Source organism: Coloeus monedula, assembly GCF_965178545.1.
Source record: "Coloeus monedula genome assembly, chromosome: 2".
NCBI classification, from domain to species: Eukaryota; Metazoa; Chordata; class Aves; order Passeriformes; family Corvidae; genus Coloeus; species Coloeus monedula.
This window is the reverse complement of record NC_138782.1, coordinates 99,854,738-99,998,916: the sequence shown is the minus strand read 5'-3', so window position 1 is coordinate 99,998,916 and position 144,179 is coordinate 99,854,738. Positions and strand designations below refer to the sequence as shown.

At 39.0% G+C, this 144,179-nt stretch overlaps 3 protein-coding genes across 4 annotated transcripts; 2 read left to right on the top strand and 1 right to left on the bottom strand.

Moving 5' to 3' along the window:
• Positions 1–29,877: 29,877 nt before the first annotated feature.
• On the top strand, positions 29,878–35,239 carry ALKAL2 (ALK and LTK ligand 2; the record flags this gene model as incomplete). The annotated part of the gene is made up of 4 exons (XM_082300892.1): positions 29,878–30,136; positions 32,538–32,591; positions 32,701–32,781; positions 35,175–35,239. 4 exons carry the CDS (start codon positions 29,878–29,880, stop codon positions 35,237–35,239), a joined length of 459 nt encoding a protein of 152 aa, XP_082157018.1.
• Positions 35,240–45,882: 10,643 nt separating this feature from the next.
• Positions 45,883–66,639, bottom strand: ACP1 (acid phosphatase 1). 2 transcript variants are annotated; one of them, XM_082302397.1, is made up of 6 exons: positions 66,582–66,639; positions 55,522–55,595; positions 55,305–55,418; positions 50,250–50,311; positions 47,898–48,003; positions 45,883–47,011 (listed from the first exon to the last, which is right to left on the bottom strand). In XM_082302397.1, exons 1-6 carry the CDS (start codon positions 66,622–66,624, stop codon positions 46,934–46,936), a joined length of 477 nt encoding a protein of 158 aa, XP_082158523.1. In that variant the 5' UTR covers positions 66,625–66,639; the 3' UTR covers positions 45,883–46,933. The 2 variants fall into 2 exon arrangements, with proteins under 2 accessions (XP_082158523.1, XP_082158524.1); XM_082302398.1 differs by lacking the exon at positions 55,305–55,418 and adding an exon at positions 55,136–55,249 and having other exon boundaries at positions 66,582–66,637.
• Positions 66,640–66,731: 92 nt separating this feature from the next.
• On the top strand, positions 66,732–113,397 carry SH3YL1 (SH3 and SYLF domain containing 1; the record flags this gene model as incomplete). Its single annotated transcript, XM_082276772.1, has 10 exons — positions 66,732–66,879; positions 78,951–79,061; positions 80,112–80,225; positions 80,732–80,796; positions 83,376–83,488; positions 86,643–86,771; positions 87,484–87,628; positions 88,303–88,375; positions 89,095–89,151; positions 113,130–113,397. Coding segments are annotated over 10 exons (1,155 nt in total), but the record flags the coding sequence as incomplete, so codon positions are not given.
• Between the last annotated feature and the right edge of the window lie 30,782 nt (positions 113,398–144,179).

The window sequence follows — 144,179 nt, the reverse complement described above, 5'->3', positions numbered from 1 at the left end:
TTTACAATCTGAATAAAAATTCGACCATGAAAACGTGTTGGAATGTTAAAAATGCCTCAAATCCTTACATAACTTGCTTACAAATGGGGATTAGCCGTTACCTTTACTTGCCAGCAGATGCTGGCAGAACACTTTTTCCCTGCGGAGGTTTCTCTCCATCTGCAATTTTAAATAACTTTGGATTCCTCTTTTGATCCATTTATCAACAAAGGTCAGAAGCAAACTTTCTGTTTAATGTTTCAAACCAGCATCTTAGTAGGCAAAAGGGACTGGGTAGTATCACTGGATAGTAGATATATGTGCTCACATACCCTTACTGTTTTTCATACTGTTTGTTGCTTTTGTCCAGTCAGTGGCACAACTGCTGGAAGAATGGGCGAGGTTCTTACATCTACTCACTCTTATGGCTGGTCAATCAGGATATTTTGGAGGAAATTGAAGTAAGATGTTAAAAATGCTGGGAAGAACAGAAAGTGAGTTATTCAAATTCTAAAAGTGTGCATATACCTCTAAATCCTTAAGTTGTAACCTTTAGCCTGGGAAATCTTTTGCCAGGCTCATAAGTAACACATGGATGGATCTCTTCTCCTCCTCACTGAGTATCTTCCTAAAGGACAAATACTAGCATTGTGAGATCTGTGTTGGACTCTAGGCTGGGCTTACATGCTAAATGTGTAGTTTTTCCTATTGTGGAGCTAAAGACAGCCAGCCCTAGAGGATGGTTCTGCTGTGTCAAGACAGGACAAGCAAGAAAATTACTGTGAAAGTGTTCTTCCTTAAACCTTTTACCTGCCCACTACTTCCTCATTTAGAGGCATTGTGAATTTCAGATAAACATCAACAGCTCTGGCATCTGTTATATCATTTACAAATATACACTACAATGTCAGCAATGTTGTGCTTGGGATGATTGATTCTGTGTTTATAACATTCCAGCTGACAGATAATACAGTTGAACAGATTGGAAAAATATTGTGCCCGTAACAGTCTGGCTTCTGTGATAAAATAGTACATTAGATAAATGACATATTATGTTTTGCATTGATGTCTCAGCAGAGTTTTACATTTTCAGTATTACCATTAGGTAAGCAGCCCTCACAGTATGTCATTATTTACACTCATGCAGTATCTTTGAGGGTAGCATCCAAGAGCAGATGTCAGACATTCTAGCCTTGCAACAAAAGCCTCCAGCATATGATAAACATATAAAAGGAAATGTTCTTAAGAAGGCTGTCAGGTCCCTGCCTTTCTGAAACCTAGGAGCCACATGGCACCCAGTGGAGTAAATGGAAATCCTTCCATTAACCTCAGTGAGCTTCGGATTAGTACTTTCAATTTCTGTAGTAGTCCTGATCAGCCTCTATACAAATGTTAATGAGATGAACTGAACAACGCCCTTAGAAGCTGCAAAGACAGAAGACATTGTTTCATCCATCCATTTCTGGCAAGGGTGAAGTGCCATGATGGAGGAATGTAAGGAGATACCACACAGTGTCTCAACATGGGAAATGAAAATGCTCATACTCTAAAAATCCGAAGGGATTTAGATGGATGAATTTCTGTTGGCTCCCTAATAATTCCTCTTAAGGGTAAATCCATAAGAGGAATTAGAATGGTGATAATGACTTAGGTTGATACACATTTGCTGAAACTTCTTTCCTGTCAGGAGCATGCCTGTAGGCGTCTCAGCATTTTAGTAACACTCCTGGAGTGGAAAATCACAAATGAATACTTGGAAGTAAGTAAAGTGATCACAGATGATCACTCTGAATTCTAAAAAAAACCCTACTGTCTCACAATGCTAACTAATTGCTACAGCAAATCCTGGTTAATAAAGACAAAAATGAGTTCAAATTTTTGGTGTCTTTTTGGAAGAAATATTCTTCAAAAAGTATTAAAGATAATGGTATGGATACTGACTTTTGTGAAGTTTCTATGAAAAACGTTCATGTCAGGACATACTTAGGAATACTATTTCCTAAGAACCCACTCTTAGCCTCTATCACAAAGTGGCTTAGATAAACTGGATGCCTTGATTTTCAGTGCAAACCCAAAACTGTCTGCTACTGGGTCAAACAGCACATCTTAAATGTTGTGATTTTCAGGTAGGGAGACAGAAAATAAGGAAGACAGAACAAAGACATTTAAAGACATAAAAAGAACAGTTGTGCATTAGGTGGAGGTGTCTCACTGACATACACAGTTCATGTTACTCTTCTGCAACAGAAAACATCATGAAAACATAGCAAAAAACCAGCTTACTGAAAGCAATAAAACTTGAATTAATATTAAGGTAAATAGTCCCATATGTCTATACTCGGTAAACTTTTGTCCATTAGGTTGTCACTTGCCAAGATCATATGTCTTGAAATAGATATATATTGTATGTATCTTGGAAAACTTACAAATTGCTGTGTCTCTCCTTCAAGCAGGAAAGCCTGGGTGGAAGAAGTTTCTCACTGTTCTCACGTTAAAACTTCCTGTGTAAAAACAGAAAAATGTCATGATACCTATTAATTTTGTGAACCCTCAAATCATTTCCTAATGTGAAAAGAGAGGACACTTCAGAAAACAAAAACCTTTAGACTATTGTAACATGAAGTGTTGGTGATACCATGTTTATTTATTACTGATTTCATGTTTGTTTATCTGTACACTTCCAAATTGATTTTATTCCAATATGTAGTACATTTTGCAGTATACAAACAATTAAGCTATTGGAACAATCTCTGTCAAAACTGTGAGAAAGTGAAATCATAAGTTTTATTTTTGAGCAAGATATGATTAAAAAACTTTATTTTAACACAAGAATTACTGGGTGAAATTCTAATATAATTACACTGAATACCAGACTGAATTAATTCAGTAATTTTGCTGGAATATGATACAGTCCACACAGGAAAACTGATTTTGAAATTTTAAACATATGGTGGTTGACATGCCCTGTTGAAAGAATTAATAAAGTTACATGAAAAATTTAAGAGCACTGTTTGATTTCCAACTAGTCCCTTGATTCCTTGACAACTAGAAAGAAAAGAAATTCCTACTAAATGGAAAACTACTGCTAACTTTGATGTAGTCAGAATCGTACTGTATCTGCTGCATATGGTTATGCAATTGTAGGTGTATTTCTTTGTTTATAAAATAGTCATATTGGTTTTTTTTCTCCTGTGTCTTCTAATATTTTGCATAACAAAATCAGCTGCATCTTTTAAGCTACTTCTCACATTTCAAGACCATAAGTGGAATATTTTCACAAGAAGTTAGTATCAGCACTGAAATAGATATTTTTCAAAGTAATTTACTTAAGAAATGTAGTATTTTTCTCCAGAATAATTTATTGCCCATCTTAATATGCTTATGACCATAATTAAAAACATAACAGCTTGATAATGATCTCAGCATTTCATTCAATCTTTTATCTCCTTATGTATTACTTTTTCCTTGTTTTGTGACTTAGCATCAAGGGTTTTGCCACAATTTCAAATGAAATAATTTCCAGAGCCACATAATTTGCTCCTGCTCTTCTAGTGAGCCTCAGAATAAATCATCCTTTATGTTATTGATACTGAGTCAGATATCTCTCTGGAATGCTCTCTTTACACACCTAATCAGAGTTTCTGGTGGTCATTTATTTACTTATTTCACTTAGAACAGCAAGAGCAAAAGGATATACTGGATGTCAAAGCTACTTTAACTTTGAAATGCTGCAACCTGTTGTTCACCTGTCCATAGATGATAGCTAAGTCAGCATAATCGTATCATAGGACTGTCTTTTCTCTATTTCACAACTTTCTGCTCCTTCCCCTATGACAGATAGCAAAGCCTGACAAGAAACCCTGTCGTAATTCAAGACAGAAATTCTTCCTTAAGAATGACCTTCCTATTAAAAATTGGAAATTGCAGCAACACATCAATGCAATCAATGCAGCAGCAACATAAAAATGCTGTTTTGCCCATTTGGGAATTTTATAGGAAGTTATGTTTTGGAAACAAGTAATTTGTCCTACATGGGCTTCCCTGCTGTGACTACTATGTGCACAACTTTGTTTCCATGTGCATCTTGCAGCAAGACAAAAGATTGTGGCGTTTCGACTTTGGCCAGCAGAGACATACCCCTACCCAGTTGCTCTCTCAATTCTCCTTCCTCAAAAGGATGAGGGGAGAAAATAAGGTGAAAACCTCATGAATCAAAGTAAGGACATTGAGATAATTTAACAATTAACATCACAGGCAAAAGAGACTCAGCTTAGCTATAATTAATTTGATTTACTGAAAATTCAAAATATAGTGGGATGGTGAGAAACAAAGACCTCACCACACCCTCCCTTTTCCCAGGCTCAACTTCACTACTTCATTCCTGAGTCCTTTATGTCTTTCTCCCAACCCCAAGTGGCACAGGGGGATGGGTAATGGGCACTGTGATCAGTCCATATGAGCTCCTCTCTGTCACTCCTTTTTCTTCTACTTTTCATCTCTGCGAGTCTTTCAGGGTAAATGTGCTCCAGCATGATGTCCCCCACTGGCTGCAGCTTCTTTAAGGAGTCTGCTCCAGCATGGAGCAGTATATATCCACGGCTACAGCTTCCTTCAGAATACATCCACCTGCACTTTGTGGTGTTCTCCATGGACAGACAGCATTGTCCCCTCCACAGGCTGCAGGGGAACCACCTGTGTCACCGCAGGTTCCTCCAGGGGTTGCAGGGGAATCTCTGCTCCGGGGCCTGGAGCAGCTCCTCCACCTCTCTCTGCTCTCACCTTGGTGTTCACAACGTCATTTGGCTCATCTGTCTTTTCCTCAACACCTTTTGTGCAGTGTTTTGCCCTTCCTTACACACACAGTTGCTGAGGTGCCCCTGCCACAGCCGTGGGCGCAGCCATGCCCTGAGCTGGATGGTTGGATCCAGCTGTATCCAGCTGGGGCAGCCCAGTCCTCCCCTCAGAGCCCCCACATTTCCCGCTCCTGCCGGGGCCTGGGTATGGGGACGCCGTAGAGCATCTCTCAAGAACATCAAACCAGCAGCTCTGAGCACAAGCACCCTCTTCAGACTGGCAAAAGCCACGTCCTTGACTAGTAGAGCTTCTTTAAAGTATGCCTTTGAGGGTTACATATCTTTCAGACACCCTAATGATTTTCTGTCACTGTGGATACAGCCTGCCTACAACTCAGTGTGGATACAGTGTGCCCAGAGAAATGAAGCTCTGCAGTAAAAAGGAGGATGATTTTTTTGCAACTGTACTGCCCACTGTATGATGGGGCCTGGGATGCAGGATGTTGTCAGGAGACTTGTCGTGATTTGTCCAGCCCTCACACTGTTCCCGATTTCTCCAATGGCATGGATATGCTGGTCAGTAATGACATTACCAGGAAAGACCCAGAGTGCACCAAGCATGACTGCAAGGCTCTTGGGGCAATGGTCAAGGGCATGGTAGCCCAGGGTTCTTTCTCTGTAATCCTCCCGGGTGAGAGGGAAGAGCTCAAGGAGGATTGGAAGGATCCTGTGGGTAAACAACTATTTGCAGACTTGGTATCATCATCAGGAATTAAGCTTTCATGACTATTATTGAGGACTGGAGGACTTCTAGCAAGATGGAGAACCATCTGAGCAAGTGGGGCAAAATCATCTTTGCCAACTGGCTGGCCAACCTGCTGAGGAAAGCTTTCAGCTAGGAAAGATGGAGAAAGGAGGTGATGATCAACAATCACATGAGGAAATCAGAGATGGGTGGCAAGCAAAGGATGCAGGGTGATGTGGTCAGGAGAAATATGGTAATCAAATCAAAATCATCATAGTAATTATGGTAATCATTGAAAGAGGACTGAAGACACTATTTATGATGCCATAAAGAAGGGAATGATGAGAGGGCTGCATTATGGGAGAAGATGTCACACTTCTGGGAAATCAGCACAGCTATGGGCTGTACACTAATTCATGTAGCATGGGGAACAAGCAGGAGGAATTAAGAGGACTGTGTGCAGTCTCTAGGCCTCCACACCACCCATTAAAAGAAAGCACTCATTCTGATGATTCAGATGTACTTTACAACTTTGTCTCATCCACAACACTGTTGTTTTGAAGATACATCAATGAAGTGGTGCTAAACTGAACTGTTGCAACTTCTTAGGCTCCTATCTAGCTTCTTTTGTTCTCTGATGTTTTGAATGACTTCTCTGTGGCTACAGCTAATGATGAGCTGTATGAGTGTTGTTGAGTGGAAAAAAGAGACAGTGGAAAAGAACAGATGTCCTTAGAGACAGCATCTTTTTAAAGTTAGGAGTACTATAACTGACATAATAGAAAAGGTTTAAGTCACAATTCTTCAGATTTAAACTAGAATCCTTCATCAAAATGACCTCATCCCATTTACACTGTCAAATATGTCTAAAGATACACAAAGCTCAGTTTTAAAGACAGAGGTCACATCTATAAAAATATACGGCTTTTGCAGATTAGTCTAGATTTTGAGGCAGCTCTTTTTCAATGAAATTCATTTTTTATCAGTGTACTGGATCTGACGGAGCTGGAGCTCATTTTCACCACAGCAACCTTCGTGGTGGTGTGCTTTTTACTGGTATCTAAAAAGGTGTTGATAACACACCAGTGTTTTGGGTACTGCTGAGCAGTGCTGGCACAGAATCAGTACTGTCTCTCCCGGTGGGCAAGATCTTGGGAGGGGAAACAACCAGGACAGCCAACCCAAACTGTCCAAAGGGATATTCCATACCATATGATATCTGCTCAGATGCAAAAGCATTCATCATTACAATGCTTGTCTTCCAGAGCGACTGCTACGCATACTCAAGCCCTGCTTACCAGGAAGTGGCTGATGGGAAGTAGAGAATAAAGCTTTGTTTTCCTTTGCTTCTGTGCCCAGCCCTTGCTTTTGAGTTTATTAAACCGCCTTTATCTTGATCAATGAGGTTTTTCCATCTTATTACTTGGCACTACGGGTAAGAGCCTGGATCCATCCTCTGACACCTCCTTTCAGATACTGACAGACATTCACAAGGTACCCTCTCAGCTGTCTCTTCTCAAGTTTGAACAGGCCCAGCCGTCCTTTGTAAGAGAGATGCTCCCATCCTTTAATCCTGTTCACAGGCCTCTGCTGGACCTGCTCCAGGGGCTTCTTGGTATTCTTGTACTGAGGAGCCCAGAACTGGATACTCCAGATGCAGCCTTACTAAGGCTGGGTAGAGGACCAAGATCACCTCCCTTGAGCTGCTAGAAAAACTACGAGGAAAATGTTTTTATTAACATCTCTATAGCCTAAATTATCCCTGGTGTGCTTATTTCCATTCCAACAAAGAGCTCAGAGGGATTTCATGTCTTATTCTGGAAAAATACTAAGAATGCAATCTTTCTGTCTTTTCCTGATTACTGCAGACATGCGCATACACATCCATTGTGAAGTGTGAGAGGACTTGACTTTGTTCCTCAGTCTAGACACACACACACTTTCAAGTGACTCAGGCAGTTCTCTAAGAGTTGTCATTTTGCGAGAGGAAAGGACATTCTTCATATCTCCTGTAGACTTTTTCTACTTTGAAGGATTTAGAGAATCATCCATGATCTCAAATTTCTGAAAAAATAAAGATTTCATCCAAGAAGTAAAGATACAACATTGATACCAGATAGCCAGGACAATCTTCTGGAAATGAGGAGGGTTGTTTATCAAACTGGTAACTATCTAATATAAAATGTAGATGGTGAACAAGGAGCAGAATTACAATGGAATTGCCTTCTCAGCAGAGATGCCTGGTGACTAAACTAGGAAAGCACAGTCCATCCTCTGGTCTCACACTCTTAATCTTGAACCTTTTCTAGAATGGAAAAACAGCTTCCATAAGGATGCAAAATGCCTGGTCAACACCACCCAAAGCAACCTCAAAATAATACTTTCATGGAGGCGTAATCTCCTGGATCACATGATTTCCCTTGACTAGCACATGGCATACAATTCAGGTTCTCTGCTCTCTTGATGGAAGCTGTAACTATGTGCCACTATACAGAGGGGGGGAAAAGGATTGGACTGAGCTTGGTTAAGCTTGGCACAAAATTGTGCTCATGTTTGCAAAGACTTCTGTTTGTACAGGGCACCTGGCACCAGCTCAGCCTCTACCTAAGCCACACAGTAGAACACAAGTAAAGGTTTCTGCTCAGAGTTCTCTAAATACATCTAAATGTTTTAAGCATGTACCAAATGGGAAAATTGTAGGGAAAGGAAGACTGCATGTTAACTAAGCATTTAAGCTGTCAAATTTTGTCTTCCTAAATGAAGAAATGCATGAAAATATTTGAAAAAAACTAAAATTAAAAGAAAAAAAATTTTGGCACCAGGCTACTGAATGTGAAACTGAGGGCAGCTATTGAATTTAAACACAAAAAATTGATAGGGTCACTGGGAAGTAAAATTGTCTGCATAGAGTCTGGGCAGTTGTTAGAGCTAATACAAGTATTTTACATGTAAGGACTAATTATGAAAGTTGCTACTGCTAGTAGAGAGCTCTGCACATTTAGACTGTGACAGTTTTAATTAATTTATCTGCATTAAAAAAAGCCAAGTATTTATTGAAACAAGTGCGGCAGAAATATTAATAGGCATTTTTATGCTTATATTTTTAAAGAAAAGCTCTCAGGTCTAGGGGGATTTTGAAGGTAGCAGGGAATTTTTTAATAGGCTTTGAAAGGAAAAGAGCATTTTTTTCTTATGAGGGCTACACGACTTACTAAATGCTCTCAAATCCAGAGTTTGTAGGTAAGGGACAATTAAAGAGATCCCAACTATAATTAAACTTTATCATACTCAGAGGCAAAAAGACATAAAGAAACCCACTGTGCTTTAGAGGTCTAAGGTAAATATTAAAACAGAACTTGGATCTCCCCAAGATGAGTTTTACTGGTACTACTTAAAACATTCAGAAAGATCTAATACAAATGAATAATTTACTTTCAGACACCTAAAAAGAACTACAGAAAAAATAACCCTACTTTAGTTTCAAAGTCACACAATCAACAACTTGGAAATAGCTACATTAAGGTTTCCTGTGCTCTCTCAGTTTAATTCTTTATGATAATTTTTTTCCTAAATTTATTTGGTTGTAAGCAAAGCATTCAATGATACATGCAATTATTTTAGAGTATGGAATTAACAGATTTTTGTAGTAACATTTTTTTATTTGTTTATTGACACTGAAATTTTGGGTGGAGTAGCAGTCTTGGGAAAACTTTCTTTTCAGCACCTGTTAGTATGCTAGGACTGAGTTCATACATTAAATAGATCACTCTTACAACTGGGTTCTGTTGTTTAGGGTAACTTTTAGGGAAAGCAGATGGAAAAAACACTAAAACTGAAATAATTTTAAAATAAAAAAATGAGGAAGAAAATTAAATGTTAATAAAGTCTTGTAATATTTCATAAGCTCTACAAGCAACTTTGTACTTAGTTCAACCCACCAGTAATTTTTTTATATGTAACATATATTGGTAACATAAATTAACATCTCAGAATCTAAAGCTCGAGTTCTCGATTATTCAAAAACAATGAGTTTTTGGAGCTGTCAGATAATAAATCCAAAATTGGTTTAGTTACACAGTCTAGAGTAATGAAGTATTTTAAAGCTCAGTATTTTATCATAGCACATAATGTATTTGTATATACTGTACCATACTTCATCTTGACATTTTATCTTGTAAGCATTTTCACAGAGTTCACATAGGAAAAAAAAGTAAAAAAACCCAAACCTACATCTTTATTTTGTCCAATAATTCTGAGATTAGTGTTACTTTTTTGTTGTTTTTTTAATAAGCAAGGAGAAGAATTTAAGTGTTTTTAGTGAGCATCAATTCTGGATTCTGAAGTCTCTTGGGCATGTTATGTTATTAAATAACTCACTCATGAATAGAAAATACAAGGAAGCATCTGTGAAAAGATAAAAAATTAACTCTGATACAGAAAACATAACACAATTTTAATTAAGTTTGGCAACTGAGTACTGAATTTTTATTCTAAAGGTGAGCAGCAGCCTTGTTTAAACAGTGAATTGGGCAGGCAAGGTCTATTATTTAATGCATGTAAGAACTTTTTACTTCAGACAATGGAATAGCTTAAAACAATCATATCACGAGGAAAAAGAGATTTGTGTATTTTGTAATGAGGATATATACACATATATGATAAAGATGTATATATAAGATAAACCCTGCTTCATACATTTTTCTCTTAAATAGACTCAAACTGGGAGGGAACCTCGTGATGCACTTCAGAAGTAAACCTACCACAGGTCACATATCAGGCAAGTCTCCTGTGGCTGAGAACAGAAACGTGGCTTAGCACTGCACTCCCTGGAGTAGCACTGGCAAACTCCTAACACTGATGCCAGGTTTGGTACCAGCAGAGATTTATGCTAGCACCAAAAATGCTTAAAGCACATTTTAAATAAATTTTTCATTAGATGTGAAAAATCTTTACTATTACACATTTCCAGATCCCAGAGAGAAGAAACTGAAAAGCTAATTTATTTGCATTTGCAAGGCCTGTAAAGTTGGTACAACAGTGAAGGCCAACAATAATTCTAGCTAGTTCCTTATCTTTTTAAGATATTTGCCTAAATTTGGAGTTACAGTTATAGTTGGACTGAAGATCTAGTTTTATTTTTGGATTCTGAACACAGATACCAGAGAACATGAGAAAATAGCATTAAATGAGTTAGGGAAGGGAATTCAGCCTCTTAGTATGGTTAAGGCTGGATTAGAAATAGATTTAGTGTCTCAGAAGAGAAGGCTGAAGATCTAGGTTAATTTCTGGATTCTTCAGTGCCTAGAGAGCTAATCCAGGGGTATATAAACAGACAATGGCTTCTGCTTACTTTGGAGGCAGATGTGAACTGATAGTTTAAGAAAAGCTGTAAGATCACCCCAGGAGGGATACAGGAGCATAGTGTTACTGGCAGCACTTGAAAAGCACAAAGGGCTGCGGAAGACTTGGTGCTAGAGCAGCAAATTGGTTTTGGTTAATTGTCTAGATGTTATTGGGTTCTCGGTACCAACTGGGTTATCAAAAGGATAAAGTTTAGCTCTGGGAATATGATCAGAACTCATCAGCACATGCACGGTTTACCAGCAACACTACCTATGACAAGTATGAATTAAGTATCTCTGAAGAAAGCTTTTATTTAACCTTGAGAACATGAAAAAGTGAACAAGATTTTTTTTCAGGTTCCTGCAGCTCTGCACTCTAGAATGCACAATATCAGAGGCTTGAAGTGGGGCACATACACAATATGGTATAGTGCACAACTGTAGAGTACAAATAAAATTTATATTCTGTGTGGCAGTTTAACTTTGAAAACAGGAACTGAATTTGTCTGTTATGTGTGATTTACAGGCCTAAAATGATATGTTTAGCGGAATCAAATAGGTCAGAATGACATGGACCTGGCCAGCAAGTCTCTTGTTTGGTTTATATTTCATTTCAGTTCAGGGATTCAGGCCAAGATGTACTGAAGATGTGGGGAACATGTAACCACTAAGGCTCACAGAGTCAGGGACAGAAAGGGTTAAATTGCTAAGACTATTTTTGGAAGCAGCAAAAAGACAGAAAACAGGATGTGCAAACTGCGTATTTCTTGTAGTTGACCTCCTGTCTTTAAGAATCCTAACTGTAATAAATAACTTCTTTTTAACAACAGTCAATTTCCACATCAATATTAGACAGCCTTTCAAAGACCATCCTGCATCTTGGTTTAGAAGATGCTGAACTATACTGCTACCAGCTTAGCTCTAGAGCACTTGCTTTATAGCACCATGAAACAAGCAGAAATACAGCTTTAAATAAAATATACAGTCTAAATATGCTTCAAACCTAAAGAAAACTCACTCATCCCTATTGCTAAATATTTATTCCAGATCTGAGAGACCTGTAGTTCCAGTATAAACCTAGATTTTGGGTATCATGTCTTCTAGTTCCTGAGACACTCACCCTTGCTCTAGTCTTAACAACAGTTTTCCTTTAAGCACCAGCTGTTTTAGCCTATACAGACTGGGCCAATTAACTTTTTTCAGCTGCTGATGAACTGTTATACTCCCTTACAATCACACACCCATCTTAAATTAATGTGAAGCACATTTGAACAAGAAATAAAACCATTTATCCAGGCCAGTTGTGGGATCACCCAAATTCTGCAAGAATTAAACCCACAATTCAGCACCACTTGTACAGAGCCTACACATTGCTTTCAATTGTAGCCCTTGTCTCAGCTATGCTTTAAGGACCCAAAAATGCCTTTACAGAACCTTTTGGTCCTGTGCGTTCTGCTCAGTCTTGCAATAAGCTTAATTTCTTTCTCTGATCCTCTCACCTACTTCTATCCCTAAACCTCATTAGAACATTAAATTCTCCAACACAATCATCATAAAGACTCAAATAATTCACAACATTCACTGGAGGGGTTTTCAGCCACTGGGAGCTGGCAGAAGGGGTTTTACCCCTCGTGTGCTGACACAAAGAAGCCCAGAGGTCAACGTTGAAACCCCTCTGGAAGGCGGCACTCAGTGCCCATCACACAATGAAAAAGGGGCAGAGCTCCTCACCCAAAGGGGCTGTATCCTTCTGTCGCTGTTCAGCAGGCACGCAGGCGAAGGCAAAGTAAACAGAGGGGACTCTCCATATGTGTTCCACGCAGGTTTATTCCCGAGAAATCACAGGGACCAAGAGGCCAATTGGTGGGAGGGTCCAGGGATCTTATACTGGGTACAGAATAGGTGGGGAAAGGGATCTCAGCCCATGGGATAGAGACAAGCGGGTGGGATTGACAGGAAGGGAATCAATGGGAACAAAAAATAGGAGGGACTCAGGGAAGGATCCAATGGGGCGTCGAGGAACAAGGAACTTTCCAGAACTAATAGATATTAAAGAAGGAAAATGAATTTACATAACTTCATACATAACACAGAGCGACAAAATATTAACCAATCAGGGGAAAACATGCAAAAGATAAAACAAGGGAATCATGGGTTCTCACCATGCAAAGTTACACGCTAAACTTGGGTTGCTAACCAGGACAGCTGCTTCTTTGAGTTCTGCTCAGGAGAAAGAGTAGCTGCAGTCATCTGCACCACTACACTCTCATTCTGCCTCTTCAAGTTACATTTTTAAAAACTTTAGTCCCTGTTGCTCCTAGTACTACTCCATACCATAAAATTAGCCCCAGACTATACCTTTTTCAGTGAACTATGCTGCCTTCCCTTCCAGAAGTAAATTTCTCATTCAGACCAAACTGAGCTATAATTGTCTGATCATACAAATTTCACAGAAAAGGCAAAGCCATTATCCCAACTCTGTAGCCATTGTTACTATAATCCTCCTTATTTTTAAACTTATTAACAGTAGTCTCTTCTACAGGAAGGAGTCTCTAAGGAGTACCTCCTAGGAGATAGCTCTGTGGCCACCCTGGCTTGCTACTCTGCAGTTAAGACAAAGGAAAAGATTGTGGTTATGGCAAAATTCATTATATTGTGAAGGAATGCTAGTTGGCAAACTGGGACTTGGGCTGGAACTGGCAAGGTCTTGTATCTTACAGTTAATTCCTAGGTTATTGTAGGTTGATGGTAAGTCTAAGAGTAAGATTTGACTTTGATGTTGGTAGTGTTATTGGGGAGAGGAAATCATAGAAAGTTCAGAATATAGCCACAGTGCTTTCACCTTCTCTCCTAGTACCTCTAAATGTCTCCCCCCCTCCCAGTTTTGAGATTAAATTTAAGAAAAGGCATGATTGATTTCTTGAGGTTATTGCCAGATCTTGATAAACATGCAAAAATTTGATGAAAGCTAGCTCTGGAATGCCTGTATCCTTTTTCCTTCTCAACCTGATATCAAAGCATACATCTAGCTTTAACCAGAAACAATGGAAGTTCTTAACACCCATCTTTTGCTATTGATTCACTCTATGCTATAGACTTCCTACTCAGAAGTTCTGCAACCACTGTATAGAAGTGTCCAAAAACATGCATGTCGTTAATCCCAAAACAAATGTCTCTGAAAACTTCTGAGGCAGCTGCTTATCTTTTCTCTTATCCTGAGGACAGAATCTTCATGTCTGTTACTGTGCCTCATTCCTGAAAATCAGGTGCCAGTTAAAGCATCAACAACTTGCTAAAAGTAATAGATCCAGACCCTGTATATTATAGTCATCCTTCACAATATGCAACAGAATTCCATGAAGATCAACAACTTAATCTCTCTTAAAGAAGTAAAATACAGTGTTGGTCCATGTATACCCTAACAGCTCCTGAGAATGCTTTTCATGTTTAGATCAAGCAACTAGTAAGACCTAGCCTTCACTTTTAGTTAATACTAGACCATAATTTGACATGTGACCTTACATTCCCTACATGAATTCCTGCAACAGGTCTGGGATTTTCCAAACTATCTTCCACAAACTGGATAGTTTGACAACCCAAGGATGTCTGGATCACATTAAGCCACTTGAAAGCTCTACAAATGCTTCCAGGTTACCCTCAGGCTGATTTTACTGGGAGACAACCATTCCCTGTGAGTTTCAACATCATTGTACTTACCCTGTGTGCTGGTTTTCTTTTTATTGTGGTCTGCTGATCAGAACAACAGCTTTTAATCCTTTTCCTTAGTCCTGGAGCCTCTTGTTTTTCGTGTTCCTCCTGGAGCAATTGCTCTTACTGTGCCATAAGTTTTTGCAAGTGCTCACCAGTTCTCGAAGCTTCTACTGGGTCTGCTGCTGCCCCCTTTAACTGCACCTATAGGTACATTTGCTGCACCTGTTGCTGGTGGTGTGCTGCTACCTCCTGGTTTTCTTACCAAGGAACTCTGAATCTGCATTTCTACTAGTAACAGCCTTGCTGCAGACATTCTCCCTCTCGGGTGGTCTGCCTTTGCCTACGGTCACCACAGGATCACTGGTATCACTCCAATGAACAACTCTTGATCAGTGTTTCAACACAAAGCAAACGTAGCAAGGCTAGCCAGGGAACAACAACAACAGAGCCATTCTTCCTTGAGTAGACATCATTTTTTCACTTATTACAGAAGAATCAGGACACGGACACTGGCAGCCCCACACTGTTAAAATCCACAAATACTTGAAAAATTGGTAGGCAAGCTCTTCTACTCCTTCACTGAGGTAGGAACTGACAAGCTTGTGTGTATAATTTTATTATGGAATACAGTCAATTTGCTATTCAAAAAAAAGACACATGAACTCTATTTGAGGGAACTAACAAAATTAGTTCTTGTGAGTCATCACTGTATTGCTGGTAAAGTGAAAGTATTCAGAACAGGAAGAATAAATTAATTAAACTTGAATGCTGCAAAGCTCACATGGCTAAGATAAAACCAGGAACCAGCAGGCATATAATGGGGTTTACTTTATTTTATAGCCAGTATTGATAGGTGGTTTATAAGGCTACCAGAGCTGAAGAGCAAAGCATAGTCATCTACAAGATTATAGAGATCATAATTGTTATGGGTCTTCGATCTACAGTAGAGTTAGTTCTGCTTCCAATTAAGGTTTCTCAACAGAAACAGCTGAATTATTCTTAAGAGGGATTTTCAAGATGTCCAGGGATGCCTGTAGGTCTGGAGCCATGACATTTATTTCTGAAGCAAGTATGATCATCATATCATGTAAGAAATATAGTTGGTTTTCAACAACTCAAAATAAATTACAGTGCATGTGATGGCATCCTAGATTACTGTTAAGCAAATGGTTTTGTCTGGAAATGGGCTTGAGTTCAGGACTGTAAAGATCTGGGACAAGTGCTGTACAATTCAAATACTTGGTTGAGTAGGGTGAAAGTTGTATTTAACAAGTATGGGATTTTGGTCTTCTTGGGTGCCCAGTGTGAGGCAGTGGCCACAGGCATTGGGATTTCCACATGGAAAAACTGCACTTGCCTATGAGTTGCTCTTGCCAATGAGGGACCTACCACCTGTGATCACCTCATGATCACCTGTCAAAAGTGACAGAGATCTATTGGATCTCCTTGGAAGATCCTTGGATCCCCCAGGAAAGACAGACACCAGAACAGAGCAGAGACCAAGGAACTACCAGGTGCAGTGAACCAGGACTTGAAGAGGAAAGCCACAGACACTCCTGAGGAGTCCTTTTGAAAGAGGAAGAGAGAAGAGAAGGAGGAGAATGATAGAAAATGAAATCAGAAAAAGAATAAAATCATAAGAGTCTTCAGCTAATAGACTCCAATAAACTGAAACCACCAAAAGCTTAATCTGAAACCCAGAAAAAAGATCTGCTGCTCCTGCCACTGCCACATATGTCTGTTGCACAGTCTGCACCAAAGTCAACCAAGATGGCCCAAAAAGAGACACGTAACTAAGACTGAGAAGCTTCCTCCTATGGATAACACTGCCAGGAACAAGAGCAACCACAAGGATCCTTTGCTCACCATGCAGAGGAAAGTGAAAAGAAATCACATAGAACTGTCAAAGGGTGTCAAAGGATCTGCAGGAGATATCACAAATCACTTCCCAGTGCTTTCTTTACCAAATGGTACTTCCAAGTCAAGGAGGCCTCTAATCAATTCTGAAAAACAGCATTCAAAGAAATACCACTTAGAAGAGACGAAGAGGCTGAAGCACAAAGCTGATGCAACGACCGACAAGGCTGGAAAGGCATTTCAGCACCAGGCAGAGGCTGCCTTTTTATTCATCAAATATGGAATTGCCTTGAAACTGGATGCACCAGAACCAAAATCAGTTTACAGCATATTCAGCGACACCATAGTTCTCATCAAATTCATTATGACATTGAAACCATTTGCAGACTGCTCAGTATCTTCACATGGAAAAATCTTTTGCATGTTATGAATGTGCTGCAAGTCCATTTTGTGTATGGCCATGTTTGGTTACATTATTCCAGGCTCCTGAATGACCACATCAAGAGTAATTCCACAGTAAAACAAGCACTTCTCCAGATGTTGCAAGAAGCACAGACCTGCCTTCTCCTCTTTATCCAATACCCTCTCCTGCCGGTTTTGTGAGTTCACAGCTGGGATCAAATTCCAGCAACAGCATTGGCAAGAATGGCATTGTCTAGAACAGCTTCACTTCTGAATACATTTAAACTCTTACCATTTGGAGCATCTTGTGTCAGGGTGTTTTGCAGATAACCACAGGCTAAGAAACACATCCTATCATCTGTTTTGAATCTAAGGCCCCCAAACATTTCATTGCAAGGCACAAGCGTTCCCTATTTATTACTCTACCAATAGCACTCTTGACTTAATATTGACTTGATTTTGAGCAACAGGATGATATTTTTAACATAACAATCTATTTTAATTCAGAGATGACATTCATAATAATAATAAATTCAATCTCCTTTCTGTGTAAAATCTAGATTATTTCCCCCATTTTGCTGAACAACAGATGTATCTGTACTGAGTTTCACCTGCCATTGCAGTGACCATACAGTCTTACATGGCTCTTTCCTACTTTTTTTATGGTCAGGCTTTCCTGAATAACTTAATATCAGTAAACACTGTCACATTTCCCAAGGAATGGCTCATTTATGAATATGCTGGAAATTATCAGTTGTAGGACAGATTCCTGAAGGGCTTTATTGGTAGTTTTACAGAATCAGCTAGGTTGGAGAAGACCTTGGAGATCATCAAGTCCAACCTATGACCTAACACCACCTTATTAGCTAAACCATGGCACTGAATGCCACATCCAGTCTCTTTTTAAACACCTCCAGGGATGGTGACTCCACCACCTTCCTGGGCAGCCCATTCCAATGCCCAACCACTCTTTCTGTAAAGAATGTTTTTCTAATGTCTAGCCTAAACTTCCCTTGGTGCAGCTTAATACTGTGTCCTCTTGTCCTGTCGCTGGTTGTCTGGGACAAGAGACCAACCCCCACCTGGCTAGAACCTCCTTTCAGGCAGTTGTAGAGAGTGAAAAATTACTGCTTAATCCAGTTTCCATTTTCTGTTTTCTACACATCTACATGTGTAACAACTTTTGTTCTTACTCAGTGGATGCTTTATTTATGTAGGAGCCTTTTGAGATAGCTTGTTGACAATATCAGTCAGATTTCCCTGATACGTGCTTATTTCTCAGACAAAAGCACAACAGGTATTATGGAATTGTAAGGTATGACTTCCGTCTGCAAATTTTGTTTAATAATATTGCAACACAAAACCCACCTGAACTAAAACCACCTGGACTATAGGAAAGCTAACAATGGAAAAAGATCCATCTGCAGCACAGCTAAGAGTGAGGAATTCTAATGCACTGCAAAAGAAATGAATCATAGCAATGAAACGGCCTTTTAACTAGACATGGATTGTTAAATTATTAATAGTGCAGAAAAGGAACATTTATTCAATTAATACTTTTGTTCTGTCTTTAAAAGAAAGCCAGATAAGATACATGGGTCACATAGGAATAAAGGCAAGATTCTTAATTCACTAGCAACTGAGAAAGATATTAGACAACATCACAATCAAATAAACATCTTACAGGTGCATAAGATGTTTCCAGTAACACTTAATTGTTTGCTGAGGAAATATCTGGCCTCCTAATTTGAATTTCATTTATTTATTACAGTGACAATAAAACTGTAGAAGACTGAAAACACTATTTTTTTTTTCACCAATCAGGATGAGGAAGTGGAGCGTTAATTGATTAGTCTGATTCCAGTCAGAAATAAATTAATCAAAAATTATTTCAGAATCAATAAATAAATAATTAATATACAGAATTCTAGTTAATCTCAGTTAACAAATATTTTTAAAAACCCAAACATTTTTTTAAACAAGATGGGATGGATTTTTGTAGATAATACAGATCTACAGATAATATAGATAATTTAAAGAATATATATTTTTGTAAATATTTTAGATGGTCTATTTTTGTTTACATAAGTCTGTTAACCAAACAGATACTGTATCATTAAGGAATTAAATACATGCTACTAACATCAGAATGCCATCCTGTAGCAAAATGATTGAATGAGTTTGCACTTGAGTTTACTAACAAGAGATACACAAATGGAAATCTAGATACAGCAATGGTTACTGTCATACTATGACCTCTTCATGTTTCCTTTTATAAAATGTAGTACGGGAAAACATGGAAGTCCCACAAAAGAGGGAACATAAAAATAATTTCAGGGTTGTGGAAAGTGTAAGAAACATTCTACATAAATTAGAACAGGAGTCAGGTGGTCTTGCCTTGAATAAAATGAAAATGTGTGAAAATAGGCAAATACAGTAATTTATCTCTGTAATCTTCCATTAACCCATGATTAATCCACTGATGTTTGAATAGTTAATTGGGCTGGTTTCATTAAGACCTTTTCTGGAGTCATAAAGTATATGGATATTCCATCAACTGAGAGAATTAGGATCCAGGTTAATGTGGTTTTACTGAGTTAAATACCACCAGAGTTTGATTTTCTCTATGTATTCCTTTGGGTAAGATAAGAAGGAATCATTCAACTTCCCTCTCATGGCAACAAAAACGTACCCGTTTTCAAACAAACAGACAGAACAAAATTATCTGGAGCAACTAATCAAAGCACCCATTTGTTCCGGACACATATATTATTAATATTGGAATAATGTTTCTTTTCCAAAGTATGATATATAAAGCTGCTTGCCATTCTTGTGCGATACACTGCTGACAGGGTCATCTCACCTTGAATATAGATTAAGATTAATAAAATGAAAATACTGATTTTTTTCATTAATATAAGACCCCAGAACTTTTTCTGACTTGTCTTCATGTCTTTCTGTTCAGTACATATCTGCTTGCCTACAGAAGGACTTGCTTGTTCAATACAGTGAGTTTTACCTTGTCTGCAGAACAACAAAAAACCCAAACAAACAGCAGCAATATTTAGTGTTCTGGTACTAAGAAATACCCTAAATGGATCATGCTCATTTAATTTCTGTTCCTTCACCCAGTTTCTCAGACTGAGAACTTCCTACTACAAGAAGAGAGCAAGTAAGATATTTTCAAACATGGCAATATTTCATTTGAGGAACACTACTTTGTTAAAGTGCTGCAGAAATATTTTGCTATCAACCTCTGACAAATCACAAATGCTGCTTCCTAGTAGGTTGCACTACACAGATCTCTTCAGAGTCCAGCAGCTGGGCACTTAACGGAACAGCCAATCTCAAGTTTCCTGGCACAGTCAGGAACTGCAGAACATCATGGAGCCAAGAACACAGCAGCCTTGGGAAATCTATATTCAAGCTTTAAAGAATCTGGAAACATCTTCAAGGCATCCTGTTCCACATGTTCATTGTGCTAATTCCTAATTCTGGGGAATTCCCCAGAATGCTCCCACTTCTGAACGAGATGTGTGCACTGTTTAATTTTGGAAAAATCACAAGATATTCTGATTGCCTGAAATTCTTTTAATATTTATTCTCTACTTTCAATATCTTTGAAGGTTTTTTATTTGTTTGTGAGATTGTCTCATATCAAATCTAAAATATTTTGAAATGTTGGACTTTTTCAGAGAATGGAGGTTCTGGATTTCATCTAGCTTCTAATCATTATTACTGTGGTCATGACGCTTTTCCTTTGAGTATTGTTCTCTTGCTTCTCTAACATGTGAGGAATGGACAAAGAAAAGGTGATAAATAGCTCCATCTGAAACAAGGGGTTTTTTCTTTATTTTGAATCTAATGTTTTCAAATAGAATAACTGCAGAGCTCACAGTTGCATTGGGTGACAATGCCCAGAGAATATTCTCATTCTATGACAGTTTCTAACAGAAACATCTGCCTGCAACTTGTGACTTAACTGACACTACCAAGGTGGTATTTCCACTAAACCAGCACTGCAGAATAAGAAAATGGGCATAAATATTGATATCTATGTGCAGTACCTGAAGACTGTGACAGAAGTCCATCAGCATTCCTTTAATCGTAGAGACAAATTCTTCGGTATATAACAACGTTTTACAAAATTTGCATATAAGAGAATGAATATGTTAACCAGAAATTAACATTTTAAGATAGAAGCCCTTCTCTTGTGGTATTTGTCATTAAATCTTTAAAAAAATGGATGAAGACTTCCCCAGATGAGTATGCCAACTGGAAAAGGTGAAAACAATTGCGCTGCTTCTGTTAGGCTGAGCTCAATGTAAAATTTAAATCAATGGCATAAAACAGTGAATCATCAATTCAGTTTTTATCTTTTATGTTAACCATGTATGTACTAATTCAGCAACACAAGGTCTTCTCATACCTGTGTCTGTTGTTGTTGTTCTTTGCTAAATAGAGGGAAAATTGTAAAAGAGACTTTTATAATGTGATTTTTTGAATATGATACTGCAACACCAACAACAACACATCCCATAAAAATTGAATATTGGTCCCATTTGGGGATAAGTGTCAAATTCAAATCAATTTCCAGTTTCAGAACCATTTGGCATTAATGTTCTGAGACAAACTGGAACACACCTGACATTTTAGCTTAGAGAAGACAAAACCGGAAGTGACTACTACTACTACTACTACTACTACTATTACTACTACAACTACTACAACTACTACTAGTGCTACTATTAAATGACCCCTCGAATGAATCAAATGTTTTGACTGGTCTCAATATGGTATTATTCTTTTATGTGTGAAAATTTCTCCATTAGAGAATATGAGTAATTTTGGCAGCGGCTGGGGAGGGGATCAGGTCAGGAAAGAGGTTGAAAGAGCAGTCGTAATAGCAAAACATTCAGTAGGTATGTTATAGCTTCTTAAAAACAATGTAATGTGAGACAAAGTTATTTTCTGTCTTAGGAGAAAGACCAGATTGTAATGGTCAGATAAAATTATTTTTTAATCTTTTTCTTTGGACTAAAACTAAAGATACTGATAATTTTGTCCCATTGCCATACGAGATCTAAAAGATCTTGCATTTATAAAAACAGTTGATTTGAGGGGAAAAGAAAAAAACCTTTTTATTCTGTTGTGTAACTAAGTTGATTTTACTGTGATTTTGCCCAACTTGCATTGATTCTTTGCTGCCTCCAGTGGAAGCTGTGTACAGCTGCCTGACCATAAAAACATGGAACTATTTCTTAAAGCTAATTTCAAGTCTTGAGGCTGCTTTTAGAAGCTGCTGCAGTTCCCAGATTCTGATGCTTATTTTATTCCCATTTAGGCCATGATGCAAAAAAGCTCATGTCAGTCTACAAACTGGTAAGAGTCCCCAAAGCTTTTGCCTCTACCCCTTGAACACAGGTGGGATCCACAAGTTGTGACTATACCAGAAGACAAATGTGAAAACTGCCAGGGAGGTTTCCTGGCACTGGAACCCAGCCGTCAATACTGTGAAATTGTTAGGGTGGTCCCTGGAAGATGGTTAGTCTGTGACAACTCTCCTGATCGATCCCTGTGTACTGTTGGGAAGCCAGGCAGCCCAGGAAGTGTTCCTAATGAGTAGTTTGCGTAAGGCTGTCCTCTTGCTGGCAGTAAGAAGGATGGACAGAATGGATGTGGCCTATCTATGTGCCAGCTGGCTTAAGTGCCACAGACTTTATCAGTGCTCTTGAGCGCATTATATTTATTCCTGCAGATGTATCCTGCATATTCCAGGTCCTCGGCTTCCCGCAGTTCAGATGAACCAGAATGTTTTCTCTCCTCTAAAGGACAGCAAACTTCCGTACAAGAAGAGATAATATTCATTACCCTGGGCTTGTGGATGTACAATACAGTATATTGAAAATATATTCTGCACTTTCATATCTTTGCATCACTTCAAGTGCAGAATCAAGAAAAGCTAGAAGTTGAACTCGGAAATCTAGAGACAGCTCTGAATAGTCTTCTGTTGCTGTTGAATAAACTTTCTGGCTTTACTGTGAAGATATCTTAATCCCATTATGAAGCTGGTCATGAGGCTGCCTGGGCACAGTTTGGCATTGCAGTGCTGGTTTCTGGAAGAAGATAACCTCTGGTCAACAGTGAACACATGTAGGGGGCTCAGTGCTGCACAGTACTTGTAGAACTGTTTATGGCCTGAATGATAGCTGCCTAGAAGGAGATTAATCCCCCTTTCTTCCTCAGCAGCTTTTGTAGGCACATGATCTTCCAAAGGGTGTGCTTGCCTACAAGAGGTCTCTGGAATACAGTCTGGCCAATGGGCCTGCTTTGCATCTGATCTGTAAAAAGTCATCCAGCTCTCCACTGGATAGTCATGAGACCCGCTCACTAAACTAGCAGTGTGCCTGCCTACTGATGACCTGCAGAAGGAAACAAGTACCTCTGCTTTTTATAGTTCTTGATGCTTGTACTTAGCATTCATATGCTGATGGTAAGTCATATGGGATATCCTTATGTTGCCTGAGATGGCATTTGTTTTTCAGCATAAATTTTTCAAGAAATGGTGCAAAGACAATGTGAGATAACATTCTCAGATTTAGAGTACACTATCAAAACATGTCATCATTTATCAGCCATGGCTCTAAAAACCACGTGATCCACTTGTCTCTTTGAGCTAAGAACCATGGCTGTGATGGAAGATGAAGCTACTCTGCTTCTAAAATTACTAAGTTCTTATGTACACTGAAGCCATCCTCTTTCCTTTGGCACAGAAAGACCAGAGTAGGCCAGAAAATGTAATGCACTCTATCAGCTAATGAGACATCAGCTAGGGCTTTTACTTGTAATCTTAATTTGATGTAGAAAGAGTTTCTGTGGCTGCAGCTATATAACCCTAAGTGAACAGATAGGAGTCCACAGTGAATCCACATGTAGCAGACTCACTGCTGCACAGTAGCCGTTAAAGGTAGTTTCTTAGAAGGCATTAACTCCTACCCTCACTTACCTGCTTAAAAGTTCAGGGTCTGGTCTATGTTAGAGTATTCCTGTAGGCAATAGTCTACAGTTGGAGAGATTTGACTAGCTTCACTGGGGCATTAACTTTATTGTGTTAAAGTATCTTTGAAAACCTAAATACAGAATAATTCAGAGGAGTGGTCTCTGAGACTTAAGGGGGTACCCTGAAGACCATGAAAAGCATCTAAAAAAGTGAGACTATTCTCTCAAGACACGAATTTCATACTGCTGGTTCAGTAGTATTTCCAAAGGAGCTTTGTGAGGGTGCAGCACTGTTGCCCTGCTGCAGCACTGCAAAGCTGATTGAACATAATTTTAAAACTGGCTCAATAACATGCATTCGCCAACTCAGAGCTGTCTTTAGCCTTGAATTTACAGGCAGAGAAAAGTTCTAGCCAAAAATCTGGTTGGGAATTTTTGTTGTGGTTTCTGTTTTTAACTTACTACCAAACATCAAGCCGGCCCTGGCTGCAGTTCTGATGAAACATTTGGGAACTGTATCAAAGTTCTTCAATTTTGGTTGCAGTGATGATTAATGGGATTTTAATCTTGTTGGCATTTGCATCAGGTAGGAAGTGGGGAAAGCCCTTAAAATGCTCAATTGGCTTTAATACCCCTAACATCTGTTGAAGTTTTTGTTTTCGTTATATATGTTCTCTGGCTGATTTCAGTGCTATAGGAATTCTTAATGCCTCATCTTTAGTCTCCCCAGCAGCTGTCATTGGACATTGCCTCTGAGAGTTGGAGGCTCACAGAAATGACTGAGCCAGGTGCATAAATATTATTTTATACTTATGTACAATACATTATATTGAAAACATTCTGCATATTCATTAACTTGGAACAGAGATTTTGGAAAGTATCATCTGTTGGAAGCAGTGTATATATTTTTCTATACAGATTTTAAAAGTAACTATCATACATCCAGATTCCACATGTGTGGTCAACATTTTGTGAGCTGAATTGCCATGTCAACCAACTGATACCCACTCAACCCAACAGAACTACCAGCCCCATCTCATTCTGTAATACTAACTAGTGGGATTGGCATGTAACCTGAAGATTAAATACTGCTTTTCTTTTGTGAGGTGTGAAAAGTCTGGTTTTTAAACCAAGGGTTTTGTAAGTTGATGTGATGTCTAAGGGAAAAAATGTATTTCAAAAAAATTTTTTTTTGGTTCTGAGGTCAATAAAGAGCAATGCAAGAAGCATTTCTTTAGCCTATTCATATGAATGTCCATTGGAATTTTCTTCAAGGTGTACACACAGTTCAGGTTATGAGCCTGATTTAGACAATCAGCTCTGCTCTGCAATCACTTTAGAAAATGTTGCACTTGCTTTTATTAAATATAGATAGGAACCCTTATGTCTGTTATAATCAGATGAAACAAGAGCATGCTTGAAAATTTAGGGCTCTTAGCATGAAAATTTCACCAGTCTAAGACAACAGAACCAAAGAGAACACATTTTCTTGTTCTCATGTACACCATGTAAGTAAAAGAAGTCGAGATGTCTTTCCTTTTCTGTCTTAGCATGGCATACTAGAATGGCATACTAGAATGGAATTGGAGAAAACAGTGACTAATGTGTGTTATTTAACAAAGCTAGAAATTCTGCCTGGCATTTGGTCTGAATCCCAAATGTAGTGCCTCTGTTTCATAACCAAGGGAACAGGGAACAGTACACTGGCTAAAACTATCCACCAAACACTGCATTTGATCTCCTCATTTGTCTATGCTTACTTCATGAGGTTCTTATCCTGAGGATCACAGTGTTTTCTTTAAAGATGGGGCATTTTTAATAACATTGTATATCGATCTATGCATAGATTTTGATTGTGGAAGAGTTAACTAACTTGGCGTCCTGTAAAAATAAGACCAAAATATCACATCACTTTTAAATGAAAACCAATCCTCCAGGACAAGCCAAAAAGCTAACTGCATAGCATTACCTCTAGGGATCTGCTCTCTCAGGTACATGTTGCATTTTGAGACTAAGTTTCATATCTCCCTCTCCACCTTCTTTCAAGGAAAGCAAGCAGGTTTTTGTCCTGGCAGGGTAGGTGTGTTCATCTTTCATCTGTGCCTGAAAGGATTAAAACTTACATCTTGTAATTCCTGGAAGAATGCGTTCTTCACCATCCTGGCTGTTTAGTGTTGACAAGAGTCAGGCACTTCCCTGTATCCAGGGAAGAAGTCCAAGATCCTGTGAGCAGGCAAACAGTGCACCTACTCACTTTAGAAGCCTCAGGAGTCACACTGAAGGTGGGTGGAAGGCTTGGGGATTGTAGTTTTGACAACATATATGCAGAGTGGGAGCTTGGTAGCATATAGGCAGTTATCAACTAGATGGCTAGCTTAGATGGAGCCCTAAGAAAAGGTACTTGAGAAAATATAACCTGTTGGATTATTAAATTACCATCCTAAACCTATCAGTGGGATTTTCAATTTAACTCTATTGAAGTCATGGCAGCTATTATATATCTTTGAATAATTCAATGTAAACAAATCAGAATAGACCCTTGCCTCAGAAAAAGACAACATACCATTTATCTACCTCATATCTCAGCTAATACCTTCATTGTACTTCAAGTCTATGTTTATATTAGTAAATTTAAAAGGAGTATTCCTGAGCATTGGAATTCAATTGTTTATGATATTAACTTGTCTTTGGTGTGTCTTAGGGCAGCTCTAGCTACCCCATTCTGAGACTTATGGTGGAGATACCTCAGAAGAGGGATTAATGCAGTTTCTCCTAAGGTCCACTGTCTCTTCAAAAGGAAGAGAGCTACATAAACCATATGATTCAACAATTTGCTGGTTGTTCCTTGACAGCTGGTCTCCATGCCAGACATAACAGGCATGTCTGGGTACATCTAAGATAGTAGAAATGATGCAGCCTAGCATTCCTGACTTGAATTGGTGTGTACTCAAAACACATCCTTATAGGATGGTGATCAAAAATGACATAGAAATTGTAGCTGTAAGGAAGGGGAGAACCCATCCAGGTGTTTCGCTGAATTCCTCTTTCAGTTCTGCAGTTGTATCTACCTTTTTCCAAAGAGATTACTTCAGGTGAAGGAATACTTGCCATGTAATCTCAGAACAGAACACCAGGCTGTATTCTGCCCGCCTCGTTTTCCATCTTCCCTGTCTCCAATTGGTGACCTCAATGTGTCAATATTTGGAATGACTAACATGTAAATACAGCCATACCAAGTCATGTCATGCAAAGGGACATTCTTTCTCACTGTTGAACTGATTGTTCACTTTCTTTTTTCCCCCCAGTCTTAAGGTGACTGGAAACAAACCATGAAGCCAAGAGTAGGAAGGATTCTGGACACCTGACAAAGCAGTCTTGTTCAGTCTTGCCTCTGGGTCTCTTTCTTCATCACGTGGTGTGTATTTTTCTTTTCTTTTTTTTTTTTTTTTTTATGTTTTTGTACCTTCACTGCGACAGCATGGGCTGAGATTTTTGTAGTAAGAGACATGTGTGCCATTCATATATTGCTTTTGAAGAGAAATCGATTAAAATAACAAAGTAGTTGGGGAACCCAACTGCATACAATACAGAGGAATCCAGAAGATGAACTTGTGGACGCCCATCTCTGGAAGCGTTCCAGGCCAGGCTGGAGGGTGCAGTCGGGGGCGGTGGAAGGTGCCGCTGCCCGTGGCCGGGGGTCGGGACCCGGCGGTCTCTGGCCCCGGCCGGGCCCTCAGCGCTCACGGACGTGGGGCGCTCAGCGCCTCCTGGCGGCGGGCGGCGGCAACGCCGGGCGCGCGCGGGGTGGTGGCCGCTGGGGGTCGCTGTTCTGGCTGCGCGCGGGGAGCCGGCGGCGCGCGGCCCCCGGAGAGGCGCCCCCGGGCCCGCGCGAGTCCCTCAGGGCTCGGGAAGCGCGCCCGACACGGGGGCAGCTCCGCGCGTGCCCGCCGCCGCTGCCGAGGGACAGGTTCATGCACACAGGCACAGTAAACACGGAGAGTTCCGCCGGGTCGGGTTTCAGCCTCCCGCTGCCGCGCCCCGAGGGGCTGCGCAGGGTGGGCGGCAGCCTGTGTGTGCTCTGGGGAAGGGCTCTCGTAGGAGGGGGTCGGCGCTCCCCGCAGACTGCCCCGCGCCGCCGGTGCCCTTCGGTCGGGCTGCCACCCCTGCCGAGAGGCCGGCAGCTGCCGGAGCGGACAGGGCGCTCCCGGCGGTATCACTGCCTTCGTCGTCCTCCTCCTCTTCCTCCTCCTCCTCCTCTCCCGGCCCCGCCGGGAGCCCAGGAAGCCGCCTCGCCACCCGGGACCGCCTGTGCCAAGAATCGGCTAAGAGGCGGCACGCCCGCTCCTTCTCTCTGCCCAGTCCCACTCCAGCCGCCCTCTCCGCGGGCTTCCCGGCCGGCGGGAGCAGAAATAGCCTTCCCCTTCCCCGGCAGCTTGCCCCCGCCCCAACACCTCCCTTTCCCCGCCGCAGCCGGGCCCGGAGTTCCCGGTAAACAGGCGGCTTCCCCGCCTGCCCCCCGCGGGGCTGCAGCCACGGGCCGGGGACCCGCCTGACGAGAGCTGTGCCAGGGACATCAATATTTCAGTGACTCCTCAGCGCGGTTCTAGTTAAAGGCTCAGGCGATGCGCCACCCCCGTCCCCATCTTCCCGCCGCCGCCCCCTCCCACTCCAAACACACACACTTGGGACCGTCTCCTTACGTCGGAGAGCAGCGAAGGAGTGACTGAGCCCTGCCCGGGAAAACCGAGCAGGGGGAGGGACGGGGGGAACCGGGGCGGGAGGGGAGAGAGGGCGGGAAGGGGGGGGCTTGTGCAAGCAGCGACGCTCCCGAGGTTGCCAAGTGGACTTTTATTGTTTTCCACCCACTTCCAAGTCGATACTATCTGCCGTCTCATGTCCATCCTATAGCCTATATAAGCGGCTGCGCTGGGGCTGACGGCGATGGAGTAGTTTGTGGATACGGCGGGAGCGCAGGGACGGGAGGGGGGCGGGCGGGCCAGTCGCGGAATACTCGGACTCCCTGCCGTTCGCTGGCTGCTGCCGTCCGGGGAGCGCCTCCCGGGGGGAAGACACCTCGGCTTCTGGGACGGAGACACAGGTAAAGCAGCCGGCGAGCACCAGCAACCTCCTTCCCCTCCGTCTCCCTCCCCACGCCCCCATCCCTCCCGCCCCGCCGGGCCGAAGCGCTGCGTGCGGTGGGACGGGTGACAGCCTGCGGGCGGGAGCGGCCGCCGCCGGACCCCGCCAGAGTTGGCAGAGCAGAGCCGCCTCCCGGAGCGGCTGTGTGTGAGGGGCGGTCAGCCGTCCGAAGGCGAGCGGCTCCAGGCACGACGCTGGCCGCCGCTCCGGGCTGCTCCCGCGGGGAAGGGGAGTGGGGAAAGGGACGGAAAAACGGGAGACTGGCGGTGCTGTTCCCTGCCCCGGCCGCTTGCCCTCCAGCCGTGCACCTCCCGTCCCGCCGCTCCTGCCCGCAGCCCGGGCGCTGAGCCCCGCAACCGAGGGTGGGGACCCGCTCGGTGCGCAGCTGCCGCGGCTCTCCGGCAGAAACTTCGGGGAAAGTTGTCGCCCCTCGCCTCTGCTGCTCTGCTCCGTTCCGTGGCCGGGCGGGGAGAGGCGGGGCGGAACGCCCGTCCCCGCCGGGGATCTGCTCCGCCGGGGCACCCCCAGCCTGGCCCCGCTCCGGGGCTGCGCCCCCGCCCTCCCTCGGGGCCCGGCGCCGGCTGCGGGGAGGCCGTGCAGGCGCTACCCGCGGCGCTGGGACGCCTCTGCCCGCGGGGCGGGCGCTGCGGGGCGCGGGGGCAGCGGCGGGGCCCCGCGGACCCCCCGCCCCGTCCCGCTCCGCCAGCCCCCGGCAGCCCGGGGCGGTCTGTGCCCCCGCCTTGTGTAACCTGCGAAGCGGTCGCCGCTCTTTCCTCCGCCAGTGTTTCCCATTTCATCCCCACGAGTCTCCCCACCTTCGACCCACCCCCAATTTTCTCTTCCAGTGTAACAGGAAGACCTCCCATAGCAGCAGATCCTTCCTCTTACGCACTCTTCAGGTCGGACTGCAATGAGTGGACTGAGGTCTTCTGGGCTGCTGGGGCTGGTACTCTTAATGCTCTCAGCAGGATACTGTAAAGAGAAAACAGACTCCGCAGATTTGAAGGACAAGCAAAGTCTCTTGAATCTCATCATGGAGATCATTCAGGAACTGAAAAGGTACCACCTGGAGAAGGACAGTGGGATGCAGTACTTCTCCAAGCATGACTATAACTTGGATCGAAGGCAAGTGGCAGACTATGGAGGATACCAGGATGAACAGAGAGTTGGTAAGTCATAGTCCATTTTTTTCCCTATGATGCCTTGGTGAATGAGATAACAGGTTACTAATTTTGTATTAAGAATACACCACTCAAAATACTTGCAGATTCCCTTTAGTATCAGAAGCAGACACAGATGGCAAATTTGGGATAGAAAACCTCCATTCACTTCTCACAGTCTTTTACTCTCTGGATAATGTACTCTAACTGAAAGTCAACTTCCTGTGGTTTTGAACAAAACCTATTAATAAGGGAAAAGACTGAAATGGGCTGAGATCAAAGAAACAAGGGATAAAAACGCTTTTTCCTGGAAGGTTACCACTTATTATCGTGCTTGGTTTAAATGTTTCTTGGAAATGACCCTAGTGAGATTCTCCGGCAGGATTGTGGTATGTCCTGAAACCTTACATATAGTCTTCTCTGCAGCTCAGTTTCACTGAACTGTTCACCCTGCTTGTTAGTTCCTTTTGTACCGAGAGAAGTACACCTTGAAATAGTAGGGAACTGAGACAGTACTCGTCTGTCACTGTGACCAGTCTGAGACACTCCTGCAGTCATCCTTCTGCTCATTTGACTAGCTGTTCTCTAACCTCCAGTGAAAGCACAGGTTTGTTCATGAGATGTTCAGGATTGCATAGAGCAGTCCAGAAATACACATGGTGATGGATAGTTACTGCTTAGTTTGGTGCTGTACTTCTGTGCATCCAGTTGAAACTAGATTTAGTTTCTCCTGCTGCCATGTCTAATTTAGTGTTCCCTGTCACTCCCAAGCCCCTACAGCGTTACTGCTGCTCATCTGACCCCTCCAACTGAAGGTGACTTTCTGAATATTTTCCAGCAAATGTCTAGTCACCTTTTCCCAAATTTGCTTTCATTTTGATAGTATGCTATTTATTTTGTCTTTATTGATCTCATAAAGCTTCATTGTACTTTTTCATCATTCTCATTCATACTCAAGTATCTTCACAAGTTTGCATTTATTGGTGGTTGTCATGAAAATATTGCTTCTCCATTTGGATGATTAATGAATGTACAGAAGACAACAATTTTGTTCTACTTAAGGTCAACACAGGAGAGAACATTTTGTTCTACAAATGTTGAAAAGTCAAAGAGGTCAGACTAAGCAGGGAACTGTGATCTGCACAACTCTAAATCTCATCTTGGAATGTGGGTGTAGTTTTTGGTCACCCTGCTGGTGCAAAACATCTGGCTTGTGTGGAATAGTTATCTATGAAATTAATAATCCTGCTTCATAGCAGATTATTTGGTAGTGTTGTTATTGATTCTGAAGCAGGATTTTTCGTTCTGGTATTATAATGGAGATTTTCCAGAAACTCTGAAAAGGAACTACTAGTTAGAGTCTTTCATTTTGGTTTTTGCATCACTTTCCTAGAGAGCCTGTCCCATGGGAAATTTCTGAGTGAAGCATGTGTGTTTTTAATGCTCTTCATGACATAATTAGGTCAAATAGGCTAAGGTCAATTTTACTTACACTGACTAAAGTTAGAAGTAAATGAAGAATGACTTTCGAGAAGTGTCTAAATTCACAAGTGGATCAGATCTGGATGGAAATGCTCTCTGCTGTATATCTGATAAAGAGGTGCCAGGGGAACAAAAAAGGCTGCTCACACATTTATGGTCAAGTAAATAAAGCACCATATAGTGTATCATACACAATCAGCACTAAGCTGTCAGCATAGTGTTTGTAACGGAAAGCAATCAAAGATAGTTGTAAATCAGGAAGTCACAAGCAGGGGTTAGGGCTAAAATGGATTTCAGTAAACCAGTTTCATTTTGCCATCTGCTGAACACACAACACAAAGCGGTAAACCACAAACATAGGGAGCCAGAAGAGAGCAATTTGCTTGGAATCATTTCCTGTGAATTTTATTTACTGCTAAAGGGGGGAGGTGGGGGGGAAGATTCCTGTAAGTAGATCAATCCAGTTTCATGATTAGAGCAGAACAGTGCTTCTGCAAACATACCTGGCACAGAATAGTGGATACATTTGCATAAGAGAATTAGAAGACACAACCCCAAACTTGAATATATCTTTGGGTCTTTACCACTCTTGTAATATGAAAGAATTTAAACCTAGGTAAACTTGATAATGTAGTTCATAGAGGACTAAAATCTGACTCTTAGTTAATAACCATCGTCATAAATGATCTCTCACCCAACAGGCACTGTTTCATCAGCACTGTGTTTCACAGAGCATTTTACAGGGTCTCCCTATGTAAAGCAAATTCTTGCAATTTAGCCTACTGTATGCGAAGGGCTTTTGCCCTCTGTGCACCTGTCAAGACATAGTGGTGATGTTTTCTGGACAGAGTATTCCCTGTCCTCATACTGTACTTGGCAAGCATAGTTCCAGTGCAGTAGAGTAACTATTCTTTTTTCTGTCCCACAGAAATAGTTCCCAGAGATCTGAGGATGAAAGACAAGTTCTTGAAGCATTTAACGGGTATGTTTGAGTTTTGCATTGATATCCATATTTCACATACATACCGTAAGCTGCACTACTCTACCTGTGAGCTGTGCTGATTCATAACTTATTTTTCTTTATATTTCAGGTCCACTTTACTTTAGCCCAAAATGTAGCAAACACTTTCATCGGCTTTATCACAATACAAGGGACTGCACCATCCCAGCATGTAAGTAACAAAAGCACAGACTTCCCTAAAACAAGGGGAAACTCTAAAATTTATTAGCTCTATCAAGTATCAGTAGTGATACAATCTCAGAATGCATTCCCTGCAAAGAAGAATTTGGAGTGCTCTGAAATGTACTAAGTATCCTCTACAGCATTGCTAGAACAGCATCAGCATTACAGAGAGGAAAATGGAAATAAAACTTTCTCACTGCAACTACACTATGTAGAATGGCTGTAAACACTGCATCTTTAGGTACTGATGTATTTGCCTCATGGGTTCCAAACCAAGTGTTTGCTTCTTACAGGAACATAACTCCCCTGACAAATATCTCATATTTAATTTCTAGTGCTGTAAATTCAAGATAGGATCACAAATCCAGGTGGGGTTATTTAGTTTTCATTGATTGTTTATGTAGGATACATTTTATAGACATTTTGTATTCTGACTATTCAGCTACCAATCTACCAGTGATGTTGATAGTGAATCTTTGCAACACCTGTCTTCAGTGAATTACAAAAGTATAGCTTCATAAGGCTTAGAAAAAACAGAAAAGTGCTGATGGACACAACTAAGCAAATGCAGCTTATGATACCTCATCACCGTTGGCAGCATAGAGAATTAAATAAAAATCAAACATTGACATTTATTAGTCAGTAGATGTGACTCCAGATTCACACTGAGGAGGACCTGTTGAGTAAGCAGATGCTATTTTAGCATAGCCTTTTCAGAATGGAAGCACACTTTATTTTACTTGTCTGAGGTCAACCAGTTGGGTCAGTAGCAGAGCTGGGAATAGAAACAAGAGTTACAGATTCCAAGTTTCAAGTATTAATAAATATTTCAGCCCAGTGCATGTTAAAGGCATATTTGGTAAGAATTGTGGACATTTTCTCTGTTTGTAAGGCTTCAGATTAGGAATTCCTTGGAAAGACAAGGATTTCTAGATGAGAGGTAGCCAGATCATGTTCTGTTTACATGGGTGGAGATGTAAGTTGTTCGTAATTTGTCTGTTCTGAACAAGCAACAGTCATATTACCTTTTCATAAGGATCACAACACAAACATCGTTTGGCTCAGCACTAACAAGTACTCCAAGCTGTGAAGCTAAAGACTAGTTGGCCTTAAAGGCTCTAAATTAGCCTTTTCCTTCTGCCAGGTGACATATCCACCAACATAATGTCTGGATAATGGAGGATAATTTGTATGAGTGGCAGTTACAGCATAACTATGCTGTGAGTTGGGGGTCGCTAACATTTCATCTCTAGGAAACATTAAATGTAGTTACTCATTAATAAAATAATACCTAAAAAAAATCAACATCATTTACTGGACTGGATTGACTAGCATCTCTTTAAAGTAACTTTCTTCTAGGAAAATGAGATGAACAGCTTGCTTTAATTCTTCATGCACAGGATGATGTTACTTTTTGATAATATCCTGACTTCAAATTATAGTGTTCCTTCTGTGTAGAAATCTGAAGGCCAAACAGCAAAGAAACTAAAAGTGTCAGTGATGCTGCAGCATGGTGGTAGCCAGTACAAAAGCGCTGTGTTGGCATACTTTCTAGCACTTTGTACAGTGTGGCAGCATTGGCACCTGAAAAATAATTTACTTTTCTATCTGTCCATAACCAATTTTCACAATATTTGCTTTCAGTTTTTCATGTAAATGAAAAAAACCCCTTTTGATTAATTTCTTGAGTTTTGCATTGCTTCTGTCTCCTACTATGAATGCATCAAAAAGTTGAAGGTACCTAAAATAGGAACAACTAACAATAGGACCACAGTGGAAAAAACAATTTTACTAGTTCTAAGATAAAACTTCATACTCTTATGAATGTTTATGATGTGGTCATCTACTTGGGCTGGACTTAACATTTGTATGACTAGAAGATGTTACTTGTCTAATTTAACAGCTTTCCCAGGAAAAAATCTATTGGAGAGTGGCATGACTTAATATTAAGTTGACAGACTAGCTCATTGAGGGCTGGATTTCAAAGGTGGCTGAGCACTATTTATTCTTTCTCTAATATGGAAATACTACAGTCACATGTTTAGATCCCGCACAGAAGCAGAGGCACAGATGTATAAATTTTATACACGCATACATACACTTGGACAGACTCCAAGCACATTCATGCTGTTTGTTTACAGATAGAACATGTGCAGAAGTCAGTTGCATAGTTAAACGTGCCATTAAACACGGCTTTCAGTTATTACACAATTTTTACGCGCTCCTTTTTTAAGTCAAAGGAGTTGATTTTTATTCTGTTGCAAACTAAGGTATTCGTTGAACTTCGCTATGACACTAATTTGCACACTGATACCAATTTTAATTTTTAAAGGCAAAGTTGATTTCTCTGGTAATCTAGTCATGCTCTTTTTTTTCATACAGACTATAAAAGATGTGCCAGGCTTCTTACTCGATTGGCAGTAAGCCCTATGTGCATGGAAGGATAAAGGTAAGCGTTTTTTTAGCAGAAATGACATTCCACTGCATAGCAAAGCAGTGGATGTTGTATTTCATACATGAAAATTCATGGGAGTATAATAACAACTGTCCTGTAGATAAGGTATTCCCCTCCCAGAGGAGCTGAAGTAACTGGCTTAATCTGGCAAATTTTGGCATTAAGGAAAGGGTACCCCCTACTGGAAGTCATTACATAAATGTCCATGTGCATAATCTGTGAATTATTTATAGCAGCATACACTTAGCAGATAGTGAATTTGTTGCTACAGAACAAAACACAACAGCTGTGGCTTATTTTTCAAGAGTTTACTCAGTACACAATTGCCTGTATCGGCAGCAGCAGCCGCCCTTTTATGTGTGCAGCTGTAGATCGGTGCTGTAGTCAATAGTATGAGTTAATGTATACACAGCTATACACATGAGAGCTTTATAAATGTAGATAGGTCACAGGTGCTTTTATAGTAATTCAATTAAAATATATTGATAGGAGCATTGATAAACTAACTTCAAGCTATTTGGATTTTTTGGGATTTCCTTGTGTACACCTCTCATGTCTATCGGTTCATTGCCTCCTGTTTTGCCTAGATGTGCCTCTATTTCCCACAAATACTCGGGAAATTTCATCACCCACCAAAATAAAAACAAAAGCCAATCAACCGAACCAAAAAGTACTCCCAAACTATCTGTATTTTTAGAGAACTGTAACATAAGAGTACAGAAGGAGTAATTTAAATTCTGTCCTCAGCCTTTACCTGAGACCAAATGTGATCTTGGACAGAGAGAGAACTAATAACCATGTAGATTTGTCAGTAACAAATGCTGTCAAACCAAGATGCTTTAACTCTGGGACAAGATACACATCTTGTGGAAAGAATCAGTGACGAAAAGTAATAAATATTAAGCATTTTATATTTTTTTTTTAAAGTATTGACACTGTTTTGCACTTCATTCTCACACGCAAGCTGGGGAAATAGGATCAAGATAAATGTAAAAGTGACTGGAAAAAGATATATAAGTTGTTAGTACTTCATTGTCAAAACTGGAAAAATGTTATTGAGCAGTGTCACACAGCTTCATTATGGGTTTGATATTGTTCAATATTTTCATTAATAACTTGGGTGACAGAATACTGTATTTATGTATTTCAGTATTATAGGAGAAGCAACTATGATACAGTACAACCTTGAAATTAAAAATAATCTTGGAAAATAGGCCAAATAGTCTAAAACCAGGATAACAGATAAAGAGCAGAATTATGAAGTCACGTAGGATTATTCAACTGCAGAAATACACCGAATTTGGTGAATAGTTAAATAGTGCTGTCGAAAACATGGAGGATGACGTGGACCACAAACTAAGGAAGTCAGCAGTGTTACACCTGAAGAAAGTCAAACAATACTGGAATTTATAAATAGAATAATTTTTTATGAAATTCCCGACATAATTACTGTTACTGGAATACTATATTTAATTAAGGGTACCACACTTGAAGACATGTGGGTTCTTCTTGTAAGAGTCCAAGGAAGAGCAACATGAATGACCAAAGGCCTAGCAAACTCAGCATACAAGAACAGTTACAGGAATTAGGATTATTTAATCTAAAAAAACACGACTGCAGGAAAACATGATGGAGCTGTTCAATTTAATGAATGACTTGCTACAAGTCATTCTCTCTATCCAGTCTGGATAAATGAGACACAATTTGTTTAACTTTGCAAATAGGTGAATAATGTTATTACCAATATCAATAAGCAGATACATCAGAGTATGAAATTCTTTTCTCCCTTTCTTTAGAAAATTTTATCTGTATCTTAACAACCTGTCCTGTAAACACGAATTTTTAATATGAAGGAATAGCAACTAAAGTAGTTCACATCTCAAGCTGGGAGTCTATTTAAAAATGTCCATCTCTCAAACAACACTTTTGCTCAACTAGCAGGCATGTTTCAATGCTAGCAGCAACTCTCCTCTTATTCACACAGACACAAATCTGTAGTGCTAGACTCCTTAAGCAGCCTCGATTAGCAGAAAGGAAGACTGTCCTCTACTACACACATCTGGAGATGCACAGGTGTCTCCATAAGATTAAGCCTCTTTTCTCCTCAAAGCTTTTCCACTGCATCAGTTCAATTTGTGTGAAACAAATTAGGTTTCCTGTTTTGTTCAGTATCTGATTCTTGCTTCATTTCAGACTTCTAAGTGGGCTGGGCTATAGATGGACTGTTACTTTGGCAGACTGGTAGTTCTGGTGGATTTTTCAGATCTATGGACATTTATCCATTTTTAGAGATCAATTTGGAGAGAAGAAGAAATTATAAATTTATTTTTATTTGTACTTAAAATGCATTTTGGACAAGCACAGCTTTAAAGCACACAAGACATTGAAACTCAGAGCTGAGATGAAATAAGAAAATAATATGTGAAAACAGAAATTAGACATCTGTTACTGTCACAACACACACCTAAATGGGCACATGTGCATTTATGGTACAACGTGTCTTATGGAGCCTTCACTTTTTCTCATTTATTCTATACATGTGTAACTGAGCTCCATCTTCTCTTTTTTTTAGAGCGTATGTTCCCTTTCTGCCTGTCCTACAGACATGAGCAATGCAGGGACCCAGTAACAGCCCTTCAACTTGTTGAGATTGCATGAGTGAAGCCAGAGCAGCAGATTTCTATTATCACATCTCTCAGTAGACCATTTTTTTTTTCCAGTCAGCCACCCAGGCTGTATTCCCTGGCTGTCACCAGCACCATCTCTGATTAATTTTATTCTGTAACCGTTCTCATGGTCAACACAGCTATGCTGGGGTCCTGTCCTTCATGCTCCTTTTTTTTTTGTTCTGGTCTTCAGCCTCATTCTTCTGCCAGCTTCCTAATAGTTCCCATATTCCATGCTTGCTTTGTTCCACTCCATGCAGATACATCCCACAACTGTTACATTGTCCATATCTACAGTAGGTAAGAGATGCCAGGAACACAATTCCCAAAGTCTTCACCTAAATAAAGTTCACAATTCAGATCATGAGCATTTCTTGTGACAGACGGTGATGAATCCGAAAATCCCTTTGACAGCGTTTGTCACAGCCACTTTCGCTAAAATCATAGATTTTACTGCTTTTGTTTGAAAACCGCAGGTGCTACTGTTGGTGCCCTCCCTTTTCCATTACCTGTTCTTTATGTGTTTGCTAGACACCAACACTGATCTCATAACTTATGTTGAAAACTCCTTGTACTGTGAGGAGTAGTTCAGGGACTAAGGACTGCATTATCACATAATATTACATACTTCTGTTTTGAAGATTTCCCCTAATTTCTGTACTGACAACTATTAATGGAGTTTTTAAAACTTTTTTAAAGCATCTACACTTTTTTCAAATAAACAAAGTAAAACTAATTACATACTTTTACACAAATACAAGACTGGTGCAAGTAGTTGGAGTCTCAGGCTAAGCAGAGAAAATGAGACTTACATACTATAAGAAGTGTATTAAAGAAACCTACCAGTTGCTTGTTTCCTTAAGATGCAGATACACATACATGTCAAATATTCTTTGCAAAATTCCTAATAAGCTTAAAACTGACGTTTCCTTTGGAACTCAGAAAAATCTGTGTAAACTCCTCAAGATGCATTGACCATACTAGTTATATGTGACAAATGCTGAAAATACAAGATAAAGTTGGAAACTTAAAATACATGAAGAAAAAAACTGAAATACCCCACTAAATACACCATTCCTTTACACCATATTATATATCAATTTTTTCAAATTATTCTTAAACCACAGTATTTGGGCACTTGAATTTTGCTTCAAGTGTTTTTAGCAATGGAAACAACAGCCCTTAATTGCATCTTCCCTTAGACTGGTGCTTATTCAGAGTAACACTGAGTGCATTCAAGAAATATCAGACATTTGAATTCCATAAAAGTGAAGGTGAAATTAAGATGAGGGGGTTGTGTATTATTCAGTGAAGGTCTTTTTTTTCTAGAAAGTATAGCTTGATCTGTCTTACACAGCTGCTCAGGCAATGTTCAATCACCTCTTCTTGGTGCCAGGAAGTGGTTCCCAAGTTAATTAATTTAAGACTTTTATCAGAACTACTACTTTGAGTTAAAAAGGCAGTCAGTGTATATGGTTACTAGTGTGGCATTGTCCAGGTTTATTATGTCCAGCATAGTTTTCCTTGCTGTGGGATGTCTGTGGCTAGCAACAGATAGGACATTAAGAGCTTCATAATCTTCAATGCATGGATCTCTCTGTGATAACATTACAGCAGAATTTCACCTGGGTGTGTACACTTGGGAAAAGAATTTTTTTATGTAAGCAAGGGGAGTTTCTGCCACAAAAATCCTACTGGCACAGTATTTAAAGTTTATATTGATATTTAAACCACTAAATTCTTCTCACACAGATTAGCTTTTTCCTAGAATCAAATTTGGAAAGCTGTAGTATGCCTTTACAATAGCTTTCATTTGTGCTTTTAAAAATTAGCACAATTGGTTGGGGAGTTGTATAATTACCTATGTTCTCAATAGAGGCTGTAGTCAAATTGCATTCAGGATCTCTACTAAGACTATCCGTCATCCTTCAGCTAAGTTCCAGCCCAATTTTCTTACACTGATGGATATTACAGACTATATGAAATAAAAACTTTTTTTAATAAGTACAACAGATTTATGAGTACTAAAAATCTGGAGTCTATTCAAGGGTTTCTGAAAACGTCAGGGGTTTAGAAAACTATAAGTTAGCTGATACAAAACTGTAAGTTACCCATACAAAAGCAGATGTAGATGAGATGACAAATGAGCATCCAGTTTTTCACCCCCAGCGAGCTGCATATCCCCGTTAGTAATGAAAAAACTTTTTATTACATTTTCACTGTTTAACTTGTAAATTGTACTACACACTGATCAAACCAAAAGCACGTTACTTTCTTCTAAATATCACTTTTTAGCATCATAGCTTAAATAGAGTACAGTAGGAGCATACATACAGAAAATAAGCCACATGAAAATGCAAGACAAGAAAAATTTACATCAGTTTCTCCTCTAAGGAAGGATATTAAAAAAAAATAAAAGTAATTGTCCTATCTGCAAAGCCAGAAAAAAACCCTAGATTACATTAAGCTTTTCTGTAACATTATTACATTTCCTAATAGCTTTCAAAAATTGCAAAACTAAATATTTAAATACTACTAACAAGTATTTCTGTATGCACCAATAGCTTGATTTTCAATGGATTATGTCAAGTCCAACTGACTTTGCATACAAATGATTCTATTACAAATTACACTTAAGCAGTAGAAAATGTAGAGAAACTCAGAGTATCAGAGAATTCACACTGATCATGGGAAAGACAGTTACCTATGTTCAGACAGAAAATATGAAAGCTTAACTGTGAAAAATATCATCATCAGAATTCTAGTATCAGAGTACCAGTGGTTTTTATCTCTCCCATGAATTTTTGATGGCTGTAAGACACCAGAGCTTCAGCTGAATCTGTTTGCATGTAAGAGTCTTTCAGCTGTGGAGTTCCTGCTGACTAAAAAGACATTGTACATTGTTTTTACTTCTAAAAAAGAACAGTAAGAGGCATAGAAACACATGACACTGGGTAGACAGACTTGCAGAATTCAGTGCTCACCTGTCTAGAAAATATCTAGAAGAGGTCACCTGTCTAGAAGAGGACGGACTTCTAGATAGGTGTATATGCAGTTACACTACATTTTCTTGTAAGCTTTAAAGGTGTTGAGGGAGTTGGGTTTTGAAAACCTTCACCATTCAACCTTTAAATCAACATTTCCAGAATAGAGACAAAACACCTACATAAGCAGTGTGGAAACCTGTAATTTTGTGTCTGTGATTTTGATAACCGTGTCATATGCATGGTTGTGATTTCATTCCAAGAAACTATTTTGGGAAGACTTGATAGAACAGGCAGTTAATTTAACCACTGCAGCTCCTGCTTAGTTTGTGGTGGCTCAGTGTTGGCATGTTCCAGGGGCTATATTTATACAACCAAATCTTAAAAAGTTACTTCTATTTGTTTCTTGTTTATATGAATCCAAGTTTCTTCACAAATGGGCCCAATGAAACATCAGATCCTTCCTAAATTCTTCAAACTGGGCACCCTATCAGCAGCTCCTGACACCAAGGCATTTGGACAGCATTTTGCACTTTGTTAATGCTATTCCTGAGGTTTACTCACTTTTTTGACTTCACAGATGCAGTCATTGGAACAGGCCAGACTTAACTACGAACACATTTTGAATAGATAGAACTGGATTTTCCTAGTCTGTCTACCAAACATGAACCATCAAAAAAAGTGATGCTTTCCAGAATTTCAGCTTTGATTAACAGTCAGGCTGATATGAACTGAGCTAAATCTGAAATTCACTACTGATCTTTCAAAAATTATTACTGATTTCTCCAGTTTCATTTACTATTTTCACTATGATAAACACGTTCTCAAACGTATAAAAATGATGAAAGGCAATTTTCTTTTCTCTTTTAATCCACCAGTTGTTATTGCCGTGACAAGAAACACCAAGAACCAAGAGAAGTGCCTTGGAAACCAACAGGGAAATAGAACTTACTACCTTTTAGTGAACTCCATTGTGAACAAGAGATTTATTTTTGCAGATTGACAGACTACTTCCCATAACTCTTTTAACATGCGTTTTGTATGTCATCAACAGTTTGCAGATTGACATTCTATACAGTAGCATAACTTTACAGTGAGCAGTAGTACTTAATGCTCCATACTTAAAAACACACTACAATTGATGTGTAATGCTGCCAAAAATTATGTAAACACAAATATTTCACCAAGAAAATTCATGTTCTATTGCTTAATTCTACAGTTTTAAGGAATGTTTGTTTGTATATCTAGAACTACTAAAGATCTGTTCCACAGTAGTTGTGGTCACTTGATATCCTTCATGCTTATGCAATTTTTTAAAAGTTTGGTTAAAACAAACTTGCATTGGGGTCACATTGTACCCTGGAATACAAATTGCATGACAAACAGGAACATAATTCCAAGTAGACATACTTTTTGGGACAGTGGAGCATGGATTTTGTACACAAACACAAGCTGCCATTAATTTACTTTATATAATAAATGTATGAAACATTCCAGCAAACGTGCAATATGTAAATACTGTAAATAACAAGCGTAAGTAATAAAGTGTTTGGTATTATGTTGTTCTCAGTTTGCTTTCTGTTCACTGAATCCAGGTAAACAAACTACCTTCTGGTAGCTACCATCATTTATCCACACGTAAAACTCTTTCCACTAAGAGCTCACAAGTGTAAGAAGGAAAGGTGTACTCACCTCAGAGTTCAGTAATCTGGACACCTTGGATTTGTGAGGATGGACAGATCTGTATGTTTCAAACCCAAAAAATGCCCAAGACCACAAGGCTGCTCCAGTTGTCTACAGCATTATAAAATGGAATATTTTTTAAGACTAACAGTTGTTCTGGGGTTTTTGTTTTTTGGGAGGGGCTTTTTGCTTTTTTAATAATCTGTAGTCTAATCATGATACTCCAAGTCAGAAATATAGTCAGAAAATGTCCAGTAAATAATTTTAGTATTGTAGAATTTTTAAGGAGTTAGTGAACACTTACTCCAGAAGCCTTGACACACGTTTCCCTTTCTTTTTTAAATCTGAAATTAAATCCAGTTGCCACAGTAAAATTACTCAAAAAGGAAGAAAATTTTTATGTGCAATCTGCAAATGCATGTACTGGGTTTGCATGGCCAGGTTTTGGTAGCAGGGGCGCTACAGGGGTGGCTTCTGTGAGCAGCTACCAGAAGCTTCCTCCATGTCCAGCAGAGCCAATGCCAGACAGCTCCAGGATGGACCTGCTGGGCCAATCAGAAATGGTGGTAACACCTATGGGATAACAGAAGGGAAAAGCTTTTGCACAGCTGTAATTGCAGCCTGACAAGGGTGAGAACATCTGAGAGGAACAACTGCAGACACCAAAGTCAGTGCAGGACGACCATGAGGATACAGAGATCCACCTGCAGCTCATGGAGGAGACCCACCCTGACTGAGCAGGTGGATGCCTGAGAGGAGGCTGTGACCCCATGGGAGGCCCAGGCTGGAGCAGGCTCCTGGCAGGGACCTGCAGACCTGTGGAGAGGGGAGCCCACACTGGAGCAGGTTTGCTGAAGGGACTTGTGACCCCATGGGGGACCCACACTGGAGGAGGCTGTGCCTGAAGAAAGGCACCCAATAGAAGAGTTACCCATGCTGCAGCAGTTTGGGGAGGACTGTTGCCTGTAGGATGGACTAGAGAACTGTCTCTTGTGGGACGGACCCCACACTGGAGCAGGGGAAGGACTCCTCTCCCTGAGCAGTGGCAGAAACAACCTGTGATGAACTGACCATAACAACCCCCATTCCCATCTCCCTGCACTGCTGGGGGAGGAGGTAGAGCTGGGGAGGAGGGGTGGGGGGGAAAATGTATGAAGGTCTTACTTTACTTTCATCATCCTGCTCTGAATGTGTTAGTAAAAAATTTGTTTAATATCCCCAAATTGAATCTGTTTTGCCCATGATGGCATTTGATGAATGATCTCTCCCAGTTCTTATCTCTGCTCATGAACCCTTAATTGTATTTTCTCTCCCCTGTCCAGTTGCAGAGGGGAGCAAGAGAGAGTTTGGGGGGTGCCTGGCATCCAGCCAGGGTCACCCCACTACAATGAACCACAGCTACTTTTATCTGAATGCTGGCATTCATAGTTTCCATTCTATCCTCAATTTGAACCACAAAATGTAAAACCAAAACCAAACACAACCATCCGCACCCTTAGAACTACCGGAGCTGAGATTCTGAAAACTGACACTTCAGAGCCTTCAGCATCTAACTGTTTAGAAGAAAAGAGAAAATGGCAGAAGTACAAAATCCCATCCTGGAACATAGCTGTATTTAGCAGGGGAGAAGTACATATTTTTATTTGCTTTCAATGATGACCGAATGCTGAAGTTCCACATCTCAATGGATGTAATACATGCCTGCAGAAAACTTGGTTGTTAAAGGAATCAACTTCTACGGGATTCACTAAAGCTGCTCATCTACATGAGGGTGGAACTCTGCTTCACTGTGGTTCCACTGACCAGATCACAGCCCAATACTTAACATGGGAGTTTAAAATGTTGTAAAGCTTTCTTTTTCTAGTAGGATACCCAAAATCTGGCTGAAGAAAAACCTTCTAGAAAATTTCCTTGTAAAAGGGAAATACCAACTTATTTAATGATTTAAGCAATTAATATAAATAAATTAAACCCATAGAAGCTTTCTCTAGATTTAGCAGAAGTCAGCATGCTCTGACAAAATACACCTATACTATAGCAGGTTTTTTTTTTAGTCTTAACTTTACTACCTAAAATATAACAAGCTGTGGGGGTGGGGGAGGGAGATAGAAGTTGGTTCTTTTTTCATTCAAAATTACATTTTTCATGAGTGGTATTTTGGATGTGTGAGCACTTAGTCATCTGTATGATACATGATTTGTATTCACTGTTTCTCTTTGAACCCAAATAATGGTTCTGTGCAACTGTCCTTCCCAAAGGCAATCCCTGTTCTGTATTCTGGGCTTCAACAAATTTGTATAAAATACCATAGTGCTCCCTCCCCTCTTCCATAAAAAACTACTAATTATAAAAATAAATCAACCAGCTTATTCCTCCTAGTAGAGGTGGTGAATTCTTTAGTCAATAGATTACTTGCTGAAAATCTGTCTCAAGGCTGAAACTTTTAAAACCTGAACTGAATTTAACACAATGAGCTTTGACCAAGTATCACTTTACAGGAAGATTCCTAAGCTTAGTGAAGGTAAACAACCATATCCTCTTATTTCCTTTGTTACCCCAGCAGCTCAAAGATAAAGATTTAAGACCTTTCAATCTTAGATTTAATATGCAAGAAACCATAGGCTGAATTCCTACACAGCCATGAATGGGAAAACACAAACCACCATGTTGTCTATCTTTTGAGTTATTTTACTTTCACTGGAATATTTGAAATGGTCATTCTGGCAAGGAGTAACATTAGATTATGCCCAAGTATTTCCACCACATTTAGGATATTTTGTCCCTAACTGCCTGTTACCTTCCGCCATTTACCTTGTCAAAACGTTCATAAAAGAAATTGAAAATAATTTTTCCAGAGTCAGTACTCAATCGGATCTGAAACACTGTATTACTCTTTGTCCCTGAAAAGTGAAACAGCTATTAGCTTGCAATTCCTAGTTTGTTTTTTAGAAGTCAAAACTGATGGTAATGCAATAATGCACAAAGATTCTGATTTCTGTATTTAAGTATTCCCTCTACCATCTGCCTTTTCTAAGCAGGTTCTGAAGTTTTACATCTGATTGAAATTTTTAGCACAAAACAGAAACCTCACTAACACAAACACATCTATTCTACAGCAGAAGTCCCAAGAAACTTAATCACCATTGTGAAGTCTGCAATACACACAGAGTGACACCAGGATTCCAAACTCCCCAATAACACAATCTTCTGTTGAAATCCATCTCTCTCCCAGAACGCTGAGCAGGTGACAAGCAGAGAGACTACAAGTTTGGAAGGCAGCAAGAGACAAAACCAAGGCTAAATAAGTAAGAAAACAAATTTTATAGATCCAGTTTTACAGACAGTGGTAATACTAGCTCATACCAATGCTGAGAATATTCAAAACAGGAAAATCATCATGGTATCACTTACATTACTGATCTCAGTACATTTACATGTCTAAGGCAGACAGGAAAGGTGATGTTCAGACGAGAAGGAGATAGATTTTTACAAAGCATTCAAATTTCATCCAAGAGCAGAACTCTCTACTTACTGGCCTTCTGCTAACTTAGTACTGTATTACAGATGGACTGTCTTTGCACTGGACTGTACTCTAAAAGAACACTTTTGACAGGCTGTACGATCTCCTGAGTAAATCTGGGAATACTGTCTGACCCTCATGTAGGAACTGGGATTACATGAAATATTCCATTATATTGCATGGACTTGAGTATTTTACTACTTTGAGAAATAAAATGTGATTTCACATTTCAGCTTTTATGCTGGTATGTCTTCTCCCCAAAGTAAATGCTGTGTTACATGTGCTTGTGTCAGTGTGGTAGGAACTGACCAGAAGACCAAAGGAAGACTTAGCTGGTTCTATGAGGCAGCAGATCTTTTAGTCTAGCAGGCTCCACATGAAACACCTTCCATCCAAAGGCTGCCTAATGATACTGGGATGACACACCAAGGTCATACATCAATTATTATCTCACTGATAACCATTGAAAGTTGACTGAAATTAACTCACTGTGGACACAATGACAAGACCTCAGTTCAGTCAGCATAGCATATAAGGAAGCAAGGTGTTACTTTTGCAGTGCTTGTGAGAAAGCACTGGAAGAGTTTACAGATAAATTTATCCTAAATTATATACTTTATTACTACACTGATGTGTGACAAAATGGTTGATCATGTAATCCAATTAAAACCTTTCTGTATTTTTTCATTAGATGACAGAACAGCTAAAATAGAAAATTAAACTAAGTATTGAATGTAGAGGCATAATTTTACAATTTAAATACATCAATCAAGTAAACTTTACACATTTCAGGAGAAGCTAATTATTTCTTTTAGAAATTGTATGATGAAGCATTAATGATACTTCTCCAAAAATGCTTTACAGCATCTAAGACACTGCTCATAAACAGTTTCAAAGTCCTTTTCGTTCCCCTAAAAGAGAAGAGAGGAAAAAGACTGTAAGAATAACAATACTGGCTAAAGAGAAAGTAAAAATTGCAGACTGGTTTCTCTGCTGTCAGTAATGGCAAACAACAGACATTAGGAAAAAATAAAAACAGTGCAAATACTTGGTGGCAGCTTTTGTGTAGATCTCTCTAGTCCGAACTCAGGAATTTCCACAGACAAACTCTGTGATTTTGTATTTAACAATCCTGCATGACTTTCCTTCACATATTTCTTCCACTCACTTTTGAGCCCTTTTAAGTATTTTCCTTTTTTATGCTCACACTAACCTGTCATGCTGAGCTTCACAGTTTAATGAAGCACTGCATGGGGGAAAAAAATAAACCAAAAAAACCCCCATCTTTTTATTTTGAACCTGCTCCCCACTAATACCATTTGATATTCTCTACTTCCTGGGTAATGAATAGCAATTCCTTATTCAGCTTTTCATATCAAGATTTTATAGAACCGTACTGCATCTTCATCCACTTCTGTTTCCTAAACTGAAGAATATTAGTCTAATTGTTTGCTCTTGGCTGGTATTAACCAACTTTTTTGACCACCTGTGTCCATGTCTTTATCTTTCCTGATCACATCCTCTTTGCAGGGAGGCTGATCAAACAGGGCTTCACCCAATATTAAAAAGATAGGTGCACTGCATTATTTAAATTTAGTAACTGTTATAAGCATAATAACATTTTCCTTTCCAATCCCAGTAAATATATCATTTTCTTAAGCCATTTTAAAAATGTTAACATTTCAACTTTGTATAACATCAGATTATATATCATATACCAACTGTGGGATCTGGGAAGATTATATACTACACAAACACAATTTTTATCAAGCCACCCAAAGAATTTCTTACACATACATAGTAAGGATCTTCAATAATAAGCTGTTTCTGTGGATCGTAAGTTCCAAGTAGCTCAATTTTTGCCTTGCAGTCTTTAACTTGGTTGCTTTTCCTGTTCAAATCTCTGTAAAAGAGAAAATAAAATTTTCCCGTGAATTTTCCTTCAGAGTTTTGGCATCAGCACAAGATGTTCATGATCTTTTCTAGACAAATAGGAAAATAACATGTCTGGACTCTGTCAATCCTGTGGACTCTATGCTGCTGCTTGTTTTTGTTTTTCTTGTGTGGGGTCTTTTTTAATTGAGTAAGGAGGACATAAACTGAATTCAGAGAATAAACAAGCAGTCAGGCACTTGACCCACAGCTTAAAAAAACCTTTGTAACAGTCAGTTCATCAGGTTCTTCCTCAAATCAATCATTAGTACTTTCAACACCCACCCTTAGCTTGTACTGAACAAAAAACAATGGAAATTATCCAGGTATTTGCCCAGAAGTATGAGTAAGATTCTCCTATCTGCTCAAAGCCAGTGTTTTAGACTGGTATGCTACAACTTCTCTCAATACTACCTCTATCTCATGTGAAATCTTACCACATTCAGTTAACAGAAAATGGTAAATCAGTGAACTACACCTGTTTTCCTTCTGATATACTGTAACATTTCATCAGTTGTCACATCCTCTTCCCTCTACATTGCGTCTCACTGATAAAACATTCTCATTTTGAGATGGCATTTTCCCTATTTGCTTAAAAATGGTCATCCGTTATCCCAAAGGCACTTAAAATGCACCTCTCATCATCTTCAGATTAAAGGCAGCTCAGTACTACCATTTTCACAATGAACTCCCAGAACATACTAAATTATTTTAACATTACACATCTCCATACCAAATCATCATTTTACTTACTCACCATTAAAAAAGGCAAAAAACCCTCTTGTGAATACTTAGTCATAACCATATCAGTTCTAAGAAATTAAATTTTAATTATTAATTCTGATTAAGAAATTAATTTCAGATAGTTTAGAAATAGCAGTGAGACCACGGTACTGTTTTTGCTTGAAGAAAAATCAGAGCTCCTCTATCAAGTTATTGTTTGAATTTACAGATTTTTCAGTAAATTCTCTAACCTTTTATTATTAAAAAAATGTCAGACCATCTTCTTAAAGGCTTTTGGCATACCACTTAATGAACAGAAGAGGGTCAGATGGGTCTGGTACTAAAGAAAAGACATGTCCCACATCTTCCTTTTCTGATATGACAAGGCATTCCACCAACATCTGGAATCAGCCTGCCCTCCTAGAGCTACAAATAGGCATTCCTAGGCAAAATGGCTGAACTCAGTGCAAGTTAAAGGCAAAACTTTAGCACAGCAGTAGCAATATTCCTGTCACAGTTCTGACGTTTCTTCTGCCCTAGAGCACATATCATATAAATTGTTAATTCAAATTTCTGTTTAAGAATTCAAGTGAAAATAGACAGAAGCCTTGTCACGTCATTGCCTGAGATGCTGCAATCAAGCCCAGTGTTACATACCCTTCATTCATGAAGACTGTGGAAGAGAGCTTATTCAAGACATTCTGGAAAATTCAACAAAATCATACTTATCTCAGTTAAGTGGTGCTGCTTCTATAAGACTTTATGTGCTACTAATAGGGTCTTTATTTAGGTTTTGTTGTTGGTTGTGGTGGTTTGGTCTGGGCCTTCTTAAACTAACTTTCCAATAGCCCTTACAAGCACTTTGGCACTTGTAGTTTATTAAAATTCAGCTCCTTAATCCTCAATATGTATATAATTGAGTAGAAATTTTGCTACTGATACCCAAATTTTTACACTAGGAAACTACTTAAACAGATCTTTCTGAAGTATGCTTAACTAGAGCACAGCTAACAATAAAACAATGTTTCCCCAAGCTAACAACCTTGCTTATTTCAGAGTTCCCTCTATTTCTATAAAAAAAGTAAAAAAACCTGCACCATATTTAATCCCTTCCAAGTTCCCAATTTGCCTTTTAACTGCCATGCAATTAGAAAAACAGATCACTTCAATCAAGACAGTAAGTACATCCTCATTCTTAATTATACAGGCATCAGCTGTATATAGCACAAAGTAACTAAATTTCCATGTCCTTAATCCTTGAGTGGCATGTATCACACAAATAAACCATTGAATTCTGACTCTAATTAAACTTAGTAGAAGTGAAGAATCCATCCATTAGCACATCATTCACATACATGTAAAAAAAAATAAAACCCAAACAAAGAAACCCCAACACAAGCTAAGCAGTAAAATGTGACATCTGTCTTCAAAGTAACTTGTGAGACATCACTGCAAGTAATCCATATGAATTTGTTCCATTTCTTCATACATTACCTTAGATTGCTCTCATCCATACAAAGTATATGATCAAAGGTCTGGAAATCCTCTTTAGTAATCTAGAAGTAAAAACAGGTGCTTTAGCCTACAAACTGCATTTGATTAATAAAAAGGGGGAAAAAAGTGTTTTCAAATTCTGTAGCTCTGATTTATTAAAAAAGACACAGGTGGAAAGAATAGAACTGCACCTTCATCAAATTTTACAATAACCTACAACATTTTAAATACACTCTACCATGATTATTTATCCATTTCTGCAAGTATTCCACAAGAAAACAAACAATCCAAGTCAGCTATTTAACGGGCCTTTTCTATTTTTTTTTTTCACATTTCATGCATCAACTTAGAACATCATTAAAAGCAACATTTCTAGTACTTTTCAACTAGTAACACTAAAGCAATTTCCAATCATGGGAACCACACAATAAAAACGGTTAGAAATAAAATAGAAAAATTACTTTTTTGATAGGACAACAAAAATGGAGGTAACCTGGAATCAGTTGCAGTACTTCCAATCTAGAAATTTGCCACTGCACAGGAAAAGATACCAAGTGAAACTTAAAGATGAAGTATGAGGGTATGACTTACAATCTCTTAAAAACAAATGCATCCACAGTATTTTAGCCCATGTAAATTCACAAAATTTGTAGTATGATGTGAAAAAATCTGGGACCTATTGTACATCTTCCTACCATCATATCATCTATTCTTTTCCTTTCTTGTAATTTATTGACTTCTAAACATGAATATAAATTAAATTCAGAGATCTGAGTTCAGTCATGTAGGCAAACATAGCAGATAAACTGCTGGCTTAAATATTAATGTCATCTTATTGTTATAAGGATGGCTGCAGATATTTGCCAGTTGTCATTTTATTTCACATTACGTTTAAGCCTAGCTCAGGGAAAAATCTTCCTGGACTCTGCCCAGAATGCTGGGATAAGATATCTGAAGCAGGTGTCCATAACGAGGATGAAGAAATGGAATAAAATCTCTAATATTAGAGTTCACTTTAAGACTGCACAGTCCTGTGTGAAGCATCATAGCCGAGAAACTTGGGAAGGTTGTTCAGAACAGGGTTTCTGGCAGGCATCTCTAAAAACGATGGGCTAGAGAAGTGAGTAAGCAAGTAAACAGCCAAAAGGCAAAACACATTATCCTGCAAGGCAGAGTTTTAACCTGTAAAAATTATTTATGTATTTAAAAAAAAAAGGTTTAGATGGCAAAGCAGACACTATTTTTTTTTTTTTTTTTTTTGTGCTGATGCCTTTTCCTGGTCTTAAAATCAAGAGTCAAACATGGTTAGAAGGGAAAAAGGGTTTTACCTCTGTATTTATTTTAAGGATCCTTAGGTGCACACATCCACGTCGAATGCATTGAAATGCACACCACAATGCTCACCCTCAAAAGATCTGGTACAACATTATAGGTTTTACTAATTAGCATAGCTATCAAAAATTCCCCAATGAGAGGCTTGAATGACCCCCCCCTCCCCAAGGAACTTTCCCCTGGATGGTTCTATCTTAGTTTACAGAATGTGTTCTGGAGAGGATTTTGGGGTCTGGGGCACACTGACCCCTAACTACAAAGCTTCTAAAATGTTTAGTCTCCTAGCTGAAGAAACAAGTCCAAGAATGTAGGAAAAAAGCACTAAGAATACAGAAGTTGTAAAAAGGTTCAACAGGAGTATAAAAGGAAAGATAAAAAATCATCATGGCATCAGTGCAAACAGCAAATAGATACTGATGAAGCTCCCATAAAAGGGAGTAAGAAAAGACAGACAGAAATTATCACCAGAATAAAACCATAAATGAAACATTACACACAAAGGGAATTGAAGGAGTGAGGTGTGTCAGGAGTGAACATGAAAAGAAAGGGTTAATAATGAAAACTAATACAGACTTGTTTATTTTTACTGTAAAAATATTTGCTGTATTCATGCAGTGCCTCTGACCTATGAAAAAGTATTTTTGCAGTGGAAATAGCTCTGTTTTCCTGGCAAATCTTCTACAAGCTGCTTCTGATTGCTCTACACAGCTGAACACTTGCCCCTGTGAAAATCTGAGGGCACGGATTTCTTTGTTGTACAGACAAATGTAAGAATAAACTAGGATCACTTGACAATGTGGCAGTTGACCACCCTATGACCACCACTAAACCAGTTGCAAATGCAGCCCTAAAACCAAGGTTACCATTTCACTTGTACTTTTAAGCCCTAACACATTGTCAGATAAAAAAAGCTTTCATTAAGCAAACTCCAGTAACTGAAGGTACTCCTCAAAACTATGAAAACTAGTAATTTGGGGGATGAAATTGAGGATGTAAAAATTAATGAACATTTTGAGAAGTGTAGTGGAGAGTTCAAGTAGTCAACTTTGGATGAAACTACACAGATAACAATAACTTTACATTTAAAAAATGCATATAACAATTACTAATTTATTAGTGAAACATTTCCCTTTATTTACAGAAGGGAAATCTCATTTTCTCTGTCTAAAACGCACAGAGAGGCAGTAATCCTCAAATTTATTCAGTTGTGAAACAGTGTTTAATACAACCTTCTTCTAATCTCAATTTCATATTTAAAGCAAATGGATGGTATGAGTCATACCAAAATCAATTTTGGCCTCAGCATGAATAAAAGTGAAACTGATTAAAACCTCTCAGGTTTGTGCATGAAGAATAAGAGCTTAGAGAATTTCATACAGCAACCCACCACTAACTAAAATGTTAACAACTTTATTTTATATATAAATATATACATTTATTTTTATACTTCACTTTTAACTTAGAAGTATAATTCACTTTTAACATCACTGTATGTGATGGTAGGACACAACCAATTTAATATTCTCTTTGACATAAACCATTCTTGTAGTATTGAATAAAAAAGAAATGCTAAATTACATGATTATCATAATTATGCAAAAAATTACATGAGAGAAGGTGCCTTTCACTGGGTGGATAACAGTTTTCCACAGGACTGAAGAGGATAATTGTACAAGGTACTTATCTTATGACAATACTTTGAAGGCAACAGAAGGTAAATCCCTACTCTTTATTTCTGCAGCTTCTGTATTAAATCTTCCTTAAGCTGTTCTGAAACAAGTGTCACACAAAAGTCTATCCTTAAGTTTGTCTCTAATAGTGAAACAAATACACTTCCACTTGTACTAACCTGACCACTCTGAAAAGTCCTATTCTACACTGTCAAGTACCTCTTTTTTCAGAAGTACTACAATACCATAACAGGTATGCAGTTCAGAGAATCAGCAGAAACCATATGAGAGAAGTTTGGAAAAAAAAATTTGGAGCTACATAGTTAACATCAGTGCAAAATGAACAGTTAGCTGTAGTTCAGGGATTTTAAGATCTTCTTTACAAAACAAACTATGTGTACTGGGATGATTTAGACAAATTTTCATCCTGTTAAGTCTTTCATTTTATTACCTCATTTTTAAATTTTTCTCTCCCTGTCTGTGTAACATTTTAGAGTCTTCTGATTGAAAAATCTCTTCATTTGCCAGAATGTATAAGCAACATTAAAGTGTTTTCATTCCTTCTCTGCCAAAGAAGGATACAAAGATCTGCTTCAAGACAGAGGATCAACTTGTTTTGGGTCCTTTGCTTTAATTTAACTGCTCATAAACCACTCTAGGAATACCCAAGACAAGTTCTCAAGTTTCCAAGGCATATCTTCTAAGAAGACAAACATGTCACACTACAGTGATGACTGAAACACTGACTGAATAGTTTCAGAACCATTTAGCTTGTATATTGACAAATAATGATGTTTATAAGCACTGATAAACAGTAAATCCGGACGTTGTCACAAGAAAAGACCACAATAGACTTTTTTAGTAACTATTCTAATAGTAAATTACTGAAAAATGTGAAATGGTGCTGGGCTTAATTCTGTTTATCATATAAACAGAGATTAATATCAGGAGAGGTCAGCAGAGGGCAATTGACTAATTGAGAAAATTTATTTTTGAAAGTCAAAAAACTAAACATGTAGTCTTTGAAAAGTGAAGAAAGTAAATATGACCTCAGTGAGGTCTAGAAAAATTCTGAAGGGAACAGAAATGTAAGATAATAACAAGACTGCTTGATCTTTTTGTCAATACAAAAACTAGTGGCGTAAACTCAAACTAAGTAAAGGTCAAGCCCTAAAGGAATATCTTATATCCAGAGAATAGTTAACTGAAGTAAATTATGTGCATTTATATGAGTGTCTGAATGATTTAAATAGATGCAGACACATTTACTTCCAATCTCTCTGGAATGCAGTATGGAAATACATGTTCTTTTGTTAACAGATACAATTTTAGGTAAAACTTAAAGGATTTCACTAAGTGGCAAACCTGCCTTTGACTTAAGAATGCTTCAAGGATATGTTTTCCTCTGAAGTTACCACCAGCTGTGCTACTTATCTTGGGTTTGAGTGCTTTCATTCTAATTTAGCACTCCAGATATTTTTAAAAGATCTTCATGCGAGTGCAGAAGCTTTTTGTGATGGATGAACAGGTATTCTACTTCTTTGTATATGAATATACAACTCCTTGCTGAAGGACGCATCACAGATTACTAGAGTAACTTAATTTTTAAAAGTATTTTAAAAATGCTCAAAATACTAAACATTTGGAGGCAGGATTTTTCTATAATGAAGGAACTGGTTCAATGCTTTCCCATTATACTTCCAATGAACCTTAATAACAAAAAGCTCCTGAAGCTCAACTAGAAGAGTTAGGCCACTTTGGAGTCCTTTAAAAAACTGCAGAGAGTATTTATTACTTGATGCTTATGCCCTGATCAAATGACTTCTGTGACTGCAATGGTTAGGGCATGGGTATGAATAAGAAAGAAAATATGCTCTCTTCTACCTGTCGTGCTTTATGTGCTGTCTCAATGCCATGATTTCTTAGACAGCTTAAAGCCCTTGAATCTGGGGAGCGCCCCACGTTCCAGTCTGAAACAGCAGCACTGTCTGTCCTCCACTGTAACAACAAAACAAATATATACACAGATTTAAAGAAAATTAAGGTACAGTACCTGCCTGGCAATATGATTCATGGTAATGCCATGCTTCTTCATGCAATTCTGTCCTCGATAGTCAGGAGGGCTTCCTATTTCATAGGCAGATGTCGCTGCACTGTCTATCCTCCACTACAGAAAAACAAATTTTTATTTTTATGTTTCTTTCCTCACTGCTTGTATTTCTAACTGGCTATGAGACAGTTATTTCTTGGAACAGAAATAAATAGCTTACCTTATGTTCAAGCTTTTCATCAGCTACAAGTTTTCGGAAAACTGCTTCAGCTATTGGAGAGCGACAGATGTTTCCTATGGAAACAAGAGATTCAAGTGAATTTTCAGACTATTGAAAATAAAAAAACAGTAATTGTGCAGATTTTTCAGCCCAGATCAGACTAAAGATTTTTATTTACTTAGACAGAATGCAGACTTTGTAAAAACCCGGCGTCCTGTGCCTGGGTTGGGGCAATCTCCAATATCAGTACAGACTGTGGCATGAAGGGACTGAAAGGAGCCTGGTGGAGCACCTGGGGATGCTGGTGGGTAAGAGGATGGATAAGAACCAGCAGTGTGCACCTGCAGCCCAGAAAGCCAATCATATGCTTGGCTGTACCACAAGCAGCATGGTCAGCAGGTCTAGGGAGGGGATTCTGCCCCTCTACTCAGCTCTCATGAGACCCCACCTGGACTAGTGCAGCCAGTTCTGGGACACCCAGGACAAGCTAAACATGGAGCTGTTGGGGTGGGTCCAAAGGAGGGCCACAAAGATGATCAGACAGCTGAGCACCTCTGAGTGGGAACTAAGGTTGTGCAGCCTGAAGAAGAACTGGGGAGATCAGATCTTACTGCAACCTTTCTATATATAAAGGGGGGGGGGGGGGGGTGTAGTGATAGGACAAGGGACAACAGCTTTAAACAGAAAGAAATGGAGAAAACTTGTATTGGACATAAACAAGAATTATTTTTTTTTTTTACAGTGAGGGTGGTGAGACATTGGAACAGGTTTCCCTGAGAAGCTGCAGTGCTCCATCTCTGGAAATGTAAAAAGCCAGCCTTGGATGAGGCTTAGAGCAACCTGGTCTAGTGCAAGGCATCCCTGCTTATGGCAGGGGGCTGGAACTAGATGAGATGATCTAGCTGATAATCCTCTCCCACCCAACTCATTCTAGGATTCTATACTATCCACTGGTCTCTTGAAATGTGTATTATTATAAGAAAAGATGTAACTTATTAAAATAAATAGGATGAATGCTGTGTAAGCACATCACTCTTCTCCTTTATAAGGGATATGTGATCACAGAAGACAAAACCATAGAATTTAAATGGCAGCAAAACTACAGAATATAAATGGCAGCATATTACTTTTATCTTTGAATCTTCCTACACACTGCCAAATTTCAACTAATACCACCTCCAAGTAATGCATGGAGAATCATGAATATTTGCCTGAATACTTTACTACATTACTACCTCACTATGAGCAAAACCTTTTGGACAACTCCAAAACACAGCCACCACCATTGTGAGAACATAGTGAAATGGCTGAACAACCTGTAGTAAAAATACTCTTGGTCACTGAAATCAAGTCACTACAGATTAACTGAGCCCTCATCAAGAGCAGCATCTAGAAACTAATTCTAACCCCCCAAAATTGAATACAATTACACAAGCTCTAAAAATATCACAGAAAAAAAATTCCCAACTTTTTTTGTCCAAAATACATAGGATTAGGAACAAAACCAAACATATGTCAAAGCTTAAGTGCTGTCAATCAGCCAGCAAACAGTTAAGGTATTTATACAAATACATAATCAGTCTTTCCTTCCAATGGCCTCCAACTGCACTAGCCACTTGATCTGACCTTATTTCAAAAATAACCTATTTCAACAATGTATTACAGTCCCATTAAAGACTAAAAATAATGGATCTACAGCATATTTGTTCTGAAACTGTAAATACAACTGTAACAATCTATGGTAGACCTCTTAAAATGCATACAGAAATTCATATTTGAAAAAGAACGAAGTGTCTCAACAAAAATAAAAAGCCTATTGAACTATTACTTTAACTCTTTCTACCTTTTTATCCTTCAGAAATTTTCAGTAACTAGATGGATACTCATAATACTTGATATATCACCCAGATGGCAGTAACTCATACACACAAATCTTCACTTTCCATCAAACAAAATGTGTAACTTTGCTCATCTCTAACTTTTGAGCAGGTAAGTATAAAAACCAGAAATGGCAAAACTCATCTCTGTACCCTTAAATAAATCACTCTCCTACTACTGATTAAATTCTTTCCAAATCTCAAACAGTAAAAAGAAAGAAAGAAATGCCCATGAACAAAGCTAAATTTCCATCAGCAAAAAGAAATTTTCACATGAGGCAGTTAATATCATTTTCAAACAAAACACCAAGGTAGATACTTCACTGCTAAAGAGAGAAGGTACTTTGACTTGGGCATTTAATAACTTGCTACCACACTCATGTCACCTATAAAAATCACAGAGGGAAGTGAAGGTCTGAAGCAACACAAATTGACTGTCAAAGATTTAGAGAACATCAAATCACTAAATGGCAAAGGGAACAGGCTAACCATTGAAAAACTGATCTTGCTGAAATATTAAGTGAGTTCTGATGTCAGTATATCTTCTTCCACGAGAAAACATACTAATACTATTTGAATTAGTTTATTTCATGCACAGAAATTAAATCAGTCTTGGGAGAAAAATAAAGCAGAAAAATTTTGGGGTTCCTTTTGTGGTTAAATGAGAAAACAGGTTAGTACTACTAATTATGAAAGTCTTTAAAATATGGTAATAAAGTAAAAAAAATAATCTCACTTCTTGAGTGAGTTAAGCATTAAACAATACAATTTCAAAACATGGTAACATACAGCACAAGACAGAAAATAACCTTCATATCAATGAACCCAATCCTTTGATATTGCAAGCATATACAGCACCGCTCCTCTTACATCAAGCTCCATTTTAAAAAGCATCATTATTTTAAAAGGCTATTCCAGATACTCATCTCATGTGGTAGCATAAGACCTTCCAGTTTCAACTTAGTATTTATTCCTGGAAGTCTCTGCTCATCTGATCTTGGTTAACATCAGTCTCTGTCTTTCCTTCAGCAGATACTGAACCCTTGCCAAGCATAACTGTGCTAAACTAACCAAACCAAGCTCCCAATCTCCTCATGAAGTTAACTGACCTTATCTAATCACTCCAGTAAAGTCAGATCTGGACTTCTTCTAGTTTGAATTTACTTTTCCTGAATACTGACAAGCAAAATGACTGACTACACTACAGGAAAAGTTTGTTCCAATTTTTTAAATAAAAAAATAAGTCTGTAATAGGTTCTTTTGAAAATAACCAGAGAACTTCTACAATCACCTTTGATTCATTCACGAGTATCAAATTTATGATTATAAACCCCTCCTTCTAATTTGTCCCTTCCCTCTCTTTCTTTGTTGTTTCAAATAGGTGATTTTTGAGTCTTGTTTCTAAACTATTATGTTCTGTTCCCATTACACCAGCTGTTGAGGCCATCCATTTCTTCCTGTACCAAGTTTTTTCTCTGTATGAATGATCCCACACAACTGTGTATGAACAGTAACTTTCATTACTACAGTCAACATTTCAGTAAAAACCAATGATTAATACTCTTGGTCCTAGTCATTCATTAACTAGCTCCCAAAATTTCAAAATGGTGTTTTTGAAATAAATCCCTCATGGCTTTTTCCATTTGTTTAACCTCCTGCTTTGTATGGATTGAATTGCTCCAAATTTTCACTCTTCTATAGTTTGCCCACTTCTTAAAATAAATATCATAAATACAAGCTTTAATTAGATCATATAAAATACCATAATGATTTTATCCATCAGCACCATTATCACCCTTGATTTAACATATTAACTACCACTTCTAGCAGTAACTATAAACTACAGTTGTATCATTTTTGAAACAAACACTTAACCCAGTTTGTGACTTGAAAAAATAATATCCTCCCTGATGACACATTTCAGATATTAACAGAGGTATTAACATTGTTAGGGAACTGCAATCAGCATTCAAATCTATTCTTGGGAACTATGGACAGAATCACAGAACTGACTTAACAGAAGCTCTTTTCCCCACATACTGTGCCATATTATTTTCATCCTAACCAACTTTTACCCATGCTACTCCTCGCAACTGCTTCATTCATCTCAAGATTGATGTAAAGCCCTATCTTATCCCACTGACATATGCAAACTTAATCCTTGTTTTCTAGTCACTTTTCTCACTAACTTCTGTCCATTTCAGACCCAGTTTTACATCCCGCATTGGTCTTCCGAGGTTTTGCTGAGGTTCCTCATAGATGTACAGTATTTCCTAAGTTATGGATTGACAGACATATTTGGAGAGTGAAAGGGGAAATTTCACAGAGTCACAGGGCACTTACCTTCCTCCTTGGACTTTAACCATTATTTTCGTTAAATGTTATCTACACCTTATCTTCACTACCTAACCTCCTCTGGTGTTCCTTTCTTCTTTGTTGTATTTCCAAGTGATCTGATCATGCTGGCTTTATGTAGAAGGTAGCAGTATTCAAGTTCTCAAAATCTCTATCTTCTCCCTTCATTTTTTTGCATTTCAAGTTCTTTAAGTTGTAGTGACATTTTCAATCATACAAAACTAGTGCCCAAGGTACCTAGAGTCAACCCACTGAAATTAATCCTACAAACATCTCCAAATACAGTGATTCAAGGACAAGGGATTTCAATCACAGAATCAGTATTGGAACCATTTTCTCACTCATTTTCTAAACACAAGGCCTCCAGTGACAGTGATCTAAACTAATGCTTAGTTTGGGTTCTTACTCTGGTCTCTGCACTAATCTTTGACCCATTCCCAGACAGAAAGGGAAGCTCTGCTTCTACTGATAGGAAAGATAACTTGGATCCATTTGATGCTCAGGTCCATTGCCCATCTCTGGGTATGTTGATCCAATCATCTATTCTCTCAGTTGTTTTTGTATCTTAACTGTTCCTTATTCAGCTCCCTACATCTCTCAGACCTTCCCCAAATGCAAACAAATGCTTTTCTCTTGTTCCTTTATTTTTCTGTCTGCCGTTAGTAACTAAAGCTTTGCTAGTTTTCATCCTCTCACATGTACAAACCTGATTTTTATTCTGCTTATCTTTCCATGAATGGTCACTTATCCAAGTGACTGGAATAATGTTTCCCAGCATCATCTGCATCATTCATCAGGTCCCCTTCACAAGCATTTAAAACTGACCAGTCACTTTATTCCATTCTGTACTCAAATTCCTGTCAGAACTTCATCACAAGTCCTAGTTCTTTCCATCTTGTCACACTCAGCATTCAATTACTTTTGTGAGGAACCATTCAAGACACTGATTTTAGTTCAGATTCTCTGGTCTTTGCATGTGTGTGTGTGTGTGCGCATGTGTGTGCGTCTCAAAAAACTTTCCTTGCAACAAGAATAATTATCCTGAATTATTTAACTGCTGGTACATTATGCTTTTCTAATCAACCCAAAGGTTCATCAGGAAAACACAAGTTTTCAACACATAAGCACCTAGCTGCAACAAGCAGACCTTAACATGTTTTAAGCATGTATCTTGTTTTTCAATTCCAAGATTACTTTTACAACCGTGCTTTCAACTCTCTAGTACTTCTGCATCATTTCTAAACACAGATTAAATAAGACACTGTATTCTTACAGCTTTATTACCAATACTGCATAGAAGAAAGATAAATTTTCCTTACACTTATCTAACATTCTCTTCTTTGTAAAAAAAGACATAATTTCTTTATGTCAACTTGCCAAGAATCCTCATTACAGCAACTGTTTTTCATGACTTCTTCAATGTCTTACCCAACCTATTGCTGTCCCATTCTGCAGCTATAAATAGCATTTTGTCCCATGAAACCTAGTATTTGGCTATATCTAAACAGATATGATGAATCATGACAACTGAACTGGGAAACTCAAATCACTCTGTAATTTTGTCTAGTGCCCTCATACCCACTAAGTTAGTTGCCATTTCAGAAATTATTCTATGCAGTCTGGGTCCCCAGGGAGAAGACTCAAAATCAGTGATTCACAACAAGCATTAATCTGCTGAAGACCCAGCCAAACCCACTTTGCTCAACAGTACACCCATCTTACAACTGTTCCTCTATCTATGGAGGAGATCAGTAAGCCAGTGCCTGCTCTAAGATGCCCATTTAGCTTGTCGTGTTATACTGGAGAAGTCATCAGAGAAAAAGAGACTGATTTATGTAACACAGAATCATATTAAGCTCATTTCTGGAGCTGAACTATTAATTACATGAGCTACGTAAGTGTAAAATGGACAAACTGCATTTTGATTCACCTCCACTTTTAATTATTTCTTTGCTTAAATGAAAAAAAAATTATTTTCTGGTGCCTTTTCATATGCTGTAATTAGGTATGTTGCTGGGTATTTCAATTATTTCTCAGTGATGAGAAACCCTTATCGCCAATGTATTTATGCACATTAACTAGATTGTATTTTGTTGTGTAATGAGTATATGCTTATTTCATCACAAACAAAGAACAGTCGATAGATATTTCAGTAATAGGTTTCTTTCAAAACAATGTAGAAAGCAAATGTAATTTTTCATGAAGGATTGTCCTTTCTGGGATCCTCCCTAGATGTGGCAAATTTTAGCATTAATGTACTGCATTAACCAGCAAAGAATACTACAGTTAAATGCAGCTCTAGAAATCTGTTTAGTACTCTTTTCAGCAATAATCTCAGCTATTATTCCTAATAAAATTTAGGAGAAAAAAAGTATCACTCTTGAAGAATAACCAAAAAAAATTAAGCAAACTTAAAGCAGGAAGAAGAAACAAGTTGCCTCCAAAATTTAACTGAAAAGAGTGTATATTTCATTGGAAAAAAAAGAAGTGCTTATCAAGTCAATTAGCTTTTCACACCACATATCACTAAGTTTTTTTTTATAACCCAGTAACACAGAAGAGGAAATTTAAAAACTATTTACAACATTTGATTAAAAAAATCCTTCCTATTAACATTGGTACTGACTTGGCCACCCTTTCCTCAGGCTTAATAATTTATATAAACTATTATATTACGTTACACTAAAAAGAGATCCTGCATTAAAACCTTGTTATAGTGCAAATCACCATTTTGGGCTTACAAACCCACATGTATGAATTGTTTCACAAAATCATAGTATAGGTTAGGTTGGAAAAGACCCTGAAGATCAAGTCCAACTGTTAACCCAGTCCTGCCAAGTCCACCACTAACCCACGTCCTTAAGCACCATGTCTGCGTGTCTGTTAAATACCTATAGAGCCTCTTCCAATGCTCTTGGGATGAAATTTTTCCTAACACTCAATTTAAACCTCCCCTGGTGCAACTTGGGGCCATTTCCTCTCGTCTCTAACTTATTTCAGGTATTGTAGAGAGTGGTAAGGTCTCTCCTGAACCTCCTTTTCTCCAGGCTAAACAACTCCAGCTCCCATAGCCGCCCCTCATCAGACTTGTGCTCCAGACCCTTCACCAGCTCCATTGCCCTTCTCTGGACACACTCCAGCACCTCAATGTCTTTCTTGATTGAGGGGCTCAGAACTGGACACAGCACTTGAGATGCAGCTTCACCAGTGCCGAGTACAAGGGGACGATCGCTGCTGCCTTGGTCCTTCTGGCCACACTGTTGCTGATACAGGCCAGGATGCCATTGGCCTTCTTGGCCACCTGGGCACACACTGGCTCACGTTTAGCTGTGGTTAGCCAGCATCCCCAGGTCCTTTTCCACAGGGCAGCTTTCCAGCCACTCTGCCCCCAGCCTGTGGCACTGCAGGGGGTTGTTGTGATCCAAGGGCTGGACCTGGCACTTGGGTCTTGCTTAACCTCATATCATTGGATTCGATTCAGCCTGTCCAGATCCCTCTGCAGAGCCTTTCTACTCTCCAGCAGCTCAACACTCCCACCCAACTTGGTGTCTGTGAACTGACTACAGTATCCCTCAATCCCCTTGTCCAGATCACTGATAAAGATACTAGACAGGACTGATCCCAATACTGAGCCCTAGGGAACCACTGTTCATAACCAGCTGCCAACTGGATGTAAATCCATTCACTGCTACTTTGGGCCCACAAATCCAGTTTTTTACCCAGGAAACAGTGCACCTATCCAAGCCCTAAGTAGCCAGTTTCTCCAAGAGAATGATGTGGGAAATGGTGTTGAAGGTTATAATGAAGTCCAGGTAGACAACATACACAGCCATTCTCTCATCCACTAGGCAGGTCACCTGGTCACAGAAGATCAGGTTGTTCAAGCAAGGCCTGCGCTTTCTAAACCCAGCCTGGCTGGGCCTGATGTCCTGGTTGTCCGGTGCCACATAATGGCACTCATGATGATCTGCTCCATGACCTTCCCTGGCACCAACATCAGGCTGGCAGCCCTGCAGTTCCCCAGATCATTCTTTTAAACCTTCCTGTAGATGAGTGCCACATTTGCCAACCTCCAGTCAACCTCTCCAGCTGACCAGAACTGATGGTAAATCATTGAATGGCTCGGTGAGCACCTCCAGCAGCTCCCTCAATGCAGGAAACATGGCTGGAAAGCAGCCTGGCAGAAGAGGACCTGGAGGTGCTGGTTGACAGCCAGTTGACAACAGTGTGCCCAGGTGACCAAGAAGGCCAGTGACACCCTGGCCTGTATCAGCAATAGTGTGGCCATCAGGACCACGGCAGTGATTGTCCCCCTGTACTCAGCACTGGTGAGGCCACACCTTGAATCTTACATTCAGGTCTGGGCCCCTCACTACAAGATACTGAGGGGCTGGAGTATGTCCAGAGAAGGGGAACAAGGCTGGAACACAAGTCCTGTGAGCAGCAGCTAGGGGAGCTGGGGTTGTTTAACCTGCAGAAAAGGAGGCTCAGGGAGACCATACTGCTCTCTACAACTGCCTGGAGACTGTAGACAGGTGGGAGCTGGTCTCTTCCCAGGCCATTCACAATAGGAGAAGAGGAAATGGACTCAAGCTGCAGCAGGGGAGGTTCAGATTGGATATCAGGAGGAATTTTTTCACTGAAAGGGTGGTTAAGAATTGAAAGGGAACTGCCCAGCAGGGTGAGGGAGTCCTTGTCCCTGAAGTGCTTAAGAACTAACTGGATGTGGCACTTAGTGCTATGGTTTAGTTGACAGATTGGTGCTTGCTCAAAGGTTGGATCTGATGATCTTGGAAGTCTTTTCCAACCTCAGTGAATCTGATTCTATTCTATGAATCTACTCCCCATCCCTGTTTCGAGTTCCAGGGGCTGGTACACAGAGACCAACTGGTCTTAGTGTTCAGGACTGAGGCAAAGAAGGCATTAAATACCTCAGCCTTTTCCTCATCCTTTGTCATTGTTTCCCCCTGCATCCAATAAAGGATGGAGATTCTACTCAGCCCTCCTTTTGCTGCTGATGTATTTACAGAAATATTTTCTTTTGTCTTTTATGGCAGTAACCACTTTAAGTTCTAGCTGCGTTTTGGACCCTCTAATTTTTCTCCCTGCATAACCTCATGACATCCTTTAGTCCTCCTGAGTTGCCTGCCCCTTCTTCCAAAGCTCATAATCTTTCCTTTCTTCCTTCAGTTCCAGCCAGAGCTCCCTGTTCAGCCAGGCCAGTCTTCTTCCACGCTGGCTCACCCTTCAGCACACAGCAACGGTGATTACCACTGTCTTCAGAACATCATGTTTGAGAAGAAGGATTCATATTAATTAAGATGTTTTTATACAAAAATATCTGTATAGACCACTAGCTTCCAAACACACAGCAACTGATAATCCCTTACTACAGGATGTTTTCCCTGGATTATTATTAGGGGTTGATTTTACTCTAAGGTAAACATCAGAACATATTTCCAAAACTAAACTCTTGGTTTGCTATTCAATTAATCTGCATGTCTCCTATTACAACAACAAAAAAACCAGTGAAAAGCCCAAAGATTAACTAATGGTTTTGCAACAAATGTGGCAAAATGCCAGGAAGTCATAGCACATAGGTAAGATTATAGGGGCTAGGAAGCAGATACTGTTAACAGCCCTCCTACATCAGAGCAGAGAGTCATCCAGCTTGTTATCCCCTGAAGAAACCAGAAGTTTAGAGAAAGCATATACAAAATGGGGTATGGCTCTGTAATCTATGTAGTTAAGTTAGCTATTTGCTAGTTGTCATTATCTTGTTTACCAGTAATTAATTGTCCTAAGCTTCAGAAAAGCATTCAAGTGATTTCTGATCCCATCTACACTTCTGTTGTCTGTGACTTTGCATGACAGGATTTATAACTTAAACATACAGAGTATCAGTAAAAGAAAGTTTCCTATGTCTTCACTTTGGTAGCCTTTCAAAAAAGTCTTACTCTTTTCACTCATTTTCATAACAGACCGCAAATTTCATTATTAGATCATAACAGATCAGCCCCCACCAAGTTCTTTTTCTTACTTAAAGTCCTAACCTTCTTTCCCTCTTTTCACAGTGGCTGTTACATTAACTTCAGTGGTTCTTGTTGTGATTTTCTCTCCCTTTCCCATGTCAGGTGTTCCCAACAGCAAACCTGTGGGCAGGCTCCCCATTCCCATCCCGCTCTTCCAGAAGCCAAGTGCTGCACAACCCATCTCAGAAAGCTGTTCAAAGCCACCTCACCGTGCTGCCCCCAAGCAACAGCCTTAGGTCAGAGCTGGTTTATGCCTATTTAGGTGTTGCTCTTCCCCACACACAAGCTTCGCGTTTGTCAACACTGGATTTTACTTCCTTCACCATTTCCTACTGATTTCACAGAATCACAGAACTATTAGGGTTGGAACAAACCTCTGGACGTTAACTAGTCCAATCCCCCTGGACTCTAGAGTCAGCTAGAGCAGATTACACAGGAACGCGTCCAGGTGGGTTTGGAATGTCTCTAGAGAGGGAGACTCCACGACCACCCTGGGCAACCTCTTTTAGTGCTCTGCCACCTCAACGCTAAGCTCTTCCTCGTTATTCCTATGACGAAAAGGGCGCAGGTGGATTCCGCTTTCTGCCTCCCCTCCTGGCTACCACTCCGGCCCTCCTACATAAGGGAAACCCGCGGAACCATACGAGGGCGGGACGCCTACAGCACCGCGGCGGGCCTGCCACACTTCCCCCGGTCCCGGCCCTCGCCTCACCGCGTTCCCACCCAACCCCGCCGGTGCCCTGAGCCGAGAAGCGGCGAGCGCAGAGCGGGAGCGGCCGCCCCTCGCCCCGCTCACCCAAGCACACGAACAGCACCGACTTCGCCTCCCCCGCCGCCATCTTCGCTGCAGAGGACCTCGCGACTGTCGCTCCGCCCACGCCTCGCTTTACGGCACCGGCTATTATAGGCGGCTACGGGGTTTGCCTGTTTTGAGGGGGGAAAAAGGAGCGCAGTGTGGAACGTGCCCGGGACAGCGGAAGGGAGAGAGGGACGGGATGGCACCGGGCGGTACCGATGCCGCCGTGGAGCCGCTGGCGGGAAAGGGAGCGGGCGCTCCGCAGCCGCCCCGGCCCCGCCCGCCTCACCTGCGGCAGGTGCGCGGCTCGGTGGGGCTGCCCCGGCGCCGCCCAGTGAGGCTGCGGCGGCGGCAGGAGGAGAGGAAGCGAGGGGGAGCGGGGGTGCCCCGGCCCGGGCAGGAGTGAGTACCCAGCGGGGGCAGGAGTGGGTACCCAGCGGGGGCAGGAGTGGGTACCCAGCGGGGGCAGGTGGGCTCCTCAGCGGGACAGCCACGCCGGGCACGGAGCCGCCCCCGCAGCCCCGCGGGCGGAGCGAAGGCGCTCCGTGCGCGGCGGGCAGGGCTGCGCCGGCACATCGCATCCCCTTCTCGCCCGGGGTCGCAGCATGTGCTGCGTCCTCCGCGTAGAAATTTGAGAAGCGTCGAATGCGGCTTTGGCCCCGCCAGGCTGCTGGTGAAATTGGGCACACGGGCGCTTGGCTTTCCAGCCAAGCCTCGAGTGTCTGTTTTTTGGTTCGTTTTATTTAGTTGTGTTTTATATCTATATGATATAGATAGACTGTATATACCTACTATATATTGTAAGCTATATATATTTTTATATGTATATATTTTATTTATATTTAATTATATACTTTTAAAAACTTTTATAAGTATTTATTTTTTCTGCTGTGCTATCTTGTACACTGTATCTGTGTACCTGGCTGGGTTTTGTAACAGCAGACACAGCCCCACCACGGCAGGGTGTGGCCAGGACTGGATTCCTCTGCTTGCTTTTTAAAGACTTGTTTGGCTGGTCTTTTGGTCAAAATGCAGCGCTTTGGAGGTTAAATAAAAAATGCCAGATTCTTAATTTTTTGCCTGATCTGTGACTTTCAAATGAAAGCTGAAGAGTTATATAACGTTTGCTGTGGAATGGAACAAACTGCACATTTCCTTTTATGCAGCTTGAAATGCTGTCCTGCATATGCTACTTCTTTTGTAAATACAGTTGTGCAACCACATTTTTTAAAATTATCTAGTTATTTTACTTTGCAGTGGAAGTGATTGGTAATCAGCAGTGTGGTTTCTGCCCCCGGCGCCTGCAGCATCCTGCTGTTATCAGGCCAGCTCACAGGTGTTGGGAGCGCGAGGTGGTGGAGCCAGGCAGGGGCCAGGGCTCTGCTCGCTTGTCAGACATGGCCTTGGCAAAGGAGAGCGAGATGAGTCAGCTGTAGCATTCTCACGTGTGGCTCTGCCATATTACATAAGTGAGCAGTGCAGAGTGCCTTTAGTCCTGCTTTCTGTCAAGTGAAAGTCCCTTGAGGTATCGACACTGGAAGCAGATTCCCCCCCTGCACCCTTCCTATGTCTGTGGGTTGGGGAGGATGAGGCTCTATATAGAAGTGAGTGCTTTGAAAGCCATCCTGGAGTTCCTATAAAACCCGGTGTCTGTATCTGTGTATGTCATATGTACGCACACACCTAGCTCTAATTTTGGGACAAAGTCTTTCATATTTCAGTGTCTTGGGGAGGGGACTGGGGAGGATCCTTATCTAAAGTGTTGTCCTGCATTCTTCATTGAAGGAGTTGTCAAGCATTGAAACAGGCTGCCCAAGGAGGTGGTGGAGTCACCATCCCTGAAGGTGTTTAAGGAACAACTGGACGTGGCACTTAGGGCCGTGGTCTAGTTGACAAAGTGGTGTTTGGTCAAAGGTTGGACTTGATGATCTCAGAGGTGTTTTCCAACCTAAATTATTCTGTCATTTTCAGCCCTCAGCATTGGAAGAGGGATACAGTTTGTGCCTTCTTCAGCTAATGGCAACTTCATACCTTTGAAATGAACTGTGACAGAATTCACTGTTGTTCTTTGCATTGTGTCATGGTTTCTCACCATTAAGAATTACTGATGTACTATTTCTGATGTAATAAGCTCGCCATATTTTGGGGGCTTTTGAAACAGCTGTTGCATTGTTGTAGAAGAGCCTGTAATGCAGGGCTGCTATGAAGGATAACCTGTATGACTTAGTGGAGAAGAAACGCTTTTGTGAATAAGATAATCTAAGAATTTAGGCAGAACTAGAGCTCTTCAAATTCTTGATTAATAAATATCAAGCATCTTCACTTTTTAAATGTTTATTCCTTTTAGCTCGAAGAAATGTTTCTTGTGTGATTAATTGTAGGAATTAATTAGCTGTGGGAATTGGTGACTTCTTAGATTTGATTCATGCACATAGTGAATTGGGACATCTATGAAGTGTGGAAATGAGAGGATCAGAATGATGGTGACAGTTTCCTTGACAGAAATGTTAAGTGCTTTCATTGGGAAATAAGCAGAGCCTGTATTTGTTAAGGTAGTTAATATTTTTTCATGGTAGCATAGAGGGCTATTGTGTAATGCTCATCTGGGTTTCATGTGTTACATTTTTGTTCTCTCTGTACCTCTGGCCCTGGTGAGAAGATAAGCAAGATGTTTGTTTAGAATTGTTGTATAAAAACAGCCTTGTTTTAGTTAAAGCTTTCATGTGCAAAGGGTAATAATGTACTTGTTAATCTGCTTGGGTTGCCTTGAAGTTTATTCTTGAGGATTAAAATAGAGTTAACGAGTCAAAATTGGTGTTCTCTCTAGGATTTTCCTCTTACTCCCCTGTCTAAATTTCACATATCGTACCAACTCTTGTATTAAGATGAGACAAGACAGGTAGAACTGAATTTGTAGCTATGACTTGGCTTCAGTCATGCTACTTATCTTGCTTGGTGGGTAGCACCCCTTTGGTGCCAATTGTTTACACATCCAACGTATTATAATAAGTGTATATGAAAGACTTACTAAAAGGGTTTCAAGTAGACAGTTTCCTGGGGCATGGGTGTAGGGAGGATAGGTGTGATGGCATGTTTTGAGCCAAAGCCTGCAATTCTTGTAGTACAAATTCTTGCTAGAGCCTCACATGTGAGTCTCAGACAACCCCCAGGATAACTCTGCTTTTTGTGCTTGTTTTAGAGCACATCACTGTCTCTATATTCTTGAAAATGCTGTTTTCTGGTTCTTTTTGCACAATTTGAGTGATTTCATCCCTGTGCTGCTTGTGTGTATCCTTTCTTTTAGTGCAAAGGCTACAACTTGGTTGTAGAACTGTGGACTTGGGATTTTAGTATTCTTGTAATTGCTAAAGGTTACAAGAATTTTTGAAGACTTTTAGCTACAGGTGTTCCACTATTCTGCCTTCTGTGCAGCTGAACAGATGTCTAATGTGCTTTTTGGAACAAATCCTCTGTGCCTCAGGCAGGTATCAACTGTCTTCACACGCCACAGTTCCTTAGAAATAAGGAACATCACTTAGTTCATCACTTAGTTGAAACATCTTGCATATACAAGGGGAACACATTTTTCTTTAACATACATTGTACAGCTTTGTCACTATCATTTTATATCATTTATATATCAAATATCATTTGTTGGAGCAAATTCGGAGGAGGGCAACAGAGATGATCAAAGGGATGAAGCACCTCTCCTATGGAGACGGGCTGAGAAAGCTGTGTTTGTTCAGCAGGGAGAAGAGACAACTCCAGGGAGATGTCATTGTGGCCTTCTGGAACTTGAAAGGGGACCTATAAAAAGAGGTAGATGTGATGCCTAAAAGGGGACTTTTTACATAGGCAGATAGTGATACAACCAGGGGTAACATTTTAAACTAAAAGAGGGGAGATTTAAATTAGATATTAGGAATACATTCTTTACTGCGAGGGTGGTGAGGCACTGGGAACAGCTTGCCCAAGGAGTTGTGGATACCTCATATGTGAAAGTGTTCATGGCCACACTGAGTGGGACTTTGAGCAACCTGGTCTAGGGGAAGGTGTCCCTGCCCATTACAGGGGACTGGAACTGGATGATCTTTCAGGTCCATTCCAACACAAACCATTCAATGATTCTCTAATAAAGGCTGTGAAGAGTTACTCACCTTAGAGTACCAGCTAACGATAGACATAGTGCACATGCAGGTTGGTGTGAGGCAGTTTGCCTCTCCAGGTTTAGGGCTGCCACATTTACATGCCACTGATAATTCCGGCTTCCTTTGAGTTATCTTCAGAAGTATTTTGATTTCTATAACTCGTAGTAATAATATTAAAAAAAAACCCTAAACACACACAACCCCCAAAACTCAGAACTACAGACTTCTAGAGATGAGAACAAAGGAAGAAATCTGCTCATCTATCACCATTACTTAATTTCTAGCAAGGAAAGGCCTTCTGTGTTTGAAATGGTTCTTTTTTCAATAAAGACTTGTGATTCTTTATATTTTGGGTTGATTCCCTACTGTGTATTTGCATGCCAAAATCCAAATGTGGATGCTTGTGTTTCTTCTCATTGTCTGACTTCTTAGCTGTCTTGCAATAACCATACAGATGTGATGCAAGTTTGCGTAAAGGTTTTCAGAAGTATTAATCTTAATGGCTTTTGTTATTCCTCCCTTCACACAAATTACTGTGATTTAAATGTATAAATATATGTAATTGTGGAAATTGAAGCTTCACAAATTCTATAATAGTTTCGTATTATAATGCTCTCCATTAAAAAATTGTTCAAAATACTGTAAATATCTCAGCTTCCTATATTGACAGAAATGTCTGTGAGATTCTCGTCTTTGACATATAGAATTTTTGGGCTGTCTTCCTTTTAGAGAAGGTACTGTCTTCTGTTATGTGTCATTCCTTTTGCATATTTGAGTTCTTGAAGGCTGAATTTAGTTGTAGCTTCAGTATGCTCATGAGGTTTTTCCTGGGCACAGGCTGTTATCAACAGCTAACTTTAGCAGGTTATTGCAGGTAAACCAAAGAAAAACAGGCTGGTTTTAACATGGATGAGTGGTTGGTTTTTTTTTTTTTCAATTTCAACTTTATTTTTAAGCACTTTTTTACTTCCTTTCACTGGAGTGTTTGGACAGAATATATTTCCATCTCTCTTAGGTAAACCTTGATTTCTGTATGCTGTTAGCTGCATGTTCAGCAGACCTTTCTTGTCTGCTTCTCTCACCACTACCAGCGCCAGCTTAATGCAATACCATCCAGTAAACCACTTGTTATCCAGGGTGGGGAAGGAGGAAAGTGTAGTTACATTAATTCACAGTAAGAAAACCATTAGGGTTGTGAAAGTGCACGTTAGAGTCTTCCAGTGCAGCTCAGCTGACACTCTGCAAGGCCACATAGTGCTTGCTATAGTACTTGTACCCTGCCATAACTTGTACTGTCACTGACATATCACTAACTTCTCACACCAGTGTTGCTGATGAACAGTGAAGCAAGCGTGGAAGTTGGTAAAACTTCAGGAATCCAAGTTATAAAGATCATGGTAGAAATATATGAGCTTAGTGCAAAACTTCACTGTACAGAGACCCTGTTTTCTACTTTTAAGCTCTGCTTCCACTGCCTTACGCTGATGTATTATCTGTTGTCTCCTGTCTCCCTTGCTGTTCTCGAGGTGCCTATGTCAGAATTGTACAACCTTGCCAGTTGGCATAACCAGTGTGTCAGTAATGCTTTGTCATTCCCTGTTAGTGCTACGTAGACTCCTTTCCTGTACCATTAGTCCCTTGTAGCAAGATGATCAAAGCATATGTTCTGAGCCTTTCCTTGTTCATGGTCCTTGGAATCGGGAGGAAACAGTATCTGCTTGTTGCTGTTGGTTCCAAAACCAGGAATAAGGAGCTCAGGCTCTGACAGCAGTATGTCTGCTGGATTTCAGCTAAAGAGGGTTGTTATTGCCTTTAATTTTAACATCCTTTTCAACTTATTGAACTATTTCTTTGAACTCAACAGATCTTCTCTTGACATTTCATTAACCTGGCTTCTTTGCTTTCAGTCATTGGCTTCAAGTGTTGGAAGTCATAAATGGAGAGAGTCATAGAGACATGTTTAGCATAGGCTGCTCCTTGTCATCTACAGCTCTGTATTGCAACACTTTTTCTTAGGCTGGGCAAAATGCTTACAATGCATGTCTGGCATGCTGTTCAAGGAATTTCAAGTACCAGATGAATCCCAAGGCTGGAGCTGGCTACCACAGTATCGTGTTGTTACACATTTGCAAAACCAAAATTGCATTAATCTCTTTAATTGTAATGCCAAATTGCAATCTCTTCTTTAGGCCCTTTTCCAGTGCTGCACAGTCTTGTTCTTCAGGTTTCTCCTTCCCATTAGATTGTTGTTCTTTGACTTTTCTTGACTGTGCTAGTTTTCATGTCTATCAATGTTCATAATTTTGAATGTTCTCTGTTCATACAAGCCTTTTAGCATTGATGTTCCTGATGTAACCACAGGTATTTGCAAATCAGCTATGCCTTAATGTATTCTTGTGCTGCTTCTGAACTTTTTAGTGAAGTGAAAGTAAAGACTGAATAACTATATGAGGCTTATAGAGGTATTTGTCATTGTTTTTTCTTCTTTTTGTAGCCAAAAAACACCACAAAACCACTTTTCACCAAATGCTTCAAAGCTCAAACATACATGGGAAACATATGTGTGAAATCTGCATGCAAGTCTTTGTCTCCCCTTTGTCATCCATTCTTTGAAACTGTACTTTTGAAGTTTGGTTCTCGTAATGCCACTATGCTTTATTTCATCTGTTCATATTCAGCATAATTTTGATTGGATCAGAATTAGTTACAGCTTTTAAGAAGGCTTTATTTATTCTTTAATGCACCTTGCTCAGATAATTTCACCAAACGTTCAGCCAGCAAATTATTACTGTTAGTCAGAATGTAAATTAGAGGCTGACGCACTTGCCTCATCACCTTACAAATTAAGGAGTTAATCAATTTTTGTGTGATATTCCCCCATGGGGTTTGTGTTGCTGACTCACATACGCTCAATATCTGCTCCTTTCAACAACAAGCAGGAGTGCAAATGAAGCTTGCTCCCAGCTGAGCATTCGCTGGTCACGGCATTCCAAATCCATCAGTCAGTGTATCTTCCTGATAGATATTATTGTCTTATTGCTCCTGGTTACCTCTTTCCTGAGCAGTGCTGGAATACAAAACAGACAATTAGGTATGCATACTTAAAGCTAATAGTGAAGACAGTGCTATAGGATTATTACGCATGTTATTGATGGGATAAACTGAACACGGAAATTCTGCTTTTGTCTAAATATTTCATACAGTATTTTCGTTAAAAAGCAGATACATCTAAATGATTTTTTCCATAGACTTCCGACATTAAATGAGTTTCTAAGGAACTAATTTTACAGTTCAAATTCTAAGGTAAGCTTGAGGGAGAGAAAGACAGTTTGATAGATGAACAGAAGTTGAAATAATTTTTGAGGTCACAGAAATCCCAGTTACAATTTGGTCTGTTTATAGAGTGATTAAAATAAATAGAAGCACAAATTTACTTCTCTACCTTCACTATAATATTTATTTATTTTATTTCTATTTTATTTAGGGACAGATGCCACCATTTTGTAATGCAAACCTTCATGTCTTTTTTTTTTAAGTGAATAACTAGTTTTGAATTGTCTGACATATTTGTGTTATTTTTGATTTAATAGGGGTTTTTTTTACTGAAAAACCAGTAATTTTCTTTGCTTTAGGACAAATTTTTATGAAATTGATTGATCTAAAATTTAATTGTAAGAGTCAGGCCTCAGCCGTGCTATATATACACTATATATCAAACCATTAAACTTTGCCTTTTTAGTGTTGATTGTTGACTCTGTCCTTATATAATTCTGAACTCTGTCAACAAAATCTTGAGTGTGGCATAGCCCAAGAGGGAGAGCCAAACTTCCCCCTTTCCTCAGTGATAAAAATACTATATTTCTTCTGCTGTGGTTCTGTCACCAAAATGGGAGTCCAGCCAGGCCTTATCAGGCATCATATTATACATAATTAAGGTCAGGGTGTGGATTTGCTTGGGGTTTTTTTTTAAACAAGTCATCGGTTCCTCAAGGCTCCTGTAGGCATCCTGCCGGTTCCTTAGTATCTACACAACGTTATGGAAGTAAGTAAAGGAACTCATAGTGAGCCACTGGGGAAAGAATCATATGGTTACCACTTCGAGTAGCTGTGTTGGTTTTCAGCATGAAAGTGTTTAATCAGGTCGCTTATTCATCCTGCCTGTTGTTAAAACCTCTCTGTGCTATGTTTGAATGCCAATTAATGTCACTTTCATTTTCATGCCTGCTACTGTCTAAATTAAAATCTTACTTACAGCCCTTCTCTACAAGGTATAGCTTTCAGTTGGTAGAGTGTTCAACCTCTTTCTTTTTTCCTTTCCTTTTCCCCTTTCTGTACCTCTGTTGTGCTTTAGAAATATCACCCATTTCTTAGCTTCTGAAAGTGCACAAGTCTAGCCACATGCAAATTAACTGGCAGAATGTTGTTGTCAAATTCACCTGCTGTGTCTTAGTTCAGAAAAATAATCCTGCATTACTTCAGTCTGTAGCAAGAAGGGAAAAAACAAGGGATAATGGAGGAGTGGATTCCTGTGGCTACCCAAGGAATGCAGAAGAAATAATGATGCAGGAAACAAGTGATACAGGGAGAAAGTGAAGTTTCTGGTGTTAGTTTGAGGATGGGAAGTTAAGCTTTTCTGTGCTTGCTGTTGTAGTGTACAGCTAGATGAATGTCTCTCCAGTTTCTCCATTCTGTGGTAATAAAGGTACCCCACACTATGTGGCACCAAAAAAACCCCACCCTTTTAGAAAGGTTGGAGTGGAAATACCTAATTTTCAATTTGCTTAAGTAATGCTATTTTTCTGTGCAAAGTTTGTATTTTAGAATAAAGTTTTTGGAATCATAGTGCAGGTAAGACATAGAATGGTTTGGGTTGGAAGGGAAAAGGACATCTAGTCCAACCCCTCCTGCAATAGGCAGGGACAACTTTGATTAGAGCAGGTTGCTCAGAGCAACCAGTTATGTATTGAGAGTGAAGGGACAGTGAGGTAGTAACAGTATTACCTTTGCTGACTCCTGAAGTTTAGCTTTGAGTTGTCTTCTATTAAACTGTAGCTCCTACGTGCACAGTGCCATGCACACAGTGTTTTCTGGTAACCATCAAATCTTTCTGAAGCAATTCTGAATCTGAAAATGCTTACAAAAACTGTAAAGTGATTTTATTTTTTTCCCCACTCTATTCTTCCTGTTTGCAGACTTTTAGGTCTGAAAATACCTCATGTTTTCTCAATGGATTCAGCTAAGGGGTTTGTTTTTTTTTTTAGTAGTAGGAAGAATAATTGGAGATGTTTCTCCAGATTCTGAGATTAGCCTAAGAGAAGGGAAGGGGAGGAAGGAATGCACGTGAAGACAAGGAAGAAGAGTTTGAGAAGAGAACAGAAATTAATTTAATTTCTCTAATCTAGAAGCTGGATAATGCTTGCTTTTACTCAGTAATGTTTTTTAACTCCCCAATATTTTCATGTTCCCAGTGGTTTTTATCTCCAGTGTACACATCTTATTTTCATTGTGTTGATCGCTTTGCTAGAAGTCCTGCATGGTCAGGCACATAACTGTCCATTTAACACAGTTTAATCTTACTGAACCATAAGAATAATTAAGTACCATGAAATGTGTATTTTGGGTAGACTGGGTAGGTGACCCTTCCCAGACTCAAGACCTCAAGACTTGCAAAGTATCTTAAGTGAAAACCTACATGTAGGAGTGTTCACCTGATTTTGCAAATGGACATGCACTGTGTATTACAATGTTAATTATTAGTTACAAATTATAATATGCTAGGTTTATTCTTCGTGCGTGCTTGAGAAGAATGGTGTTGCAGTATGCTTTTTGGGACTGCCTCAATGTATCTCCATACAAAAGCAGAAATCTTATTTTACTCTTACAATATGCTGGTCATGTTTGCCCTCTGACCTTGAAGATGCAGAGTGAAGTACAAACAGCAGAAGTAATGGAGACATTTGCTCCACCCCAGTTTGTTATTCTACCGAAAGCAATTGTGAGTTCATGTTTTATTTGGGCTACATTAGCCTCTCTTTTTGCCATGTAGCCAGGTTCCAGCCTGGGGAAGCCTTCCAATCACAGAAGAAATGCATGTTCAAAACTCCTGCAAGCAGTTTGACAATTTTAGTACCGTAACCATCAGAAAAAATTCATCTGCCAAGAACTTTTCAGAATATCCTGAGCTCTTAGAGCTTCACCTTCTCCTATCCTTTCATGCTCAAGATCTTGCCTATCTTAATTTTCTGAAAAGAGAAGGGATGATTAGGAGATAGAATTAATATTTATACTCTGATACTGTGGTGAGGTTTAGAGTCTGTTGCATTCTATACATTTCGTTTTGTTTCCAGAGAGGCTGATATTTCTGCACAGCCTTCTGATGACTGATGTCCCTTCAAACTCTCCAAGGTTATACCTGCTGCATCTTCACCAAAGTCAAATGTTGTTGCAAGCTGTCTCAGGGATGCTAATCCAGACATTCAGCTGTCAAAATCACTCTTATTCTTCCTTCTTGCCTGGAGAACATACTAGAGGAATATTCTCATTGAAAAGTGGAGGTGTATCGTATTCTAGTCAATGGAGCCTGGATAGAAACTTGGCTGACTTGCTGCTATGTGCTTCCCTTGGCCTGAGCTGAATCGCTCTCTAAGCTTCATTGATGTAATCTCAAAATGTATTTAGTCCTCGCCTTGGTTTTGTGCAGGAATGTTGCCCAGAGTGAAGAGATGAATGAATATTCAGGGAATGCCAATTTATAAAACAGTCCACTTTTGACTGCATGTTGTTTCTCTATGCACAGTCTTTTTTATGTGTTTGTGAATTTAGGAACAGTAGAATTTTACAGAAATGCTGTGGCTAGTTTTTTTCAGAGATGTGACGTGAGACTGGATGCATCTTTGGTCTGGCAATATATTCATGTGTTAGCTGGATGGTTTGTTGCTGATAAACTTGGGAGTAGTGAGTGTTGTTATGTCCAGACAGGAAAACAAGAATGATTTAAGTGATAACTATGGGGGATTTTAGTAGATGTAACAATCAAGACTAACTCCTATCTCTTTAACTGCACTAAGGCTTCTTTTTGCAAATCTACAGGTGAAACATTCATACATAAAATGTATTTATAATGCTGCAGAATACTAATATTTTATAATACTTGATTCTGTCCAGTCATTGACTAGTGGCAGCAGATCTGGTGGATCAAAATGGAATAAAGACATTTCTGTAGACTTTACGACCTCAGTGGTTTGGAGGATAGCATTCAAGATTTTGTGTGTTTGCTGCTGTACTCTGCAGCTTTATAAAATAAACATAACTTACCTCTAATCTGTACTTTTTCCTCAGTTGAAATACATGAGGGGCTTATGTTAGATCACATTGGAAAGAAATATTGATAAGACCTTCAACAGGATGTAGATTTCTAAAGGAAATTTCTTGGTCTGAAACAGATTTTTTTTCACTTTCAGAACATGCCACATGTTTATGTCTGTAATACAAGTGTCCTGAAGAGGTGTGAAACTTTAGTGTTCTTGAGTCACCAGTTGCCAGTTGCTCTGCTGTTTGAAGGACAGCAGAGTTGATGGTGATATGGAGAAGAGCAGTTAGAGTGGTCAGTGATGGAGCAACTGCCTTGAGGAGAGACTAAGAAGGCCGAGATTCCTGAAAGAGTGGAGAAGGCTGGGGGCTTTGACTATTTATAAAAGCATGAAGGTAGTAGATAAGTTGAATGCATTAGGTATTTACCAGATCTTGTGATACTTGAGCTAGCAGGCATTCACTGTAACTAGGTGATTAATTTAAAACAGAGCATGTATTTCTTTAAGTAGGAGGTGAACGGCTGCTGCAGGAATTCCAAAGGCAGAGTATCAGCAGGTTTGAAAAGGCATTAGACAAATTCATATGCAATAAACCCATAAATAAATAGTGACAGGAACAGCTGAGGATGTGTGTCCAACACCCCTGCTGTTACCAGTGTGGATTCTGAACAAGTACAAGAGAAAGAGATTGCATAAAAGAATCAGGCTTGTGTGTTTTCCTAAGTGGTGTCTTCAGTTAAAATTGTCAGAAACAAAATGTGGATCCAGAAGATAATTCTTGTATTTGCTTGCCATGTTTGTTTGATTTACTCTTTATTTGTAAAGAACCACTTTTCCCATACAAATGATACTGGTTTTTTCATATGAGATATCCTAAACTGACCATAATTTATTTCTTTCATGTTTTACAGTGAACAACCCTATACCTTCCAACCTGAAGTCAGAAGCTAAAAAGGCAGCTAAAATACTACGAGAATTTACAGAAATAACTTCCAGAAATGGACCAGATAAAATTATACCACGTGAGTAAAGAAAATGCTTTGATTCAGCTAAAACCTTCAGGAGTCCCATATGCTGCAGTCATGCTGTCTTTACCAATTCCCTCTGTTTTCACTGACCACAACTTAGAGATGAATGAAGATTTTGGGTGCTATAACTTCTTTGAAAATATTTTGAAAGTAAAGGGTTTCAGTTTGCTGTATTCTTGGGAGATGTTACTTACTGGGAGAGATCTTTTGAATGTTTACCACTACAAGGTACCTGCACTGGAAGGCTTCCCTCTGGGATGGATGGACTGTCTCATGCTCAACCCTGTAAATGTATCTTCTTAAGAGAGAACCTGGAATAGTAGCTCTAGCTCTTGAATATCTGTGTTGATTAGAATGAGCTAGATGAAAATCACTTGAAGCAAAGAGATTGAGGGTGCATTTTCCCTTTGATACTAGTTTAGCACTCTTATTTGCTGCTGTCCTCTTTATTTTTGCACTTGTTACTCCATGTTTCTTCTAGCATCTTCCTCCATCCAGTGTTGCTGGTTGTGGTTTTGAATCCATAACTGTTATGTTCTGGAAGATCTGCAATAAGATTTGCAGGATGATGACACTGTCTTTGCCACAAACACTGTCTAATGATACAAACTTCTTAGGCTGCTCTGTCTTGCTGCGATTTAAGTTTGGACTCCTCCAAAAATTTGTGGAGACTACATCTCATAATCAAGTCTTAAAAAGTTAAGTCATATACACACTGCCTGTTTTCTGTTTATCTTGCCAAGAGTACTCACACACAATGTGTGTGGCACTATACAAACTAATTCTATGCATGCTAATCAGGACAGGTGAAGCAGTTCTGGCAGTCTATAGATTGCCACAGGCTAATGTGACCTGCAGCTAGATTTGTGGTTCTCTGTGGTGGAGGTGTCATTATCAGTTCAATTTTTTTTGCAGTTTTCTTTAAACTTTTGCTTCAATTATTTGACTCTTATATGTTCAAATTTATTAACTGTTGAGTTTTATTTTCCCCTTCTCTTAGAACTTCTCTTACAAGGTCTTGAATAAATGGTTTTGCTGTTTCAGCTCACGTAATAGCTAAAGCCAAAGGCCTTGCAGTTTTGTCTGTTATCAAAGCTGGATTTTTGGTGACTGCTCGAGGTGGAAGTGGAATTGTATTAGCTCGTCTTCCTAATGGAAGTAAGTGGATATTTTCCTTTTGTACTTCATGAGAGAATTAAAAGAGATAAAAATATTTTTTTTCATTATTCTTTTCACAGTATTAAAAAGGAGATGTGTGATGAGTCAGTCAAGTAGGTGACAGGTGACAATGTTTGGTGTGAAAGCTGTTTTCAAATCTTTGTACATTTGTTTCACTAAATGTAAATGCTTTCAGTATCTTTGTGGAAAAGGATGAAATATAAAAGTACATAGTATAGAATTAATTAAAAAAATGTATTATATCTGATTATAAACAAGTGTATGATAAATAATTTGTAACAAGGAATTGTTTAGATTGTGAGGGTTTGTATTTCTTAAATCCTTTCTTGTAGGATGAAGCATTATAGTTATGAATCTATTGTAGTGGTTTTGAACATAGTTTTAAATAGAGAATTTGTCAGTATTTTTTAAGAGTAATAATAAAATGAGTATTTCTTGTAATATATGGTTAAAATTCTGTAAATTTATCTTGTTTTACACAACAGCCTGGTCTGCTCCTTCTGCAATAGGAATTGCTGGCCTTGGTGGTGGATTTGAAATTGGAATTGAGGTATGATTTTGCATTTAAAATACTTGTTGGTAACTTTTTTTGCAAGAAATTAAAATTTATTGACAAAGGTCTAAATGTTAGTGAGATAGTAGAATCTACTTTTATGTACAAAAAAATTATTATGAAATCCATTTATGCAAGACAAACAAAAGAGGAGTTTTGATCCTATCAGTCAAATTGTTAGGAGACATTTAGATGAAAAGAAGTGACATGGCAATTATTTCCTTGATTTCTGACCTCTAGCAGACTGAATTTTTCACTTATTGAAAGCTTCCTGTCAGTGTTCACATATAAGACAATTGAAGTTAATTGAAACAGTATCCTATACTTGATACTGTGTCAAATGCTTCGCTAAAGAGCGCAGGGACTCCCATCTGGCAAGAGACAGTGTAAAGAACTGAAGCTGGAGTAAAATGGACTCCACTTAATGTTACTGTACTTCACACATTTCCCACTCACACTTGTGGTTACTGATATGACCCTTCAGTTTGAAAGCACCAGAACTGGTGATGCCTCTTCTGAAGGAATGCTATAGAAAAGGAGCCAGTTTCCAGCCAGCAGAAATGCTTAAGTAAAGGATTGCCAACATATTCAAAGAAGCCCTGGTGAGCTGAGCCCTGACAGCGTTCTGCCTCTGCTTCCCATTTCTTCTTCCTCACAGCTCCTTCACACTCATATGTTTTCATCTTTCCCCTGCTTCCCCAGCCTAGCCTCCAGACTCATCCTTCTCTTTTTCTCTGCTTAGCTTCTTTTCTGCTGATTCCCAAAGAAAATCAGAGTAACAATATGCTGCCAACAAGCTCTCTTGCAATGGGCATTCTGCTCTTCAGAAGAATCCATGTATAGCTGATCTGGGTGATCCATGTGAGCCCCCAGTACCTCTACAGCTAACCAGCTATCCCTGTCCTGACAGCCAGTCAGCCAGCACTCGCGTAATGGGCAACAGATCAATATTTTATTCTCTCCTCATTGTTCACTGTGTGATCTCAGGCATTATTGCATGCACTTTTTAAAGGATGATGTGAATACAAAATCATTAATTTTTGTAAGGGATTTTCTTTGGTTGTTGGATTTTCTTTGGTCTACAGGATCTGAATTCATTATGAAGTGTTCAGTTTGAGCCCCAGAGTTTTGTTGTGGGGTTTGTTTGGTTTTATCTTTTCTTTTAAGCTTCTTCATGTGTTTTGATTAATCTATGAAATTTTCTTTTAATCATCCCCATCTGATATTTTAGATAACATAGACATTTCCTATTGATACTTAAATAATACAGAAGCTATTTGTGAGAGGGCTTTTTCTCTGAGTAATACTGTGCCCTTCATTTGAAATTTTAGTCAGCTTAAAAAATGCTGTTTCCTTACTGGCATTATTATAACACAATCTTTTTTATTTCTTGTAGAAAATGTATGTTATTCAGAAATACCTGAGTGACTTAGGAGCCCAGAGTCCAATTTCAGCATTCTTCTAGTCCTATATAAACTTAGATGTTTTAGAAACTAGGTGAAATTTATTTCTGTAGGAGAGATTATAGTTGACATGGCTGTAGTGATATGTATGGACAGTTTTAAATAACAAGAAGGAAATCACAAACTTCAGAAGTCACAGTGACTTGGTACCTCAAATTAAAGACCAGTTTTAAAATTCATATAAATGCTTTCCTTGAAGGTTTTCTCACTCTGGATTTTCTTATCTTTAACAACGGATTCATAGGAGGAAGCAGTATCCTGAAAAAACATTCTCCCTTCATCCCTGGATCATTCAGAAACTGCTCCTGTAGCCATCTTTTGTTTGGGATGGGGTGGAGGTTACCAGGGGGCTAATAACAAATACCTCTCTTATGCTGTGTGTAATACTTCTAGGACAGCCTTGTTTTGCAAATAATCTGGTATTTCCTCTTGTATTCCCTGCTGTCACTGTTTGGAATCTGGGGTAAGTTGAAAGTTTTTTTCTGAGCCTGGCTTTCAGTCAAGTCCATCAGATGAAAGATCAGGTGCAGTAGTCCTTGGGTGCATTGCTGTCTCTTCAGTTATTAGGTTTAATAGGTTCTTGAAGGAACTGAGTACATCTCATATTCAAGTCTTAAAAAGTTAATTCATACACACACACCCCCACACACAGGCATATAAAACTCCTGTCATGAAAATAAAGTTTTATCAATAGCACCTGTACCCTTTTTGGTTTTTATTCTTTGGACAGGAATTTTTGTTTGTAAGTTCTGTCTTGCCTTTATTAATATAATTACAGAAGAATCAAAATGATTCGCATCTGAAAATGCCTTCGTAATTGTTTGTATAAGCCATAGAAACTAAGAAATTGTCAATTAAGAGTTTTGAATTAAGATAGAGTTTGTGTTATAGCTGTTGTTTATCACATACTGACCATATCAGCACTCTGAAAAAAATCAGTCAAATTTGATTAAAAAAGTAGTTGAAAGGATTTTTCATTTCAAAATACCTTGCAGAAAAAGAATCAACTTTGTCATGAAAGCTGTTTCAAAATAATCCTTTAAAAGAAAGAAAGTTCTTCTGTGCTGTTCTTTCTTCTTAAAAAGCGTAGTACTTTTATTTGATATTTTATAGGTCTCAGACTTAGTGATCATACTGAATCATGAAAGAGCAGTAGAAGCTTTTGCCAAAGGAGGAAATCTTACACTTGGAGGAAACCTTACTGTGGCAATTGGACCTCTGGGGAGGTGGGTAAAATGCTTTCAGAATAAGGTATATATGGAAGATAATTTTTAAAAGCCACATTGATGTGGCATTTTTTTTATATGTTACAGAACAACCTGGGCAACCTGTATGCTGACTGGACCATATTGTTCTTGCCAATCACTCCTTTTCTTCTTTTCTTTCCTTTTCTTTTCCTTTTCTTTTCTTTTCTTTTCTTTTCTATTAAGTCATTTAGTGATAGAAGGAAAGTGTTCTGAGATTTGCTCTCTTTTTGCAGGAGACTGCTTGGCTAGGCTCAATGAAGAGCACAGGTGCTTCTGTTCCTGATAGAACTATGATTTTTAGTAACATTGGGGTCTGTGCTTTTGGTCACTACAGATCTGCCCAGCAGTAAATAAAAACTACACCAAATAATTTCTTTTAAACCTTTTCTGTAGTAAAGGTGAAATAACCACTGAATAATTTAACTTGGAAACAAACCTTGCAAGACTGCTACTCCAACCTCTTGCTCAAAGCAGGAGATCTGTTACAACTTTAGATCAGGTTGCTCAGTCCTTTTTTCCAGTAGGGTCTTGAAAATCCCCAGTGATGGAGACTGCTTGGCTCTCTGGGCAACCTGCTCTACTGTTCAGTTATCCTGCCTTACATCCAGTCAAAGCATTTCTTCTTTCTATTTACATCAGTAGCATTTTATTCTTCCACCATACCATAAAGAACCTGGCTTCATACTCTTGATTACCTCTCCATAGATACTTGAAGCCTGCTGTTAGGTTTGCCCCAAGTCTTCTCCAGGCTTACCAAGCACAGCTACCTCAGACTCTGCTTATGGAATATGTGCCTCCTTATGGCTGTTTTTTTTAATGATGATGAAGTTTTTACTGATGGTTTTTAATCTTTTCTAACACAATAAAAGGATGATACTTATTCCACAGAAGAGAGAGAGATCTTTGGATCAGGGAAAGCAGTGAATGTCATGTTTCCCTGCAAAAACATTTAGTACACTGTCCTGCAACATCTCTGTGTCCAAGCTGGGACATAGGTGTCAGGATGGGGAGACTAGCAAACAGGTGAAGAACCAGATCATCAGGTTAGAAGAGCACTGGTAAATGGTTCATGTTGAAGTCTGAAGCCAGATTTCTTTGGAATTCCTCAGGAGACTCTTCTAGAACCTCTCCTACTTGGTATTTTTATCAGTAACCTAGAGGAGCAGTTGCAAAATATATTCTTCAAGTTTGTGGACAACTCCAAACCAGGGGTTGCAGCCAATGCACTTCAGGGTAGGGCCACCATTCAGAGCAATGGACCTAGAGTGTGTAGAGCAAAGATCCAACTCCATGAAATTAAGCAAGGACAAGCACAAAGTTCTGCACTCCTAGGAGAAGTTCCTTGGATGAACCCCCTGCCTTCTCTGTAGGGCTGAGCAGCTGCCCTATAGAGAAGGTGCTGGGATCCTGGTGGGCATTGGGGCTAAGCCAGCAGTTGATTCCTGACAGAAAAGGCAGTGAACAGTGTAGGGGGTTGCATCAACGGGACTGTAACCAGTCGATAGGGAAAGTGATTATTCTCCTTTGCTTGACATTTCATAGACTGTGCCTAGAATACTGTGTTGAGTTTTAGCCCTGCAGAAAGCTGTTTATAAACCTGAATGTGTGCAGTGAACGACTACCCAAATGGCCAGGGAACTGCAGTGTGTGAACGATGAGGCTGGGGGAGCTCAGCTTATTGAACCTAGATGAGAGGCTGCATTCCCAACAGGGCATGACCAAGAAGACAGATCTCAGTTCATTATAGAGGTGCATGGCACGACAATGAGAGGTAGTGGTCATATATTGAAACAAGGAAGGTTCTGACTGGATATGAGGAAAAAAAAATTGACATGAATAAAATTGAGTGCTGATACAGGTTACTCAGAGTGTCTGTGGAATTATATCCTTAGAATTGTTCAAAAACTGGCTGGACAAAGTCCAGAGCAACTTGCTCTCAATTTGATGTTATATCCTTTTTGAAATGACTGCCTGATGTGTCTTTAAACCTAAAATATTATGTGATCCTGTGAAGGAAAAATACTGTAATCTCCCAAATCTATTGAGGTCCAATAAGGGCTTACTTTAAGAGTTTTGTGCTGACCATAAAGTCTAGGAGGATTTGGAAATATTGAACAGGGTTTCAGTCACCAGTCCAAACATAATTGGATCATTTTAAAATGTGATTAAAGTGTGGCTTAATAGTTTTCAGAGGAGGCTGTTAAGATCCAGTTATTAAAATTATTACAGAGATGCTTCTGCCCAAATAAGATGCAAATGAGACCATATGCTGAAGTCAATGGTATGGATTTTATTTAACAGTAAATGGGAGGGGGGGAGAGAGAGAGAGAGAGAAATAGAAAAAGAGGAAGAGGGCAGAGAAAGAGTGACAGAGAGACAGATTGAGTAGAAAATATCACCACTCTGTGGATCCCAACAGTGTCCTGTTGATCTTCTTCTGGTCTTCTTGGTGGTGAGTGTTCCATGAAGCTTAGAGTTCAATGGATTAATACATGTTCAGGCTAGTTGAGAATACCCAGGTACCTCCCCTGGTTGGGAAGTTTGACACCATCTCTTGCCACAGGCTCTGGATCTGTTGTATCCCTTTGCATGGCATTCAGTCCTCTGGTGCAAGGCCTCAGGAATCAGTCTGAGGGTGCTTTGGGGGTCTTTGATGATTTATGATCCCTTCTCAGACGTGACAGCTGCCTCTCTTGTCAGTACATTGAGTCAGTTATGTCCCATCAGACCTTCCCCGGGGGAGGGACTGGGGGTTGTGCAAGGGAGAACAATTACCGTGATAAAAGGTGCCAGCCCACCTTGCAGGATTTGCCTCTTTTCAGCCTGAAAGCCCAGCTTGCAGCCTCCCCCTCTGTCCTGAGTGAATCTCACTGCACACCAAAACTCACCTACCCTCGAAGGATACAAACCTGGCCTCAGCAAATCACCCTGGAGCCTCCTTGATTGTTCTGAGTCATAAACCATGAACAGTCCAGTCTCTTGGAGACCTAATGGGGAGCATTCCTATGAGACAACGTTGTTCTGTGCTTCTGTCTGAAAACAGGGTTGAAATAAAATGAAGAATTAAAAGACAATTGCTGTTCATGCTACAAAACCATTTTGAAGAATATCAACCAAAACTTTTTCCTTCTAGAAACTTAGAAGGGGACGTTGCCCTAAGAAGCTCTGCTGCTGTCTATACATACTGCAAATCTCGAGGACTGTTTGCAGGTGTATCTCTGGAAGGGACCTGTTTAATTGAAAGGAAAGAAACAAATCGCAAGTAAGCTCTTAGAATCTAGAAGATTCAGTGAAAGCATAATGAAGAATTAACTAAGACACATTCACTTTAGAAAAAGATGTTTTTGTGAAAACATACTACACTCAGTTTAGAATTTCTTGAGGGACAAGGGTTTCTTCAATTTAGACATCTTGAAACGGGTGTTCAGATGTTACTAAATGTTTAGGGATTATTTATCTGTGGCAGGTTGACCTTAGCTAGCCACCACATGCCAGCCCAGTTGCTTTGTCACTCCCCCTCCTCAACAGGATGAGAGGAGAAAAAGTATGATTACAAGCTCATAAGTTGGGATAAAGGCAGTGAGATCACTTACCAATTGCTATTTCAGTGAGAAAAACTCCAACTTCATCAAGGGGAAATTAGTTATTTTGAGTTAATAAGAGAATAGGATAATGAGAAATAAGAACAAATCTAGAAAGCAACACCTTTCCCCCCCACACTTTCCATCTTACTGGGCTCAACTTCAATCACAGCTTCTCTACCTCCTCCTCCCAAGTGGTGCAGGAAAATGGGGGCTGTGGTCAGTACTCCAAATTTACAGCTTTGAACTAGTTCTGTCATTTCTCAAAATATGATCAGTAGGAAAAAGGCAGGGCCAGGGATGGAGATAGGGAGCATTTGCACAAAGTGAATTTATCTAGAACTTAAATGGAATAATAGTCAAATACCTGCCATCTTTATTTTTTTGTTCCAGGTTTTATGGGCAGGACATTCGTGCTAGTGCCATCCTGCTTGGTGACGTGCCTTTCCCTGCTCAAGCAAATGATCTTTATGAAATTCTAGCATCCTTCACTGAAGTGTATGAAAATGAAGAGCAAAAAAATAATCCAGGAAAATCTGTAAGGGAACAAAGAAGGGTTTGTGCACTTCTTTTTCATATAGGGTTTCTCTGTTCCTGAGCTGTTTCTAGTCAGTGTTAATGCTGGTGTTCATGTGGCATTTTTAGCTTCTCTATTGGATGACTGAAGGCATAGCACATGTCAGTTACTGCATGTGGAACATTTGTTCAAGTATTTCCCTGCTAGGCTCTTGTGGACAAGAATGTTGCTGGGTTTGCTTTGCATCTTCCAGAATAAAAAAGTATACCCTTGTTTTGTAATTGTGCCGTGTAATTGTTGTGTAATTGTTATCAAATCTGAGGAGATGATTAGGAATGTTTGATCAAGTATTTTTAATCAAGTTAATTGCAAACTGGATACTCTTAGTTTTTCTACTTTTTCTGTCTTCCATTCAAACAATCACATTTATAATGTAATACTTGGACTGCAGAAGATGCTTTCTTACAGATGTTAATCTTACTGATAGACAAAGCATTTACTTTAAGCTTAGTTAAACCCGTTGTGATTTACTTCAGTGTCACTAGTGTTTGGTATGCTTCTTGGGTTCCTACAAGTTCCGCGGAGAAAGTGTAATTAAAATTTTTTTTCAGTGTAACTTGACATACTTCTAGGCTCTGAAGTCACAATCTAGGTCCACATGTGATGCAATGTTTTTAAAAAATTTGTGTATTTAGGTAAATGACCCACCTGCTAGACCATCATCCAGACCAGAGCCACCTAAACCCACTGTTAGACCTACACCACCAGGTGAAAATTTTTGACAATGACTAATTAATTCTCTTCATAAAATCAGAGCATTAAAGCTAATTAGTACTATGCAGTTATTATAGCAGCTGCCTCTATAAAATGTTTTTTAAATGCTCCTCCTTGGACAAACACTGAAAGCCTGTTGATATAGTGCCATGAGTGATAAAGAGTAAAGGATTTGTTTGTTTGTTTTATATTAATAAACCTTTTCTCTCTGACAGATTTGCTATGGAAACAGTGTTTTTATAGTTACAAAATCATGTAATAACTCAAAGGAAATATTTATTTTACTGGACACATAGAAGCCCTATAGTACAATGAAACTTCTTAGTAAACAGAACAGTCCTACTAGAAACTGCTAGTCCTAGTTCTAGAAACTTTTGGTTTCTAGAAATCATAGTTTCTTTTTAGGTTGTCATTATCTTTTAATCATTAGAGATTTTACAGTAGAGCAGAAGAGGCAGAATTTTGGTTCTTTGACAGTTTGTCTTAACAAAGTGCTTTCATTCAAAGTGAGGCTTTACTGTGCAGCTCCTCTTGTTAACTTAATTCTCTAGTGAAGGATATGAGGAAAAGTCCATATTTCTTTCTTCTGCACTGCTCTTTAGTTAACTGCAATCATTTAATACCTGTTGAACTTGTATTAGAGGAGCAGTATACAAGATATAACAATATATGTGAGCATGTCATATAAGCTGCTCCTTTATTGTCTCTTTCAGCTAAAAAGAATACAAACAAACTTTATCCTGAACTTCCCAATGATTATGCATCTGTGGGTAAGTACTAAGCTTACACTTATTTTATTAATACAGTGTAGAATCTGAGAAGCCCTAAAAGTACTTTGAAAGATATGTAAAAATATCTGGCCGCTGATATTTTGCTTTATTGTCCATGTGTTAAAAAGAGATTCACGTCTTGTATGCTCTCCTGAAACTATTTCATAAACATTAATCTTATTCCCTGGCTTTGCATTCTAACGATGATGTTCTTTTCTGAGCAGCCCAAGTTCTTCTATTTTATTCTGTGAGCTTGAAAAATGCACTTGAAATAGTAAAATTGGTTTATGTTACCACCTAAATGAAATTAAAAAGAAAGCTGATACAACAAGCTTCTATCCAAGTCCTTATGCAATGTACTGTAGTTCCTGTTTTAATTTTAAAAGTGCTTCCACAGATCATACCTGATAATGCTGGCATAAACACAGATTTACATTGCTTCTTCAGATTTTTATATTGAAATAACTCCACGTTATACAACTTGTTTGTTGTTCCATTGATTCTGTTATGTTTAAAGCACTTTCAGCTCTAACAGGAGAATCTTACAATCCAGTATTTGCATTCCATATTACATATATATACATATATTAATATGTACTTATATTTTCATGTATGGCATGCTCCACTTGAAAATAAAATTAAACAGTATATCTCTTTTTTACTTCTGCAAATAGAGCTAAAATTGAGCTTGATAATAGATCACAGTGAAAAGTCTATTTCAGGCAAAGAGTAATCAGAGCTTTTCACTAAAAATTAAGATAAATTATGTGTCATTGTTTTTACATTCTTTTTCATATCTTCTCTTCATACACATTCTTGATATGTGTGTCTGTTGAAGGGGCCAACATAGGAGTATCTCAAGCTGAGATGTCAATGTGACTTCTGCAGATCAGAGACTTCCTGAGAATCCAAATTTGTTATTGTATTGTAGGATTTCTATGAGGAAAAGAAGGATGACTCTAGTGGTCTCTACTCGATAGCTGTCATCCAAGAGAGAAGAATTGGTCTTCTGGCCATTAAAACTAAGCTTTCCCAGACTTACAAAAGCCCTGACCAGCTTAGAACAGGTTTATAAAGCTTGCACACATTTGCTGTATTGAGGGGAGTGCTCTTCTATTCAGGTGAAAGTGACAAGGTAAAAATATTCCAGACCCATCTGTTGAATGGCTTTCAAGATTCCTTGAAATCAAAATACAGATTCAATCAGTCTGCTACTGGGGATTTCTAGCAATTTCTAGAAATATACAAGTTTATCTTTGAGGAATGCGAGGGGCGGTAGGATCTTGTCCAAATGATGGCATGGTATACCTTTCTTTGTGTTGCAGATTATATTTCCATAGGTAACAGTTCAAATGCTTTCTGAATCCACAGAAATACTCAGTGTTTCTAGGCTAAAGGTTTTTTCCTATCACTGGGAACAATCAAGGTCGAAGTCAGTTTGCCTGAGTGTTTCAACTACCATAGCCTATGTGCATGTTGATGGGAGGCTGGAAAAGAGTTGCAGTCCCTTTCACAAGGTGTGTGTTAATGCTGGGGAATGAACTAGAAAGAGCCATAAGGCCATACCTCCTGTCAATAATCTGTTTCTGCCTATTTATAGTCCAAATTATTTCAACAGAGCTACCTAGCAGCTATAGCACGTACTAGTTGATCTTTATTGCAGGAGTAGTTGCTGTTACGGATATTCTTCTACAGTGATCTGTAAAAAACATATTCAAAATTTTTTGTGTCTTTCTAATTTAAAAAATACATATAGATAATCAATAGAAGAGTGAATGAATCTTATCTTTAGGAAGCTACATGTTAGGTATAATGGCTGGTGTGGAGTTAGGTTTTGATGTTGAACAACAAGCTTGTCTGGGTTGCAAGTAATAAGGACTTGCCTTTGGTTGGGGAAGGGGCAACCTGGCATTGTGTTACCAGCATTTGGTTTTGCAATAGTTATACAAGCAGTAGAAAGGCTGAAATATTAATTCTTCTCATTACATTAAAGAAGAGCTAGACTTGTAGATGAAACATTTTTAATTATTTTCTGTGTACTTGAATTATGTAGATAAGTAATGTAATATAACCTACTTCAAATGCAAGAAGAAAGATAAATGAAAAACATGATTCTCTAAACTGACAACATGATACTTGAACTCAGATGCAAAGAGATTGTTTTCATGTAACTGAATAATGCTTAAGGTAATACATTTAGTTGTAAAATGAGCTTCATTACTGTTTTAAATGTTTCCAGAAGCTTGGGAATACCACACATTTTATTTAGATGCAGTTTAAAAATTGCACAGGCCTTTTACAATTCTGGGAAGTAAAACCCCAAAACAACCACAGCAAAAAACCGCACCAAACTAACAGCTGATACAGTTATTGTGATTCAGTGAAGTATGAAGTTTCTACACTAGCAGAGATTTTTCTGAAGACTCATTAAATAAAGAAATTTGATTTGCTTATGAGTATGAAAGTTCATGCGTTCTCCTTTACTAGAATTAGGCATTTGCTTCTTCATTTTTCTACTTGTCCCCTCTTTGTTGTAAAATCTACTAAAAGGGCTGACTGCCCTTCCAAAATTTGTCACCACAATCTAGCTTTTCTTTTTCTAGATGAATGATTCTTTGGACTTCTGTACCCCATGATTCTTCAGTGACTACTTGGACATTGTTGACTCAGGAGTTTATTTCATTTGGACAATTTTTTTAGATACATTAAGTTCATAGTTTGTCACACTGGAATATCTAACCCTAGGTATTAGATTTCATTAGTGTTATGATTTCTATGATTTTCTTTTTCTGCTTGGGGTTCTGCCATGGAGCAGCAAGTAACCAAAAAATGTAGATAAATGGTTACTTACCTGCATACCCTCCTAACAGTTTGCTGAATAGTTTACATTTCTGAAAATGTTACAGTGATGTGGTTTCCCAGTTGAACTGGTAGCAGCAGGAGTAGTGATCTGCTAGTAAAAGTTGGACCTGGGTTGAGGTGAATGTTGGTGAGAACTGAATCAATAACAGGCAGTTTGTTCAAATCAGAAGTCAGATATTTTTCACTTTTTCTTCAGCTCAGCTAATCAGAAAAGGATTGTTTCACATGTTTGGAAAAGAATCGCTTGGCATTGCCAAGATGCTAAAGCAATCAGGAAACAGACTTGAGACAGGAGTGGGGATGAAAACGGAAGAAATTCTTTCCTTCCAAGCAGAGTTCTTTCACTATTCATTCACAATGATCAAAATTCACCATGTGCTTGAATTCTTACAATACTGTAAGACAAAATACTCATATTAAAGACAAAAGCAGTTCTTTTGCTAACAGTGTAAGTATTTTATGATATTTTGGAGAAAGTAATGATTCTGTCTGCATTGTTTAAGTGGACATATGATTTGCTCAAGAAACACATAGGAACTTGTGGCTGTGAAACCTAAATATTCAAGGATTTTTTGGTTTTTTAGACTTCTCTCAGAAACAATGTCTTTCATACCTTCCACAAGTATTGAACTAAATATTTGTAAATTTTATCTTGAGAAAAAATTTGCCCTCTTCTTGGATTTTTGAATGCAGTAAATTACCTGCAGCCATTGAACTTTTTAATTATTGTGCATAAAATCAACACAGCCCATCTTGATTACAGTAAAACTAAAAAAACCTTAAAATATTAATTTTGACTCATTTTTTTTTTCAGCAGAAACTTTCACTTTGAAAATAAAATAAAATATTAACAGATTGTTATTGTACCATTAGGCATATATATATATTCTTGCATACTGAAAGAAGTGCTATATCAAGCCTACTGATGAAGATATGGAGGCAGATGAGAAAATTGTCACTGGTTTTAAGAATCTAAAAAAACCCCTTCTTCCTTCAATGACAATTTGAGTGATTTGTCAACCTCATTATTAAAAATTCATGCCTTCTTACATGAATTTGTCTGCAGCTTTTAGACAATATTTGTTGTGGCTTTCTTCACTATATTAAAGAGCCCTTTGCTACCCGGAGGAGATTTTTTTTTGGTCTCCTCTTGTTCTCTTTGAAACATTTATGCTGTAATCAAGCCACTTTTTGGTCTTTCTTCATCTTTCTTTTGATTTCCAAACAGATTGATGAGCTCTTTGTCAAAAATCATTTTCTCTTCCCTCTCCAATTCTAAGTAATATGACAAAGAGCAAATTCTGAGTTGTGAGCTCACTGAGATCAGTAAGATTTGGGCTCCTAAAAGCTCTAATGAATTTGCACTAAACTCCAGTCCTTATCTTTTTTATTATTTATTTATTTATTCATTTATTTATTTTAACCTTCTAGAGCATTACTTATCTATGTTTAAAGCAGTTGAGGTAATATCAACCCTTTTAGATTAGGTGATAAATTCAGTTTATTTAAGTAAATGCATCAGAGATGCTGCTTTTCATGGTTACAGTTCTCCAGGAATCAGGCCTGGCCCACTTCTCTATAATTTCAGAGATGATCTCAGTGTTTCTTTTGGTAATCTATGAATGCCAGATGGTTCAGTAGATCTGTGAAAATCTGCTTCCCAAGAGAATTCCAAGACAGATTTTCATGCCTCTTGAAGTGTATTTTGTCAAGGAAACTTGAGGGTCTGTGTGTGAATTTGCCTTTGTTAGTACCTTGTGGATTTTTTTGTGGCCAGTTTAAAATGTGTTAACTAAGACAACATAATTATATGGACTAAGAAATCATAGACCACTTCTGAAGTAAAAAGCTTTAGAAAAATATTTTTTGCTTGTGATTTCTCCTCTTGTTTTACTTATTTTACTTTCATACCTGTTCTGCAGTTCAGTTTCCATCTGACTTATTTATCTTGTTATTTTTAAGGGTACTACTCTCTAGGATAATATTGGTCAACATTTTCCTTCTTGGAAAAGAAAATATAACCTGGAGCACGGACACCATTTTAGCAGTCTCTGCATTAATTAGTACCTCTGCTTATGTGTGGTGCTGAGCTTTTTTAGCACGGTATAATGAAAAAATGGAATTTTCAGTTAGAACTGCTGAAAGAGAGCATCACTCTATGGGCTTGCAACTTTAAAACAGGCTTGCTTTGGTAAATATGTATTGAAGCAATCCCCTCTATAAATAAATAAATATGTATATATATATATTTTTTTTTTCTCAATTTAGTTTTAACAAAATCTGTACTATTTTGAAACAACTCAGATTAAACTGGAAATCTAACATGCAACTATATTCACTGTGCAGTTCCATGTTTAGAATTGCCCACTGACAAAAAAATTCTAACAACTGTGCTGCAAGGGAAATGTAAGTGTGCCCAAATCTCTTCTCGATGAGTGACTTTTTACTTGGGCATTTTTATTTTAATTAAGACTAAAAGCCATAGCAGGAAAGTAAAAATATTTCATGAGTTTTGAGACCAAAAAAATCAGCTATCTCTGTGGTGTCAGACTAACTTTTTCCCAGTGTAATACCTGAATTTTTGCTTTTCCTTTGTTTTTAAAAAGCATATACATTAAGTCTGCCTTCCTAGGATATTGTCAATATTTCATTATTTGCTTCTTTCTGTCTGTTCTGGGTCAAGATGATTTTAAATGGTTTCATCATTCTGAATTTTCCTTTGCTAACTTGAGTTGTAGTACAACTGAATCAAAAGCTTTTAACTTTTAGTTAAGTAAGATCATAAAATGTTTTTTGTACCTGATATCTGCATAGACCTGGAATGGAGAAGGAATCCAGAACCTCTTGTGTTTAGGGACAGAGGAAAACTCTGTTCACAGTGAGGGGAAATATGCATTTTTCTTTTGAACTGGAAATTAAATCATCCATGAAAACGTGATAAAATCAGATGTGTACGTACTCCTTTAGGTGTTATAGATATGTGCTGTGTATCTGAAACTGGAAAAAAAGCTACTTTTTATTCTTCAGTTTATGAATCTCCTTTTCCAAGAAAGGAGGAGATTTGCTGTAGGATCAAGTAGAACTATGGTAAGTGACACTTTATTGTGCCATAAATTGAGTCTCTCCTGATGGGAGAGGATTTTCTGAAAGTCCTTGCAAGGAGTTTAAAAGATAAAGCAAGACGTCTTCTGTAGTTTCAATGCTTCTAGGTAGTTGTTTATTAAGTCTTACCAGAGAAACTGAGCCACTAGCGTGACCCAGGTACAGCATGGAAAGAGGCAAAGTAAGAGTGAGAGCGAGAAAGCCTAATTATCAAGATTTACACAGCCTTTTAAAGACATTTTAACCAATAGTTGCTAAAAATGTACATTATTTTTACTTTCTTACCAATTATTCAGTAACACGACTAGGAACTGCGGAATTTTCTATCCAATCAATCCAAACTACTTTTACTGCAAAATATGGAGTGGTAGAAGAAGGAGAAGAAGGTTTAGAGAACAACAACAATCCTCCATTTTGATATTTTTTACTCTTATCTATATACTACAAAGAGAAGCCTAAAACCTCTAAATTTTCACCCTGTGACAATCTTACATAGTAGTCTATCACCTAATTCACACCACTGTATTTTCTAGTTGTCTGACTGTTGGTAATTTTTTCCAAGGTTTAAAGCTAAAACAGTGTTGTTCAGGGGGGTAAAAACCCTTAAAAACAGGCAGAGAAATATTCTCGGCACTCTGGGTTCCTACAGTAAGGAGGAACCCTCATCAAGCTGTGCAGTAATCTGTTCCTTCAATACTATAATTTGATGAGAAACTCTAGCAGATTATAAACTATAAAATCAATAAGACAGCTCAGTGTGACAAATAGGTGTTCATTTTAGAAAATTTTTACAAAGTGAGACATATGATATATCTGCCATAATCCTTCATGACATTGTCTACTAATTTGGTAAACTAAAGTATGTGAGGTGGTTTTTTTTTGTTTTAAGAGTTTTTGCTGAGCTTGGTCTATTTTTATGTTTTTCATGGCAAGACTTGTGACATGTTTATATTTAGTTACTAGAAAAATAAAACATCCATCTGGTGGTCCCCCACAGTATTAATTTTCTTGCTATTATGAGCTCTTTCTTAATACTAACCGAACCCAGGAAATCCCAGGAAATTATTTTTGAGACTATTTTTATCCCTGATTCACTTTTACTAGGATTGTACTATTACTATCATGAATGTGGTAAGTCAGATAATCAAGCTGCTTATGGCTTATGTTGTGGCAAGCTGAGAGGAAAATATGCATCATGCAGGCCTTCACTGGTCATACTGAAACAAATAACTGGATGCACATAATCAGCTAACTCAAAATACAACAAGGCACAGAAAGATTGAGGTCAGACATGCTAGAATGAAACTGGGGTCTTTCTGATATATGTATGCATGCGTGGGCAGAGAGCTGTAGTGCTAAGCATGAACCAGATACTCTGGCATGGGTCAAAATATTTTTTTCTTGGCTTTTTTTAGTGGTTTGCAATAAAAATTAGGAAATTAAAGCTAAAGCACAGAAAAATTTAAGTGCAATCTGTGCTTATTTTTTTAAGTGTAAAGCACCACTAAACTGATAATTCTGATTCACAGAATTAAAACATGAGGTTGTTCATACGAACATATAAACGTTAAATAGTATAGATTGAAGTCTTGTCTGAAGCCATTGTAACACACACAGATTAATGGAATATTTCTGGAATACTGGCTTAAAAGGTTGTTTCAAAGCTGTGAACTCCATTAGATAGTATTTTCTTCTTTGTTTTTCAAGCAGTAGGACTACAGCAAGCTTAAATTGCTTTCCTGTCTATTATCCAGAAAAGCCTTTGGGAGTATGGGAGCTTCTGCTTCACTTATAGTACTTGAAGGCAAACAGAAATTTTGACTTCTCAAGGAAGTGATATATATACAGGATTTCTCTCCAGAGTGTGGTGAAATGCCCTGTGCTTGACTGACTTGAGACAAAAGCTAACACTATTGTAAGAAATTCAGGTCCTTTTGCAGTAATGGTGGGCTGATGCTTTACAGATCCATCCTTGTAGCAGGGATGAGAACATCTACCTTATAGTAAATGCTAAGGGAAGACTTTCCTTTCTCTGGGAAATTAATACTTTTCACCCTGATGGAACACCCACTTTAAATGTATTTTCCCATGAGCAGTAAAATTAGGTACCACGGTTCCCCAAAAAGTGGTATGTTCTCTGTCATGGAGGGACCTGGAGTCCTGCATCTACCTTGGCTGTGCTGGTTCAGTGTTACATGATGCAGGTCAGCCAGCTGGATATTGCTGATTGTACCAAGAAGGTCATTCACCTTTTGTAGAAACACTGTCAGTCCCTGAATAAGAAATAGGAGGCCATGGAGAAAGAAATCAATAAGACAGACACTAATGTAAGCTAAACTAGTATGACAAATAGCTGTTGTAGAAATGGTGTAATAATGCTTCTCACTTCTACAAAAAGACACGGTTGCAGGAAACTTCTTACCTTTTCATGAGGAGGTCTGGCAAGGTTTGCATTGAGACTTCTCTGGTTATATTTCATTTGGTTTGTCTTTCTCATTAAAAACTTTATTGCCATATTAGGCAACCTTCAGATATTAATTTTCCAGTTGTTTCTTGAAGAAGCTCAGCTAGAAGTGACCTCTACTCTTGTGGAAAGGAAGTGTTAATTTTTTCATACACAGGGAGACTTGCACCCCTCTTCCCCTTTTTCTCAGTGGTGCATGTTTGTGTTTTTAGCAGCTCCTTTGCTATTTAGCAAGGAAGGTGTCAAAAGAAGATTAAAAACAGGAAAATAGAAAACTCCTATGAAAAAAAAATAGAATGGGAAAATTTGTTCTGGTACACAATTTCAAGTATTGGTCTGTGCCATAAGGTTCAGACTGTGTCTTCTGAACTCCTGCCATTTCTGCCTTTCGTCAGCAAGTACAGAAGGATGAGCCGGAATTTGAGGTTGGGGCAGCAGAGTAAGTTTGGAGACACTTTTGAGGGAAAAATCTGCTTTCGCATTTATTGCACATTGGACAAATTTGAGCCAGTGGCTGAATCCCATCTGCAAGCCTGAATTCATGCTTGAACTAAGGGATGTGATTGCTGTTAGCGTTTTCTTTTGAAAGAGTATCTATAAATCCAGTATTTCACTTGACTTAAAAGCATATGTATGAAGAATACTGTTAATACCATTCCTAAATTTCAACTGAAAATTGTGGTACTGTTTGCTTTTTCCTTTCAAGAGCTTTATCATAACTGACTAGGCTGATATAATGAGTATTCCACAAAGTTTCGTTGTGCTTAGCTGGGAAGTGTAATGTGAACACACCATGGGTCATAATGGCTGTCCAAGATGCTTCATCCATGTGATGGTGGATGTTGCAGGTTGCAGAGTTTGCACTGATCAGATAAGGCTCTAGTTCATGGTTCTGTGCCATTTCTAGCTGTTGCTGAAGCTGTTCTGTAATGAAGAGGGCTATCTACCTTTCTCCTACTGGTTTAAACTGTGGCCAAATGATTGCAGGATTGTGCCATGGGATACTGTAAGTGGAAGTACAATTGCTTGAGTCACCATTTGGCAGATGAGGTGAATATTGATTGAATACCTTTTGAAATTATAAGTTGATGGAGCCTGTGGTATAGGTAGAATTAATAATGGCTGTATTGCTGGTGAAGAAACATAAAATCAACGAGAATTAGTAATTGTTGCAAGAATAAGTCCTAGCATAGATTTCAACAAACCTTATGTCCCTTAGCGTAGCTAAAGTTAACAAGAGTTTTCTATATATTGCAGGTGTTCATATAGTATAAATGTTACCATGGAAGTGCTAGACTTTGTATTAAAACAGGATACTCACTTGTCCCTTTTACAGAAAGCAGTTTCTGAATCTTTCACAATGACTTGAAACTCTTCCTCCTTTTCATCTATATTTTTTCTTGTCAAGATTAATTATTCTTTTCTCATGCTTTCTAGTTCTCTAGCAAAAATACTTTTCTATCTGATTCCTTTGCCTGGTAGTAGTAATGTCTTTCATTTGTTTTATTCTATGAAGTTCATTTTCACTTTGCCTTGAAAACAGGCTTTCTCTTCTTGGTCCGCTGTTTTCCCAACCAGTTTTAAACATTGATAAGGATTGTGAACAGACCTTCAAATGAGGCCTTGTACAATATTATTATTTAGTATGTTTCCATATGAGATACTCTTTGTCTCACGTAATTTTGTTATTTTAACCGTTTTTCTAGCCAGTGCAGAGAAATATGTCTCCATGCAAGGCTGAAAAATAATTTCAATCAGTATTTTACAAAGCATTACCTTAAGAAACTGGCAGAAACTGTATAGAAGTACTGTATTTACTACTCTTTGTTTTTTTCCTGAGACTGGATTGTTTCCCAGACTGGCATAAAAGCTAAGGCTTCTATCAAGTGAACCAGCTTATGTGCCAATAATACCCTTGGCAGAAATTTTGGAGCTGACCATACAGAGATTTGAGAATCAAAGTGCAGAGACAGTGTATTGAGATTGAAATGCTAACTTGGTAATGTGTAGAGGAACATAGAGAAGCTTGTCAAAATAAAAGAGCCCCAGATCATTCCTAAATCATCAGTTTGACCTAAATAAAACAGACCTCAGTTCTTGTAACTGTACTTTTCATAATATGAAGGCAATGCTTAGCATTGCATCTCAGCTTTTGCAGTATGATTGCAGCACAGACATTACTTGCATTAATGTAGTGTTGAGCATGATAAAGCCCTTGACATCCATATGGTTTATTTGACCTTTTCACTTTGAATGAAAATCTAATTGTTTTTTGAAAAGGCAGAAAAATATAAAAAGTAATCAGCAAAAGTACTGTTATGGAATTGACTCTTGCAAGCAGGAGGTAGGGGTTTTTTATATCCTAAATATCAAATACATCCACAGATGCTTAACAAAAAAGGCACTTCTTTAATGCAAAAGCTGAGTGTGCTGAAACAAAGATAGAAAGCATTCCATCAGCAGATGAAGATGATGAGCCAGCATGTTCCCTAGTAGGCCAGAAACTCAAAACCAGCGAAATATGTTTCATACTGATGAGCTAAATTTGCACAGTAACTTAAACTTTAAATATAGTCAAGTCTGTTTCAATCACCAGTTTTGTTTGCTAGACATGACATTGTTCAGTAACGACACAAGTTAGTAATATGGAATCTGCTTTGAAATGGTCAATTTCTAGCTTACATAGAAGAGGTCAAAAATACATAAGCCTTTTCCTGGGTTTTGTGAGTCTCTTACAAAAGTGTGTATAATATCTTCATTCCATGCATACAGATTTGCAGCTGATGATGAACTTTTTATCTGTTGAGGCTTTGTAGCAAAATTGAGGATGTTGTACCTTGTATGGCTAACTTTGCTTTGAATAGTTATTTCCAGCCACCATTTCTTTGTTAACGGAGAAGGAAGTTGTAAAGTTATTCTGAAAATCAACTGGAGGGCTTTGTAACACTGGAAACCTGGACAGTGTACCCAGTTAAGTAATACATAACATCTAGCACTGCAACTAAATCAGAAAATCAGAAAAATCAGAAAATAGGGTTTGCTGAGACAGTCCTCATGGAAGTGGAAGAGGGCTTAACATGTGGTTTTGCTTTCCTTTCAAGAATTTGGGTGTATATTTAATACCGAAACATATTAAAGAGTGTAGTTCCTGGAATGATACAGGCCCTCCTTGATTTTATCCATGTACCTTGAACATATTTTCCAGGTCACTGGAAAAAGGAAAACATTGTATACCTCTTTTAAAAGAGGGGAAAGGAGGGCTCCAGGAACTACACACCTGTCAGTTTCACCTCTGTGCCTGAGAAAATCATAGAACAGATCCTCCTACAAGCTATACTAAAGTACAGGGGGGTGGGGAGGTCATTTGAGAGGCAGCACAGCTTCACAAAGGGCAAGTCCTGCCTGACCAACCCATTCAACTACATCAGTGGACAAGAGAAGGGCTTCAGATGCCATTTATCTGGATTTTGGGTCCCTTCTAACCCAAGCCATTCTTTGATTCTTTGATTTTGAAATTGCCTTAAATCTATGGCTGCTGTAACACAACAGCCTTCAGGTGTTCTAGGTATAGAACAATTCTTTGCCCATACGTGAATGTAGAGTAGAGCAATGCAACTTACACCTTCTCTCCCTCCTGAGAGCATGTTTGTTTAACTGAGCACAAATAGGCATTCGTGGGGCATTTAAAGAGTACTGTTTTACCCCAGTGACAGTGAAGCTCACTTAATGTGAAAAGTCCACCCTCATTTTCTTAGTCTTGAAGAACTAATTATTTGCAGACTTCAATATTGAATTTAAATACTTGAGTTTCTTAAGAAGCTTTTATTCAGAAAGTAGAGAAAAATGAGTGATTTTGTTTACTTGCCCAAAACAAGCCATAATTATTGGCAAAGAAACAGCTAAGGGAAGAGATTATTTGTTCTGAGTGTGATTTGCTGAATATCACATCTCCTGACCTTTGATCAGATGAGCATTATTGGAGATTATTTGGATCAATGATGGCATATGAAATACTTCAAGTATCTGTACAGAATATATCTGATTATAGAAGATTAGTACCTGTAGATATAAAATGTCAAATCTACTGTGCATATTTAGGCCTTCCCAAACATCTGTTCAGTGAGATCTGAGGTTGTTGTTTTGTGTATGCTGAGGGTTTTTTGAGGTGAGTCTACACTTAAAAAACAAAATTTAAAAGACCATTAAGGAAATTAATAGTTTAATTTGAATAGGACATTTGAGATTTCACTTGTAAGGCTGAACAAACACTGGGTTTGTTATTTGTCCAGAAGCAACTAAAATTAAATTTGTAAGAAAGTATACATCTGTTCTGCTCTAGAAGTTGAGATAAACCCCTTTTTTCTTAAGCTAAAAGATGAGAGATGAGAGCTAAGAATATGGAAAATGAGCATACTGGGTAGAGAAAAGAGCTCATCTGTATACTGGTGTGATTCAAGAACTGAAATTATTTTCATGACTTTTAGTATTTAGGATATAGTTAGGCTATTATTTTTCTTTCTAAATGGAAGTTGCTTGAAGATTTTTCTAATAGCCATTAGTATGTGTAATACTTTGTTTCCATATAGGAATTGAAAAGTTAATTTCTTCAGAGCCGCAGTGTATAATACACTACACTGGTTCTTCTTTACTCCATTTTCCCCAGCCCTCACTGGCTGATGTTTTGTCTTCATGAGAAAAAAGCCATGAAATCTTTTAATTTACTGCCCTCTTATTCTCTGTGTAGTAATTCATATGGCACTTTCTTTCAACCTTTCTCTGACTTTCCTTGCTTCATTTTCTTCGTAAGTTTTTAAACAGATCATTTACCACTTTGCCAAGATGCTGCTGTTTTAGGCCTATGTAGGCCTTTAGACATAGTGAATGATAAAGCCTGAGAATAGACATTGCCCAATAAGGACCCAGTAAGTGAATCTCAACATTATAATGTGGTTTATTTCTGCTCATCGTGACATTGTAACTTGCATATCTCAGTAATTTGACTTAACTTTTGTGCCTCCTAGCTGTGACCCTGAGTTCAATATCACCTTTGTGGCTCTGAGCTGCAACTTTGAGCCAAAGCTGACATTACCTAAATTTGTTAGAAACTACTTACAAATGGTAAAGCCTCCAAATTCAGATATCATGAGAACATGGACATGATTGCATTAAACTTCTGCATCCATAAAATATTAAAAATATACATATCCAGTGAACTTAATGCTGTCTTACTCTCCAGGATGCCAGTTTTCAAAAAGTCATATGGAATGAGATTCTGTGTCTGTCATGTTCTTATTACTGCATGTGGTCATAAAGGGGACATTTTGAGGTAGTGTTGTTTCAATATTTCATGACTTTGAAATTTTTCTTTCTTTGTTTACATTCCAGGAAGCAAATGACTCAGTCCTTTTTCATAAAAGATTTACATAATATATGCAAGAGGTTTTTAAATTGGAGGAGATATTCAAACTGGTAGTCACATCCATTGCAAACTATATATTTTCTATTTCAATAACAGAATACTGTTTTCAGTTGCAGTTTTCATCATTTTGATTGCTTTCTAAAATCATGAGTAGAAAAATTAGTTGTAAAAAAAGATTACTCTTTTAATATGTGCATGTAGTAATAAATGTACAATTCTGTACTTTTGTAACTTTATTTCTTTACATATGAGAGTATCTTTTTCTGTGTTTCCAGAGGTGTTCTGTGCAAATTTGAGTGTTACAAAATAAATGAAGTAGTTTCCATTACTTTGTTTCTAAGGAGACACATTTAGTTGCATGCATGTATGCTTTCAGATACTGAAGCAACTGCTTTTAGATTATCAACGGTTCTAGATTGGTTTTAGAATATCAACAAAGTATCTTCAATTGTTTCTTTGTTCTAATTCAGAGTGTGACTCATTACACTTATGATCAAGACTACTATTTATTCATATATTTTGAATTTAAAACTAGTATTCTTTCCTGTTTTAAAACTCTTTACAGCAATTACAAAATATAATAGTGAGATAAGGTGTGAGATCCTTAACTTTAAGGGACTGAACAGCTTTCAAGAAACTGGTATGTTGGGATGATTAGTGGTTTCCTCAAAAACCCAGCACTAAACCTTACATCTTTCTGCCACACCTCCTTCTCAGTTCCCTTCCAATGTTTCTTTGACTATCCCTGATGCAATTCACGTAAGAAATTAAATCTCTTTCTTAGCTGCTCTTCTACATAATGGTTCAGAAATAGACTTAAAATATAATGAAAACCAAGAGGGTAAGTTTAGATATAGTAAAAGGTAGATACTCCCCAGTATGACTGATCATACGTAACCAAGATGTTGGATTTGTCTCATTCTTGAAAAAATGTGCTGTATCACTGAGGCTTTAGTAGTTTCAGCTTCATAATTCTTTAGAGAAAAGAGCAACACAGAATTAGCGTTGTATCAGACAATGTGCCATCCAGTTTCTTTCTCTGTATCAGTGGTCCAGTACATAATTAATGCTTTGACTTCAACCTGATTAATGCTGTTCTTAATTATTTTCTAAATTAATATCAACACGTAAATTTTAGGCTCGTTTCCTTAGTCTCTTTGAAACAGCTGCACCATTTACATCATGTGCTAGTATTTTTTATCATCTTTCTATCTAGTATTTATCAAGGCACTAATCACAAAGACATCTTTATCTTCCCTCTAAACTTTTCATCCCTCTAGTCTTCTGTTTGCTAGTTTCCTTTTTTTTTTTTTTCTTTTTGTAACCTTCAAGTAGGTTCCATTATTGTACACATAGGCTTCTCTCAAAATAACTAATATTAAAAAACCCACTAATATTAAGGCAGTTTATGGAACCAATGACTTTTTGGTGGATTAATGATTACCAAACTAATGAGTAATAACTGTGTTCAGTACTGTATTATGTTGAATTCGAATTTGGTTCTGGGTTTAGAGTTCTGGGATATGGAATACATCCACTCATTTTCAAAATCTGTCTCTCTGTATTTAAGTTTCTTTAAATTATGTACATATTCCCTTATTTTCTTGATCTTTGTTATTAGTTTCTGTAACTTCATTAAGATTCTTCTAAATGGATTTGACCCCTTAGCTCTGTGTTGTATAGCTTCATCACATATTTTACATTTAGCTCAGCCTTCAGCTACAAGAGTGGCTCTACTACATTGCTAATGCTTCTCCTGTTCTTGTACTTCACCTTCCTATGGCTTCCAGTTCCTTCAGTGCTCTCTGCTCTCCTTTCCCTCCCATTTTTCATTTGCTGATTTCTTCATTCATGGTTATCTCAGACCTGTTTAAAACCACATATTAGAAATTGTAGTCCATCCTTCTGTATGTAACCTGCTAGATTAATATACATCTTCTGTTTTATTTGGTAATACTTGTGATCCCTGAATTCTATTGCTGGGCTGTGTCTGTAATTACCTTTACATCTATATTTTGAGTGTGTCACTGAGAAGTCTTCCTTATTCAGCCGTCTATTTTTATGCTAAGTTTTCCCAGCTAGCTGTCCTTTGTCCCTTTTAATTTGCTAGATAACATTTTCTGCAAAGAGCTATTTCTATTTCTCCTTTACTCGGGTATTCTTTTGTCAACTAATTAAGAATTCAAGATAAAAATTGTCAAGTAGAATCTGGAACTTCCTCTTGCTGACCCCTGCAGAGCTCACATGTTCTTCAACTTGAATTTCTTAGAAGTTCTCACTTTCGCTATAGGAGCAATGAGGCCTATAGATGTTCTCTGAATACCATTTTAAAGATGCAGCCTTTTCTTTCTGTCTCCACTTTTGTCCTATTATGATTCAATTATTGCAACATCCTTCTCTTTGACCTTTGCAAATTCAATATTTCTTTACGTTCATCTAGATTCAGTTCTTGCTTCAAAGTTAATTTCCTGCCCTATCATTTTGCTCATCTTTTACATTCCTCCACTGGCTCTCATGTTAAGTATGTCTTTGAGCTCAGACAGAACCTAAAGCACCCCCTGACAGATCCAGCTTTCATCTCAGTCTTGTTAGTATTACAGGTTTAACTTAGTGGTCACCTACCTACTTCGAAGTTGAACTTTAACCATTTCTCTGTCTGCCTTTAGGCATCATCATGGCCCAATGCTGCTGCATTCCCCAAGTCAGAATTTTAGATCTTTAGTTCCTCCTGTCATGAGCCCTAACAGTACTTCAGAAAGCTGTCCCTGTCATTAGTAGTTACCCTGATGCCTTCAGAATTTACTACATGCCATTTCCTTTGCCCACCCTTGCTTTTCATATTCTAATGTATAATATGCTGCATCCAGCAGAAAATGTATCTCTCTGGTTTCTGTAGTCCCTACTCAAATCCCACCTGAAATATAGCTCAATAAACCTTGAGGCTTCTTGAGCTCAAACAGAACCAAAAGCACTCCCTGACAGATCCACCCTTCATTTCAAGGTTTCTTGAAAGCATTATAAAGCAGGAAGGGACTGTAAGACCCCTAGTAACTGAGTGCAGAAGCTGACTAACTGTTACTGTCTGGATTCCATACTATTATTTTAGTTCCACCCTAAAAGCTAGCTTTGACTGTAAAGCAGTAACTCATACAGCTGGGAATAAGCCATAAGACAATTTTTTCTCTTTTCTATTTTTCACTTGTCTTGCAAGGAGCCAGTGTTATGTTTTAGTTCTTAGATCTAGATCTGTCAGTTGAGGAACACAGCAAATGCAGACATACCTGTAAGATACTTACTCTGGCCATTTACTGCCTCACCTCATTTCTGGTATTGCTTGTCCACCAATGAATCTTTCTCTTCAGCCCCTTATTTTACTAAACTCTGATCCAAGTCTTAACAGTAACCCTAGTCACTCTGTCAGTCCTAGACTAAACTGATTTGTGTGCCAGTGCAACTCCCTACAACACACTGAGCCATATGTTGACAAGAAGGCCCTGCCAGGAAGCATCCTCAGAGAGATGTGGGTTCCTACTAGGAGTGCTCCATGCTGGCAGTCCCCCAGCTGGATACAGGCTAGTCAGTGTCTGACAGGAAGTCTGCTCTGTCTGGCCTGACCATCAGATGATGCTGACAATGTGACTTCCATTGGTATCAAACTGGGTTTTGATTACAGCTGTTCCAGTCCAAACTGCCTACAATACAAATTTTCGTACTGCTTTTATACTTTCAGGTAACTTTATTTCAAAAGTCTCTTTGAATTTTTTCACCAAATTGCAGAATGGCTGAGGTTGAAAAGGACCTCTAGATATCATCTGGTCCAACACCCTTGCTCAAGCAGGACTGGGTCTAGACAGCTTTTTTTGGATGAAAACTCTATCACCTCTCTGGACAACCTATTCAGTCACTCTTAGAGCAAAAGAGTGTTTTGTGATGTTCAGACAGCACCTCCTGTGTTTCAGTATCTACCCATTGCCTCTGTCACTGGGTATCACTGGCAAGAGCCTGGCTCCACCCTATTTTCACCATTCCTTCTCATATTTATAGGTACAGATAAGCCTTTTCTTCCCTAGGCTCTCACAGCCTTTCCACATAAGAGAGATGCTCCAGTCCCTTCAGGTTCCACATGGCCCTTTGCTGGATTTTTTCCTGCGTGTCCTTGTTTCTCTTGTACTAAGAAGCTTGCAGGTGCACTCCAGGTGTGACCACACCAGTGCTGAGTAAAGGAGATCACCTCCCTTGACCTGTTGTCAATACTTTGCCTAATGCAACCTGGGATACTGTTTGCCTTCTTTGCATTGCCTCATCTGTAGTTGTTGAGTTAAGCTAATGGTTGTCTTCCTCTTTAACAAGTTTGGTTGGAACCTGATGGCAGTCTTCCTTTTTAATATGACAATTTGGAGCAAACATCCTTCAGGCATTTTAGTGTAACCAATAAATGTATACACTCAGTATTTACACTCACAGTGGTATCTTAGCAGATACCACTTTCTAAGGTGGGCATTAAAATTTCCTATCATTTTTTATTCAGATTTGCAATGGGGCCCAGTAATTGACCTAGTTCTTTAACCTACTTTGGATTCTTTCCTAAACTCTGAATATAAACTCAATACTAGCCCTTTCCAAGCAAAAGCCCATAATGGGTAAAGAACCAATATTTGTCTGTTCACTGCTGCTTACATCTCTCATACTAAACCTATGAGCAATACCTGATCCTTTCAATGCCTCTGAACAGTGTACTAGTTTACTAAACCTTTCTGATACTTGATATGTTTATTTTCAAAAGCACAGATTTTTTCACCTGCCTAATCTGTTAGTTGTTTTCCATCATTTTGTCTGTTTGTTGGTTTTATCTTACTTCTGCACCAACAGGGTCCATGTGGTTGCTTATTTTTCTCGGTCTCCATTTAAACAATGAGACTTGTATTACAGCTTTTCAGTAAGCTGGCGCTTTTTGGTGGAGCTTTTGTGCCTGCACTAACTTCTGTCATCTCTGTTGCTGGAGACTCATCTGACTTGTAACATTCTGTGGCAGTCCATTTACCAAAGGAGATATTTAACAAAGAGTGCATAATATATGGACAGTCAGCAACAAGAACACAGTGGCAGTGATCAGTCCTCTTGATCAGAAGGCTTGTTGGTGGTGACAGTTGAGTCACAGGGCCCTTTTCTGCAAGTTATGTTAGTTCACTTATAGTTCCTATCATGTAGTTTTTCCTGGTTTTGTCTGGGGCAGAGTTAATTTTCCTCTTAGCTGGTAGTGTTAATAGCTAGTAGTGTTGTGTTTTGTATTTAGGATGAGAATAAAGTCGATAATGTGCTGCTGTTTTAGTTGTTGCTGAGCAGGGGTTACCCTAAGTCAAGGACTCAATGGCTTCTCATGCTGCACTGTCAGCAAGTGGGCTGGGGATGCACAAGAGGCTGGGGGGGGGACACAGCTGGACAGCTGACCTCAGCTGGGTTAAGGGATATCCCACAAAGTTATGCTCAGCATATAAACTTGGGGTAAAGCTGCCTGGGGGACCACTGCTTGGGAGCAGTCTGAGCATCATTTTGTTAGTGCTGAGCAATTACTCTTCATTTGCACCACCTGCTTTTCTTGGGTTTTATTTCTCTCTCTTTCTTTTTTATTTTACTTTTCATTACATTTTTTTAAAAAAATATTATTATTTTATTTAAATTATTTAACTGTTCTTATCTCAACCCATGAGTCCATGGGTTTTCTTACTTATAGCCCTCCAGATCTCTTTCGCATCCCACTGAGGGGGGGCAGGGAGTCAGGTGTGTGTGGTACTTAGTCACCATTTGGCATTAAACCATGACATCAGTGCACACATGACCCACAAAATCATGCTAGTTCTCAAATTACTGACAATTAGTGAAACTTGCAAAGTGCACGTTTAGCAATCTCGCCACTAACCTCAAGTACATGAAACTTACTTCAGTTTTATTGCTGTGTCCATGGCCAAAAGCAGCACATCTTCTGCAAGCTGTTCAGCATCAGGCATTTGGTGGCTGGGGGATATATGCATCTCTGCCAGTAAAATTAAGTTTGGGGCCCACAGCTGAACTGTGTTCCAACTATTCTGTGTTCCAACTCAGATTTGGGTTTTGAAAGTCTAATAAGCTTAAGCCAAAATGATTACAAATGACTGTTCTTCTCTGAAAACTAGTCTTAGAAACAGCCTATGGCTTTACTAATATTTTATAAGCTCACATTAGAATAGTGGCTATTTTATTTACTAGTAAATTAAACAGTGTGAAGGCATGGGCCCAAGCACTGTAACTCATTTAGTTATGTGATTGTGTTGTTAGAAAATGCCTTGGCATTATTCTCACCTTCCACTTTCACAAATAATTCCAAGATGTGGTTCAGTTGTTACTCCGGTATAGAAACCAGCAGGCAGTTTGCATGTGGCTTTTCTCTCTGGTCAGTGTTTACTGGTATGTGTGTGGCCAGTCTATGCCAGCTGGCCTCTTAACTGAGTCAGAGAAGTGTAGACAGTGCATCTGTTCTACAGAGACTTTACAGAAAATGCTTTTGTTCTGCGATAAATGTGCCATAATTAAAAATAGTTTTATTCCTCTTTCATTCACTCTGGGGCTGTATTGTAGCACATCCAAGAGGCCATAAATTCACTCTAGCTTATACCCCTCCAAGTCTTTTATCTGTAGCAGTGTTCCTTCACAAAATCTTCAAATCATTTTGGTATGTAAAGATGAATAAAATGAAAGGATATTGTGGTCAGAGAAGTTTGCTGTCAAGCATATGCTATGCCTGTGTATGCTGGAGCATTGAATATATATGTTGGCTACTGTGCTAATTGATCTTCGACCAAAATTGCTATATTTCTGTTTTGATCACCGTGTTTGTGGAAGTGTGGTGTGTGTATTCAAATACCAATAACAAATAAGGATTTTCTACAATGTAGTTTGTTTTTCTTGCAGTGTGCATACTCATGAATCTCAATGATTTTAGTATCATATGCTGTATGTAGCACTGTAGCACCATCTTGTGTGAGCTGCAAATGTGGTTTCTGTATATGCATTCAGCAATCTTCATGTGGAATATAACAATTTTATTTAAAACCCTTTCATATAAAACTGAAATTGGGAAAGGAGAACATGAAATAGATCCTCGTTATAGTCTGTGCAGTAGGTTTCATAATAGTGCATGCATTTAAGATACCTCATTGTTAGGATGATCCATATAAGTATGAAGCATGGGATGCTGAACTCTGGAGGCAAGAAATATGCATTCTGTCTGCTTTGTGCTACAAGACTACATAATAAAAGCACAGAAATTGGAATATTTATGAGAAATAAAAGCAAACAAAACTATAGTATAGGAAAAGACTGCTAGGGAAAATTAAGTAGAAATGGCTATGAAAGAGCTGACAGGAATAAAGCTGAAAAATGCTTTTAAATGATTGCAGGGAGCAAATGGGGCAAGGACACAGAACTGAGTGTTCATATTCAGCTGTCATGCTTTGAGGTTTCTCTGTGTTTGGAAAGATGCACGTGTACAAGGGCAGAAAATGGGAAGAGAAACACATAAAACAATTTTGTTCATATGATAGAGCAAACAATAATTGGAGGCATGGTTGTGGTGCATTGAATATACTTCCTACCCTTTGCTATCTCACACATGGATCTTTTTTCCCACCTTTTCATGCTTTAATTTGTGCCTCGTTTCGTTTTTCTTCCTACTTTTACAGAGCCAATTTCAGAATACTCAGCAGTTTGTGTAAGAGGAATTTCAGTATTATTGCAGGTTCAGCCATGGAGGTGGTAACTACTAGTTACTACCATTGCTATGAGTCCAGCATATCATAGTGGTCCTGACAGCTCTTCTTCTGAATGTAATGAGAAGAAGCTCTCACATCACTTAGCACTTTTAGTCTTCTCTTTTGCTCTGTCAAATATCTAATTTTTCCATATATATTTGGGGAAGTTTTAATTATATAGTAACTCCAGTTCTCTTTGAGTGACTATTCATTTAGGTGATGGAAACACATAGGTTTAAGAACTCAAAGTATAGGAATTTGTTGCATTCACGGTGATGTATAAAAGGAACTTTTACCCGTGTGTACTGCCTGAATGTGGCACAGGGGTAAAACATACCCTTCTTCCTTTTTATATGCAACTGAGTCATAACTATTTTCATGCCATACCACCTAAAGGGCCACAGTATTTTCTGACTATTCTTCAATTAATACTAGGAGTAAAAAGTTGATTTTTTTGCTTTTGTGGGTTTTTCTGCAATTTCCTCAATCAAAATATCTAGCTTCAAACCACACTGTGCATGGGAGCACATCATATCATCCCAAGTGTATCAAATGTTTGAATTCTTGGAGGAAATTCATATAATTGCTAAATATTCAGTCTATCAGGGTTTCAGACGTGACAGTAAAAGAGCTATTTAGAAAAGCTGCATTGCTGCCTTTTTTGGTAGGAGTAACTGATGGAGATATGGACCTGATAATCATGGTTTTATTTTCACATCAAAAAAAATAGTGTTGTGTGGCTTTACATCATGACTATAGATAGCAAGAGAGATTGTGTGATCAAGAAAGACAGCATTTGACTTCTCTGCAATCAAATCTCTCCCAGCTCATGGCCAAATAATTTTGTGTTATTCTTTGATGATTGCTAAAAGTTCAGATCATGAAGAGAAAGCACTGGCCTGTAGAATGAACATATATATTGACAGATGCTGGGGAAAAAAGCCCTGTGCTGTTTATGCGTACATTTGTGGTCCATTGTTCTTCTCTGTCCTCTTTTGGCTACAGTTTGTGTTTATGAGCCTTAAGGAAAAAGAATTTTTCCTCTTTCTTTTGAAATGAAAAAAGCAACCAGAAGAAAAGATCTGTGTCTGTCAGTTGTTGAAGACAGACTCTAAACGTTGTATAAATGCTTCGCTCACCACCCTTTCTAGCTCTGCGCTTGCAATGTGTAGACTAATGAGAGCTTGGATTTCCCCTTTTCCAGCAGTTTTGACAGCAAGAAGGTGCAGCTAATGCTAAAAGCCTTTAATCTTGCATGCTTGAGCATTTTTGCAGCCATCATGTCTATATGAGAAATACATCCTGAAATCTCTCTACCTGACTGTGTAAACATTATTTCCTCTTAACTAATCTTCCATTGCACCTTCCATTTTTCACTTTTAGATTCACTCATGTGAGAGATTTAACTGTTTTCTAAATCAACATTAATCTAATGCAACTACCTCCTGTAACTCAGACAGTTGAAGGAATTGAGAGAAAACATAATTATTATTAAATTGAAGATACTCAGATTAAAAGTTCAGTGGTAATAAACATTGAGATATTGGCTAAAAATTTTCTACAGGAATAGAGGATGGATAATAGTATCCAAGATTTTCATAATTTTAAAACTATTTTAGAAGACTCATGGCATGATTCCAACCCCAGCTGAGGACAAGAGTTATGTAAGAGATTGGTGTAAAGAAAATAAAAGCCATTTGTATATGTGGCCAAAAATACTACTATACAAACCAAGTCATTTCCAGTACATCAAACTGTAATCTATTCCTTCCACTGGCACATTTTGTGTGTTCTGTTTAACGTCTGAGATACACCAAAATCCCAGGTACTGCAAAACCTATGGAACAAGAAGGGAAGTGCTGTGGATATTTTGTATTTTTATATCCTGAGTTTTGATTAAAAAATCAAATTTTCTCCTTTGAATTTTGTACTTTCTATGAAGAAGCTGTCACAAAGAACACAAACAAAACTCAAATCTGAGCAGTGGCTCTGATAGGAGTCGTTCAGGAAACACTCATGCTTTCCTCAACACACGCTTTTGTTGCCACTGTCTCTGACTGTACGAGGCATACAGAAAAATGGCTGATCTTTATTTTGTACAGAGTATAATTTTATTAAATAGACTGTACTATTAGGCTGGAATTAAAATTTCTCTTACCTAAGAATGTAGCAGAAATGGAGGGGATTTTTCATCAGTGGTTTATATGCTCATATAGATTATTTTAGTGTCTTTGTCACCCTTTTCTACTGTCATTTAAGGATATTCTGCTTAAGAACTTAGTGTATGTGCTGACACTAGTAATTTCCTTTTAGTAATTTCCTTTTTATTTAATATCTTTAATTTCAGATAACTCTCGGAGTGATCCAGTAGAAGTGACTGCACTTTATTCATTTGAAGGACAACAGCCAGGTGACTTGACTTTCAAAGCCGGAGACAAAATCACAGTGACAACTAAAACAAATTCCCAATTTGATTGGTGGGAAGGAAGAATAGGAGGAAAAACTGGCATCTTTCCAGCCAATTATGTTGCCATAAGTAACAACTGAATTTGTACAGAATAAAATGTTGAGGCAGTAATATATTTACACTCAAAAATATATTTTAATTTTTCAGATTTTATTAAAATGAGATTTTTGATCAATACTATTCTAACAAAAAAAAAAATTAAATGCTTTGAATGACCATAACTTTCCCCTAAATTTATTTCTTAAGTAAACAGTAGGTGATAGTCAATTTATAAGAGCATTATTTTTGAGAAAGTTGCTCTATAAAAAGTAATCCGATTTGTGTATAGTTTCAATTCTGTCTTAGTATATGGATTAATTTTTCACATGAGGGAAAAAGTTTAGAATTAGACATGCTGAAAAAATGTTGATTTCTATTAAATTGTTATTTATGGTCTCTTTCCATAATAAATGTTCTTAAATTTGCTTCAAATCATGTCTGAGTCAGAGTTCTTTACTTGGTAAATACGGATGTTTTTTCACAGGTATGGCAGATAAAATCCCCTTCATACTTGGTTTTAAAAATCACTCTAGATATTGCAGTTTTTTAGTAACTACTTTAGATCTGGTCTGTAATGTTTCTCATTGTTAGGCACACAAAGATCTTTTTTAAAACAACTCTGTGACAATTAAGCAGTTCAGCTTCTCTGATAGCTTGTCTTGCCCTCATCTTTGGAGAATTTAAGCACTTCTGAAAGTTTGTTTAGTAAAATGCATGAATAGTCCCTCAGAAAACATACAGGCTTATCCTTGATTCCTGTAGGAACTTGTTCCACAGGTCTCTCTATCCACAAAATAGAGAAATTTCTGCTTCACAAGTGAACTTGAATCCTTCCTGCTTCTTCCCATTTAAAACTTTTTGAATGTTTAATCTTTAAGAAAAGAGCAACATAAACTACAGAGTAAGTAGAGTACATTTATAACAGGGATGATATAGGGAAGATATTTCTGTAGGATAGATGTGATAGTAATGTATAGCACCATCATTCTTGGGTTTCAACTTCATTTTGAGTATATTTTTAAATCAACTTTATTATACAGATACTGCTTTTAAAATTGATGTGACAAATCAGAGCAGAAGTGAGAATGAGATTTTGAGGTTTTTAGAACCAGTTTCGTTTCCTTCTCAGTGCTGAATATCCTGAATTTGCCTCTTATATGGAGTTAATGCCAAAATGATAATTATGTTCCATCAGTCTCAGGTTTTCCCCACTTGAAAATGTATTAAGTCCTTGTTTCTTCTAACTGTGCCATGAGGACCAGAAAATCAGTATGTATGGTCTTTCCAGCGACAAAGGCATAGTTGATCTGTTATGATCCACTAATCTATCAGGTAATCTTTAGGTTTAAGTTATCTCATCTGAATGGTAATGGTAAGGCTAAGCCTAGTGTAGATGAAGACTTAGCATTATGAAGTTATTGAATTCTAGTTATTGGGAAAAGTTTCTGGATTTCTTTCAGCCAAAATACATTTTGATAAACAAACTCAAAATGAGACAGAAGAGACTGAAACCAGAGTCAAATGTGTTTACAGCCTTTCAGTGAAAATCCTTCATATGCTTTGCCTCAAAAAATCAGAGAGAGACCTATCTTCAAATAGATACCACCACCAAACAGATCCACACTGCTTGCACATGTTTTTTTAGTAAATATTTTCTAGCTAGTGAGAAAGAGTTATACAACCTCAGGTAGCTGCAGTGGAAATGCACACTATGCTTTTAGAAGGACTGCTGTAGCATCTGCCAGTTTGAGGTGCAAAAGCAGGTTCTGTGTTTACCTATCTTTGACAGACTGCATCTATTGCTTCCTAAGCCAGAAAACACCAAATAAGCCACTATCAGGACTCAGTGAACAGGATTTCTAATAGTGTGATAGTCCCAGAAGCTTGATATTGTCACATATTCACAAAGAATAACTCCTGCATTTATGATATCCTGTTGCTGCAGTGTAGCTACACAGTTTAAGCTGAAGCATCCACTAGCGGAATTCTGCTGTAATACTTCATTAGTCATTTCCAGAATGCTTGCTGCTTTTTCAGCCAGTGTACTTGCTTTTATGTAGAGTTGTTAAAGCTTCTTAACTCATCTCAAGTATCTTCTTTCATGAAACTGTTGGAATTTATGAACTTGCAGTGTAAAATCTTTTTATTGTTTATGTAAATTCAGTTTCTTGGATTGTCCTAGCTGTTTGGGGAAAATGAGGATTGTCTAATCTCAGTGTTCATGATATCTGTGGACTGTGCAGGATATCACTGATTAATTGCTAAATCCAAGCTGCATTTTGAGGAGGAAATATTAAATGGAAAGGATATCTTATAACTGGAATGTGTCTTACTTCATTTAAATGTAATAGAGGAAAGAGAATATTCAGCAAATTAGCCTAATTCAAGAAAAGTAATTGGTTGTCAGAACCAAACCTTGAAGCACTACAGAACTCTACTGCCTGATTCCAAACATCATTGACACAGGCTGGATTAGCTCAGATCAGTGGGCTTAGGCTAATTCCAAAAGTGTTTTTACAGTAAAAACACTTTACAGTAAAAGGCAGTCTGCACATTTCAGTAAACTAAGAGATCCCTAAGGAAGCTGGTATCTCAGGTTCTCGGCAGTAGGTCTAGGAACAAAAACCTAGAGATGCACAGAGTCACCCATGAAACGTGTTCTGATAAGAGAGGTTTTCCATCAATGAAAATCCATGTTATGTGTTCCTTTGCTACAGGATGCCTGACCAGATCCAGAAGAAAAATACTGAAGAAGATGGTGCTTCTGGCATAATTTAATGAGTTATGAGGTGCCTGGTATCCAGCTGTTAGTGGGAGTTGGGATGATAGATGTCTGCAGCACCGCATCAGTGGAATCTGTACTGGAAGAGAAAAATTGAGTTATGGAGCCATGGGATTCCCTCAATGGGATACTGTCCCAGTTTGAGACAAACTCGGAGGAACGTCCAAAATGAACATCCTCTGATAGAAGGCAGGTTGCAGCCATCCCTCCCCCACCAGGTTCAGGAAAAAACAAAATTTCCTTGGAGGAAAGTGAAAGGAAAAAAACCCTATTTGTTTAACAGACACAATGCACAATGGGAAAAGAATAATGCTAAAAAATAAAACCTCTCACTGTGGAGAGAAACCTGGGAAGATTTTAGAGTCCTTTCTGTGGGTGTGGTGTCTCCTCTTCAGAGCTGGGTTTTTGCCGTAGGCCCCTCTGGGCCAGAGATGTAAGGTCACCCAGTGTGTTCTGGTATTGTTGAACAGTCCAGAAGAGAAGAAGAAACCGAAGTCCCAGGAAAACAAAGGAGTTTAACTCTCCTTCTCTCTCTTCCAAGAAAAAGAGCCAAGAGCTGGGAAAAGCAGGAAGGTGCTTGCCTCCGCCCTGCAGCAGCAGCAGCAGCTATCTCTCTGTCCTTGGAGCACAAACTGCTTTGAAAAGTTCTTCTGGCTTTTTTTCCTTCTCTCACACGCAGTTTTAGACACAGAAAGGCACAGGAATCATGTCTGGGCATAGAGCGGCGATAGGGGATACACACCATAAAGTCACCCCAAGATAGATACTTAGTAAAAGGTACAGAGATTAGAGGTGAAGTACTTCTGCTGTGTGTTGAGCAGGTTCAATTATTCATTCTGCTTTTATAAGCAGTTATCTTCAGCATATAAAACAACTATTTTTATTGTTAAAGCACAGTTAATCAGACAACAGTAATTACTATACATACAGTACAGGTACTTTCCATATTTATTTTGTGATTATATTTATGTGTCATGGCTCAGTTTCCTGTCAGTCTTTCCTGTCAGGCTTTATTTTGAGCAAGGTGATTCCTGAAGGATCATAGTTAGGACTGTGCGCTCTGTGTTCAGCACAGAAACAGTGTGTAACTATTGTCAAAAGATCTTTCTTCCACATCCATTTTAATTAATGCATCCACTTAAATTAACTATTTTAAATAGTATCTCTGGTTTCAGAGATTTAAAAAATTGTTTTTAAAATCTTTTTCAGTTTATTGAGAACTGGCTAAACACCAGATTCCAAAGAGTTGTAGTTAGTGGCATGGGGTATAGTTGGAGGCCTGTCACTAGTGGTGTCCCCCAAGGTTCAATACTGGGCTCAGTATCTTTTAATTTACCAAAACTTGTTACTGGTTTGGATGAAGGTGCAGGTGCCTCCTAGGGAAATATGCTGACAACACAAATCTGTGAGGAGTGGCTGGTACCCCAGAGGGCTGTGCAGCCCTTCAGAAGGACCTCGATGGGTTGGAGAAATGAGCAGAGAAGAACTGTAAAATTCAACAAAGGCAAGTGCAGGGTCCTGCCTCTGGGGAGGAATAACCCCATGGACCTGTACAGGCTGGGGGCTGATCTCCTGGGAAGCAGCTCCACAGAGAAGGACCTGGGGGTCCTGGAGGCCAACAAGCTGTCCATGAGCCAGCAGTGTGTTCTTGTGGCCAACAAGCTGTCCATGAGCCAGCAGTGTGTTCTTGTGGCCAACAAGCTGTCCATGAGCCAGCAGTGTGTTCTTGAGGCCAAGGAGGCCAAAGGTATCCTGGGGTGCATTGGGAAGAGCTTTGCCAGCAGGCTGCAGGGAGTGATCCTGCCCTTCTACTCAGCCCTGGTGAGGCACATCTGGAGTGGTGTGTCCAGTTCTGGGCTCCTCAGCACAAGAGAGACATGGAGCATCTGGAGCAGGTCTGATGAGGGGCTACAAAGATGATTAAGGGACTGGAACATCTCTTTTATGAGGAAAGGCTGAGGGAGCTGGGCCTTTCAGCCTCCAGAAGAGATGACTGAGAGGAGACTTCATCAATGTCTGTCAGTATCTGAAGGGAGATGTCAGACAATGTTTCCAGGCTCTGCTTGGTGGTGCCAAGCAGTAGGACAAGATACAACAGACAGAAACTGATGCACAGAAGTTCCACCTGAACACGAGGAAGAACTTCTTTATTGTGCAGGTGACAGAGCACTGGAACAGATTGCCCAGAGAGGCTGTGGAATCCTGTGCAATGTGCTGTAGGATGACCCTGCTTGAGCAGGGAGCTTGGACCAAATCACAGAATCACAGAATCAGCTGACTTGGAAGGGACCCACAAACATCATTGATTCCAACTCCCAGCCTTGCACAGCACTGTCCCCAGCAGTCACACCATGTGCCTGAGAGTCTTGTCCAAATGCTTCTTTAGCTCTGTCAAGCTTGGTGCTGTGACCACTTCCCTGGGAAGCCCATTCCAGTGCCCAACCACCCTCTGGGGGAAGAATCTTTTTCTATTATCCAACCTAAACCTCCCCTGACACAGCTTCAGTCAATTCCCTCAGGTTCTGTGACTTGCCGCCACAAAGAAGAGATCAGTGCCTGCCCCTCCTCTTCCCCTCATGAGGAAGTTGTAACTGCAATGAGGTCTCCCCTCAGTCTGCTCTTTTCCAGGCTGAACAGAGGACTCACTGTGGTGAGACTGGGTCCAACCTGACCCAGTCTGTGATTCTGGGATTCCTAACATATCTTTGGCAGCTTACATAACTTTTGTCCCTTTATGCTTGTTTGTGATACTTTAAATATATGGCCAAAACCATAACTACACAGTGTTCAGATTCTATTCTTTATGATACATTTAAATCCGTTCATTTACTAGTAATTTAGCTTTAACTCATGATTTTAAAAGTTACTTTGGTAAAAGATGTAACTGCAAAACTTTTCACCTCCATTTGTTTCTTTTTCTTGCAGACCATTGCAGACCAAAAAATATTTCTGTTATGTGCAGGTGTAAAGTTCCAATATGGCCAATATCTCCAGGTCTTCAGCAACAAGTAAACATGTAATCCCACTCTCCCTTCTCATATCAGGCCTAACACTCCTGTTAGGCCTTTCACAAAAACTTTTCAGGCTGGTCTTTCTTGATCAAGTGTTCTGTTTCACTCTTTCTGTATGCGCGCACACGCACACACACACTGGGTGGTTATTTTGGATCCATGTTTGGATAAGGACAAGCCCAGTCTAACTGCATGTCTTCCTCAATGAGGTTTGCCTTAAAAAATTGGGAGTAGGATGGCAGGCGGAATTCCTGAATGAGTACTGGAATATCCCTGAAAAATGACTATGTTTCTCCTTTAAAAACTCAAGATATTTCTACAGTACCTGTAATTATGTTTGTATAAATTTTGAAGCCAGATTTTTACAGATCAAATCAATTTTTAGAGACTTCAATCCATACATTTCTGTCAATTCTATGCATAGCCTATGCTTATAGGATCATAAGAAAGACAAAAATAGTTGTTCATGTTTGCAATCTATCTTTAAAATAATTGTCTGATCTAAAGGGAGCTAAACTTCAACTGTTCGTGTTGATTTATTGAGGGTACTTAGATGCACAGAACTTTTAAAATTCTGACCTTTCGTCTGTATTACCTAAAAATATAGACACAGCATCCTACCTATAAGCATCCATTTCTAAAATACACTTGGCCAGAACATTTTGAAATCAAATTATTTTTTATTGGTAATCTAAATTTATTCAACACTTCAGTCTAAAAGTTCATGGGAAACCATTTGACTTTTTAATTGGTTCTTGCTCTTAATTGAATTAGAAATACTACAAAGAAAATCTCTTGGGCTTTTCCCATGCCAGAACTAATGTAAGAAAAATAAATAGAAAGAAATGGTAAGCTTCAGTCTTTGGAAAAGATTTTTAGTTAATTTCATCTAATATTAAGTGCAAATAGTTCCTTAAATATCAGGAGTGTATAAACTAATGTGTGCTAGTCCTTGTGCTAGATCAATATCCACATATTCTATATCTGCTTTCCATTTTGTAATTATTTACCTACATCTGGTTTTTGACAGTAAAACTAAAAATTATGTTAATTGTAGACTGCAGAGGAATTCTGCCATCTGCGTTGCTGAGCCATTGCATCTGCCTTTATAAAGCTTATAGGTAGCACCACTTTGGAGTTCTCTTCAACGGTTCTTGAGCCTTTACCTGGAAAAGTTCACATTCCATTTGACATTCTGGAAGAGGCAAATATTCCTAACATGCTTATATGCCTATTTCTGGCCTTTGGCTTGAGAATTTGTTTTATACAGGAGTGTCTGTTCCAGGCAGAGAAAGCAGCCTGGGCAGGGCCTGGAGGAGCTGAGTGTGGCTGTCTGCTACAAGGAAGATCTGCCTCGCTGAAGAATGAGGAGCTGCTTTGCTTGTCCAACCTGAGGACATTGTCTGTAGCAATAATATAAGCCTGAAAGGCATTCTAGCTATATGAAGTATTTCCATGGACTACTTGAATACAATTAATTCCATTCACAAAAGTAATAATCATAGTTAATTTTATGGTTTAAGACATTTTGAAGCAAAAAGTTTCTTCTTCTTCCTGCTTCTCTTCCACCTGTGTATCCTTCTCCAGTCTTGTGCTATTCCTGTGCTATGTGTGGCCAAATTAGAATCTGACTTGCTGAATGCCCGAGGACTCTGTTTGACAGTGTCCAAAGCAATTAAACCTAACCTTCCTGTGGCCTCCCTCTAAACACCTGAGTAATGCTACTGCTGTACCACACAGTTAGTCTGGGGGGGGGTGGGGAGGGGGGAAGACTGGTTACATGGCTTTAGCAGCATAATTCTCACATCATTCCTGTAAATTAAACTTCTTGTTCTGTCAAACCAGAGATATGGTCTCACAACAAACATGATTAGACTTCTGAGTTTCTGAACATTCTGTTTTCACAATATTGCAGTGCCTTTTATGCTTTCAGACATTTTATTTTCCAAATGCAAATGCTGGTCAAAACCTTTTCTCCAAGAGTTTAAAAATCTTTTTAGATTCTCATTTAATGACAACTAAATGTGAGTTTATTGCCTCACAATAAATTTAGATGATGCTCTTGAGGGAAATAAATAAAGCACCTGGATGCAAACGTATTGTCACAGATTGACAGTTCCAGCTGCTTGGGAGACATTTTTGATTATTAAAGTATTGAGTTGCTTAAATAGGTGCCATTCTGTAATATTTTATCAACTGCAGAAATTTGGTTCAAAATGAACTATTTTGAAGCAGAGGTGATGTCTGTTAACATACTGGGTCTAATTTGTCTCAAACATTCTGTGGTGCTCATTTTTTGTAGAAACTAGATCTGCCCAATACCTTTTAAAACCTGGCTCAGGCTATTACTTGCTCTCAGCCTTGTATTCCCTTTAGTGTGTCTTGTATTTTAATTTTCCCAATTTCCTTCTGTCATATCTGATGTCAAAATTAAGGCCACAGTGAAACCAGAAATTCAAAACATCAGTCTCTTATTCTAATTGGTTTCATGTCAGCCATCAGATTCTTACAAATGTGAACCAGGACAAGCTGTCTTAAGATTTTGCAGCCGAAGATTTTATTTGATGTGTTTTGGATCACTCCTTCTGCATATCTGATTTCACGCTTTTCAGACTAACCCCTTATTTCCTTCTGGGATTGCTGAAAATACTTGGGCCTGTTCCAGCTGATTTTACATCTGTGGGATTCTTTTGGTAGCTTGAGGTATATTAAATGTTAAAATCTACATTACTCTCCTGGCTTTCCTAGGAGCCATACTGGTGATCAAATTGCAGTGTAAAACAGAGATTATTGATGTATTTATAAGACTCTGAAAACAATCCAATCAGTATTTTCTCTGTGGCCATCACACTCTCAAGCAATGTGTTCTCTTAATGTAGGTTTCCAGTAGCTCACATTCTTAACAGTAAGGATACTTGCTTTGCATTAGTCCATGCTAAGAATTTTTTTGCTGTGTACCATCTGTGTTTTCTTCTGGTCAGTTACTTCTATCCTTTAAAAAGCCATCTCACATATTTAAAGCCTGTTACAACTTAAGGTCTGAAACACCCCTGACCTTGGCAGATTCCTGTGCAGAGGGGCAGCATCTTTTCCTATAGATCCCTTAGAGTCTGGTCATGAACATGGCCGCCAAAGGAAAGAGAGTTTCTTTTTGAAGATTCCTAGTCACAATTGCTCTTTTGATTGCATAAAAAAAGAATTTACTATACAAAAAGTAAAATCCTACAGCTACCTCCTCGTTTTGCCTTCTCAAGGTTTGGAACACTACCTTAGCTTAAATTGGAGTATTTCATGATGTAAAGAGAGGTACCCTTCTATAGAGTAGAATTTGTTTCTGCACGGCTGATAAATGCTAAAAAACAAAAGTGGAATCAGAATCATAGAGTGGCCTGGGTTGGAAGGGACCTTAAATATTATCCAGTTCCAAACCCCTGCCATAGGCAGGGATAGCTTCCACTAGACCAGATTGCTCAAAGCTCCATCTAATCTGTCTTTGAACACTTCCAGGGATGGGGCACCCAAACTCCTCTGGGCAACCTGTTCCAGTGCCTCACCACCCTCACAGTAAAGAATTTATTGCTAATACCTAATCTAAACCTACCCTCCTTCAGCTTAAGGCCATTTTCCTTTGTTCTATCACTGCATGCCCCTGTAAAAAAGCTCCTCTCCACTTCTCTTGCAGACCCCTTTTAGGCACTGGAAGGTGCTCTAAGATCTCCCTGGAGCCTTCTGCAGGCAGAACAACCCCAACTCTCTCAAAGCCTGTCTTTCTAGGAGAGATTCTCCAGCCCTGATCATATTAGTGGCTCTCCTTCGGACTTTCTCCAGCAAGTCCATGTCTTTCATATATTGGGGCCCCAGAGCTGGCCACAGTCTTCCAGGCGGGGTCTCACAAGAGCAGAGTAAAGGGACAGAACCAGATCTCAAAAACTGCTGTCCATGCTGCTTGTGATGCAACCCAGGATGCCTTAGTTCCCCTAGGCTGCAACTGACATTGCTTGGTCACATTGAGCTTTTTATTCACCAACACCCCCAAATCCTCTTCCCCACAGCTACTCTCAAGTCATTCTTTGCCCAACCTGTCCTTGTGCTTGGGATTTCCCTGACCCAGGTGCAGGATCTTGCACTTGGCCTTGAAGTAGAGGGGAAGCGTATTCCGCACCAACCAACATGTCATTCAAAGAGCACTTTTATTTTTCAAAACACACCTAGATTTGTGCCATTGACTTCCAGGTACCTGTTCATAAATGTTTAGGAGTCCTCCCAGGTTGGATGTCTGTTTTTCCAAAGCAGTCAGTTAAAAGAGGTAGGTTGCATGAAGTGCTTTCTAGAGTGCTTTCTGGAGTCTGCAGCACAGAAGATTAACTTGTTCCATGAAACTGCCATCCTAATGTCATTTCGTAGTGAACCCCTCAGGATGAACTCTGTTTATAAATCCTTTATACTTGCATTTCAAAAATAAGTATGATTTTTTTCTCCATGACCTGCTAAATTAAGGAAGGAGACATAATTTCTAATCCTATTAACCAATGTTTGCAAACTGGAATGTGAACTGAAGCTATGGATCACTGCCACTGGGAATGAAGAATGAAAACTCTAAGAAAGGCACAGGTATCATTAACAGCAACAGAAGTTCATATCTACTTTGGTAATAGGAATTAATATGGAATATTAATCTTAGTTGCTAATTTTGACACACTCAAGGTATCTGCTTATTTCATCATTGCCTTTTTTGGTACTAAGACAAATGCTGGTTAAAAATATGTATCTATCTAACTTCGTATTCAGAGAAATGGGTTAGATTAATCTAATACCTCTCAAGTTATTCTTCTTTGACCAATTTTGAAATATTCCTGGCAAAACAAAGAGCTGGAAAGAGAACTTCCCGAACTGAAGATAATACAGATCTCATGAAAAGTTGTTATTTATTAAAACTTTTTAAATCATACATTGCTAAATGAGTTTTCTTAATTTAACAATACTACTTGTTGATGATATCTAACAACAGTGTATATTCCAAGCCTAAGAAACTCAGGTAATCTGGAATATCTTTCTTGTTACATGTTATAATATAAGAAATTTATATTTATATTCGTCTCCTAAGAACAATGTTAGAATAAAAAGACTAATTCTTTTACATTTAAAAAATGCCAGTTTTCTTAAACATGAAGAGTTTGCTGTTAACAAATGGGGTCCAAAATCCAAATTAACAATTGTTTAACATGAAATTCAGCAGTTCCACGTTAACAGATCCTGGATGACAGTATGAAACCAGGACATTATTGATTACAGTTCCAATGAGATGTGCTAGCTTTAATAAAGCCTACAAGCAACATGTGCAGGCAAACCAGTCAAAACTGAAACATTATCTAAACAGAGTTGATTTCAAATGTTTCAAATGTAAATAACCCACCGGGTGGTCCTTGAGACTGTCAGCAGTCATTATTTTCTGTAGTGTAAACAGGGCTGTCAGCTGGGATTTCTGTCACAGAGATAAAAAAAGTCATTCTTCCCTTGCAAATCCCAGGGTGTTTTTAAAGTCCTGCACCTCCAAGATAGATGGAGAGTTCTTTCTGCATTTTAGCGAAAGTATCCTATAAGCTGCAGATACCAGAAAAGGTATCTGAACAGTGTAGTCCATGAGGTAAGTAAAGGTTAATGGAATCAGCAGAGTAATAAGCCTTAAAATTCTGACATGTCTAAATAAATGCATAATTTCCATAGATTCTGTATGTTTTTGTAGTGGGTTCAGTTCGTAAACCAGGCAGAAACACCAATTAAGTGTACTGGTTTAGTTCAAAATATTCATTACTTACTTATTTTCCTTCTGTGAGATAAGAATTAGGAGAAAGCAAAGCAGGCACAAAACTTAAAAGAATATAAAGAAGTTTATTAACAGACCTAAAAGAAGGAAAAAGGTCAGACTAAACCTTCAGAACACTTCTCTTCCCCCCACCATACTCCCTTCTCCCACTGACAACGTAAAAAGACAACCCTTGAGATTTTCAATCAGTTTACCACCTCTATAATAATCTTTTTCAGTTCACTTAGGGAGTCTCTCTTGCTCATGCTGTGGAGACATCTCCACAAGAAATTCTCTCATGGCTTCAATGTCACAACAAGACAGCCGCCCGGGTTGGTTCTCTGCTCGCATGTGAGTCCCTTCCCTTGACTTACAGCTTTTCCACAACTGCTTTCAAGGGTCCAATCTTGAGCTACTGGGGTACCATTTTAAGGATGAGCTGTTCAGAAGCAAAGGTTCTCTTCACCTATCTCTGGGAGCATCTTCATCTCCAGGAACAGAGGCCCTCCCCCTTCCCTGGGAGCAAGGGTCTTCATCACTTTCATCTCTCTCTGTTCAAGCTTCTCATCCAATCACAGCTACTTCAACATGTGCTTATTTCAGCACAGGTACTTTTGCTCAGTTGCAGTTTGAACGCTCCACCCCCCCCATACTTTCATGAAATTACAACCCGTACTCTGATGTATCATAGTCCATCACCATAGCCTTACAACAGGATTTCAGCTTCTAGGCTTGAAGCATCTCCTCTTTCTCCTCTCTCGGGGTTTCAGCTCTTCCTCCTTCACTGACTTTGGTGTCTTTATGGTGTTTTCTTCACGTGCCTTCACCTTTCCTCTTCCTCTGACTCGGGAGAGGATTGATGTCTGCAGGCTTCGTCTGTTCTGGAGAATCTTACAGCACTAAAAGGGTTCATCTCACCCGGGCCTTGCAGCTGGAATTTGCCTCTCGCTGTTGCTCACATGATCTTTGCCGGGCAGCGGCCTCAGATGAATTTCGGCCGCACTGGGTGAGGGCCAGCCTGGCTGAGCCGCAGGGCCGCCTGCACGGAGCGGGGCTGTGGATGGAACAGGGCCTCACGGCTCCGGGGTGGCTGTCTCCCGGCGGGCCCGGCTGCACTGAGGGGGCTGTGCCAGGTGTCCAGTGAGCAGGAGCGGCTCAGATCTCAGCCAAGCTGCACCGCAGCCGACCTGGCCGGGCCACGCCAAGCAGAGCCCGGCCCGGCCCCGGTGGGCCGCACCGCAGGCCCCCCAGTTACCTGTCCAAAAGCCGGAAGCAAGAGAGCTCTCCTGGGGTTTGTTCATTCTTAAAGGTGGATCACAGAGGCCTGTCAAGCTTCTTAAGTGGCTTAGAAAGTTGCCAATATTCAAACTAGCCAGTTGATTGGTTCTGTCGAGCCTAGAGGAAGGTGTAAGCACCTCTTGGCAAAAGAATCACTTCTGTGGCTGATGGAGCCCTCTTTAACTGGAAACTCAAACTATGCTAAACCATGACAGTTTTTCAAAGTTTTCTGCGAGTAGCAAAACTACACCAACAATGATCGATGTTAATAGATGACAAACATGTAAGCTTGGATGAAAAAATTCGTTGTACATGAGAGGCTACTGCTTCAATTAAACATAGAAACATGATCAGTTTAAGTGATCTAAAGTATTAGTTGATCACAAGGATTTATATAATGGCTTTAAGACTTAAGTCAACTAATCTGATTCAGCTATTTGAGAAGAGTGTTACAGCACTGTCTGCCACTACTTAGTTCAATGGCATCTGAGCAATTAAAACATCGTAACAAATCTGGTCTGACATCTCTGAGCTCAAAATTAATTCTGTAGTACTATCTTCTGTATCAACAGTCACACCTTTATCTGATAGCCACTCAAATCCACAAGAGCATTGCCATTGGCTTCAGTGGAAAGATGATTTTGGACAGTGCAACACATCAGAATTTATTTCCGAAATTGTTGAATATTTTTGTAACTGATTTCCTGGAAGAAAGTAAAATTTCCAGGTCCTTCTCAGGACCATTTTCACACTTCCTCCTGGAAATGGTCATCAGGGTCCATGCCTGCTTTCTGTAATGGTGCTGTGCACTGCTCAAAAACTAGACAAATTCACTCTTTACTGAACTAGAGAGATCTCTTCTTATTATGCAATATCTTCTTGTGCCTGGGGAACTGAATATTCTACCTTCCATGATAGAATCATTCTTTGCAACCCATACTTATACTTGCTTACATGGCGTGGTAAGTAGAGTCAATAGAAAGCATGAACAATGTGGTTAATGCCTCCGGGTGCCTTGGCTTCTCGATATGTATTACACACTTCAGTAATTTTTGGAAGAAGGAAAGAAAAGGGAATTCTTCCTCTGGAATGTTACTTGAAACCTAAAAATCTAAGGGAACAATGTATGATAAATGAAAGTTTTTGAAAGCAACCGGGGTTCCATGGTGAATCTGAACTCTCATCCTTTTCTAGCAAGGAATATCACATTTTAATATGAATTAATGAACTGAATCCCATGGTTGCACTTTGTTGCTGCCAGATGACATGGCAAGATAAACTCAACTGTATTTTACACAGAAAAAAAATATCCCTTCATCTAAGAACCTATGACCAGTCATGCGAAATTGACTTTCTTCAAACAATCCCTTATCATTCAGAGATACATGCAGAGAAGGGTTAAAATACAAAGAAATATTTATTCTTCTCTCCTACCCAAGTCTTTATTCTTTGCTTGTATGTCCTGCAAAGTCTGTGTATAGTGTTGCCTGGGTGCTTGTCAGATTGCCTGCCTTCAGTTTTTCCTTTCTCCCTTCTTTCAGTGTGCTCCCCATGTCCTCTCAAGCAGCCACCAAGTATTCACTTCACCCTTCCGCAGGGGATTTTGTACAGTCCTCTTGAGCCTTGTGTTCTTATCTTAGAGAAATACCTGTATAACATGGCTGGCATCCTGAAAAAACATCTTCCCTTTAAAACATAATATTTGTATTTAACTCTCTAAAGTTGTCTATAGTTGTCTTTATCTTTTTCTCACTACAAAACTTTTCAGTTTGCATAAATGTGAAAAATACTGTGAGTGTCCCTCTACTTTCTACTGCTAAAAGGAATTTGGTGACCAACTCAAACTGAGATAATGAATTATATAAATAAAAAGTATTACGGGAATGTTGCATATTTTGTGTCAGAATTAACTTTATTTGAAATGATGGTATATTTTAAACAGATTTTTAGTTCAGCAGGTGAGGCCAGCAGATACTCTGAGCACCTGAGCTAGATGAGTCTTCATCCCACACATGCTTCAGGAGGTGCATGCCTTTCCCCGTATTACATTCTACTAAGCACCACCCCAGACAAACAGCTATACATATCATGTGAAGACCTACATAAATGAAATGATGACAGCAAGGCACTGTCCTTGCATGACTATTGAGAAGCATATGGAGGCCAGTGTCCCAGTTTCTGGGTACTGAAAGGGGAAGGTGCTCTTCTTGATATGTGGTATCCTCTGCTCCTTTAAATCATAGATGTGGATTTTGGTTTTGCCAAAAGTCATTTTTTCAACAGAATGGAATTTTCCACAAAACACTCCCTTCCACAAGAATTGCCCATTTTTAAAACTCTTTGAAATAGGAAGTATTTAGATTGACAAGAATAATTTTTTTTTCAAGTGTTTTTCAGGTGTTCCAGCCCCCTGAGACTTTTCTTCTGCTGTTCCCCACAGTTTTTTCACCCTACAGTGTTTCAGTAATTTTCATACATATTGCCCTTGGGTTTGTGTTTGTGCATTTCATGTTCTTTCAAAGAAAACAAACTTAACTACTGAAATAAAAAGGGATTGAAATCCCTGCAGTAGAATTGTGCATCAGAGATACTGTAAGCTGTAAATGGGTGCTTTATAATCATAGTACTTCCCTTTTTCCTTCACCTGGCATTATTTTTCTTACACTAACAATACATCAGTCTAGTGATTGTCTGTAGTAAAGAAAATGCACTGATATGTCAGATTTGAATGTTAAAGGAAAACACATGGAAGCCACCTGAAACTGTGGTTGCAGAGAAAGAAGATTCTTTCAAATCCTGTTCTTCAGTATCTCTTTATAAATACTCATTGCATTTTTTTAGATTAATGCCAAAAGGCTTTAGTGTATCAGTCAGTAATAAAGTGGAGGGACTGGGTAAGCTAGGGGTAGATTCTGTGTAGAAGTTCAGTGAGTGCCTCTGCAAGTGTGTGTATCCATATGTGGTCTTTAGTAAAGAAGTAATGCCGTAATGCCGGAGTGAACCTCTTTGATTGGATTATATTGTGTCTTGCCCTTTCCATCATTATTATATTATTAGCTTATGTTTATTTTCATAACTCTGCTTTCACTTCACTATAGCTGTAAAAAAAAAAAAAAAAAAGAGCCTTCTTTGAAGTTCAGGATTATATTGTACTGGGAATGTTACTTAAAAATTGGCTAAACTACAGCAATGGAGGGACAGGGCTGAGCATGGGAATTTTAAGGCTAAGTGGAGCAAAAGCCATAGAAGTTCTGAAGTTCTGGTCTCGTGACCTTTAATAACACAGCTTTGCTACTCTTCCACTCCACAAACAGCACTGCTGATTTACTTGCATGAATAAGATTTAAGGGATCAAAACTATAACTTGATACTGGTGGACTTATTGGCATAGTTTGGTTAAGTCTACTGTAAGATCTAATTTTGCTCTGATTCAGAAGAGAAAAATTAGAAGAGCAAACTCCCTATATAGTCACTGGAGAGAGGTAAGTGCTTGCAGGGGGGCCACTTAGGCAGTGTCAGTAAAATGGCTAAAGCAGACAGCATAGATAACATGCTTCTGAAATATAACCGTACCATGTGGTTCTTGGAAAGCGAGACAGACACTTGGGTGCATGTTAAGATTAGTCAAAGAAAGATAAACTTATGGTGGAGTTCTTGCTACTTTCATTTGGAATGTTAATAGCTCAAATTAAACAGTGTAGAGTACTCCAAATACCAGAGCAATGAAAAAGTTTACAGCAATGATATCAACATTTGGAGGGTCCATATTTTTTCAAGGTCTGTTCACTTCCCATGACTTTCAACATATTTGTACATTGCCAAATATAACTCAGGGTACAGATATGATGTAGGCCTGATTTAACTTGAGTGCCTGGGTGTATATCCTTCACTAGTGTTACCCCATGAAACCAAAACAGAACCAATGCAAATAATGTTGCTTTCTATTGTAAAAGTATATTTTGTCCCTGAATATGAAACAAACTTCCAGATTTGTGTACTCAGAAGGAGGCCAAGGAGTGAACCAGCAGAGAAAAATTCTTATGAGTAAGAATAAAGTGATTTTCTAAGGTCAATGTAAATTGCTAAAATTATGCCTTCTCTAGGCAAACATAGTTAAGTTTGTTCTCAAAGTCTGAAAACCTTGTCTTTTATACTCCCAAATTCAGAAGTTATATGCAGCTTTCATGTTAGAGACGTGGCACAGAATTAAGCATCATCTCACTAAAAAGGAACATGAAGTTTTGGTTTCACCCTTTTGCAAACATAAGTTATCAAGGACCAGGCTGCCAGGCTGAGAAAATGGCAAAGCAGCAGACAAAGAGAAAAGAAGCTGGGCATTTGTGTCCATCCAGCTCCCCAGTCTGCCACTTGCTGGACGCAATTTCTTGGTTGAGCCAGCCTTACCACTTTTCCATGTGCAAGGTGAGGATCACCCGTATTTAAAACACTGCAAGGACTAATAAATGGAAGGAACTGAACATGAGCAGGTTTGAGAGAAGAAAGTCTATTTCTAAACCACTCCTGTTAGATTCTCTGCGTTGGTACCTTGGCAGCCTACTCAATTTACTGCTTATGAACAGTGGTTTTGGACTAGTCCCTTACTTAAAGGGACAGCATGGTAACAGGCTGAGCTCCCTGTGGTCTCCATGGTGTTAAAGAAAGTAAAAGCAAATTATTTGTAATATTGGTATGTGCCCACACAATAATTGAAGCTGTATCCTAAAGACTTGCTGTCTTGGATGAACCCCAGTTGTCCTGGGCATCTACCACTCCAAAAGCAAACCTTTGACCCCTTTATATTTTCACAATTATACGTATGTTATCAAAAAGAAGTAAGAACGTGGGAAAGGGGAAAAAAAAGGTTAAAAATAAGCATCCTTACTGTGGGAACAGGGTGGGGGAAGAGTGGTAAATGCAGCAGCTCTCCCTCATTCTGTGCAAGGTTCTGTTGCTAACATGCCAGTTTTTTTCAGAAAGGCACTGTTGCCTAATCACCTGCCTGACTTACGCTAAAGCAAACAGACAGCAACTAGGTCTCTCTTAGGGACATTAAAAATGGCCACAGTTTGCGCTTACTAGGTCCAAAGCCAACAGGAGACCAGGCCAAGCAAATGCACCTTCTTGTTCGGCAAGTTTGGGTGCTGGCTGTTTGCTGGTGAGAGTACACAGATGCTACATATCCTATCTAATTTGAAATATCCGGGGAAAGAAATATCACGTGAATAACAAATACAGAATCGAAGGTTCTTGTTGCCAACAAAAGAAAATACAAGAAAAAAAGGCTCATTTTCCCTGCTTTTCCATTGTGGTCCTTTAGTAAATGCTAAAATGAAAACAAAACAAAAAGGAACCTACATTAAAATACCTTCTATGCTAAAAAGGTTTGATCCAATTGCTCTTGAAATCAATAGGAATTAACTTTAGAGAGCTTTATATTGAATGCCTAAGGACATTTTTCCTTTAAGAAATTAGCTGCTTCATTGAACATATTTGAAGAGTTTAGAATAAAGTAAAGGGCATTTGAATTACAGAGCTACTGGCTAATGTGTCAACAGCCATAGGGTTATAGCAGCCACAGCCCCAAGGAAATCACAGATTAAAAGAAACCATCAGCAAGAACAGCAATGGGCTCTCTATTAGCTCAAAAGTATCTGTGTTTGCCATCCTCTTATTTTTTAGGGTTTTTTCCCTGAAACTTTTTACATTCTAAATGAAATTAATGTCCTTGGGACAGTATGAAAAGCTTACCAAGGCTTCTTGGTAAGTGTTTGTGAGACATACAAGTCATTACTGCCCAGATAGTTTCTTATGCATACAGAGCAGGAAGAGTCAAAGCCCAAGTCTTGTTGGACATAGAGAAAGGAGCAAGGGATAGGTAAGTCCTGGAAGAAGATCTTGTGATTCCAGATAAATACAGAGGGTTTATAAATATGTAACTAGTTAACATGGTCTCATCAGTCTGCTTCAGTGAAGAGGAACTGCAGTGGCACTGCCAGACAACACTGGAATGTGTGAGAAAATGAGAGGTTAGACAAGTAAAAGGAAGGAAAGGCATGAACTTGGGAAGAAGCTGTAGAATAGAGGGTGAAAAAAGGTTTCTATCAGAAGACTGGTACCACCAATTAATTAATCCAAATGTTTTGTGGTTCATGCGTCAGCCTCATTTTATTTTGGGAGTCAGCTTTAGCAAATTTGGAGGAAGATGGCAGAAGAACTGAACAATCCATTTGTTCCCATAAACTAAGGATTAATGCAAGAGATGTCTGTTGTTCTTTTGAATTCCAAATTATATTAAACATCCTTTTATTTCTCCTTATTCTCTTCTGATAAACCCAAAAGCCTAACATTGGCACAGAACAAACATTAGCGAGGCCCCCCAGAAGGGTTGCACAGAGACCTGTGAAGTGTTGGTCTGTGAATCCAGAAATACAGTTAAAACTTGAAAGCCCTCTCAAGAAAAATGCTGTCACAGGCAAAGCTGTTTGTAATTTTTGGTAGCAGAACTTTCCTTTCCGTGGATTGTTAAGAGCCACCCCGAGTGCTGGGCAGGGTGAGCCTGCAGCAGGAATGGCAGCAGCAACAGCAGTCAGAGGCATTCAGTGGTGAGCAGCAGTGGACCATGCTCAATGAAGCAGTTGTCCTTTTGGCCTCTGCACACCTATCCCCGATGCATGTGATTTCCAAAATCCACAGAAACAAGTGAAAGCACCTATGTATTTTCATTCACTCTCCTGGAATTTTTGTTTTCCCCCTTGCTTTTGAGCATCAACTCAGCAGAATCAAAGAAAAATACACTTTTTAGCTCAATACAAAATCCAGTACACAGGCAAGAAAGGGACAAAGATGGTCATTGATACTTTTCTTCGTAGATATTTGTGTGGCACATCACTACTATGATACAGGGGCTGCACCGAGCTTCCCAGATTTTTTTGCAAAGAAGCACAAAGAAAATCTTGACATCTCAAGTGATTCTATAAATACAGAAAATCAACATAATTCGTTTATTTACATGACCTGCTGGTCCTTTCTGCAAATTTATGTGAGGTTCAAATGCTAACATTAGTATGAGTTCCACAGATTTTAATATGCTTTTACATTTTTATGTTTTATTAAGTGAGCATCTGTACTTCATATTATGGAATAAAATTTACTGAGGAAATAATATACAGTAGGGAGGGTATTAATGAAAGAAGTACATTTTGAGTATAGTTTGGCTGACATTCAAAAATGCAGAACTCTGAAGGCTCAGTCCGTTTCAGTGGGAGTCTTGCTCTGAGACAAGCTAAACTTGGTCAGTGGCAGCAACCAAGCAATAGCTAACTTGGCTTTTGAAAGATGGAGGTTTTTCTTAGCCATTTGGGTTAATAAACTGTTATGAAAGCAATTTTTATCCACTTTTACATTGAAAAAAACTTATAATCGTTGAAACTGAAAGTCTGAATTAGAAAGAATCTGACACAGAGAGAAGTATCTAAAGCAATGTATTTTGCTGCCAGTAAAGTCAAAAGTGCTGATAATAGAAAAACCTAGAGTAAATGTTACTTGATAAGGGCAGTGGCAATCTAAAATTCACAGTCTGATGCTCTATAGGTGAAAGATCTAGTTATATACTCCATTTTTATTGAGAAATACATATAAGATGTTGAAGTCACACTGGACTTCAATAAAAGTTTACACTTAATGGGGAATTGGGTTTCTTTGCGGAACTAGGGGCCAAAGTAAATCATTTAACCACCCCTCCCCCAAGATTTTAGTCTTGCAGTTTTTTAATCACTAATTAATATATTTTAAGAATCATCAAATTAAAAATAATTTAAAAAATAAAAATATATCAATTAAAATTATAAATAAGTGCAACAGATGAAATGTCAATATTAAAACCAAGAAATTATTGCTTATTTCCTCATTTCTCCTTTTAGCTTTTTAAATACCAATCCCCACAGACTTTAAAACGGAAGGACAAGGACAATTTGGGAGAGTGCATAAGGAGTAAAAGTAAGGAATTTACTAGAAAAAAATGACCTTGAGCCAGATTTTCAGAATGACAGGCTGATAAAATTAAGGGACCAGATTCAAGAATGTTTAAGATACAACAGAAGAAGTCCTCAGCCTTTGTTTTAAGCACTTTTAGACATTTCCTTTGCCATTATGTTATTGACCTAAAGAAAATACTGACTTCCCTCGATTCCTAATTTCTGTAAGGGGGGGTTTTATAGAAGAACAATGTCAATTTGATCATACACAGTTGGTAATTTTTGCAAGGAGAGAAGGTAACTTACCAGATTACTTTTCATAGCATTTTTTCTGCAAATCTAGGAACTACTAGGTTCACTGCTGAAAGACTTGGGGTAAATTGTGGCCAACGGGAATTTTGCCATCAACTTCAGAAGATTCAAATTTCATCCTCGATCTTATTTGTTTAGCAAGAAAGTGCTTGTTTTTTCTATTCTTTTTTTGTGCACGAACTGTCAGCATTGCATGAAACAAACCATCCTGATTTCCAGAGTGCATTTCAAAAGCCGAGTGATTGCCAAAATTGCAAATCCAATTTGTTCACAGACTGACCAGTGTGTGATCATTCCAATTATATTTGGCACATGTCAAGTGGAAGAATCAAACCTCCCTCTTTTTGGATCACTTATAAACACTTCAAAAAATAAACTCCCAATATAATTAGCTGCTGAAATGCTTGGCGAATTGCCCTCAAAAAATCCCAGTCAGAAAACACACCCCCTTGATTCTTCCCGAGCATGTTCTTCAATAAGAGACTCAGATCCTGTCCCCTGCACCGGCACTGATTAGTGTAATCCTCCTGACTGCCTGTGGGTACCCCCAAAGACTAGTTTTCCCACAGCTGAGGTCCAGGAACTGTGTTACATGAGAGCTGGATGATGTGGCAAGATACCCCCCCTCCCCGCCCCAAGCTCTCCTCAAGCACAAGCTGCTGCTAAGCCCCTGTGCAAGCTGAATGTTTGCAGCAGAGCTCACTGGCACCCTTTCCCTTCAAACAAGGGCATGTATCTGCTACTGATACACGTTGAGGGTTTTTTGCATAGCATCAGTGAGAACACATTATCCTCTCAAGCTGACTGAAACCCTGTGTAGGAGCTCCCTTTTCCTGCAGGAATCTGCCTTAACTCTTAAAAAGTTTCCATAATCCTGCCAAAAAGTGAAGGAAAACTCAGTAAGCCAGTTACCATTTTTGTCACTATCTTGAAACACAAGAGCTTTTCCTCTTATTTCTTTATGGGTTTTTTTGTCTTCCTTTCCAATGATTGTAATGAAAATCACTTCAAAACACTCAGAAGCTGAGAAAAAGAAAAATTCAGTGCTGAAGAAGGAAAGCAGAACAGCAGGTAAACATACCACGGAACTCAAGCTTATTCAGCAAAACTACATTTTTGAGAACAGTTTGGCAAGAAAGAAAACATGCATTTGGACTTTTCAAAGTCATAAACTTTACCATCAGAACACTGGGGACCTCCCAGTGCCTAATCTTTAAAACATGTTACTTCTGAAGGTAATTCTACCTCTACTCCCTGCTGTTTTTAGCGAAGTTTGTGAGCACCCATTTTGAATGGGAAGACCATCAACTAAAATGTTAAATCAGCCCCATCTTATGACCAATATCTGTAAAATAAAAGAGCACTTTTCAGCCCCATAGATAGCCACTCGAAGCAACACCCCATTTTTTCCTGATGAAGTATTTCCTGATGATTGCTTTCCAGTTTCCCCATCTTCTCCATCTCAGTTCAGTTACCATGTAGGACATGACCAAAGGCATGTTTTATACAAGTCCGGATGGTTTGGCTCTGGTTCGTTCCCCTTTCCCAGGAATAGCTTAGCACAAATATTGCCAGATAAGCCTCTCACAATCCATATTTGGTAAGTATTGTTGCATTTCTTCCACATCTCTACTTATGTTTTTCTTCAAAATTGTTCAGAAATCATGAATACTGACAAATGGCTCAGTAGATGCCTGCCATATATTTTTCTTTCATTAAACATAGCTCGGAAGTTTGTTATTCTCTAGTCAATAGCTACCACAGTCAACGTAATGGGTGTATTTATAATGGTTTCTACTAGACTTCTACCTCTGTGTGCCAGTTCTCTCAGTGTTCTGGGATCATCTGTTCCCTCTGGCTGAACTGTGGTGAACTATTTAAGACTGTCTGCCATCTTGTAGTCAGTAATGTTCATATGCATAGATCAGTTCTTATTGTTTTCTACCATAACTTCCCATTGAAAGATGATGAGCCACTTCATTTTAAGAGAAGAATTTATGTTCACATACACTGTCTCATGAAATTGTGTGAGATTGCTGCCAAAAGACTGCACTTTTGGGAGAAAAATAGTTGGACTTGGAAGGATATGTAAATCCTAACACAAATATTAGGAAAATAGTGTTCAGACAGGTAAACTTGATACCTAGTAAGACATTGAATCTTCCTTACCCTTTTTTTATTTAAGGAAAACAATTAATTCTAAGAGAACAGATTAAAACCTTACTATTAATGTCTTCTAGATAATTTTGTTTTGTGTTGTGTTTCTGCTTTTTAAGGCACTGTGGCAATCCCCACTTTTATGTATGGGACCCTCTGCCTCTTCTTAATAAATGTGTATTTCTGGATGTCTATAAATCGGCCACTCAAGACCGTTCCAGACAGATACTTGGCTTCCAGACTCTCAGCACAGAGGAGAATGGTTTTCTTTTCTTCCTGTACTGACAAAAGTAGATGTGATAGTGTGTAAGCCACACCATTGGAATGCAGTAAGTAAACAAATATTTTAAGGACATTTTAGCAGCCTCAGCCAGTTTGTTTACCTAGCTCTAACTCAAATGACCTCTGTTTAAAGCATAGTTCAGGCAGTCAACTGCACCCCAAGTACTTGCATCCTGCCCTCTCAACAAGAACAGGGAATGTGAACAAAGAGCATCCTAACATTTGGGAGTATGCAGGAACAACAGACACAAAGAAGCACCAAAGCATCAGGACTGCATTTGCAATCTTGTATCACATGCTTGAATCCTGCATATTTCTGGTAAGGCTTTGCTAACAGCTCCTGAGGCACGAGAGCACTGCCCCCAGAACATGAGATTATGGGCAAGGAGACCCAAACCTTCCCATACCAGAAGGAAAGCTATAGAAATGCTCTACTGATATTCCATTCTTGGGTTATTTTTATAATTGGAAGGAAATGCAGGCAACAAAGAATGATAGTGGACTCAATATTACAGAAATTCCCCACAGTTTCCTCCTTTCAGAGGCCTGAGGCTCCAACATTACATTGCATGCCATGAAATTCTCTTATTGCTATTCCTCAGCTGCTAGGGAGTATCTTTCCTCCAAGCCCCTCCTGGGGTCAGTGCTATGAATATCGCCTCCAGCACAGCAAGCTGATGCAGGCAGCAGCCACGGATGGCATTCGTCTTGGAAAATGTTTAGTTATGCGAACATCGCTTTCGCAATCTGATTCATAGCCTGAATAAAGGTTACAAGTTTTCAGGCTGGTATGCACAACATTCAACATGAGACTGTAGCCTTACCAGCTCTTTTATTTAATCTGAAGAGAGTCAAGTTACAAGGAACATAACAAGTCTCTAGAATACTGCATCCACTTGAATTTCCCCCCCTTTCTCCCTATTCCATGTTCCTTTCCAGCAGACATGAAAAGTCCCATTTTTAGAGAGGTAACAAAGGAGAACAAATGTTTATGTGTTGGTTGTTCCTCCAGGGCCACATGACATTGGTTGCTTTAATCAGTGACAGAAGCAAAACACTGTCTGCTATCAATGACCGAGTTAATCAGGAGTCTCAAAGGAAAAGGTTATTGAAGAAGAGCAAAAACATTCAACCCCCATTCCTTCCTCCCTGTACCTTCAACACTGAACCGGGGTCCTCCAGATTTGCTTGGGCTTGTGTCTGAGGCATCCAAGACCCCTCCATGGCCTCACAAGAAAATTAACATATCTGGAGGACAGTTTTAGCAGTCCCACAGCATCTCAAGCCATTAGGTTCTTAATTCAGTTGATACCCTAAAATTAAGGAGAATTAATCGAAACCACAGTTTAATGTAAGTAAATGCTTGAAAAAGACTGAAAATCTCCTTAGTGCAGGCATGGGTAAATAAAAGGCATCAGCTTCTTAAAAAATATAGTGTTTGCACCACAAAGAAGATTTTCTGATGTGATGAACAAGCAAGTGGGCAGTGTTTGTGTCAGAAGTTCATAGCTGACCCTGAAAAATGCTGCTTAAGTTTGGTTGGGATTTTTACCCTCTGAGAAACTCTTCTTTTTAAAATCTAAGAAAAGTCTGTAATTTTCTTATAGGTCTTGGTTTCCATTTCTCTCAAATTTTGCATAGATCCCTAGTACTGTTTAGTGGGAAAAAAAAGGAAAGATTTGGTTATTCAAACAGGTGCCCAGTCTCTATGGGATGCACAGCTTATGTTGACTTTAGCAAATGGCCATGAAGTCATTGTAGCTAAAACTGTTGATCAAAAGCGTTAAAAATATGCTTTTCCTCTAAAAAAAAAAAAAAAAAGATAATTTATGGGGTTGTCTTAGATCAAGGTTTGTTTTTAATTACTTTAGTTATTTTATTCTCTAGCAACAAGCCAAATGTGTAAGGATAGATCCAAGTTCCTTCTGTGTCCTCTTTGCAACGCCTCAATGATGTAGTGAGATGCTGATGAGCCTGACAACACCTGCCAAAGGCTGCCATCCATTTCTTTTTCTCCAAGGTGCCTAAGGCTACGGTGACCTGGGTGAAGGAAAGGAGGGACTGAATGGCTGGAGATGGCACTCACCTGCAGCAAACCCTCCAGGACTGGGGCTGCAGAGACAACACAGTGTAACATCCGTGGCTGCTACCCAGTGCCCGAGCTCTTTGTACACTGAGGGGCCGAGGTAAAGGGAGCACATAAAGCTGGAGCTACATCTGTGCAGGGTGAAATATTTGATGACCTCAGTTTAAGATATAGGGGCTGACTATAAGAGGTATTTAACACCGGCACTCTGCAGACATTGATGCCTATTTTTGGCTTTAGTAGAGATGATGCACAGTTGATTCCACTAGACAAGACTGTCAGATGGATTTAAACAGCGAAAAATTTTTTCAGAAGGTCAGCACAAGACAAGAAGCAGTTTTTACCCTGCTGAACCACACCTGAAACATATTTCAGAGCTTTAGTCACCACCAGCACAGTGTGGCAGCCTCTGAGAGCAAGTTTCTCAGTAGGGCTTCTGCTGCTGCTAAGAATGTCAGTTATATATGAGAAGGAGGTCATGTGCCCACATTTCAAGCTGTAAAGCAAGCCAGAAAACTCTCACAGTTTCATGTAACTGTGCCAAAAGCTAAAGAAGTCCAATATATAGGAGAAATAACATTTCACTGTGCCTGTGTGAGAGAGAAGGACCATAAGTTGGTGGCTGTATCTGAAAATACGTGCATTTGCTCTCTTTAGGATAAAACACCAAATATCTTATTCTCATTTGGGTTTTTTGGTTGGTTGAGTAGAGGGTTTTTTTGGTTTGTTTTTTAAGTTTTTTTGTGTATTGTTACATCCCTAGCAAACTGGAGATTTGGGAAAGACAAAGCCTGTAGGAAAATATACTGTATTTTGAGATGCACAGTGATGCCTGTTAAGTGCTAGAATTAGTCAACACCATTCTGCAGCCATCACAGTAAGTGTCACTTGCCAACAGAGCTAAAGGAAAGTATAGACTGTCCTCTTCTAGGTCCTCTTCTGAATGTCCCGCGCCTCATCCTGACATCAAGTAGAGAATAGTGCTATCAGGACAAAACTAACCAAGCTGCAGACAGCAAGGTGAACACACCCTCACTAACATACATAAAGATCAGGTTAGCACTGGGAGAATCATTTTCATAAAATTTGAGCTCTGAGCCGTGTTCCCCTTTAAAAGTTGAACTTTAAAATTCATAATTCCACTTGCTTTATAGACAATAGAAAACCTTCATTTTAAGCTTTCTCTTCCACAAATGTCTTTCTTTTTATTCCACTAGGACTAATAATCTCTGTCCTCTTCTAAATCCTTTACCACTTTACTCCTTTTTTCAAATTGTCTCATTTATTAAAACAATTACATTGAACTCAGAGCAGTTGTTCTGTTCTCAGACTTTCTTAGTCTGTTCTTGACCTTCCTTAACTTCACATTTGCTTCATCTACCTCAGACACAAAGAAGGGTCATTTATTCCATATGCTATGTTTGTTTCACCTGTGCAGACACACAGCCAGGATCTTTAAATCTTTTTGGAAGAATTTCACTATTTTAATAGTACATATAAACTGAACCTCTTAAAATATAAGAAAAAAAAAAAGGAATATAGAATAACAGAATCACAGAAGACCCCAGGCTGGAAAAGACCTTGAAAGCTCATCTGATCCTATCTTTCATGACAAGGGGAGCCTAGATCTTAGTTCCTGTAACACCTGAAGATTATAAAATAGTGAAAATAATGGGAATAATCTCGTAAATAGAATTTCCATTGAGTAGGCAAAGTGATATTTGATGTTTAAATCTGTCCTTTAGAAGTCTTCTGTTAATGATGATCAAAGGTCTGGTTGCATAGTGCTCTAAAAGAACCATCAGTCACCATCACTTTTTAAAGCCTTGTGTTTCTAAACTACTTGCTTCATGCAGCACAAAAACCTTTGGGCAATTTGTTATCCTGGGGCTTGATGTCCTGTACTTGGTATTGCCTCTGCTTCCACATGAGTTCAGTCAGAAATCCCTAATGCTACTTTTTCTGTTGTTGATCATCAGTATTATTGAAGAGGACAGAAAGTAGAAGTGTATATGCTTAAAACTTTATCAGTATTTCTTTCTTTGGGACTATGGTTTTCTGTGATAATCACCTCTTTAAGACATTTTTTCCTACTGATTTTGTTTTGCTAGTAATTTCCTAATCAATCTCTCTTCATTTTGCTTTTTACATTAAACTCTATTTTGCCACTATTTTAGAAATTAGGAATTATGTCTATGTGCATAATTAATAACTTGGTTTAGTGCTGACCTCTAAAATATAGGTTAATGAAAGTTTACGGTTGGCCTAATAAAATTACCAATTTTGAGATGGAAATATTTTCTTTTTATAAAGACCACTTTTGATCAAGCCAGGCATTAATCCAACTCAAAGCAATTTAATTTGCTTCAAACTAGGTTTTATCACAATGGCATTTTTTCAGTGGGAATCAAATTTTAATTCATCAAAATACGTCATCCTGGTATTCTAGGTGACATCTTACTGGGGCAACAATGGAAGAATAAATAGTGTCTTCCTGAGGGTGCAGATTTGTGCTGCCATCAGAGATGGTTTCCTGAGACCAATGTCTGGAGCTGTGAGAGCAGCCAGGGGCAGGACTGACAGCCAACTTGTCCTTTTTCTCTTGGGACAACAGAAGTAGAACCTTCTGCCACAAGGCATTTTCCATCTGATTTGAAATGGAAAGATTTGCCTAGGACCCAGGTGGGCTGAATAAAGTTGATAACAAGTTAGCTCACTCACTTCCATGCTCTGAGAATCACCTTAATGGATAGAAGCATATTACAGAACCTAGGAGGAAATAAAGAATCTGTACAAGAGAGACTAGAAATCAAGTCTTTTTCATGGCAAATGTTAGTGGTGTTACATCTGCAGGTTCTCTGGGTCAAACAGAGATCTGTGGTTGTAATAGGGCTTCCCTGTATTTTATCTGTTCCTGCTGTTATGGTGGCAAACATTTTTCCTCTAAAATCAAATAGAAAAGACATTCTTGTCACTGTTAAGTTGCTATAAACAGTACAAATTATTGGCAGGATTTTCAAAAGCATTCTCTGTCAGTCTACTCATGACTTTGGAAATAAAAAATGCTTCTGTCCCTGCCCCCCATTGACTTCAGTGAAGCTGCTTAAGAATCCTTTACTATTTTCAGGTCACTGTCACTATTCCATAGATCTGAAGGTAAACTTATCTCCCATTGTCTTACTAGACTGAGACCATTCTAACCACGTCTTGAATCAATAATTTTCCCATCTTTTCCACATACAAAATAATTCTGTTTTCTCTTTAGTTTCTCCATAAATCTTAAGATACTGTCAAAATGCAATGTGATTTATATTCATTGTGCTTCATGTATGTCTCCCAAAGGTGCCAAAACAATAAACCCTGGATAATAGATAAGTTATTGCTGATAACTCAACCAAGAAATATATGACAACTGTGATAGCATGGTTTGTTCTTAGCAATTATTTGTATTCTCTGAGAGATGGAAACTATTGCAGAGCCTGGGAGCACAAAGCCTCTAATCCAGCTGTTAGATGGATTCACTAAACTGCTGGGCCACAGAGACTGCTTATCTCTTTGTCATTACGCTGGGGCAAAGGCAATTATTTCTGTTGAGCCTAGGCACAGGTTTCTCTCTGAAGGAACTGTAGATTGGGAGCATTTGATTTCTCCAGGGAGAAACATGATTTATCCTATTCATAAGCAAATAAGTAGGTTAGTAATTAACATGAGAAAGGCCTATATGAAACAGATGGCAGAAAGGTGAAGAGCTGGAACCTCAAGTGACCACCACACAGAAGGACAAGGGCACATGGACTGGTGTCTGCAGCCTCATGCCCTTTCCACCCCCACCCAAGGTCAATCAGGGAAAAGCTGCTTCACTCAGGAAGGTGCAGGAGCCACATCTGTGTGGAGCACGGGCTGTTGTGACACAGCCACTCTCTTGGTGAGACTGTCGGAGGAGCAGCAGGACAGCAAAGGGAGTGACAACGCATGGACCTGTGGTGTAAGCTCTGCTCAGCTGGGTGCTCCAGGGGTGGGCAGCATCACCAGGGCTGCCTGGAGTGTGCTGAAACCAGGGGTATCCCTGTGAAGACGTGCAACATGGAAGTCAAAACAGAACAGGGTTATTTAATTAGCAATATGTTTGTAACAGCACAAATGGCTTCCTTGTCATAAGGACATGCAGTAAATGCTTTCCAGCAACCAGCAGAGTAACCACAGATCCAAAAACCTCAAGGAATGAAGGGCACTGGGATCCCTCCCTGCAGTGTACTGTTACAGGCAATATTCAAAAAACATATCTGAGTTTAAAAATAAGGCAAATAAACAAGTAAGCATGTCACACTCCACCACTCCTCAGAACGTAATCTCTTACTGAGAAATGAGCTGTCAACAGAGCTGGTTGAGGTTGCCAGGACAGGAATGTAGGTCAAAGTTCACCACCTTTTTTTTGGAGATCAAGGTACCTGTTTACACATCATCTCATCTGAGTTCCTTTGACACCCGGAGGAAAGGCTGTCCACAACATACCCAAGCCATGTTCTGGAGGAGACTCTTCCACAGCTGAGATAGCTGGAAACCACTGGAATGCTCTGACATTCCTCAATAAATTGAGAAGGGGAATAGATAGAAGAGTATCTTCTTCGTAAGTCTAGTGCTCTTACATAGAGCCTGCTCTGGGACCTGAGACTACAAGGCCCTTTAGTGCCCTTCTCTCTATTTAACTAGTGGACTTCCTAGCTGGAACAGCCTTGGGTGCAGTTAACAGGGTTTGCAGGTGCTGGCAACACAATGACAGTGACGGCGTAAAATCCCATAACTCCACCACGGCTCATGCTGCTGTTCAGTCCACCAAGCATGGACTTGTTTGCCTTTATAGCCCAGCTGGCTTCTTAGCAAGAAATCCTGAGTTTGAGCGAATCCTGTCATGAGAACTAAATCCCAGAGTATTTTTTGTGCAGAACGGTATGACCCCTTTGGTATCTGGGTTTTTCCCATTCATTTCTGTAATCCCAAGCAGGTTTGGTGGAAGAAAGGGAAGAATTTTTAGTAGAGTTGCTTTAGTTTGAACATACTTTGCCCTATTCCTGTTGTCTCCCTCAGCAGCCTGTTTCAGGAAGGCACTGACATCCCCCAGCACCTGTGGTACCCATGCCCTGCTGCTCCTGCACTCCTATGCCAAGCACAGCTGGCACCCTGTTCCTCCAAGTCAGTTGATGCCTAGA

What these genes read in the sequence shown, in the direction of transcription:
- ACP1 (XM_082302397.1), bottom strand. Translation starts at nt 66,624, where the DNA reads ATGGCGGCGGGGGAGGCGAAGTCGGTGCTGTTCGTGTGCTTGG. An exon ending in ATGAAAAGCTTGAACATAAG is followed by an intron (nt 55,419 to 55,521) that starts GTAAGCTATTTA and finishes GTTTTTCTGTAG; the next exon opens with TGGAGGATAGACAGTGCAGC. An exon ending in ATGGATGAGAGCAATCTAAG is followed by an intron (nt 48,004 to 50,249) that starts GTAATGTATGAA and finishes TCTCTTTTACAG; the next exon opens with AGATTTGAACAGGAAAAGCA.